The sequence below is a fragment of the Amphibalanus amphitrite genome, unplaced genomic scaffold, assembly GCF_019059575.1.
Source record: "Amphibalanus amphitrite isolate SeventyFive unplaced genomic scaffold, NRLGWU_Aamphi_draft 001103F_arrow, whole genome shotgun sequence".
In the NCBI taxonomy this organism is placed as follows: Eukaryota; Metazoa; Arthropoda; class Thecostraca; order Balanomorpha; family Balanidae; genus Amphibalanus; species Amphibalanus amphitrite.
The window spans coordinates 24,190-168,368 of NW_024882597.1; the positions used below are offsets into that span (position 1 = coordinate 24,190).

The 144,179-nt window shown below is 48.2% G+C and overlaps 4 protein-coding genes across 6 annotated transcripts in view; 3 read left to right on the plus strand and 1 right to left on the minus strand.

Moving 5' to 3' along the window:
- The first annotated feature begins 28,506 nt into the window (after nt 1-28,506).
- LOC122370156 (caveolin-3-like) lies at nt 28,507-51,665 on the plus strand. 2 transcript variants are annotated; one of them, XM_043345519.1, is made up of 4 exons: nt 28,507-28,576; nt 44,174-44,280; nt 46,276-46,455; nt 51,451-51,665. In XM_043345519.1, the coding sequence occupies exons 2-4, from the start codon at nt 44,206-44,208 to the stop codon at nt 51,646-51,648; spliced, it is 453 nt and encodes a 150-aa protein (XP_043201454.1). In that variant the 5' UTR covers nt 28,507-28,576; nt 44,174-44,205; the 3' UTR covers nt 51,649-51,665. The 2 variants fall into 2 exon arrangements, with proteins under 2 accessions (XP_043201454.1, XP_043201453.1); XM_043345518.1 differs by lacking the exon at nt 28,507-28,576 and adding an exon at nt 40,675-41,080.
- Nucleotides 51,666-53,962: 2,297 nt separating this feature from the next.
- On the minus strand, nt 53,963-92,483 carry LOC122370150 (cholesterol 7-desaturase nvd-like). 2 transcript variants are annotated; one of them, XM_043345512.1, is made up of 8 exons: nt 92,376-92,483; nt 63,494-63,688; nt 61,867-62,059; nt 59,698-59,889; nt 59,267-59,448; nt 58,458-58,691; nt 57,939-58,118; nt 53,963-55,277 (listed from the first exon to the last, which is right to left on the minus strand). In XM_043345512.1, exons 2-8 carry the CDS (start codon nt 63,686-63,688, stop codon nt 55,116-55,118), a joined length of 1,338 nt encoding a protein of 445 aa, XP_043201447.1. In that variant the 5' UTR covers nt 92,376-92,483; the 3' UTR covers nt 53,963-55,115. The 2 variants fall into 2 exon arrangements, with proteins under 2 accessions (XP_043201447.1, XP_043201448.1); XM_043345513.1 differs by lacking the exon at nt 92,376-92,483 and adding an exon at nt 63,911-63,978.
- Nucleotides 92,483-97,993, plus strand: LOC122370149 (cytochrome P450 307a1-like). The gene is made up of 4 exons (XM_043345511.1): nt 92,483-93,064; nt 95,311-95,801; nt 95,932-96,045; nt 96,350-97,993. Exons 1-4 carry the CDS (start codon nt 92,662-92,664, stop codon nt 96,890-96,892), a joined length of 1,551 nt encoding a protein of 516 aa, XP_043201446.1. The 5' UTR covers nt 92,483-92,661; the 3' UTR covers nt 96,893-97,993.
- A 44,357-nt stretch (nt 97,994-142,350) lies between these two features.
- LOC122370155 (diacylglycerol kinase 1-like) overlaps nt 142,351-144,179 on the plus strand; it is a 43,204-nt gene continuing 41,375 nt past the window's right edge. Inside the window, exon 1 of the mRNA XM_043345517.1 lies at nt 142,351-142,807. The gene's annotated coding sequence lies outside the window, so the exon portion shown is untranslated. The remainder of the gene's footprint in view (nt 142,808-144,179) is intronic.

Below are 144,179 nucleotides of genomic sequence, written 5' to 3' on the forward strand. Positions count from 1 at the left end.
CTCGCAAGAACGCGAATAGCAGAAACGCATAATTTAACCAAATCTAATCGTAATCTCAAGTCCTAATTGCTGCTACACGCGTGAACCTTATCATCAGTTCTCGTATACAATCCTAGCAGACCTTGAACCGCTCTTGATTTAATCAGACATATGATCTAGAACCAATTAACACGCATCGATCTGCCGTCTGGTTGTGATCCACCGTACCATAGTGAATTACTGAATGCTCAAACGGAAATGCCTCCTTGAAACTCGTTCGATAGCTTCTGATGGGCTACTAGTTACCTAAACAAATTATCTTTATAGAGTGCCAGAATATTGTCATAGGGTCCCTAGCCTTTCATAGGGAATCTAATTTAAATCATCCTATTAGCAGTAAACAATGCGCATCAAACGAAGTGCAGTCCTAGATATCATATAGCATATCATATTTAACTGTCTACGTTCTTATCCCGTTGCAACTTTCCGCAACTAACCAGACTCCTATACGTGACCTTCACCTACCGCCCGCGCCCCAATTACGGCTAACCCACTGCCCCTGTTGTGGCTGCTTCTCGCGCCCTCTGGCGGCTCAACGCCCGTGTCGGGAACGACGATTACGACGGCCGCCGGCCGGCGCCGCGTCGACAGTCGACAGTTGTCAAGGCCGCGCCGCGATGGGCGCGTCATCACTCGCGGTGCAGTACTGGTGTGTGCGGTCTCTTCGGGCCGGGAGATTCAACGGCTGTGTCAGTGAGTGTGAATCTGGTAAAATATCGCTTCGATATCTCCCTGTTCGACATCTCATCAGCTCCATTCCACGTAAGTTTTTTTTTTTTTTTTACTCCTGTCCCATTTGATCGTTTCCCAACAAAGCTGGTCCTTTCTAGTATTTATTCTACAAAGCACAACGATCGGTACCTATATTAGTCGCATATTAGTTCTAACCACAAACATTTCTACATCTACCTGTTACTCGACATTTCGCAATTTCAATGACGCAAAGTGACCATCTAAAGTCGCAAAGTGTCAAACCGTCAACCTCAAACCACTGCTCGCAACTATGCACCTAAGTAACAGGAAAAATTCCGCCGTACGCTCAAGCATTCGTATCTGTCGCAAATCATAATTCATAGCCATATTCATAGATCGATCGCATGAATCAGTCGCCACCTTAAAACATTACATTCCTTTCAAACGTATTTACCTGTTCTATAATTGATTTCGACTTCCATTTTAGCTTCCATTTTAGATTACAGCAATATTACCAATGATTTCGCAATGCAACTTTTAGTGAGTACAGCACGAATCTAAACCCTTTATTTCACAAACGTTCCAACCTCAAAACGCACCTGGCCATCGCCCATAATAAATCGAACGAACCATCTTGACCGAAGACAAAGACATTTCAACGTTGTCACGCATCCTGTCATCAATTTCAGCGTTCGTGACACTGAGCTACTTATGTAAATTTTCGGATCTCGCTCTTGGCCTAATCGTGAACTCCCACTGACAATAACGGTTTGCTGGCGACTCTGACATGACCTCGAAATTCAGATCCTAACATGCTACTAGGGTGTCTGGACCAATAAGTTCAAAGTAATTTAAGTTTTCCAATTCCAATTGAGAGTGCATTTTATGGTAACCGAAAATGTTTGGCAGTCGTCACGGGCACGGCACGCTGGGCAGAGGGGGGGGGCAAGGATTGGGATTGAGCAGACTTTCAACAACACTCACATTCTGGAGTTCTCTGCGCTTCCGCTTCTCAGTGTGGTCTCAAGCGTCGGCGGTTGTCCTCCGGCTCTGGTCACTCGAACTGAAGAGGCTTCTCGCGGGTGACCCGGACTGACGGCGGCTCCCAGATGGCGTCTCCGGCTCCAGCTGTGGACTGTGACTCTCGGCTGCTCGACTGTGATTCTCCTCTGGTTGGGTGGCGCACCCTTTTATAGTTGGGGGGGGAGGGGTGACTGCCACGCCCTTGCGACGTCATCTTCCTCTGCCTTCTTCTGGTGGGTGGGGCCGTAAGATGGCGCCCTCTGTCCTGTTTAGTCACCTTGCTCCTCTGTGCCTGCAATTTTTGGCCGTCGAATCGTCTTCGTGTTGAGTGCTTTATCATTTTAGTAATCGCTGGCATAAAACAATCCCCGAAAGGTTTGTGATTTTCGAGTTTTAATTTTGATTCTTCAATTTCATTTTATTCAAACTTTTGTTTCCTTCCGTTTCGTCTGCCGGCAACGCCCCTTGTGACGTCACTCTTGCTCCGCCCACTGGCCCGGGTGTGGCCGTAAGTCAGCGCCTTCTTCCTCTGCGGAGATCTCTGGAACTACCTCATGAGGCCATTGTGAGGTCGGTCACCCGGTTGTTTTGCCAGGGTCACTCACCCTGGGCTGATGTACCCGACAAAGGAGGCTGTGTGCTCCAGCCGGCATCCATCCTTGACACTGCTCCATGATCTGTTGACATATCTTACTGATCCAGCGCTCCCAGCCGTTATCTGTCCTCGGCGTGGGTCCATGAGCTGTTGACAATGTTACTGATCCAGCTGTTACTTGTTGGGGTTCGAATCGTTCATCCTGCGGTAGCTGTCTCCAAAAGCGCGCGTCTTAATGGGAGTTTAACGGCTGCCCATTCTGTGCGGACAGTGATAGATTAGGGGAACTGGGGGGGGGGGAGAATTGGGTGTGGGAAAGCGAGCTAGGCGTGTGGCCGGACTGCGAGGGAGAGGGACTGCCGGACCGAGCCGTGCCGAAAAGATACTACGTTAAATGTTCAAGATGTAGCGTGCTACATCTTATGAGCGATTACTTGCTGTCCTTACTTTATGCTTTCGGTTAAGTGTTCAACCAAGTATTATGAACGCCGAACGGGGAGGAAGACTAGCGGGTCTTGTGATTGATTTATAGTTTTGATGGCGCGTTTTCATGACTCATGCCATATTATTGCTGCAGTTTGCAGTCCACTGTTTCATGTATTTGTGTTTCATTTGACGTGTCTGTAGTCGTTTGAAATAAACATTAAATCAAAGTCAACCACTACTTTCCTTTCGCAATGCTCGATGACCGGTTAACAGAGCATATGAGTGACCGTAGCAATTTTAAATATGCATTAAAACCACACAACCTGCTGAAAGTGCATTGGCTGCTCCTTGCTACTTGATCCAGTGTGAAGCAAAAGCAAGATGAAGTCAAGTCGAGACTTGAGAAAACAGAAGCCGTCACTCGAGCCGAACCCGAGCAAAGCCACAGCAGTTTGCAATGTATAAACCCCATTCACTTCTATGGCTTAAGTCGGGATAGACAGGGCACACAGAGTGGGCTTGCCGGAGTTCAGCCCGCTCGGGCCCAGAGTAATCTCCATTATATAAATGGATTCACTGCTCGGGCTTAAATCGGGCCAACGCCAATCGTCGCTCAACTAGGGCTAAACTACGGCTGCCCGGAGCTCGCAGAGTGGGCATACCTCCGGCAGAGCATGGGCTTTAGTCGGCGTTTCTGTGTCATACGCCGACTTTAGCCCAAGCCCTAGCCGACTTTAGCCCGACTAAAAATCTCGGGCAATCCGCACTTGAGCCTGCTTGGGCCCGGAGCAAAATTGCTGGCTGGGAGGGGGGAGGGGGCATTGTCTCGCGCATCACCTCTCACCCATAGCCGGCCATTTCGCTCTACCTCAACACCGTGGACTATTCCTGTGGGGTCACATGAGTGACATGGTCTGTAGCAGCTGCCCAAAGGACATCAAAACTCCCGACGAGTGCAGTGAGAGGTGTTGCAATTCTCCAGGCGCGTGCCCAAAAACGGGGGATAATTTCGTGTTTCGGGCTGAGTCGTGCACTGCTCCAAAAACTCGTCATCTGCAAAATACGCTGTAACTTCTTAGAAACGAAAATGACATGTTCCCAAAATATGTCAATAAAAACTTAGAAGTCCACTCTATTTGCCCATAGCATGATCACCGTGCTGAGGGCAAGTGTTTTCTCGTAATTCGGAAATAAAATGTGTCAGTTTTTCGTGAACATCCCTGTATAAACCCCATTCACTTCTATGGCTTATGTCGGGATAGACAGGGCACACAGAGTGGGCTTGCATGAGTTCAGCCCGCTCGGGCCCAGAGTAACATCCATTATATAAATGGATTCACTGCTCGGGCTTAATTCGGGCTAGCGCCAAGCGTCGCTCAACTAGGGCTAAACTACGGCTGTCCGGAGCTCGCAGAGCGGGCATACCTCCGGCAGAGCATGGGCTTTAGTCGGCGTTTTTGTGTCATACGCCGACTTTAGCCCAAGCCCTAGCCGACTTTAGCCCGACTTAAAATATCGGGCAATCCGCACTTGAGCCTGCTTCCCAGCCAGCAATTTTGCTCCGGGCCCAAGCAGGCTCAAGTGCGGATTGCCCGATATTTTAAGTCGGGCTAAAGTCGGCTAGGGCTTGGGCTAAAGTCGGCGTATGACACAAAAACGCCGACTAAAGCCCATGCTCTGCCGGAGGTATGCCCGCTCTGCGAGCTCCGGACAGCCGTAGTTTAGCCCTAGTTGAGCGACGCTTGGCGCTAGCCCGATTTAAGCCCGAGCAGTGAATCCATTTATATAATGGATGTTACTCTGGGCCCGAGCGGGCTGAACTCATGCAAGCCCACTCTGTGTGCCCTGTCTATCCCGACATAAGCCATAGAAGTGAATGGGGTTTATACATTGCAAACTACTGTGGCTTTGCTCGGGTTCGGCTCGAGTGACGGCTCCTGTTTTCTCAAGTCTCGACTTGACTTCATCTTGCTTTTGCTTCACACTGGATCAAGTAGCAAGGAGCAGCCAATGCACTTTCAGCAGGTTGTGCGGTTACAATGCATATTCAAAATTGTTACGGTCACTCATATGCTCTGTTAACCGGTCATCGAGCATTGCGAAAGGAAAGTAGTGGTTGACTTTGATTGAATGTATATTTCAAACGACTACAGACACGTCAAATGAAACAAAAATACATGAAACAGTGGACTGCAAACTGCAGCAATAATATGGCATGAGTCATGAAAAAGCACCATCAAAACTGTAAAACAATCACAAGGCCCGCTAGCCTCCCTCCCCGTTCATACCCAGCCAGCAATTCGCTTGGGCTGACCTGTGGCAAGCGTTGGGCAGCTTGGGCTTAGCTTGGGTTTGCCCACTTTGATCAAAACCAATGCATTTTTTACTAGGGCTGAGCTGGGGCATGCCTCAGCTATGCCCACGTGCGGATAGCAGTAGCTCAGCCCGACATCTGCCCGCGCATCCAAAACAGGCTTAACTTGGGCGGAGCGCGGGCTGATCAAGCTGGCTGTGTCCTTCGGCTAACTGGAGTAAAGCCGGAGCTTAGCCATACTTGTTCGGCTGTTCGCGCATGCGCAGTTCTGCGCCAATCATGTGCAGCGTTTGTGACAGTCTGTGCGCTGTGCGACGAAACGACACACCGGTGTTGGGGCATTTGGTGGTTGATGTTTGGGCGCGTGTGACAGCGCGAAGAAGGGATAGTGCTCACTGCTCTTATCAAGTGGACTGGCATGGAGTTTTACGGTAGGTAAGTGTATTGAATGGTGCGCTTGATCGTATGTAAACGTCATGATTTTGACTGAGTTTGACGCCATCAAACATGAAGCTGAATATCTGTTCAGCCTGGCGACTTATACCCTCGCTCAGAAAAGCTGCATTCCGTGCCTTTATATCTTTATGAAATACCAGTACTTCTGACCCAGGAAAATGAAATACAAAACACAAGTATTTATCCACTTATCACCGAGCACGCTCATTCTCTGTCCGCATTTAAAATAAAATGAACATTTTATACGGATCAATGAGAAATGTTTTTACAGTATTAATGCATCAATAAGTTATTTTTCAAGCAAACATGCAAGTAAATTAAACCAATTAATTTCTTTTTCAGGTACGTACCATTAGAGCAAATGGTTCCAAAAAATGGAATAGTTATACAAACCAGGACCGGGTGGACGCCGCAGTCGCCCTCGCCAAGTGGTTTAGCGGAAACTGCCTGCTTATAATTAAGTAGGTATACCTACATATACGGAAACTGCGTCGAAAGCTGGCCGACCACCTACTGCAGATGTGTGTGTGTGTGTCGAGGAGCTAAACGCCTCCAAAGCTCCCATTCACCAGAATGAAGTTCTTTATAAACGATTGTTTGCTAATTGCTTTATGTCTTATGAGCGATTACTTGTTGTCCTTACTTTATGCTTTCGGTTGGGTGTTCAACTAAGTAACACCCAACCGAATTATGAAAGGGTTATTAAGTTATTATAATAACTTAATCGCGCATGTAACAAAGTTCCACTATTTACCTTTAGAGGTAAGCTTTATGCTCTTAGTTCATGAACTGTGCGCCGCTTTTCCAAAAAGATAATGAAGAAAAAACATTACACACACATTAATCGTTTTCACGACAGGCTACCTGGCGAATGCACCTAATTTGACCAATTCTGCACCAAATTTCTCTTACAGTAAATATATTCGTGCCATGAATTTATTTCAGTGTTTTAGTCGAAAATAACATTTGATAATTTGAAAAAATGAGGTATATAGTCATCTGTATACCCCAAACGGATAGCTTTGAAGAAACACAATGAACCTGATTTAACGAAATCTGCACCAAATCTGCACCTAATTTGCACCAAATGTGTACCAGATGGCCGTCGTGAAAACAGCTATTAACACCATAGCACTGATAGTAAAAAAGTTCTGAAAAGAGTAGAGAGGATTTGACCTTCGGTAACGCCTGTGGGTAGGGGTAGGAGTAACGGGTAACGGGTTATTTTTGTGGCCATATTCACAATCGAAGGTTACCCCTGATGGTCGCCTGGCGCCACGCAGACGGCACCACGCAGGCCACTGCCAGGTGTATGTATGCATGTATGTATGTATGTATGTATGTATGTATGTATGTATGTATTTACGATCATGGGCGATCCACACATGGCGTGGCGATTACTGCCCAGGTGCTGTCTGCGTGGCGCCGGGCGACCATCACGGGAATCCGGATACAAAAATAACCCGTTCGTTACCTGTTACTCCTGTCCCTACCCTTAACCCGTGATTGTGAATACGGCCGACTTAACAGTTGACCTGAACTTGACAAATTGAGGGAACTACTTTCTTTATTACATTTGCTCTTCCGACCGCCGCCTACCGCGCTTCGTCTACCGAGCTCATCCAACTTCAGTGATCTTGAACAACTCTGCATATTGTGGTCCTGGAAATATTATGTGAGAATCAGTGAGTCGTAGCTATCTGCATTCCAGTAGTTCAATGTGATAAATTTCTCATCGTTTTAAACACGGTCGTAGCTGTTCGATGTTTGTGAACACGGAAACATATGTGCTGTGAACAATGTACAGGGCTGGGCAGATAAATTGGGACAAATTTCAACTTCCTCTAAAACGACTATTTTTTGAGTGATTAAGATAATTTTTGAACGTAAATATAGGCTAATGAATACTTTTCCATGTTATGCAGGTTGCGTTGTAATTTTGAATCGGCTGATCACAGAACGTGAGCTTAACCCTCGCCGGCCGAGGGGGGGGGGCGGGTGCCGCCCCCCCCCCATAGGGTTTTTTCGCGATAGCTCCGAACACGCTGGCGATAGAGAGCTGAAACTTGGCATACCTGACCTTTGATCCAAGCCGCATCTTTTGACACCAAACGCATTTTTGGGTCAGGTCAGGTCACTGACCTATGACGTCATAAGTGAACCTCTGCACGGTCTTCAGATGTCGCAACTTCGCAACGCTCTCACTGCCAGAGGAGATGTCACAGGGAAATGAAACTTGCAGGATCTAGTATCCATTATGAGTCCCACAACTTGTATATCTCGGATTTTTCCTAAAGGTCATATGAGGTCAGGTCATTTTCGTGACCTCACCATCATAAGTCAATGGGGAAAAATGAAAACTGCTATTCTGGCGCCGGGAACGATCTCCAACTATCTCAAGCACACAGAATCGTGATTTTATGCACTCCTTGCAAGGTTAGATGCGTCACTTTTGCAATGTTGACCTTGCGTGACGTCATTTATGACGTCATCAAGGTCATATTAGTTTTTCGTCAATAACTCTTGATCAAATTGAGCTAGCGAGTCGGGAAAGCCACCAATGGACTCAGGAAGACCTGCCGAATCGAATGATATGCGACATGACCCCTTTCGACCAACTTCGTAACCTGGGGGTGCTGACCTGACCTTGACCTGAGGTCAACACCCCAAGTTGACCTGACCCGGACAAAAAGTATATCATTCGACGCGCCTGAGCGAGACGAACACGATGCTGCCAAAATCGGCGCTCTGCGGCCTTTTTTTGCGAAGTTATTCACCAAAAACTGAACCGTACCTTGGGGCACTTGACCTGACCTCAGAGGTCACCGGTTGACCTAGGACCTTAAAATCGGATACCAATCTCTGCGTCTCGTAACGGTGCACACGCTCGTTTTTTCCGCGACGCGCTAGCTCCACCAGGGGCGAAACGGCGAGGGGGGGGGTCGTACCCGCCCCCCCCTCGGCCGGCGCGTATGTAGAAAACCAATAGGTCCGGCGAGGGTTAAGCAAGTCACTATCAACTTAGTCCGCGCCCACATGCATGCCAATACTCTAATTATGCTCCATCAAATGGCTGAAAGTAGTGTGTATCGAACAGACGTAAACGTTGGAGGAAGAGAAGATGTTGACTCATCCTTACATACTTATTGCATTGACACCGGCCGCTCCCCCGGTTTTCCAGGGGGGCTAAAAGGCAAAATTCAGTTAAATCAGAGGATCCTCGCGAAAACAGTGGCGCGAGCTTACAACGAAGGTAGCCGCGCTATGAGAAAGCGATATACCAGCACCTCAAACATGTACTCTTATGTATTGATGCATATCGACCTGTTAACATAGATTTTGAAGCAGCTGTGACGTTATAAAGATTGTTTCCTCTTGAAGGGCTTGGAGAAGCGAGCATGCACGTGCAGGTCTTTTTCGACGATGGTATCCCCATAACCGAACATATGAACAACCGCAAACACCATGAAACATCGCATCCAGCCCAGAAGACGTGATCTTAGTTCCAAAAAGCATGCAGCAGACCTCGGTGATGGCATTCCACTCGGTGACTTCTGACGGCCACGTGGGGCCCCCTTATTTTACGGAATCTGGAGGGGGTTCGCCCTTACAGCGTACCTAACCATTATTCCGGCAGTTCGAATCAACAAGATGGAAGAAGGCATCATCCTGCATGGAGTGATGCTGTTCGAGGAGTCAGCTCCCCGGCATACAGTAAATTAAGTACAAAATCTCCTGAAACGGAGGATCCCGCAAACTGTACCCAAGGCTAAATGCCCCCTCCCTCATTAAACCTCAGCCCACACAAGTTCTGGTTGCTGGGGCGTTTTTGCGGCCGAGTCTAACGAACGTCCCCATGTGACTGTGGTGAGCCTCAGCAGTGCCAGTTGGCTACAATTACGAGCCATTTCAGACGGGAGATCTCGCCGCGCGTGCGGCCAGTCCAGGCACCGATAAGGACTGATGCAGGTGAACCACAGTGATCATATTTGATGATAGATGTGTAAAATTGGTGTGACAATATGTGATCCAAATTTGAAATGCCTACGTTTACAAATTTCTAAGCTACGGCGTTCTGAATGCAAATATGTATTTTGTCCCAATTTATCTGCCCAACCCTGTATGTACCTACATTGCTTACACTACACATACAGTTACCTAGACTAGGGTCCGTACATAGAGCTCTGGCGGATAAACTTGGTGCAATCTTTACAATCTGTCACCAAAAAATTACGCAGGTAGTCGGAGAAAATATGAGCGGCGTGTGTGCAGGTGCGCGGACGTGACAGTGCAGAAAGGACAAGATGTAAACAACGTGGTGGCGACAGCAACACGATTGAAACATTGCCCGGGCAATAGTAACAAAACTCAAGCATTCTGCCTCCTGTGTAGCTAATGCTTACTTGTGCAAATTTGGCCTCATGTAATAGCTAGGTACTTTTTTATATGCATATCTCTAGGCTTCAAAGACTTCAAACGTCAAGCCTAACTAGGTTGTATACCAGCATACCTACACTCTAAATTCATGCAAAACTGATATGATAACTAAACATTTTTCCATAATTAAAGTTAAGTTCAGACTCGAAAGTATTGACCGACGGTATATCGACAATTGAATTAACCTGACCTGAAAATGCGACTGGTGTTAAAAGATTCAATTTAAATCTCTAAGATCATATAACATGCTATGTCATCCAGGTCTCGCGGGGTTAGCGGTAGGTTTTGCACCTAGAAAATTTAGTGTACTTCAGGCTATATCTTCGTCGTCTTAACCCTCGCCGGCACAGGGGGGGGGGGGTTGATGCAACCCCCCCTAAGGTTTTTCGCGAATAACTCGCGTAAAAAAGGCCGATCGCGACGAAACTTTCAGTACCCTCGCATTATCAATTTTACACCTACCCTGAAAATTTCATGACCCTGACCCCAATGACCTTTGACCTGTGACCTCTTTTCCGTGACCATGTTTGGCCGAAATCGCGATTCGGCATATGTCGGTTCGCATTAGCCGCGCGTTTGCAAGCTTTTCGTGGTTTCAAACGTTCAAACATGTGATTTGATGTTGCTCCCATACATTAGGGTGGGTATCAAGGTCACCTGAAGGTCAGGTCAGGTCATTGACCTTTGGTGACCTCGGGTGACCTCGGCTCACTTTTTCGAATTTTACATGTTTCTAGGCTAGTTTTTTGAGCTGAATTCGAATTTAGCAACCATTTGAACATTTACGGAGTAGTTTTGGTGCCTTCGTAACATGTTACGAAGCTGTCAGAGGCGGTTGACACGTATTACGAATACCCGTCACAACCCATACCGGTTGACCTGACCTGACCTGACCCGACCTGGTCTAAATGCTTAAAAACATCATCTCTGATCAAAACTAACACGATATTCGTGATCAGCACCCCGGAAGACCACATAGCAGCCACACTTTACGACTTTCTAACAGGTCCCGATTTTCCCGGTTTTCGGGTCATTGACCTGACCTGGGAGGTCACCCGATGACCTAGGACCTTCAAATTGGGTATCATCGGCTTACTCTCGTGACGGGCAACACGCTCGTTTTTTCCGCGAAGCTCTAGCTCGATCAGGGGCCAAACGCGAGGGGGTCGTACCCCCCCCCCCTTGTGCCGTCGAAGGAGGCCAAATGGCCTGTGCCGGCGAGGGTTAAGCTTTTAAGTGTTGAAGATGCGATCGACTTGTTGGGTAACAAGCCGGCCATGATCGTGTAAAATGGCTTCATCGTAGATCAATTAGTTTCTGAGATATAACCGGAAAGGTAAAAGTGCAAAACCTACCGCTTAATCTCGCGAGACCTGTATGTACAGGGACCCGCAGTTGCTACTGTACACATATATTACCAATTTAGAATTGCGCAATTATTTGCTAAGTGCTGGCCATTGGAGAAAGGAAATGTAGCGCAAAGTATGGAGGAATAACACATGTTTGCTCCTAGGACGTATGTTTTGTATAATTCCTCTTACCGCAACAGATATTCTTCCAAAACTACAATCGTGCTATTTTTCCGCGCCGGTTGCCTCCCCAGAGCCCGCCCTTGGTATCGCCTATAGCTTCCGTTCCCGCTACGTGAATGAAAGTCACGTGACTACTACAGGTTTGCGCTCAGTACTAACACACCTAGCCCGAGGGCCGGTCCGTAGCGGGGAGGGGTAGAACGCCTGAGCTCCAGCGCAGTGGAGGTGGTGGTGGCCCGTATCATAAAGAGGCAACCCTAAGCAGAACTACAGTTGCCGCAGTATAAGATTATGATCAAGTTTTCTTTAAATGTATTGATTGACAAGAAAGTGCAATGCTTATCCGATATAATAAAACGGTGTCCAAGGCCTTGGAAGAGCTATAAAACATATTCAGCAACGTATAAATTTCTGATACAGGCCATGACCTTTCACCTTGCCTCCGGGGAGGACCGCTCAGGAAGCCACATACCGAACGAATCGAGGCCTCGCAGCGCGGCGGCAGAGGAGGTGGATAAACCATCGCCAGATCTCTCGGTTACTTATGTTTCCGGAAGAAGGAGAGGGGGGGGGGGTGGCGGGTGAGGGCTGTTTTCAACCCACTCAGCAATCCTTTCCTTAGTAACTTATAGCTTACCGAAAAAATGCAACACAATGGTGGCCGTCACGAGATGTAGCGAAGAGTGCCTCAGCCACACCGGTTTTGAGTAAACTTTAAGCATTGGAATTCAGGCCAGTGATCCTGAAGCATTATTTTATTTTTGTCGTGCATAAGCTGGGATGACGTCCAAGTTAATTGCGAAGAAACGGTTTTAGTTTCAGAACATTTATGAGGCTAGTCGCGCCAAATAGTATACCTTTGTTGCAAAATGTCAAATAGAATGTTGACGTGCTATCCAGACGATGAAATTTATTTGACATTAAAAGTCAAAAAGTGGCATCGTTAGTCATCCTGCATACCTATAAATCAATTCGTCACCTTGGTTCGAGCTCAATAGTTCTTTTCGCGGATGATCGGTTTCGCTTTCTTTTTCTTTTCTTTGGGGGGGGGGACAGTTTATGAGCCAGTAACCACCCTCCCCAGTCCCCCAAACAACAATTGTTGATAAATACTGTGATGGCCTAAAAAATGCCCTCAATTGTGTTACGTAGGGGAGAATGATGTAAGTTTAGCCGCTTTTTGTTTTTCGTAAGCGACAGGCTAACTTACTGATCATTTTTCTGCGTTTACGGGTTGGACGGACAGAGTGGTCATTTGCGCATGTAATGGTGGCCAGAAATGTTCATTATCGCTTATTTTTGTACTGAAAGGCTACGTCAAAAATCATCTTGCACGTTGCTCATCTTACCCCATGGGCGGGGTAAGTTGAGACACGTCGTGGGGAAAGTTGAGCACGGATAGAAAAAGCGAACCTCTTTTTTCCCGGGCGCGGTCAAGAGTGGGCTCTTTTATTTACTCCATGGCATACATACTTATGGCAAAGTTTTTTCCTCCATCAAAAAGTGACTGTTTTAAGCCTTCTAATAACTCGTCAAGTTTTCTATCACGGAAGAAATCGTTTTATCCTTCAGATAATCTGCAAATCACTTACAACTTGTGTAATCAACAAAGAAAAACAATTTTCTACCATTTTTATTCAGCAGAAACAAGCGCAGCTCAGTTTGGTTTTCGACAGCGGAGACAACAATGGCTTATCCGGCTCATCTTCCCCCAGGTGAAAATGGCTCATCTTGCCCCACCCGTGGCCATTTTCGATTAATGACACCCGCTAAGAAAAATAACCATGCACCGCAGATAACAACCATCTCATTTTAAAGGCAAAACATATCTTAGTTATCAGGGGCGATACCACATGTTAACCGGGTGCTGAGCGTGAGATGTTGCCGTCTCACGTGAAAGACTGCAGCATCGTAAACGAACGGCACATGGAAGCTCAAGTCAATTAGCGCCATAGGAGCTGAGAAACATGGGGTGGCTAAACTTGCCCCTTGGCTCATCTTACCCTATTTGGGGAAGATAATAAAAGATAGATAAAAACCAGTGCAAGTTAGGTGCAGTTTCTTATCTATGCCGTTTTTTTATTAAGTGTCTCACAGCTCCTTAAAGGGACCCTCCCACCTTAAAAAAAGTTAATGAATTGGCCCGAAAGTGATGTCGCTCGGTTCAGAAAGAGCGAAAACGAATATCTACCAAATTTCATCGAAAAATATTCACCGGTTTTCAAGATATTAGACTTTTACTTTTGTTTACTTTTTGGGATCTCCGCTGTTCCTAGCGACTTTATTTGAAAGTGCGGCATTTGTTGCGCGCAAAGCAGCATATACCACCGCGTGCTACCAAACGTTTTAGTAAAAGATTTAAAAATCGTTAGATCTCCGCTGACGTCACAAATTCTAAGGGGGCATACCAATGCACTAGCCCCTTAGAATCCGAAAACTGCAAGTTTGAAATTCCATATCTCCGAATTAAAGCATTTGTCGATGTTGTGAGTGCCCAAACCGGTATTTGCAGGCCATGGCCACCAATTTGGCTATCTCAACTCAAAACTAATGTTAAGGTGGGAGTGTCCCTTTAATCTTGAGCCGCTTCTCTCACGATTCATTTTATGTGGTGCTTACATTGTTCAAGAAGTTATAGTATTCGAGCTCGTTGGTGACTGGTCTTAAAAACTGCTATCGAAGTAAATTAAAGTGCTTCGGGCTTCGGCACTTAAAAACCAATCGATATTTAACCCTCACACATTTAGGCATTTCTTTTCAGCGTCTTACATGTATCGGAGGGGCGTAGAAACCCTCAGCCATTCGGCCCTTGATAAAAAGAGCCAGAGCTTCGCTGAAAAATTAAAAAAGAGCGAGCTGCTCGTGACGAGAGAAATCCGATGATTTGAGGGTCCTGGTCATCGCTGACGAGAGAAAGCCAATTATTTTTATGTCCTTGTCAATGCTGAGATCCTAGCTCACTGGTTGACCTCCCAGATCAGGTTAATAACCCAAAAGCACGGAAAATTGGGTCCTGCTAGAATTTCTACAAGTGAAGTTTGCTGGGACTTGGCTTGCTTCTAACTCCGAATTTGGTCAATTTTGCGGTATCTCCATTATAAGTCAATGGGAGAAAATTGAAAAGCGTCTGTTTTGCACGAACGCTATTCTAGACACTCTCAAGCATCGAGATGTAGGTAAAATTGACACACTGAACCGGAAAATGGCAACTGTAACCCCTCGTTATGTCCCCGAGGTCATCTCAGGTCACGAACAGAACCTAGCAGTTTTTCGCTAATAACTTCTGACAGAGGCGTGCTAGAGCGCTGAAAACGCCTTAGATGTGTTCGGCTCGACGTTGCGGATCGACTGATATGCAACATGACCTTTTCCGGTCAGGTCATGACCTTGACCTGAGGTCAAATTTTCAAGTTGACCTTTCAAGGTCAAATTATAGTTCATTCGACGCGTCTCGACGAGAGGAACACGATGCTGGCAAAAGTAATGTCATGGCTCTTTTGAGTCAAAAGTTATTGCCGAAAAAAAACGCTTTTCGTAAAAACGGCTATTTTTGGAGTTTTTGCCCTCTGGAGGCTAAACCGTTGACCTGAGGTCAAATCTGAGAAAATTACTCAGAAAGGTCTGTAAAAGGGCTATCGAATGCGCTTTTCCGCGGCGCTGTAGCTCTATCGTTTCCCGAGATAGCCGTAGGCAGTTTCCGAAATGTTGAAATAGTCAACATTTTACCTTTGGTGACCTCTGGTGACCTGACCTTTGGCCTGACCCAAAAAATGACCGAGTGTTTTCGTCCTTATTTTGGACGTTCTTTCGATTGCCGTTTACCGCGTGTCACTACGTGGCCCAGGAGCCGAGTTAGAAGGGGGGGGCGGGGGTGTTCAGACACCCCAGCCCCCCCCCCCCCTGGCCCGGCGCGTGCTCTGCCCGGCATTTATCGTGGGCCCGGCATTTATCTCCACAGAATATGGTAAATTAGTGCTGCTGAAGTTCGCTTTCGAAGCGTCTCCTCCAGGCATTCTACAGCTCTCGTGCCATTTTGGATCACGGAACATGGCTGGGCGCAGGACAGGTCGTCTGCGAGCTTGGACGGACCACGTGACCACCTCCTCCCCTCCCCCTCACTCCCGTCCCCTTCCCCAGCAGGGCGTCCGATCTAACCGCGCCCCAGGCAGTCGGCTCGGTCCGACCCTCCGTGGTCGAGCCACGGCCCGGGGCCGCATGAGTTTGTGCCGGGTGCAAAACTGGAGCAGTAACTAGCGCCGGAACTAGTAGTCAGCACGACCATCGTCAGATGGCAGGAGTAAATGAAATAAGCGGTTCCAGGTTTCAGAAGGAATGGGGCAGGAAAAAGCGCTGAAAACAATGTTTTGCTGATGTAGCCATAAAAAGTTCACTGAATTAGGAGAGCAGCACATCAGTTTAAAGCCCTTCAGATGGTGGTTTTGATAAGCACACAATCATTTCCCAATTCGCCTCCAACGGTGTCACAGGCAAAGAATACGCTGAAATACTAGTGTGTACAGAAGCAACTGCGGGTCCCTGTACCAGGTTTTAGTTTTGTGTCGCCAACGCGTTCCGGTCAATCGCAATGTGACTTTAATTAAATGGTAGCACTAATCCTCATTGGTAGGAAAGCTGTGGTATGACAGACTCACCCTTTCATGGAGGCTAAAACTAGTGGAAGAGGGTTTTATATAGAAAATAGAGGTTTGTTGACATTGATTGAAGGGCAGCGTGATATTTTGTGGATTCATCTTGCCGTTTTTAAGTATGAACGCATGCATTTTTTTCTTCTGGACAGCGAAGTGCGGGGACTAAAAGTGCTGATTTTGCCGCTGTTTTAGGAGCTGTTTATTGGACTGGATAATGGATATCTATTACACTGCTTCGTTCCGATTCCTTTATTTCACAGCGTTTACTATTGTTGGATAAATAATGTTTTTTCAGAAATAAAAAATTGTTATTCAAACTTTGTAACAAACGTTCCAGCTTTTCTATGTCGACCATTGGAGTCATTAAAAGTATAGCACCACTACAATTAATGTAAACAAACAAATGCAGCAGCTCTTAGCTCTTTGAAAACCATGGTCCAAAAATTGGAACCGTGCCAACTGTGCATTTATGCTTCTTTGTATTTCGTGAGAAACACGCAGAAACGGCCCTATGTCACTTATCAGCACTTCTGCAGAAATGGCAAAATTCGGAAAACATTGCCTCCATTCCAACTAAGTAACTAACTATTCTTGATCGAAATGATAGGTATAGAAAATATTTTGTAGTACCTAACTGTTACATGCCAGCTGAAAACTGTGCACGTTTTGAAAAAGTCATTCCAATGACGGTCCATTCTTGCTGTCCTAAAATCGCCACTACTTCCGCCCTCTCCAACGCAACCATTGTTCAGGCTTAAATATGCTGAAGACAGATTGTGAAGTTGATACGAGTCTACACATAAATCAGGTTATTGCCCATATCTAATCATACAATGCTTATTTCATTACACGGAAACCGATTCGACAACAGTTTTGAATGTTCAGTATTCTTGATCTACGGCTCTCGTACCGTAAAGTAACTTGATTCGACATGACCTGAGTTTTCTGGGTAAGAGCTAGCCGAGAAATTGCATTATTAAGTTTCTTGCAAAGCACTTTTACGCATGTAAAGACAGTGCAAGATCAAGTAGATGACAGTGTCTTGAGCCAAACACTTGAACGTATCCCATAGGAAAACATCAAAAAGCTCATTCGTTCTTGGTGATCCGTTGGCAGTTTTGGGTTCACAATAATTTCACTCGCATCATGTCATTGCCTGAAACATTTATTTATACCGTACACATACGGCACACGAGCTTGATACATACAGCGGCATGGCTCGATGTCCATTGCTCCATATTTCATATTTTGGCCGCACCTGTTTCCACACCTCTGGTACAGTGGCCGAGCTCTGAGCTCATTTGATAGCCCGGTCGGCACAGATGATGTGACCTTGCTGCTCGAATTCGATGCCAGCGGCCGCAGGACAGGCCGATCAGGGATGAGACAGCGACGGGGCAGGAGCGTCTCAGGGCGCACCGGCGGCTAACCGCCGCATTTGTCAACGTCAAACAGGGCATCAACAATGAACGAGTCGCCACCGGATCACGGCCTGGTGGAATGCGGCATGCACTCACTAATATCTGATGTAAGAGCATTGACCCCTCCGATGCGCCCTCTAAACAATGTGAGTCTACCAAACGCGTTAAATAAAAATAAAAAGGCTAATTCACTCATGAAAATAATCCGTGAAGCTTTAGGTATTGTTCTAGGTTCCAGCCCATGTCACACGCTTTTCACATCTCAGCAGCTCATTTTTTTTTACATTTGAGGGAATTGAAGTGTCATACTGCCTGCGCACAGAAAAAGCGTTCAGCACCGGTCGGTTAGCCGGGTCTAACCGGGTCGGGTCTAGCCGACACGCGATAGACGGCGGACTAGCTAATCAGCTTAGATCATGCTGCATGTAGTTCATAATGATCAGCCACTGCACCTGCAGGACCAGATTTGACAACACAAGAAAATGATATCTATAGCACGCCAAGCCTAACAATCTTGGTCACAACTCCACTGACGGTCCTATGGCCCAACTGCCTGCTTCCTTCAAAGCGGTGTTTGTAGAATCTATAAATATGTGCTGAGAAACTTTCTGCGGTTCACAGCTTAAGCTTCGATAGGGTCTAAGACTGTTGGACAAGACACCCCGACCGCACTATCAGCCAGGAGGTCCCGTCACAAAGAGTGAAAAAGAAAGAAAGAAAGAAACAAACAGACAAATAGACAGCCGAACTTACACAGAGCACACCCACCCACCTGTCCGGGTCGATGACCACTGAACAATGCAGCCATTCCAATTGCCTAAAGTTTATAATCATGGACTATTGCCAACGACCAATGAGGCTCAGTTCACAATGAAAGATTTCTTGATTAATTGGGCCACCACATTTCAATTTTATTTTGCTCGTACCTTTTCATCGACAGAGGCAACAACTGGACCAGGCAAGTGCCACCGTTTTAGCAGCACGGTGGTCTGCTCTACCGGGCACAATTCTTTCGATGAAGCTTGGGGATTCTCAGCCGCAGTGGCATACCGACTACATAGTCGTATCAGTCAACGTCTCTCCACTTTATCCTTTAATTCCATGACCCAGTAATGGTCTTTCTCATGGGACTGAGCCCGGCTAATTTAGATAAAAAAGAGATGAAGATGAGACCATCCTGACGGGGATGGTCTGCGGTTGGTGGGAGCAGCCGCAGCCAGTTGAAGTCAGTTGAGTGGGACAGGCCGTGTCCGGCTTTGTAGGGCACGTTAACCCTCGCCCGCACATGCCATTTTCCCATCCTAGAACGCACATGGGGGGGGGGGGGGGGGGGGTGGTTGCCACCCCCCCGCGCCATTTCGTTCCTGTTGGAGATAGAGCTTAGCGGTAAAGACCAAAAAGATTCTTTGGGAAGAGACGAATCCAATGATACCCAGTTTTACCTTCTCAGGTCAGTCATTGACCTTCCAGGTCAGGTCAAACTAAAAAATGTTGCTGTTTTGGGTCACCGTTGGATATCAAGTGCGCTGCTTATCAAATACCGATGACGATGCTGTTTTCTGGTGCCAGGCCAGCTAGAACCTCTTTTCACACTACCCGACCAGAATTTTGCGGCTGAGGTCATTTCAGGTCAAGTTAGGTCAAGGTCCATTATATGTGTTTGTATGTCTGTGTGTGTCTGTGTGTATACTGATGTGTGCACCGATTGTTTTTGGGTCCATATTACATGAAATCATGCTCTGAGAAGCTTTTACCAAAAATGCAGTAAAAAAAAATCAAAAAAAGTAAATTCAGCTTGCCTAAAACGCAATTATCTTAGATGACCTAGGTTGACCTTGACCCTGACCTTGACCCCTGTACATCGTCGAACAACATGTTCCATGATAGGTGGGAGGTAATACTGGCAAAAAAGGCCGAAATCAGGGTGTCAAAAGCTCGCAAGGCCCATGGCAAACGCAAGATGTTGAGAATTGGCCATTTGGGTCATGACATGACCTGAAAAACAAGGTCATATCTCCGAAACCAAAAATCACAGAAACTTGAAATTTTCAGTGGACATCAAGAAAGGATAGAGGAGCAGCTATACGAAAAATCAGCCTTCTAGCGCTAAAAATGTTGAGTGCAGAGCAGAAAGACTACCTGGGGGGGGGGGGTGGGGTGGCAACCACCCCCCCCCATGTGCGGGCGAGGGTTAAACTTTGGCATCTAAATCCTCCCGTTACCCGGAATTGCGCGATCGGACGGTAGGGGTCGGGGTCTACGCAACAATCTTTGCTTAGCGTGGGCTCCGGCTCTGTCAATCCGTCCATTCAACATTCGAGCTAAATTTAGAAAAAAATGAAAAATAAATCAAAGAAAAAGAAAACATACAGTGCCCCTGAAATCAAACAGTTGTAAGTTGTAACCACAAATGCAAATAATTATTCCAGAGCGATGCCTGGTAAATGGTAATGAGCAAAATGATAAAATGGCTTTGTTTTGCTTTGTTTGTTTTGTTGGCCCTTTCGATCTGATAAGACCATTTTGGTCAGAGCCGGAAGGATGTTAGGAATTTGGGGGGGGGGGACATTGGTCTGGGCAGACGCCAGACACCCCATGAGAGTCACCGGGGCTGAGCCCGTCCGAATGGGCAGGCCGACCAGCCCCCCAAGCACTATCTGCACCCGGCTACGGGGTGCGCTCCAAGGCAGCACCCCGCATGAGATAAGTGTACCTGTCCAGCCCGGAGTGGGGGTTGCGGCGTGGAGGAGAAGGATTTAGTATCCTGAGGATGGAAACAACGAACAGGTGATAAAATGGCAAACAGCGTTCAGCTTTGTAGAGATCACAACAGACCACGAGCTGATCACTGCTCACAGCGCTACCTGCAGGCAACGGAGTGAATCTCAGCTTTCAGAAACAGGCAGGCCAACTCCATCGTAAATCTCGATCTTCCGCTGCTTTGCTGTAACCGGTAGAGAAAGGCATAGTGTGAGTTGAGACATTGTACACTTTCTGATGAGCTGTGAGCTGCCCAAATAAATGATTGATGGGACCGAAACCTTTCGAAAATCCGATCGCAAAAATCTACCCATAACCTGTCAATTTGAGGGGGCTGGTGTTTCTTTCTCACAATATAGACATATGAGTGATACCGAAGTTAGATGTAGACTCCTTTTTAATTTCGATCATGCTCTTTTGTTCTAGTGAGATCATTACGGAGCGAGCGAAGCGAGCGTAGTCTTTCCTTAGATTAACGGAATTTCTGAGTATGAGCGGCCGGCAGGCCTGCCGGCCGGCCGGCCGGCCGTGGTCACGCTTTTGCGAGGCTTATTTATATCTCAGCAACCACTTGACCGATTTACACGCGGTAATTTTTGTAGGGTAGCTTCATTCCTTCTACCAAGTATTGGACTATTCCTGATGCATGTGGGTGACCCCTTATGCACGTGCCACGTGCAAAACGAAGAGGTGTCCGTTTTGTAATTGTTGCAATATCTCGGTAACTACTTGGCCGATTGCGCTGAAAGTTGGCATGTAGATAGGCACCCACTAGGCACTGCATATCCATGTGCTTGAGTTGGGGCGCTGCTGCACGTACGCACGTGCAGGGGTCGTTTCCAGATCTCGAGAACGGCTCGACCAATTACCCTCAAATTTGGTACACAGTTAGGGACCGGTTAGTAGGGTGCCGTGCACAAGTCAGTTGGGACCCATTTTGCACGTGCGCACGTGCAGGGTGCCGCTTCCAGATCTCGAGAACGGCTGGGCCGATTGTGCCCAAATTTGGCACATCGCTAGAGACCGGTTAGTAGGATGCCATGTACAAGTCAGTTGGAGGTACCCCCTCGCAATTTCGCACGTGCAAGGCCCACCCTCTCGCTCGCTCCGTTAGTCGCCCCAAAAGGCGTTATACTGGTTTGAGTATCATGGGATTAGAGTGAGGACTTGAAACTTGAGAGACACTCGCCGGGAAATTCACTCACGCTCGCCTGGAAATTATCCAATTAGAGATTATGATGAAAACCCGCGCAACAAGCTCTCTTTTCTTTGTTTCTACATAATCCCAGAAATTCAAAAGACTGACATTTGGCTGACCCTGTTTTCATGGGTGTCCACTATCTACTCTGATGCAGATAATCATTTTTTGTCGTCGCTTTTTAGTTTGATCAGTGCTCATCAACAGTAAAATTTTAAGTGTGGCAGAATGGTTGCCAGTCACTTCGTTTGTTTTTGCTGGGAGCAAGCTTTTCAGCCTAAAAAGGCCACTGCATTGTCATGGGATGATAGGATAGGGCGCAAACATTGGATTGTGTTGACCACCGACGCGGACACTACCATCCCGGTGGGACGTTCGTGTCCTGTTCAAACGGCCCACCCTGCCGCTCCAACGGTTACCCCGGAGAGGGTGTAGTCCTGGTGTGGGATTGTCATCACCATCAGTTGTCTGGTGAGCGTTATCGCCAGCCCAGGCCGGCATAAAGAGGAACGTGAGGAAGATGCGGGTGGGTGTGTCCTGAGAAAGGTTTGGGTGAGTGTAAACTGTAAATCCTTTTATTTAATCTCGTCTACCTTTATTCTCATAAAATGGTCTCAACTCTGCTGACTGACCCGAATCACATGCTTCCATGGAAGTGAGGTAACTTAGTCGTCGACGTTTAGCTATATGGTCACTATCAAACTTCAGGTATACCTAATACATTTTGGTATTTATACAAGGCTCGAATAAACGGACATCCAACAGTCCATTCCCGATGAGCTTGCACCCAGCGAGAACGACGAGAGCGAGAGCTTCACGAAACCGACACCAGAGGTCAGTATTCTCACTCTGGTCTGGACCAAGTCTGGACATTGGATGTCCTCAACCACGGGTGCTTCACGTGACGGGGAAGGTGGCGCCACCGGTCCGAGACGCTGCCACACTGTTCAGCAGCTGAGCTGAACACATCGGAGGTGTTCCATCGCTCTTGCATAACTTAACTAAAAGAGGTTATCAAAGGCTTTTGTCTTTGAACTATACGGTTAACCATGAGGTAGGGTCATCTTCCGATTAAAGGGACTATCCCACCTTCTAAAATGTTGTTGAAACCAGTTTAATTGTGCCCGACTTTATAGATTGGATGACCAGGAACACGGTTCTGGCATTTATTTTTCATTAAACATCTTAGGCTTCCCATATTCCAAACACAAACTTTCAAATATGTGACGTCACAGCCCAAAATTACCTCCTTCCCCAGGCCACATTTCTGTCATAAAGCTGATTCTTTTTACTCTGTAGGCACCACAACAAAGTTCAGACCAAGTTTTAAGCGATTTTTCAACGAACAAACCCATTTAAATCAGAATGACTAAACGAGGTGACGTCACACTAACGGTCGCTTCATGTTGAAGATAGGGCCTTGCACAAGGCCCATTTTCAAATGAAGGGAACGAATTTCTTCAACACCAAGAGGCCGCGGGGGTTGCAACCTAGATAGATAGTGGTTTCTGAACCTCGCCGCAAACTTGGCTATCTCAACTCAAACCCCATGTTAAAGGTGGGATAGTCCCTTTAAGTGTTCAATGTTAGCCTGTTATACGATGCTCGCGAGTGTTACCTAACTACCTGCCAAAGACTTTTAATACCTTAGGGCAAAAAGATTGCCAAGTATGTGATTATTTTTTTTTCTCGGAAGATAAGCAACTCAATAATTACCTGCTATGGCTGATTGTAGGAAATAGCGACTTTGAGCGACCTCAGGTCTACCGGTAACCTCTGAGGTCAGGTTACAGATTCTTAACTCTCGCCAGGCGAGGGCCTTTTCCATAACACGAACGGCGAGGGGGGAGGGGGTTGGTACGACCCCCCTCGCGATTGGCTCCTATGGCACTTAGAAACGCCAAATTTACAGGGTAGGTGGGTCCATAGAAGATCTCGCCCCTGTGAAAGTTTGGTGACTCTACGTCAATATTCAGGGGGGTTTTGGGGGTTATGAGTGCAAAATTTTTGCTAAAACATGTCAAAAGTTTTTCGCTTATAACTTTTTACCTAGTAAAGATAGAGCAAAAATAATGGCATCGAATGGTATACTTTGTTACCAATTTTAGTGAACTCTGGAATTCAGTTGCCGCTAAGCTAGTCCAATTTTACCCTGACCTTGTACCGGTTTTTGTGACCTGGTGACCTGACCTGAAAAGACTGGGACTTCAAATTTTCAGGAAAGGTGCGAAAATGTTGCCCCAGAGGGTATACCAAATTTGGTGGCGCTACGCGCCGCCGCTTTTACGTTATTTGCGAGAAACCTTAGGGGGGTTGCATCAACCCCCTCGCCGGGCGAGGGTTAAATTGGGATCCAGTTTTTGGTTAATTTCATCAAAAGTGATCGTATAGAGCAATGATTGTTGCACTACCGCGTTTGTCTTTTTCAGTCAGGTTGAATAGTGTGCCTTTTTGAAAAACATGATCTTGATTCAAGTACGTTTTGTTTCGGCTACCAGTCGTTCATTGTTTTCATTTCGAATTTTCGTCCTTCGCATCAAGGTAGGTATTGGCAACGAACTCGATGTAAAGGTCAAGAAGTCGAGGCAAAAACAATAAACGGCTGGTAGCCGAAAAAACGTACCTTGAATTAACGTCTGTTATCACGATAATTTCTTTTATTGTGATAAACCATTAATCATTTGAGAACGCATGCAATGAATTGTTTGGAAAATTCATAGTGATTGGTTTATAAGTGTTTTCGCATATCGTTCACAACGTGAGGGAGTCTCAACAGGTCGAGATGTCAACAAGCTTTGTAAATAAAGGAAATGAATTATATAATAGGACTTGCTGCCTGCTGGACAGGAATAGGAAAGAGGCTGCGCTGATGGTGCTAGAGGGTGATCATTTTGAAATGGTGTAACAAGACAGTCACCTCCTGCAAAAAGGGACACTGTATTTTGATTTTACGTGCTGCTATACATGAATGACATTGGGACACTTTTTTATTAACATTGCCCAAGTTTGTTCCAAGGCTCGATAAATATAATATCCGTATTATATCATATCCTTTTCGGATATCTCAGCGTAACGTTGCAGCCCAATTGTCCATCTTAAGTTGGTAGTAGAGGACTTAACCCGGAGCATTCCACGACGATGACCAGCGGAAAGTGGCGAGACACAACGGTGTCGGGCGGAGCCCGGCTGGTCGGCGGTCCGCGAGAGGTGTATATTTTGAGCACCTCCTCTAAGCCGGCTATCGACATTGACAATCGACGGAGTGTTCGAGACAAACCGTTCCTCCGTGTGTGTTCGATGGGTGTGTTTTATTTTACTGTCCAGCTTAAAACGTGGCTGACCTTAACAATTGTTTTTATATCATTCCAAAATGATCACCCTGTAATAGGAAATCCTGCACGACAGTGATTTATGCCGGTTGGCATCTCACTGATGAGGTGTCTAGTTCTGCCATTTGGCAGCCATCTCTGACCAGGTGGTCTGACACCTGCTCCGTCGTGCCTGCGGCCACCAGCGGGCGTGGCCGTCTCACCGCTCCCGCCTCCGCCTTCCACGGGCTTTGTATTCGCTCCGGAAGCCATCCCAGCTCTCCCGAGTCGCCGCCGGCCACAGCAGATCCTCGACCAAAGTCCGCCGTCTGCGCCGCGCGTCCATCCACTCCCACGCCGGTAATGGGACTCGGGGCGACTGGGCGGGGCGCCGACGGAGGTGTGCAGGTGTCTGTCCGAGCGGCGGCCGCGTGGGGTCGGACTGGCCCCTTCCGGTGACCAGCGGTACAGTGCAGCCTGCCCCCAGGGCAGGAGGGGGACACAGTCGGCCAGTCACCGGACAGGTGCGGTCAGAGGGTCCGCGCAGACGGCCAGCGGGTGTAGTACCAGTGATTCATCACCAGCTCACTGCTGAAATGACCGCCAAATAAACAAGGTGAAATGACTCAGAGGAAATTAACTAAAAATGTACAGCAAGGAAAGGAGCTGACCTTTCCATAATATTTTGGAAGTTTTCTTTACTTAAATTTCATTATGAATTTTGCCTGTCCTTTGATTTTGCCCGTCCTAAAGCTACAATGGTTATGTAATACTTTTGATACCTCAGTTGCAAAATAAGTTCCTACCACAATAGAACGGAAGAACGGCTTGTGTAATGACAAAAATCATTGCAAATGGCGGCTTGATGGTGTTGGTAGTGCCAACCCCCGGATTGCGGACAAAGGCGCAGTTTGAGGGCGCTTTACACGACAGCTACCCTGAGTGGGGACAGGAAGGACAGGTCACAGGACATAGGCTGAGTCATGTCGTGTGATCCATTCTCAGCACACAGACGTAATGAACGTGTGAACAACGTTTAAGTGAGTCATCCAGTGAGAAATCTGTGAATGAGTCCATAATTTGTACACCAATGTATATGCTCCACCGTACCAGCAATGCTCCCTGACTTTACGCATTTAGCGCATTATGGATAATGTGAAGGGAACAATGTTGAGAAGTCAACAATGTTTCACTTTACTTACGGTTTAACTGGCATAAGTAAGAGGGTAGCATGGTTCTATTTTAAGCCTATATAATCGCTTTAAGCGCTTTAATTTTAGACGCAACAGTGACTGTTTAAAATTAAGCTAAAGTTAACCCGAGCACCGACGGGGGGGGGCGGATATCCGCCCCCCCCCTGAGGTTTTTCGCGAATAGCGGGAAAACCGCGGCGCGTAGCGCCGCGAAATTTGGTATGACTATTCCCTTATCAATTTTACACATGGTGTGCAAGTTTGAACCTCCTACCTTTCAAGGTCAGGTCACCAGGTCACTTTGAATGACCCAACCTCAAGTCACTTTTTTGCAACTTTGTCACCGTGCCAGAGCTACAGTAGATGTCGGAGGCCTTTGAAAGTCGCAGGATGTTATTAGGTCATTAGTAGCTACAATTTGTATATCTCGGAATTTTAATATCGGTGACCTAAGGTCAGGTCAATTTCGCGACCTCCCCATTATAAGTCAATGGGGGAAAAATCAACTCCCTGTTTTTACCACTAAAACGGGTCGGAATGGCCCCATATACCATACATGACTTCATATACGATCAACCTTCACTACCTTGAGGTCTGTTTTGCTGTTGGGCAGCTGTGAGGTCATGTGACGTCATCAAAGGTCACCAAAGGTTTTTGGCCAATAACTCCGTACAGGAACAAGATACAGACGCGTGGATGGTCTCATTGTGTTCAGCTCGTCAAGACGCATCGAATGATATACATGATGACCTCGAGGTCACGTGACCTGAGGTCAACCTTTGACCTTGACCTTTCGAGGTCAACATATATATATCATTCGATGCGGATTGACGAGAGGATCACGATGATGCCCTTAGTTTGTTCCTATCTTGACTAATTCGAAAGTTATTCGAGAAAAACTCTCTCCATATTTAGCGCCGCCATTTTGACTTTTTCGACCCCTGTGACGTCATCTTTGACCTGACCTGAAAATGACCTTAGTAAAAATTGTAGATCTTGACCGTGCGTATCCGATGCCGTTTACCGCTTGTCGCTATCTTGCTTCGTTCTCGAGATCTCAGGGGGGGGGGGCGGTCATCCGCCCCCCCCGTCGGTACTAAGTTGGCGCAGACCCCCGTCGGTGCGCGGGTTAAGGTTTCATAGTTTGTCGTTTATAGCAGAAGTTGAGATACGCAATGAGTTCCGATCAAAGCTTGATCTTTGGTCTAGGAGGCATGCTGTCATTACAATACAAATGGAAGCTAGGCTAGGCTCAATGAATGGACAAAAACATGTTGCAAAGACGTTATAGCAAGTCGTTCTCTGTACTGTTGAGTGAAGGCCGATGACTTACCGACCAGGGTTCCGAGCACCGATATTTACATACTCGGATATGCGTGGTTTTACTGGCACGGTTTTGTTAGCGTTCTTTGGAAGCACATTACTATTCAGCAGCCCTTTTCGGTCCTCAGGTATCTAAACGGAATGAAATAAGACGTGTGTGGCGTCATTGCTTTTTGCTTCGGTACACTGTTTTGTGACATCACGGGATGAATTGCCGAAGTTGTGGAGAGTGGGACAAGACAATTACGTAATATTTTGTTCATAAAGACGGGGACACATATACGACTAAAAAGTAGATATGCATCCCTAATAATTAAATGCTCTGTTAAAAGTTTTGATTTCCTATCATGATGATGCGCCTTTGAAAACCTACCGAAGTTGCCATGATTTGTAAATGGCAGCGAATGCATGTATGGGATTATAAGCAAATGTCTGAGTTGCGTATTCTGCCGTTTAGCCAATAGGAGGAACTGTTTGAGAAAGCTCTATTAAAATGTTGTTGAAGTTCCATTAACTAGAAATCACTTGTAAAAACTAAAATCCTACAAAGGTAAATCGACAACTACAAATCTTAGTACCCGTCCAAACATCAATGAACATAGTTTATTCCACCCCCCCCCCCCTTATGCAGTACAAAGAGTTTTGTACTTCATGTGGATCTTCCTGGATACTTTTTACGTAAAATTGCAGATGGGCTGCTACCTAGCCTACTTCAAGAATATCAGCAGCAGCGTGTAATTCGAATATGGCCGGTAAAAGGAGATGAATGCCTTTACGGCCTGTCAGACAAAGAATCTTGGCTCCTTACTCGACGGATTCCACAAGCATTAACCTTTAGCCTGATTCTTGCGTGTATAACTTTGACTATTGTAATCAGTGATAGCCTGCCGTCATGATATGGTGCCCACCTGTTCCACGGGCGACCGGCGCTAAATAAATGAGCACACCACTCTACCGATCACGGACTGCCGCGGCGCTTTCGTCATAATTGCGCCGCATTTACCGGCGGTCGATCTCGGCTATTGAGTAGGTACGGGCGGAGCAGCCAATCGTCACCGAGAGCCGGCCGCGGCGGCGACCCGAGCGCCCTGAGGCGGTGACCGGCACGCGTCGCTATGGCAACCGAGGACCAAACAGAGCGTCCGTCGAGTCGGAAGTCGGGCGGTCGGGTCGGCCGGACAGCCGCCGCCGCCGCCGGCCGACACACAGGTAACACGACGCAGCTTCCGGTGCATCGTCAGCCGAACTCTCTCCCGCGGCGACCAATCAGATGAGAGCTGGGAATTAGCGGGCCAATTGCAGCGCGTCGACGGCAGAGCGTTCGGCTGGCGATGATCGAGAACACGCTGCATCGACAATGCACTTAGCACATTGTGTGCCACGTGAATAGATGCGCCGAGTCACAAGCACATAATCGTTGAACAATTCGTCTTTTAATGTTATCGAAACCACACGCACAATATTTCTATTTGTTTTTGTAATTTCATTTGAAATTCTCACAAGCACGTTAGAACGATCTGAAGTATTGCCTGATAAGATCAATGATACTTCATTCTCATTCATTTTCTCATTGTTATGCTTTTCTCCACGTCAAGCTTGACCGGAAACGACAGGGTATTTTCATGCCTCATGCAGCATTCATGTCATGTGGCCGCGAGGTTGAATACTTTGCAGTGGTAACACACGTTTTTTTATCACCTCCGAAGTTTTTGGGCTGCATGGGGTTGAACAGCACATACAGCATGCACCATGCATGCATTTTATTGCTCTGGATGGCCCGTTATAGATCCCTTTCTATGCTATGAGGGGGGGGACAACTTTATTTAATTCGGTTAATCCGTGCCTTTGCCGCCGTCCGCAAGGGAGGGGACGGCGGCAGGAGGGGAGGGGGAGGGGACAACTTTATTTAATTCTGTTAATAAGTGCCCTTGCCGCCGTCCGCAAAACATAAGAGCGAGGGGTCCGACGCTGCTATGTCCCCTCTAACTTAACCCTCGCCGGCAAAATTAATTTGCTTATAAGCCCGAGGAGTTTATGTATATTAATAATTTGATAGACTTCTCTGTGGTGTCTGCAGCATTTGGCTTCGCTAGCGGGCTCAAAACACACTTATATTGTATCACAACACAATATCCAGCACAACACAGCACCGCCACATCGTCACTCGTGGTGTGCCACGGCCGCCCAGCGCTGCTACTGCGCTCAGAATCCCAGCGAAGGCGAACAGAGCCCCTCGCCGGGTCAGGTCACGTGACCCATCGCCCCAGGACGTCCGGCGCGGATCACCGGCCAATGAGCGACCGACTCGAGCGCGCGGCCCACTCTACCGCTGCGCTGACCAAGGACACTGGCCGGCGGCATCAGACGGACCGGCAGCCGCCAGCCGCCAGCTGACGACCCCTTCAATTTGACCTTTGACCTTTTGAATACAAAGAACGCCAGATACCCAAAGTTATATAGACGATTTTGTAAATAGAGCTATTATTCTTCCACTAACTTTTGCTACAAAGCTTGTAGCTACTCGTACTGCAATTTTGCCACATCCTATTCCTCTCGTCAGGACGGGTCGAATTATCTATAATACATATGACCTTAAATATAGGACCTTACAATTCTGGAATAAATTTGATCTTTGACCAAGGCCACGTCCTTAAGAAAACATAATATTATGCATCAATCGTTCTATTTTGATGGAATGAATAGCCACCACCGGACTCGGGAAGACCTATCGAATCGAATGTTATACCAATGACCTCTTTCGGTCAATTTTGTGACCTGATTAGCTCTCATCTGACCTTGACTCGGGGTCAACGCCTTAAGTTCACCACACCCGAACAAAAAGTATATCATTCGTATAGCAAGTCAACCACGACGGTTCGCCGCTCTGCGATCATTTTTGGTAAAGTTACTTACCAAAAAAAAACTGAATCCGTGCTTTGGGGCACTTGACTTGACCTCAGACGTTACCAGTTGACTGAGACCGTCAAATCGGGTACCAATCGCTGCGTCTAGTAACGTCGCACACGCTCGCTGTTTTCCGCGAGGCTCTAGCCCTCGCCCGTACATGCCATTTTCCCATCCTAGAACGCACATGGGGGGGGGGGGGGTGCCACCCCCCCCCCGCGCCATTTCGTTCCTGTTGGAGATAGAGCTTCGGTAAAGACCAAAAATATTCTTTGGGAAGAGACAAATCCAATGATACCCAGTTTTACCTCCTCAGGTCAGTCATTGACCTTCCAGGTCAGGTCAAATTAAAAAAATGTTGCTGTTTTTGGTCACCGTTGGATATCAAGTGCGCTGCTTATCATATACCGATGACGATGCCGTTTTCTGGTGCCAAGCCAGCTAGAACCTCTTTGTCACACTACCCGACCAGGTTTTTGCTGCTGAGGTCATTTCAGGTCAAGTTAGGTCAAGGCCAGTGATATGTGTTTGTATGTCTGTGTGTGTCTGTGTGTATACTGATGTGTGCACCGATTGTTTATGTGTTCATATTACATGAAATCATGATTACATGAAAGCTTTTACCAAAAATCAAAATGCAGTCAAAAAACTTCACGAAAAGTAAATTCGGCTTGCCTAAAACGTAATTATTTTAGATGACCTAGGTTGACCTTGACCCTGACCTTGTCATCTGTACATCGTCGAGCAACATGTTCCATGATAGGTGAGAGGTAAGACTGGCAAAAAAGGTCGAAATCAAGGTGTCAAAAGCTTACAAGGCCCATAGCCAACGCAAGACGTTGGGAATTGGTCATTTGGGCCATGACATGACCTCAAAAACATGGCCATATCTCCGAAACCAAACACCACAGAAACTTGAACTTTTTAGTGGACATCAAGAAAAGACAGAGGAGCAGCTATACGAAAAATCAGGCTTCTAGCTCTAAAAATGTTGAGTGCAGAACAGAAAGACTACCTGGGGGGGGGGGGGGGGGAGGTGGCAGGTTAGGTTAGGTTAGGTTGGGTTAGGTATGTGCGGGCGAGGGCTAGCTCACTTAGGGGTGAAATGGTGACGGGGGCTGTATCCCCTGGGCCATGGCGTATGAATAGGGGAGAGTGGGGTAAGATGCCCAGGGTGGGAAAGACGCCCCACCCCCTCTAGCGGCGAAACAAAGAATCGGACCTGGAAATTAATGTTCTTAGCGTAAAGCGGAAGCCTGCCTTGTTAACTGCACAAAAAATTGCGAAGCTCAGTTGGGCAACGGCTGGCTGATGATTGCATGTTTTTTATTTGCTGCTTTCAAAAAATATTTTGGTGTCAGAACATTGTAAATATCAAAGAAGGTAAATAATTTTTGCGTCCCTTGCTATAGTCGTGACACATTAGCATGCGTGTACTGTGTCCCAAACAGTTTGTTTTAGGGTGTAGTTTTATGGCTAGCAAATTGTACTGATTTAATGTTACTTCGGTACCTTGGGGTAAGATGCCCCCTGTCCTGATGGGGAAAGACGCCCCCCTAAATCCGTAGGCTGTCCTTCAAACAGCCCGTCAAATCATTTATTACATACTTGTGATGTAGACAAAAGCCGATCTGGGACTATTGAGAGTCCAGTACGGTCAGATGCTCCCCATGCCGGTCTCTCGGCCCACATAGCGACTTTTTGGGCGGCATCTGACTCTGAGAGCCCTCACGACGGCCTCTGTGGGCCCCATGATTGGCTCCAGGGCCCCTCACGACATTCTTTGAGGGCTCCCACGTTGGCCCCACGGGCCGCGCTGGCATCGGAGGTCCCCACGATGGGCTCGAGGGCCCTCAAGCATCATGAAGACCTATAAGAGCCCCACAGTGGTCTCCGAACGCCACCACGGAGGCTTGTTTGGCCGCGCTGGACTATGATGGCCCTAACGATGACCTCTGAAGCCCCTTACGACTACTTTTGAGGGCCCTTACGATGACGTTTGGTGTTTACTGCAGGCTCGAAGGGACTACTAATTCGTTCAGGCGATTCACGTGCCCATTTATGTCACTTATAGTGCAGGGGGCATCTTTCCCAACGTCAGGGGGCGTCTTTCCCACCCTGTTGGGTAAGATGCCCCCTTTCACTTCTTCAGGAAAATGCTGAATAGCAAAAAAAGTTATAATATTTCAGGCACGAAAGTGTGATATTTTTGGAGAAAAATGATGTCGGCTTCCGTTGAAACTCCAAGTTTTTGCTTTCCCATCGTCATTTTCGAATAATATAAAACATAGCAAAACCCTGGGCATCTTTCCCCACTCTCCCCTAAAACCAATAGGTCCGGCGAGGGTTAAGTGTTCTAAACGTCATAAGGAAAGATTTGTGTTGAATAGTTAAAACACTTTTCGTGAGAAATGTGTTTTTCTTCTACATATTGTAAACCAGACCTGAGTTCTCCGATACTTTTCCATAATATTTGTCAGAAATGCACTTCAAGTAACATGAATCAAAATCATGAATTGAAATAAAGCGGTACGTTCAATGCACATTGTACCTCATTCATCCCATCACTGTGTCGCTGCTTTGAGCATCATGAATGGAATCACCACTCACGGTGACTGAATGGTCGCTCGCACGACCCCATTGTCGACTGTCGTATAAAGCAACAGGCTCTCATTTCCACTGCAACCCCGGACAACATGCGATGGCAAAGCGCTGGCGGGCCCCCACAGTCAATATTTGATTAATTGTTGCTGGGGGACACGGCTGTCAAAAGTGTCTATGAACAAAACTCGAGACGTAGATGGACGAAATGTGACATAGCTCAGATATATAAAGAAGCTTGTTTTTATCGACAGGTAGTTTTAGGAGGGTGCGGGCGAGCTGCAAATCATGAATCTGAAACTAACTACATCATGAATAATGAAAATTGTAATATGAACTACGTAACAGTTTGGGTAGTTTCAGAGAGTCTAAATTTAATTGAGTTGTTTCGCATGTCCTAGCGTATATTGAGTCATGTACCCAATTGCATGGATAAAAAAGTACGCAGTATTTTCTTATGTTATATAAGACACCTTCGTCTCCCTTCTATCGTCTCCCTTCCTTCTATCGTCTATAGCTATCGTCTCCCTTCCTCCCTTCCTCCCTCCCTCCCTCTCTCTCCCTCCCTCTCTCTCTCTCTCTCTCTCTCTCTCTCTCTCTCTCTCTCTCTCTCTCTCCCTCCTCTTTTTCTCTCTCTGTGAAGTATGCAAGCTCCACATCTCCGAACGACTCCTTCTTCCTCGTCATCTCTCCTAATCGCAACACACTACATCCTCTTCCAATCACCTGATGACGCCGTAAATTACACACCACTCTGAGTAGAAACGCTCAGAGATACTGCGCAGAGCGGCCCACACGCACTGGCAGGGGCCCGGCGCAGTAACTGTGCGTCGGTCCGCCTGAGCGTGTCTGGGTCATTTGGCTGAGTCGTTTGCGCTGCAGGATAGAACGCCGCGGACCTGCAACGGTGACTAAGAGCGCTGCATGACTACGTGTGATGCCGCGATACCGGGTCTAGAGAAGACCGATAACATAGCGATCTGTTGCGTTGCACAGGTGGTGCTTCTAGACAGTCATGGGCTACAACGGTACTGGTCTGGCGCCGACACAGCGTTTGGTGTAAGTTGATTTGCTGGAAATGTGAATACGCTGAAGTTGCGCCTAGTCAGTGAGTCGGATTTCGGAAGGTATAAACCGTCGACCTTACTTTATTGAGGTTAGAGAATTGATCGGCTCAGATGTCTTTTCAATGTAGGGAAACCCAGGTCCAACAGACTTCGGTGCTGAATACAGCTTCCCATGCGATCTGGACCAGGACTTTATGTGGTTAGTGAACTTACTTTTGTGTTTGTGACGACGACTGACGCCAACCTAGTTGATTCAAAAGAAATGATGAAAGAGAGCATGAGCGCACGTAATTAAAGTTTAACCCGCGCACCGACGGGGGGCGGATATCCGCCCCCCCTGAGGTTTTTCGCGGATAACGGGAAAACCGCGACGCGTAGCGCCGCGAAATTTGGTACGACTATTCTCTCATCAATTTTACATATGGTGTGCAAGTTTGAACCTCCTAACTTTTAAGGTCAGGTCACCAGGTCACTTTTAATGACCCAACCTCAAGTCACTTTTTTGCAACTTTGTCACCGTACCAGAGCTACAGTAGATGTCGGAGGCCTTTGAAAGTCGCAGGATATTATTAGGTCATTAGTAGCTACAATTTGTATATCTCGGAATTTTGATATCGGTGACCTAAGGTCAGGTCAATTTCGCGACCTCCCCATTATTCGCCTCGAGACTCGCCGCTGCGCGAGGGTGGCGCTAGTGTAGTAAGAGGGATAGCGAACCCGGCGCGCATGAGACATTCAGGCTTGTATACGGTTTGAGTGCGGCGCGCAAGATAGGAACATTAGTATTTTAGGGTGGTTAAGGAGGTTTAAGTGGGAATTTACAGGATTTTGATCATTATTTTAAAAGTATTGATATTCGCGCTTTTGTAAGGCAGAATAGCTACCGCTCACATCAACACACAGCGAGGACAAGAAGCAATCAAGAGTCAAGGTTTTTTTATTCTAGAAGACGGCGAGGTCTATGTTGTAGCCCACATCTTTTTTAGATTACATGTTCTTTTGCATCAGTCTGGTTTCACTTGGGCCAATCTTGTCGTTCTGCTTGATGTTTCTCATATCTTGGTTTATATATGTTACGGGCCATATGCTAACTTGGGCAGTATGCAAACTACCCGGGCAGTATGCAAACTACCCAACAGCCCGGGCAGTATGCATACCACCCGGGTAGTATGCATACTACCCGACCCCTTGGGCAGTATGCATACCGCCCGAAAGCTTGGGCAGTTTGCATACTGCCCGCTTCTTGTATTAAAGTTGTGTATTCCATGTCAATTTGCAAAATATTAATGACTATATAAGTAACGTAGTTCAACCGCGAAGTCTTTTTGCCGTCAAACGTGATTTATCGATTGAAGGGTGGAGTAAGGATTGGAATATAAAGACTTAAAATTATTTTCCCAGAATTTTATTGTTAATTAGCCAGCGGCCAACAAGCCATTTTCATCTGAAATGACGACAGATCTATAGTGTCATCACTCGATTTGGTTTAGCACCTGGTTCTGTAGAGGGCGTTAATATAGTTTCAATAGCTAATGTTGCATGAAATCATTTACATGTAAGACGTCACAAATTATTATGGTCAGGTTACCAGGTCAGAGGCCAGTTTTACCAACAGAAAAATAGCCGCCTGCCGGATTTTTTTGTCTAAAGACCGCTTCACATATGAGCATTAACGCTAAAGCCCTATCCGCTGTGGCCATCGCGGTTACGCGCCGTATGTGAAGCGGTCTTTGGACAAAAAATTCCGGCAGGCGGTTATTTTTTTTGTTGGTAAAACTGGTGACCTTGACCTCAGGTCAAATTTTGAGCTTAGATCAACTTTGAGTGCTTATTCCAGAAACCTCTAAAAGAGCTATCGAATACACTGATTCATGGGCAATTTTGTAAAAAAAAAATGAAAAGGCGAAATTTAACCTTTGATGACTTTTGTTGCCCTATTCTTTGACCTGAGGCCAGTTTTACCAACAGAAAAATAGCCGTCTGCCGGAATTTTTTGCCTGAAGACCGCTTCACATGCGTAACATAAACGCGATGGGCATATAAGCGGATAGGGCTTTACCGTTAACGCTCCGTATGTGAAGCCCGAAGCCGTCTTGAAGCGAAAAAAATTGCAGCAGGCGTCTATTTTTATGTTGGTAAGATTGGCCTCTGACCTAAAAAAAATGACTAAAGTAAGTTCGTCATGATTTTTTACGCAATTTCGAATGCCGGTGACCGCATCTTACATGCCGCTTACTCCTGTGCCGCTAAGTGGCACAGGAGCCGAGCAGAAGCGTTCAATCCCCCCTCCCCCCAGCCCGGCACGGCTGGCGCCGAGCACCGCCCCAGCGCGGGTTAAAGCGTCTGTCATTGACATGTATATGCGAGCTATTGCATTAACTAGTCTCACGAGCCACGGTCAGCATATTGCCCGAGTAAACATCTTGCCCGTGAGCTGAAAGGTGGGTAGTATGCATACTACCCGGGCAGTATGCAAACTTCCCGGGCGGTATGCATACTGCCCAAGGGGTCGGGTAGTATGTATACTGCCCAAGGGGTCGGGTAGTATGCATACTACCCGGGCGGTATGCATACTGCCCGGGCTGTTGGGTAGTTTGCATACTGCCCGGGTAGTTTGCATACTGCCCAAGTTAGCATATGACCCGTAACATATATATTGGAATTTGGATGTTTCTGCGGTCTTGATGTGGTGGCTTAACGAATTCCATTTATTTAGGGTCTATTCGTGAGAAAAAACATTCCCTCGTCAACGTCTAGTGGTGGGGCTTGTACAATTTGAGTTAATCTCACTATGTTCGGTTTTGTACGGTTGGTTGAGGTCACACTCATGGAGCTGATGGAGGATTTTGTGAGTCTCGTCTCCCCGTTGTCTTCTCTCTTCTAGGGTGGTAAGCTTAAGCCGACTCTGCCGTTCTGGATACTTTAACTCTTGCATTTCCACAATTCTTCTGGTAGCTGCTCTGTGAACTGCTTCAATCTTCTTGATATTAGATTTCTTATTAGAGGACCATACTTGGGGGCAAAATTCAACATGAGTTCAAATTGTGAGGGCGAACAAATGTTTTGTATGCTAGGCTAAACAATGCCGGACTCAGCTTTTCAAATGTTCTCCTTACCAGTTACCATGCCCCAGCTGGCATGTGGTCGTTGAGTGCATAGCTTAACCCTCGTCCGTATTGGTGTTTTTCCAGCCGCGAACGTATTATAAGGGGGTCCGTTTGACCCCCCCCCCTTGCCGTTTCGCCCCTGATCGAACTAGAGCTTCGCGGAAAAAGAGCGTGTTGCCCGTGACGAGAGGAAGCCGATGATACCCTACTTTAAGGTCCTAGGTCATCGGTTGACTTTCCAGGTCAGGTCAATGACACAATAGTCGGGAAAATTGGGATCCGTTAGAACGTTGTAAGGGGTAGCCGCTATCAAGATTCCTTTGCTACTCAATGGGGCTGCAATGGGGTTTTTCGGGGTGCTGATCACGAATATCATATTAGTTTTGATTACAGATGATGCCTTCATGCATTTAGGCCAGGTCGGGTCAGGTCAGGTCAGGACAACCAGTAGAAGTCCTGCCGAGTATTTGTAGTAGGTGTCAACCGCCTCTGACATCTTCGTTACATGCTACGAAGACACCAAAACTATTTCGTAAATGTTCATATGGTTGCTAAATTCGAATTCAGCTCCAAAAACTAGCCTAGAAACATGCAAAACTTGAAAGTGAACCGAGGTCATCAAAGGTCAGTGACCTGACCTGACCTTCAGGTGACCTTGACACCCACCCTAATGCATGGGACCAACATCATATCACATGTCTGAACACTTGAAACCACGAAAAGACTGCAAACCCGCGGCTAATGCGAGCTGACATACGCCGAATCGCGATTCCGGCCAAACATGGTCTCGAAAAGTAGGTCACAGGTCAAAGGTCATTTGGGTCAGGGTCATGAAATTTTCAGGGTAGGTGTTAAATTGACTAAAGCGAGGGCACTGAAAGTTTTGTCGCGATCGACCGCTTTTTGCGCGAGTATTTCGCGGAAAACTGAGGGGGGGGGGTCCGTTCGACCCCTCTATCCTACGGGGGGAGGTCGAACGGACCCCTTAACACCCTAACGGGCGAAGGTTGATACGTGTGTTGAAATCCAGCGAGGAGTCAACAATAACACCTAGGTCTCTTTGTTCGTTGGTGTTCTCCAGCTTAGTACCACCAAGCGTGAAGATGGGCCTACTATCGGGCATCATTTGCTTGGCAGGTACCTATTCGAAGAGTCTGACACTTTGAGGCATTATAGACGATATCATATCTGCTATGTAAACTTCGTAATCAACCCCTTACAACCTTAAGTTCCCACACTCCTCCCCTCCACCGTACTCTCGCCGTACTACGTGCGCGTCGCCGCTCGGCATCACTCTTCCTCCTATGCAAATTCCTGCCACCAGATGTCACCCACTTCGCTGTCTCGAGGCGAATAAGTCAATGGGGGAAAAATCAACTCCCTGTTTTTACCACTAAAACGGATCGGAATGGCCCCATATACCATACATGACTTCATATACGATCAACCTTCACTACCTTGAGGTCTGTTTTGCTGTTGGGCAGCTGTAAGGTCATGTGACGTCATCAAAGGTCACCAAAGGTTTTTTGCCAATAACTCCGTACAGGAACAAGATACAGCCGTGCGGATGGTCTCATTGTGTTCAGCTCATCAAGACGCATCGAATGATATACATGATGACCTCGAGGTCACGTGACCTGAGGTCAACCTTTGACCTTGACCTTTCGAGGTCAATATATATATATATATATATATATATATATATATATATATATATATATATATATATATATATATATATATATATATATATATATATATATATATATATATATATATATATATATATATATATATATATATATATATATATATATATATATATCATTCGATGCGGATTTACGAGAGGATCACGATTATGCCCTTAGTTTGTTCCTATCTTGACTAATTCGAAATTTATTCGAGAAAAACTCTCTCCATATCTAGCGCCGCCATTGTGACTTTTTCGACCCCTGTGACGTCATCTTTGACCTGACCTGAAAATGACCTTAGTTAAAATTGTAGACCTTGTCCGTGCGTATCCGATTCCGTTTACCGCTTGTCGCTATCTTGCTTCGTTCTCGAGATCTCAGGGGGGGGGGCGGTCATCCGCCCCCCCCCCCCGTCGGTGCGAAGTTGGCGCAGACCCCCGTCGGTGCCCTGGTTAATCAGCCACCAAAATAAACGGCAAAACATTCCTAAAATAATTCTAACATTTGTGTTGATGTAAGCGGGCCACTCTGGCTGCAGCTGCCACTCAGGCTCTTGGCGCCACCCCTATAAATCGGTGCCACGCAGTCAGGTGAATGACGTCACGTTCTACTCTATTGTAAATGAAACGTGTACGACTCTCCATGACGACTACTACGCCCTGCCCATTATTATTCATTCTTTTGATATAGCACGCCTCGGCAGGGACAGCGGTGGCACGGTTTCCATTGACCTTCTTAACTTGACATTCAACATCGGTGCACGTTGGTAGGTCACGCAAAACGCGTGCAAAATATGCACACGTAGTTACATACGTCACTGTTTGCACTCAACGACATTGGCACGTCATTTCCAAGAAACGGAACAAATATCGACCTGCCGAGCAGGAACGACTACCCATGGTCGACCGAACCGACTACCCCGAGCCTGGCCCGCGGAGGTGTCCACCCCTGGCCTGCCAAGCGGTCCAGTGTCAACCCATGCTCCACCGAACTGTTCAGTATCCCTCTCCTGCCCCCCTCTCCGGACTGGGCAGTGTCCATCCCTGGCCAGCCGTACGGTCTGTACCTGGTCCCCGAGCTGACCAGGGCCCAGTGTCCACTTCTGGCCCCCTGAGCTGCTCACTCTCCACCCCTGGCCCGCTGAGCTGTTCAGTGTCCAGTGCCCATCCTTGGCCCGCCGAACTGTCTTCTGTCCACCCTTGGCCTGGCCGAGTTATTCGGTGTTCGCCGTCCGGCGCCCACCCCTGGCTCTGTGAGCTGTCATCCAGTCCAGTGCCCACTCTTGGTCCGGCGAGCTGTCCACTCTTGACCCCTGTCTCACTGAGCTGTCCATTCTCGACCCCCTGGCCCGTCGAGCTATCCACCTCTAGCCCACCGAGATGTCCGGTATCCAATACAGGCCCGCCGAGCTGTCCAGCGTCCACTGCCCATCCCGAGCCCTCTGATCTGTCGACCGTCCGGTGTCCACTGCCCATCCCGGGCCCTCTACACTGTCTATGTACTGTTCGCCCCTGGTCCACAGAGCAGCTGCTCACTATCCACTGTTCACCCCTGACCCGCAGAGTGGTCCCTGTCTACTGTGCACCCCTGGCCCACTGAGCTGTCCATCGCCCACCCCTAATCCGCCGAGCGTCTTCCAGTGTCCACAGTCCACCCGGCCCTGGCCCGCTGAGTGTCGCCCTGGCCCTCCGAGTCATCCACCCCCAATCGTGGTCTAATGGCGCCGGTCCAGCCGCCGTCCACGACCGCTCGTGACTGGGTTCCACTGGTCACGGCATGGGGGTTAATCGATACGCGGCCGGCGTAACAATAGTGGGCCACTGTCAGTGACGCGTCCGGCACCGGACCGCCGCGGCGGCGGCGCTGCTCTGTCGGCGTCGACGCAGCCGTCGCGTGACGGAGCCGACTCTGCGCTGTGACGGCCGAGGGCGACGGAGCCGACTCCGCGCTGTGACGGTCGAGGGAGACGGCGACGGTCAGCGGCTCCGCCAGTAGTCTGTGAGGATTGTGCGGGACGGCTCGATCTCTTTCTTGCATTCCGTGCACATTCCAAGCCCGTTCCGTGGTCACTCTGTGACCGTTCTGTGTCCGTTCCGTGATCATTCCCTGCCGGTTCCGTGTCCGTTCTTTGTCCATTCCGGGTCCGTTCCTTATACGTTCCGTGATTATTCCCGGCCACTTCCGTGACTGTTCCGTGACTGTTCTGTGTCCATTTCGTGTCCGTTCCGTGTCCGTTCCGTGCCCGTTTCGTGGTATTTCACGTCCGTTCCGTGCCATTTCCGTGCTGTCACGTGCCGGCCTAGCTCCACCAATCGGCGCGACGCTCGGCTATTATGAAAGCAGGTATGTGTGCGTCGTTATTGGGTGTGTTTTTTTTTCGATGATTTGGGTGGCCGTAGACAGAACAAACAAGGCTGGTCACGACAGCGCGTTGAAAATGTCCGAGCCCGCATGTGTTATATGCACAGGGGCAAAACAACAGTCGTGGGTCGTGTCGTGTTGGTGCAGCTGTCTGTCCACTGCCTCGCCGTATATCACCTGTTATTGTAGCATAATGAATAGGAATGCGAATGGGTTTCATGCAAAAATGTGTCAGCACATTCGGATTACGTGTGTAGTTGTGAAAGAATAAAGCTCGTAGAGTGATATTCTGAAATATGAACTAGGCGCAAGTAGGTTCAAAGAACTGTCTGTACATTTGCAAAGCTGATCATCCTCGCTTGATTCTTTATCAAAATGGTTGTCATTATTATGTTAATTCTATTCACGATTACAGCTTTGGCTTACAAATTATTCATTGCATATCTGTTGGCCATAGCTGTAATTATGTAAATTAAAGTCCTAAGATATGCTTTGTGATTTCTCCTCAGAAATTAAACACTCACATAATTGACAATATCGTTATAGGTTTATGATCAATATCTTATTTACCGTCATGCATTGCAATGTTTGTCATGTTTTGCGATAAACCTGTGAGATATCATAATCATTATGAAGCAACATGAGCGTATAAAACCAAGACCATTCCAGTAAAAGCCATTCAGCAGCAGCAAAAGGACAGCGGAAAATGAATATAAGATGCAATTACTCAATGATTACTCCATGGAAGCCGCCTTCACTCTTTCAGCATACCGATTTCTGTTTTGACGAAACTTGTTTGGGCAATTTCGCATGTTTTGATGATATGCTGAAGTCGTGCTTGGGCGCATTTTGATCGTATATATGCAAAATGCACATTGCACAATATGTACACGCGAATGCAGTATGAGTGTGGGACTAGGTGCATGTGCTAGTAGATCATTTCAAGTTTCAAAGTCATGACCAATAACGGATATGTGTCATATCATTGACGTTGCATCATCTCTGAACGCAGGAAAATCGTCTAGCTGTTGTTCAATTAGCAGTGGATCCTACGCGCGATAACCCATTAGGCAACCCACTTTGACGAACGGCATTATTGGTTTGCCAGATGGCTTGATTTCAAACTTTGATACGCCTACCCAATGTTATGGTAAATGTGAACCGTGATGAATGCAGAACCAGTGTGTAGTTACGAACACCTCATTGAATGGTCTAGTCTGTCCGTGTCTCCCTTTTGATGGGTACTATTGACACGGAACTCTGCTAGAAGGTCGATCAGCAGTGCCGCACGGCGCCGGCTCATCACTCGAGTTTGCCAGACATTGAAATACGGGGCCAATGTAAACACGCTAACGATCGTCGTGCAGATACCGAGGGAGTTAAGTAGCCGCTTTGGAACTTCGCCGGCTGCCAGCACGTCTTAACGGCATACCGCTCGATATCACCAGCTCTGCGGCTGCGTGCAGAGTTCATCACGGCAACATCGGAATGGTGTGCCAACTAATCGCTTTGACAATGGCATTAACCCGCGCCCCACTGGGGTCTGTGTATAACACGCCCTACTGGGGGGGGGGGGGGGCTATTCATAGCCCCCCCCCTCCTAACTCCGAAACTACTGGGCCGATCGTCAAAATTCAAACGGCGTCTGATAGCCCCGGAAAAACTGTCGAGCAAAACCTAATTTCATTGACCTCGAGGTCACCGATGACGTCACAGGTCAGGTCAAAGTAAAAATTATTAGCACTTTGGCTTGTTCACATTTTGGGCTCTGGCCACCGTCTTACAAGTCAGATCAGGCTCATTTTTGGTTTCCACACTCGTGAACAGATGTTCTAGATACCTTGAGGGTACCAAACTTGTACTTTGATTTTCAGGTCAGGGTCAGGTCATCACAGGTCACGAAAATATCATATCATGCGTCGGTCACGTGACACATGTTTTATGGTCCATTTAGGCCATAGATTTCGAATTTGATGTCGTCTGTGTCATTCAAAGTCATTTTGAGTCGAAATTAGCTTAGGTCAGGTCACTTTCAGGTCAAAAAAGGTCAAATTTTGAAGTTGAAATTTTTCAACAAAAAAGGTGTCTATTGGATGCAGTTTGAGCTCAGGAACACGATGGTGCCATTTATATTGGTGTACGATGCCAAATACGTTCTGAAAAATTGATTTGAAAAATTAATAATTATGAATTTTTTGCAATAATGCGTATAACTTGGCCATTTTTGAAGATATTTAGCTAAAACTTGCTAGAGTTAGTCATAATCATGCGTTCTGTCACATATATTCCGGTTTTTTCGAAAAGTCAAAAACTTTTTGAAAAAAATATAAAAATATAAATTTTGAATATTATTATATAAAATTTTTCGAAATTTTCAAAATTTTGAAAATCCGAGATAGCAGTTTGATAGCGCGGTCAATTCTGAGTTCTTTCATGCAAAGAAATTGGATCTAGCTTAAAAACTGAGCTCTTGGGAGCGATTGCCGTGGTTCAATGTTTTGCGTCGAAATCGGACGAACATGACGTCACTCTGACGTCATTTCCGGCCGACCTATGGTAGCTACGAAGTTCAAATTTTGACACAAGGTGTCAAATTGATGCAGCCGAAGGTACGGAAAGTTTGGCGTCGATTCGTCAAGCGGTTTGGAAGTTATTGCAGAAAAACGGGAGGGGGGGGCTATAAATAGCCCCCCCCAGTGGGGCGCGGGTTAATGGGGTCCAGAATCCCTAATACTGTTGAGATTTTGGAATCTAAGCCTAAAACGTATCTGAATAGTTTCAGCAATGTACCTACTATCTGCAGTTGTTTAAATATGGTGACTATTAACTTTGTCAATTGTGTGAAATGTGAAAAAGATGACAACAATACCGACAGTACCGACAGTACCGACATAAGGCACTGATAACTATTTGCTACGATTTTGTTGAAACTTTTTAGGAAAGCACATGCTCAACACGTGATTATAGTCTACACCCGTGATAAAAGCGCACCATTACGCGCATTATAATGCATTAGTGGAAAAAGCGTGCCTCATTTGTCATCTTGCTGATGTTTTCCTAATCATTCTTTTCCAGGAACTCGGATTTTCGACATATCGAATAGGCCAATGGGAACGATGGAGGACACTCCTGGATTCAGCATGGACACCCGAGATCCCAACAACCTCAACCTTCACCTTCAGGTGCGAACAGCTCTGCTCTTTACTCCAGCATGTATTGTAAACACGACGTAGTTGTAAAACAATAAGGTTTGCACCTTCATTGGTGTTCACATAAGCTAACCATAGATTTAGTAGTTCAAATAAGATTTAGGACCCTCAAACTTCTCAACAGCAAATGCTTGCTACAGGAGTTTCACAGCCGTCAAAAAATATATCAGAAAATAAACTTATGTGTAATTTAGTAAATAAGCATGGTGCATCGCTATTTCTGTGCGGAAATTTGTCAACAATCTTATGTTAGACACGTTTCACGAATCTGATTAATAAGCTTTGCAGCGACGTTCATGTCTCGCTAAACATTACAAATGGAGCCATTACCACCAAGAAGTAATAGACCGCGCAGTCCAATGCTGTTCCCACAATGGACTGCCAGAAAAAAACTGGTTTTCCGTCTAACCACCACTACAGTGTGACCACACACACCCTGCCGCTGTCTGTCATCTGTTCCCGCCTCATGCCCCGTCCAGCACCGGCCGCTTCCGGCGTGGTGCTCCAGTTTATGGGGCCACCTTGAACTGGGCGGCGCCGCTCCCTCTCCCCGCTCCCTGCTCCCCTCCGGCGCTCTGACGCCAGTGTTTGGCGCATATCGAGAGCGAGACCATGCTCGGCCGGACACGGCACAACAGCGAGCCATAAGCGGCCGGCAGATGGGTGCTGATATTGTCCGACCGGCCGGCGCGGCGGTCAGGAACGCCGCGATCGTATCTGGCTGCGCCCGCCCGGCACACCATCTCTGTTCATACACCGGGATCACCCGGCTCTCAGCTGTCCGGTCACCCGGCCCCACACGTGGTCCGTGACCGTCAGCCCCCGCTCACCCGGCCCCACACGTGGCCCGTGACCTTAAGCCGCCCCCACCTAGGTCACCCGGCCCCACACGTGGTCCGTGACCTTCAGCCCCCCCCCCCCCCCACCACCACCCCGGTCACACACAGCTACCTTAGGTAGGTAGGTAGCCTTCCCACCACATTCACCTCTCAGAGACTGAGTCTTTCAGATGGTCTCTCAGATGACCTTCAGATGACCTTTGGCATGAGCTCCACATGACCTTAGATGTATGTCAGGTGGACCTTGGAATAACTTGTTGTGTAGTGACCATACATTTGATCTTATGAAAGATGTGAGATGATCTCCATGCCAATAGTGGATTGGTAACAACTTAGTAGGACTTTGCAATTACATGCATAACCAACGTACAATGTTTTTACACACATCATGCACGGATAACACACATGCAGTTTGTTTGCTCGATTTTGCTATTCATCATCACATAGATTTTGGTAGGCACAAGTCTAGACACGTGTAGTCATGCCAATACCCGGAACATTAATTGGAGGTAATGATGATTCAAATTTTGTCTTAGAGCTTTAATGAACTGCCAGGCAGAGGTGCTGCTTTAGCAGACCGCTTCGTCAAATCAGGGCGAAGTACCTACATTGAGAATTACTCGAGGGTAAGAGGGCCGCGAAAACACTGAATAATAATAAAAACAGTGGGAGTTGAGACACTGAGATGTCTGCATTCAAGGAGCTCTCTCAAATCATACAACTGCATGTGCAAGCACAGTAATCAGCATAAGACCAGCCATTCCCTTTCAATCGTGACTCTCATTTTTTAGGCTAACCACATGGTAATTATCCACTTTGGGCATTCACCAGCACCTTAGCGTGTCCATCGGCGAGGCCCTGTTGCCATGTGGGTTCGCGGTCCATGCAGTTGTTCACTGGTAGCGTGGATGACTAAATCAACAACCATATAATGATACACAGTGGCTGACGTTATACATGTATATAACTAGCGATGAACAATGGAGGAAATATATTTACCTGAACTGTTTGTCTCACAGATTTCCTCAATATTTCTCATTGATAGGTGAACCACATGAACAAAAAATGTTGCACGCGTTCTTTGCATTCTATTGAGTGCGTCTGACGAGGCTTGACCCACCGACGACAGGTGCTGTGGGACGACATCATTGCCGAGCCGGAGGGCATTCAGAGCGGCGACTGCACGTGGCGCACCTCCTACAAGTGCTTCTACGGCACCAAGCACTGCTGCTACCGGGTGCTGTCGTTCATCCTGGGCCCGCTCTTAGCCTGCTGCCTCGGCTGCCAGTTCGCCTGCCTAGCATTCCAGGTGAGATAATCCGCAGCTATCAGTTCCAGGTGAGATAATCCGCGGTTCCCAGCTTCCAGGTGAGATAATCCACGGAGGTTCTGAGGTGAGATAATCCTCGGCTACCAGTTCCCAGGTGAAAAAAATCCGGGGCTACCAGTTCCCAGGTGAGGTAATCCACGGCTACAAGTTTCCAGGTGAGATAGTCCTCAGCTATCAATTCAAAGGTGAGATAATTGCCGGCTACCATTGTTTCCAGATAAGGCAATCATCGGCTGGCAGATGATCTGTGAGATGCTCATGAAGCTGATAGATTATCAGCCGGCTTCCAGTCCCCAGGTGAGATAATCCGCGGCTACTACCTCTAGGTGAGATAATCCGTGGCTACCAGCTCTCAGGTGAGATAATCCCCGGGCGGCTGGCAGATCATCTGTTTGATAGTCCCGATTGGCTGGCAGAGCACATGTGAGATAATCTCAGAAGACGGTTTATCTGTGAGATAATCCGGGGCTGCCAGTTCGCGTATCTAGCCCATATAATATGATACTGTCCTTGGCTGGCATGTGAAGCTGTCCTTCCTCTGCCATTACTTTACACTTCTGCGGGTTCTGCCACAACGTGTTATACCTACCGTCACAGCAAGTTCTACAATGTATACTTTCTTTTCCAATTTTGATATGAAAATATAGCACTAAAATTCCCATACAAGGACTTCACCTGATCATTCTATTTTAACAAAAAAGGACAAATTCAAAGGAGACGGGGACATGGCTGCTACAGCGCAAATTTACAGCAGGTAAAACCACAATGGTCACTACGGTTCACACAAATGAACGTGCTGGGACGGCAATGGTCCCCCGCTCCCATCGCAAGCGGGGATAGGGGCTGGTCTGTTCTAGTTAGTGGTATGAGAGGCGGGGGAGGGGTCACGCTATCGACCGTTCAGCGTCCTGTGACCTCTGTACGGCCAGACGGCTGGCACCGACCCGTAATGAGCCGATCGCCTTTATCGGCCACCTGCCTCGGCGGGCCCATGTGGCATGAGCGGAACCGCAGAGGGTACAGACGACGCTGGCCCTCCATATTCTCAGAGAGTTATACAACGTAAGGAAAAAATACCGGACTTCTTCATTATCCCGCGCGGGGCTGAGGGTGGGGGGGGGGGGGGGGGTAAATTTTACCCCCCCCCCTGTTATTTCCCGAACTAATGGTCCGATTTGGAAATGTCAAACGCCAATCGAAAGATCTCATCAAGAACAACTAAAAACATATACTTAATTTCAAGTTTGAGGTCAAGGTCAAGGTCAGGTCAAGGGTACAAATTGCAAGTTTCTACGGTATCGGCCTTGCACCGTAGTTGCCGAAGAATGGAGTCATGGACTGACACTGATTGCCCAAAACGTGTTCTTAGGCTACCAAGACAATATTCGTTGCATACAATATCATTCAGAGGTCAAGGTCAAGGTCAGGTCAGGTTAGGTCAGGTCACCAAAAACAAGATATAGAAAAGGGCATGTGCGACACATGTTTTATGGGTAATTTTACTCATAGAATTCAAAAGGCACACTCAATAAGTGATATGGACCACCTCTGAATGAATTTCAGGTCGAGGTCAGGTCAAGGTCAGGTCAAGTGAGGTCAAATTTTGAAGCTGGTTGTTAAGGCCTAAAAAGGTGTCTATCTGATGCAGTTTTCACGGCGAATCAAATGGTGCTATTTTTGTTTCCGTACGAGGTCTAAAACTTCCAAAAAAAAATCATTTTTCAAAATTTTTATGTGTCGTGACGTCATAAAATCTTTAATAACTCCCACATTTTTGAACCGATTCTTCTAAAAATTGGTATGTAGGTGCACATAGACCACTTCTCTGACCTATATTCCGGTTTTTTGATACACTCAAAATTTTGGATTTTATAATTATTTTCCCAAAAGTCAGTTTTTTTAAATTTGGGCCAAAATCCAAAATTTTCAAAAAAAAACGAGATAGCCATTTGATAGACAAAGTAGAATTACGTATAACCTTTTTGTTACGTCTTGATTCCTTTAAAAATGAAAATGTTAGCGGCGTTTGAAATCTTGCCGTTTTTGAGGCGAAAATGGCGAACATGACGTCACTAAAACGTCAATTTCTCAAAAATTTTCCGACGGATTTCGCTCAAATTTTCAGGGAACGTGTCAAATTGATGTAGAAAAAGGTACTGAAAGTTTGGCGGCGCTGCGCGCCGCCATTTTCAAGATATTGCAAAAAATCGCGAGGGGGGTAAAATTTACCCCCCCAGCCCCGCGCGGGTTATCTCATGAAATTCCTCTCAAAATATGAACAGAAAGGACATCGTCCCCGTCGCCTCAAAGGCGATTTCCACTTCCGATCGCAGCTATCCCTTCACGGCTCAAAACTTCATGCGGCTGAGAAAAAAGGCTTACTATGCATGTAACAGATTCCTATCTCAAATAGTTGTGAGCTTGATTGTACCATGAATTGTACTAATGGAATAGCATAAGCCTGCACTCTGCAGCATAATCATCGTCATCTGAGTTGATGTTTTTTCTTGAGGCCATCATTTAGCTGCCTACGAGTATTTTATATTTTATTTTTAAGTCAACTTTTCGCCCAGTAAAATGCAATTGCTGCTGTTGTTGTCAAAAACAGGATGACAGCGTTCAGTTGTCCATAACAGCCTGTCCCGTAATTCAGTTGGTAGATCGTTGTACTCCCGGTAGTGAGAGGTCAGGTGCAAGTTGCTCTGAGGCTCGATATTTGTGATTGGATGGTCTGTGATTGGTGGGAGCAGCCGCAACCAGTTGAGGTCAATTTTGTGGGAGAGGTCGTGACCGACTTTGATACATCGGGCACGTTGCACGTTGGTATAAAAAAAATCTGACACGGGGAGCCCGAATAACCTGGAATTGCGCGATCGGAAGTTAAGGATCTGGGCTTACACAGCAAGATTTGCGTAGCGTAGGCTCCGGCTATCCGTCCATTCAAACGGTATTTCAGCTTTTTTACTCGGTGTTCTGGCACCCTTTCTTAACTTTGTTGCAGAGCCAGTTCAAGGAGGGCCTTAGCACGGCTCTAAATCCTTGAAGTGCTGCGTACGTCCAATGTTACTGGCAAGTCTTTGTATAGCAGAGCCAAGGAAAAAAACGGGTTGGAAATGAAATAGCACTTTACCCAGAAGACAACCGCCTAGTTTCATGCTAAATTCCATGAGAAATAATCACATGTAATTGTCCGACTTTCAATTTCTTTTCCGCTGTACAACATGCAGCCAGTCATGGTCATAGAACATCTTTTAGACCGATCCTTATCTTGTAATGAGCAATACCCCTCTATTTTCTCACTGCCACACCCTTTTTCTCACGAAATTAGTGATAACTCAACATTACAATCACTCAATGCATAATAACTGACTCGTTGTGACGTCTTTAGGCCGCTAAATAGCTGCAATATAGCATTTGCCTATTGACTTGATCATGTAACGCCACTGAGCCACGCTCCTGTCAGCGTGCTTCTGAAATTGGTTGACGAGCCGCACCCACGGAAAATCCGGCGGCCGGCCACCGTCCGACGACCCAGCGCGGCCGATTTACGAGGTCGAGTCGACGGTGAACGGGACGTACGCAGTTGCCCCGCTCGGCGGCGCGGCGGCCAGTCGTTGGCCGACGCACCTTTTCCGCCTCGTCTGGGCGCCGGATAGAGCGAGGGTGAGAGGGAGAGAGGGGTGCCCGGGGCGCTGCTGAACGTGGGGAGGGAGCGGAGGGTGGAGATAGAGTGTGGAGAGTAGTGACGGACTGCGCGAGGGGAGATCGCGGTGCTCACAGCAGGAACACCAGGGTCATGCTGGTGCACCGGCCGCCTCCGGCTTCCACACCCTCATGAGTGAATATCCGGGCTTATAGCGGCGATCGTTCTGGAGCATTGCCGGAAATTGGTTCAGCGTAGCCTGGGGCTGGTACAAAGTGACCTCTCTTGAACAGATTGGTCTCTTGACCACTGCACCTGGCACGATGGGCATGATTGCAGGGATCAAAACACGCCTCAAAATACAATCAAATTGACTATGATGATTAGGATTGCAATGAATACTTATATGAAAAGTTCACATAATTTATAGTAGTAAAAATGGAAAAGACATTCACTATAAGGCACCAACAAAATTATTTCCATTTAATTGTAAACGTCATGCCAAAATTACCTCATCCTAGCTGGCATCGGCATGATATAGTTAATGAAATAAATCTGACGTAAGTTATCTTGTCTGCCTAACATGACTTCGGTGCTTTAGCAAGATTACTAACGATTAATCATAAAAAGCTGATCATTAAAATCAAGCGGCATTCCTATTCAGCATATAAATGAGATCAAAAGTACGTAGGTAATAAGTGAGCTGCCTTTGCTGGAAAAGGTAATCATGAAAATAATTTAGATGTTCATTATACCAGAAAAAGAATACTTACCTTGCGCCATAATCAAGGCCTATGGCAAACTCATCTTTTTTCTAGACCACGTTTCTGGATGTAGATAGTTCCTTCATCCGTGCAGCAATGGTGAATATATAGCTTACATGTACAGTCTGTCTTAAAAGTACCGCGCAAAGAAACGGTGGAGTCATCAAGCCTGACCGAGGAAGGGCCTGCTAAATTTGAGTCACCGAAGCAATTGACATTCTCGTCCATTCCAGGTCAATTGGTTCGGTGACTTTCAAATTAAAGCAGGCCCTTCCTCGGTTAGGCTTGATGGATCCACAGTCACTTTGCGTGGTACTTTTAAGACAGACTGTACATATATGCATAATTCATATGCTACTTATTTGTGTTACATGATTCAAATATAATCTCTATCAGATTCGACCTTCAAGTACATCAATTCACCACAGAACGACTTTTGTAATAATTTGCTGTTCAAAGCTAATATACCAGGATAAGGAAGGAGACGGTGAAGCTATAGGTATCCCCTCCCTCCTTTCTCCACCTGATGGCAGCTATGACTGACACCCACCCTCCGTTTTTCCGCAGCACATCTGGTGCAACACTCCGTGCTTGCGACAGTGCAAGATCAACTGCAACTTCGTGCGCGCAGTCAACCGCGTGTGCATGCAGGCCACGCTGGCGCCCTGTTTCGATGTCTGCGGCATGATGTTCCAGCGAATTCGAGTGCGCCATGGCCCTCTGCCCTCCGAAGATCCGAAAGAGGAGGACCTCTTTGTCGTGTAAACGCCGCGAAAGCGCATAACACGTCGTGCAACATCGGATGCCCGCCACTCTATCCAGGGCGGGGTAAAGAGAGAGGAGAGAGAGAGAGAGAGAGAGAGAGAGAGAGAGAGAGAGAGAGAGAGAGAGAGAGAGAGAGAGAGAGAGAGAGAGAGAATGTAGGAGGTCGTCCGGTGAAGGAGGGAAGATCGTCCTTCGTGATAGATAGATAAGAGTACCCAGTGAGAGAAGGAGAGCACGGAGGTCCTTGATGAGAGAGAGGAGGGTTGCCGATGAGAGAGGGAGGGGCGCCCGGTAAGAAAGTGTAGAATGTTCGGAGAGAGAGAGAGAGAGAGAGAGAGAGAGAGAGAGAGAGAGAGAGAGAGAGAGAGAGAGAGAGAGAGAGAGAGAGAGAGAGAGAGAGAGAGAGAGAGAGAGAGAGAGAGAGAGAGAGATAGAGAGAGAGAGAGAGAGCGAGAGCGAGAGGGGGAGGGAGGGAAGAGAGCGCCCAGTAGTAAGTCATGTGACCCTGTATGCGGAACTTCTTTCCGCACATCGACGGGTCGCTGCACAGTGCACACATATCTGCACCTTATTATAGCTAGCACTTTTAAAAATGGTATCCGAAGGTTGGGACTTTTCAATTAAGACAATCACTATTCTTTAGAATTGTGATTTTCTTATGTCAACTGCCAGAACGACGTATCAATGCGGATAGATAGGTGGTGCTAGCGCATTTACGCCATCGCTTGTTTAATCACACGGTTATGGAAATGCGATTGAATATTGACTATCATGTTTTTATTCGTCGGAAGAGCAATATCTGTGCTTAATGATATGCGTATTGCGTAGGTGCAAACAGCCAGTATGTGTGAAGTGTGAGCGAGGAGTGGAAAGTGAAGGACAGCTTTACAAGCATGACGATTTTTGCGTTATTTGGGCTTAAATGATGTGACGGCAATAGGAACATGCAAGCTCTGTGTGTCCGCATGACGTTTACTGATGATTATTAGCCCACATTGTCATAGTATATCATAAATAAGTAGCCTTTCCGGTATCACTTAATGTTTTAGCTCCTTGCGCTGTGGATGAGCTTAACGTTTTATCGCATTCGCAGCCATATAATAAGGAGGACCATGAAATGTTAAGGGGCCAGATCCATTATGATCAGCAGCAAGTGACCACAATGCATGGCAAGGTTAAGGCATTTATGGTGAAGTAGCTGCTTCTAATGTTTTTTTTTTTGCACACGATTGCTCTTTGTTGTTTAATTTGATACTACCGCGAACAAATACTATCTTTGCAAATAAAATATCTATCTTTGCAAATATCTTTGCAAAATGCAAATATTTTGGCATTCATAATGTGTGTTTCATGCAACCTTACAGGCTGCTATTGTTCATTGCCATACACATATGAACGCAAATGTTAGATCATTGCAGCTTGCACATACTGTAGAAAGCCATCAGAATCAGGTAGATAATGTTTAATAGCTTGCATCGTTTTGAAAGGCAAGATGCATCTGATGCACAGGAAACGAGCATTCGTACGGATAAAATTAAAAAAAAAGTTGACGGCCTAGGCCTGAACAGATATTGCGCGTTGACGCGCTCTACAAACGTGTTTCGATAGATTTGTTTATTTGATAGTCATGTCACATAAAATATAAGGTACAATACATGCCTCTCTATACTTGTCTCTCCATAATATCGACTGTGCATTATAGCAATGCTTAAAATGCCTGCGTTTTCGAAGTGTCAGTAGTCTGAAATAACCTCTTCCTCATAACAATGCCACACCAATTATAGTTTGCTACTTTTTTTATTCAACGCAGCCATGAGATTCGTTTATTTGTATACAAACTATAAGATGAGAGTAGATGTAGGAGTGAATATAGGAGTAGAAGTGCAGCCCGAGTAGTGGTAGGAGTAGTGGTAGGTGTAGGGCAGAAGATCAGGAAGGAGAGGGATGGGTAGGGGTAAGAAATGGGGATAAGCAGGATGAAGCAGAAGTCGGGCGGACCATATGCTGGGGTACGGGCAGAGCGTCGAACTCGTCATAGGCGGCGGAACGGGGGGGGGGGGGGCACCGGGGCACCGTGCCCCCTTTGCTTTTGGCATTTTAACATTAGCCCTATGGGCGTTGCATGGAAAGAATGGGACCAATAGTCGGCAGTGCCCCCCCCCCCCCTTAATTGAAGGTGTTCCGCCACCACTGGAACTCGTGTAATAATCAATGAAATTCATTCTGGTGTTCTTCTTGTCTGTTGTAATTGATATTCCCGAGCATGTCATGCCACCGCATATACATTTACAACAGCTACAAAGAAAAACAGATCAAGGCTTTGTTATGTATTATAAGCCTTGACACATTCAAACCGACGGTTCACACAATGAAGATGATGTAACACATAGCGCTTAAATCATAGAGATTTTATATACACATACATGTAAAGTAACACATATAAGATCTCTATTGCTAAAATAACGTCTGGCAACGTACGAAGTGTTGCAGGACAATGGATGTGTTGATTCATCAGGGCTCGAGAAAAGTCCACGATCGGGTGTCGGGTGGTCATATAAAAGTTCGGAAAATATAGTAGGTACACCCTGTTAACATTTGGTCCACGTTCAATGTCATGTAACATAATTACACAGGGTACCTCACAAGAAGAATTGCCTCCTACAAAAGCATTCTATTGCAAAAGTTGAGCTATGGATATCTACTGCTAAGTTAGTTCATGCTAAAATCAATGTAAGAACTGCGCATCTTTAATTGTACGATAGCATCAGGTAAAAAAAACACACACACACACACACATCGGAAGTCTGGCCTTATTGGAAGGTAATTGTTATAGCGCCATCTCACCACGCCTCCCTACCCATTGTGATAATTAGCATGAGCTAACTTGTAGCCATACATGCATTCTTTTCTATATAAAGCGGGAAGTGATTCTTAGAAGGTAAGCATTTTGCCATTGGTGCTGTTTTATAACCACCTGACTAATAGCGCGACCACACGACTACCTCAATCACTGACCACATCGATCTACGAAGATCAGCACGGAAACTGAGAAACAGCCTTTGCACCTGCACAGGTAAAGTGAGCGCCGCTATACGGGGAGCTCAATGCCACGGGATCGTGCATGTGGTTATTCCTGGAAAACCCTAAGCTGAACAACTTAAGCATCTAACCACAATCCACGCTCACTTTCAGTGCAACGGTTTTAGTTGGACAGTGATGTCATGACCAGCCTCTACCGGGCCGCCGGCGACGGCTATGTTCCGTACAGCAGACACACACCCTGCTAAACCCCGCGCCTGACCACCCCGCTCCGTCAGCGGGACACAGGCGAGTCGCGACAGCGCCTGTTCAACACACAACTAAATGCCACCCTCCAGCGCCTGGCCCCGGCAGCAGTCGCACAGTTCAGAGGCGCGCAGGCAGTGCCGCAGCGTCTGTCGAACGGCCTGGGGGCTGGGTGAGCCGCCCTACAGCTCCAGAGCGTCGACCGGCCGCAGCGGGCGGCGTGAGCTCTCCGAGTAGAACTGGGAGAACCAGCGCCGGTACTTGAGGATGGTGGCGTCCTCACGCACCAGGCCCGGCTGCGGCAGGTGGTCCTTGTTGTTCCAGATGCGCACGTCGCGCTCAAACTGCGGTACAGAGCACAGACCAGCCATCAAACTACCTGTAGTTCGTCCGAAAGGGAGCCTAAGATATTTATAGCCTTATGAATTTATATCGGCTTTCTTCAAAAATCTTTAAATATGCAATTACTTGGAGTAAGTGGTAACAGAGCAGAAAGCTTGTCTAAAGCAGATGATATCAATACTTTTATTTTTACTTTGCTAGCCCTAATGCTAATTGAAAGCATGCTTGTTGACATTCACCGTTACCATACACTCGTATGCAATCTAAGCTTCACATTTATGAGATGCACTTGCTTCCATTGAATGAAATGCAGACGAAATAAAACTGACGTCCAACTTCAAACGGAGACTAGTCTAGAATAGACGTTACTTGAAAACAGCATTAGAGGTAGGAGCTTCAAAGCAGCGTCCCTGCAATGTAGAATCGAACTATGTCTGGTGAGTTACACATTATTTATATCTCACAAACATTATAAACTAGCAATAATGCATTATGCTTAAAGAAGCATCATGCAAGTAAATGACTGGTGTGAGCATTCGCTTGCTGCTTTCGACTAGCTCGCGAAAAATTCCAAGTAGTAGGATAAACATGTATATTTTATAATTAATTCTTTTGGGTTCATGAATGACAATATATAGCTATTGGTCATGCCAAAAGAATTCATTCAAAGCTATCGAAATAAGAGTCTGATTTAATTCCGAAAGTTCCATTCAAAACCAGGAAAGAAGCGGCAGATAAGATATCCCTCCATATAGAAACACGGGCGACAGATCCCCCATCCTTCGTTACATAACTGCCGCGTTATGTAATGCGTCTCGAGCGACAATAACTCATCCCTGCAGAAGACGCTCCTCTCAAAGTTACCACGATGATCTGGAAGTGTCCAGATGTCTGTTACCACCGGGAATTTCCGTTTCTGTTTGGAATGCAGCAGTGCCGCCGAATCAGCGAATTTTGCACATGGTGGAAGGCGGCGGTGCTAGTGACGCACGGCCCGTTCAAGTCCCCGAGTTAAGCGGCGCAGTATCGCGGAGCGTGCAGGCGGCTGCTGCGGCTGGCGGCGGCGCGGCCGTAGTGCAGCGCCAACCGCGCCGGGCCGCCGCGCCGAACGCAGCCGGCCATAGCCATATGAGAGACCTCGAAATACTGTCTGAGCGACAAACAACACGCTACCATATACTAAACTTGCATTGAAAATGCCTCTCTTATCATCATTATCCCGGCCGGGCCCGGGGGGTAATCCCAACCACCGCAGCCCGGGGGGGGCGTTTTTCGCCCCCCCTGTCTAGTTCCGTAAATAAGGGAGCTACGGAAACAAAAGCGATACCAAACGAAAGGTCCTTACGAGACGATTCTAAAGCACCTAAAATTTTTGACCTCAGGTCAATTTTCAAGGTCAGAGGTCAAGGTCAAAGGCAAAAGCCGGCACATGTGTAGTGATCTCAAAGTAAGCCTTCTAGAGGACGGCAGGCGGCATCAAACCGGCAAAATTGGGTGTCAAACGAAAGAAGAGAATCTGAGGATTCCGAAAATGTGCTCAAAATTAAAGGTCAAGGTCAAGGTCACGCTCAAAATTGACCTCAAACTTGGCACTTTTTCGCACATCTTGCGTGCTAACTTTCAAGATGTTTTAAAATGTTTTGAGGCTTATCAGTTCCCTATTTGTGGTTCCTCTTACGATACAAGGCTGCTCAAAGGTCAAGGTCACTGAAGAGTATCCCTGCTAGAGGCTATTTCACTAATTCAAGTTAGTAATAATAAATAAGACAATTTTGCCATCCGGAAGCTCTAAATGAAGGCTTAGAGGAAAATAGATGCCAGATTCGTGATCAGCGGGTACAAATCCATCATAAACGACCTTTCATGTGTCAAGGTCAACCAGAGGTCATTCGAGGTCACATGAGGTCAACATAAAACTTGACCTTTTCCGAACAAAATATATATCATTCGACGCGGCTTGACAAGGCGAATGCGATGGTACCACTGCCGTAGCTCTAGGACCGTTTTTGTCGAAGTTATTTGCGAAAAACTAAAACCACATTTCGGGGTCGTTGACCTGACCTCTGACCTCAGGTCACCAAAACTATTTTTCTATTTTTCTCTAGGTCAAACGATACACAACCGTGCTCGTAATTTGTCTTTATCTCTAAAACTTTATTTTTGGCAGCTATTTGAAGTTTGCGTCTGTGACGCCGAAGTTTGCCGTGCAGGGGTCTAGAAAAATGGACCTTGTGACGTCATCAAGGGGGCTAGGTCCAAATTTTTTACTTCAGAAGATGTCAAATTGATGGGAGAAAAGGTACTGAAAGTTTCGCTTTCCTATCCCTAAGCGTTCGGGAGCTATCGCAAATATTCGCCAGGGGGGGCGAAAAACGCCCCCCCCCGGGCCCGCGAGGGTTATGGTGTAAACTGGACACATCTGCTGTTACGAAATCAACTATCGCGTTTGTTATGGTGGTGTTCTAGGTGAAATAAGGAAGTGTTATAATAAAACTCAAACCATTTAAGAGAGAATAATACGAATTCTTTTAAATTCATTCCCCAGGCCTAAAACCATTGCATTCTTTGGAAAACTCGTGTATTCATACACCTTCTGGGATTGTTTTGCAAAAATGAATATTTTATCACCCTAACAGTGATAAAACATTCGGAAGCGTACGTACCTGGTTTGCCTCGACCATCAGGTAGAATTTGGCGATGAGCGGTCCGAGGCCGTAGGAGCGATCCCAGTGGATGGTGTGGATGACCTTTTGGCGCAGGTCACCCACCGGAGTCACCAGCTGCTGGATCACCCCGCTGCCCAGCGGCGACTTGAAGTTGATGTACACCAGGCCCGGTCCAACCTGTAAATGATACGGCAGAAAAACAGGATCACTGTAGTGATGCTTCAGAATGAATGGAAGCAAGCTTTAGGGAACCACTTTTACGCAATATCTACTCGTTTATTTCTGTTATGCACTGCTAAAACATTATTCATAAAACATCATGGTGAATAACAGCCATTGCCATGAATAGGGTGGCTTGTGGCTTTTAAACTACATTGCTGATACTTCCCTGTAACCCTGTTATCTAATCGACTGCATCATCGACTCGCTCACGTGATTTACAAACACTGATCGGACATGTGACGGCTCGGAATGCAAACTTCGCCACAGTTACGTAACCACCCTCTCGGCGCTGACCTGCCGCACGGTGATGTCGTTGTGGTAGAAGTGCAGCTTTCCCAGCAGCACGAACGTCATCTGCATGTGCACGAAGGCCTGGTGCCGGTGCTCGGCGTCCGGCTGCCAGCTGGCCGTCCAGTTGTGCCGGATCCAGCCCCACCGGGAGCGCTCCTCCAGGTCATTACCGTCGGCGAATATTTTCTCGTGGATGGCGGCCAGATGGGCCGGGTCGGCACCATTCTCCGGCAGGTCCTGTCGGCAAAGACGCGGGATCACACGTCAGCTGTAAGTCAGCTGCACGTTACAGGTCACAGGTCACAAGTCACAGGTCACAGATCACAGGTCAGCTCAGAACGACCGCACTCGGCGGACTGTCCAGTCGAGTACGACGGTAAGTGCGACTTAATGCGAGGTCAGAGAGTCCAAACCATGGGTCAACAGAGTGACGTCGTAGTCTGTCCTTCCTGACCTTCAGCTGTGACCAGCGACGGCTACGGCTAAAAAGTGTCGCTGAAAAAGGAGGCAAACTGATGTGTGCGGTGCCACCGCTAGTGTCATCTTAACAAGCTCGCGTCGAGAGAACGGTGAATGTCGCAGGAGGCCTTTTATCACATGACATATACTAACATTGTAGTTTACATAATCGCAAATACATAATCGTATTTACTTACATAATCGTGACACCATCGCGGTTGACAAGATTAAACTAGCCCACATGGATGTGGGTGGGCGGCTGTACCATATTTGTGGGCGCCTCTCACAATTGAGTGCACACGCTTCTCATCAAAATGTGTGGTTCTCTCCCAGCGCATGTTCCCTCATCTCACCTGAATGTGCGCGGCCACGAGGTGCTCGGTGCGGCCGCGGTACCGGTAGTGCCCCGAGGCGATCTGCTCGTAGGTGGGCGGGTACCAGCTGGGCGGCTCGCCCTCGGCGTGGTGCCACACGTGAATTACACCGTTCGCCTCGAACACGGGCCACGAGGTCACCGAGAAGTGCTTCAGACTACCTGCCACAAACGAACGACAGACCAACAGTCACGCCACTAGAAACGCAAGCTGTTGCAACTTGGTTGTATGTGTTTATCGATTTGTAATTTTGTGCTCATATAAGGTTTCAAATATAGCCACTGGTGACATCCAAGTACCTACTGATGAGCTTACCGTAATAAATATTCACTTCATTGCCATGATTATTAGTCACCTCAATCTAGGAATAACGTTCAAATGCTATCGATAAAATTAGCACCCCAACTCACTTTTGCTCTGTTTGGTGTACGGCACGCACTCGACCTGGCCAGTCTGGCCGTTGAAGAGCCACTTGTGGAACGGACACTCGATGTCCTCGCCGCGGACGGCGCCCTGCGCCAGGTCGGCGCCCAGGTGGGGGCAGATTCCGTCCAGCACGCGCGCCTCTCCGGCCCGGGTCCGGAACAGGACCAGATGCTGACCTGCCGGCACCGACAGTCGCGACGTCAGGCGGCCGTCTGTTTCAGTCTGTTTTAGTCAGTTTCACAAACTATCTCAGTCTGTTTCAGACTGTCTTGGTCTGTCTCTCCGTTTGTCTGTCCGTGTGCCTGTCTGTCTGTCTGTCTGTCTGTCTGTCTGTCTGTCGGCGCGCACCTCGGGCAGTGATTGCGGCGCGATAGGGTGCGCGACGCGGCCGCCGGGACCTGGCCGAGTCGCCGGTTCTGGCCACGGCCGGCGGCCGTCGTCTCTCAGAAAGGAGCCGAGTCCGACCCTCCTCTGCAGAGCGGCAGCAGCAGGAAGAGGAGGGGAGCGAGGGGAGGGAGTGAGCGCCGCCCGCCGACCCATCCGGGTATACAGGACACACGCTGAGCGCTATCCCAGTGAAAACTCCCCACCCAGCCAGCAGAAGCTCCTCACCGTCCAGTCAGTAGCTCCCCAGTAACAGCCACCAGCAGCTCTTTGCCTACCTATGCTAAACCGTGTGTCTGTCATCTCCAGCCTCACCAGTCCCATACCCATCACCAGCCGCTTGTCACCAGGACTTGACCTCTCCGTCTGCTATCCCCAGCCTTCCACCTGTAACCAGGATCTGGTCTCTCTGCAATCCCATCACCATCCCTCTATCTGCCACCAGCAGCTATCTGCCGCCCTAGCAGCAGCTCTGTCGAGTGTCGCCCCTCGCCAACCATCGCCCCGCCTCCGATCAGCAGCTCTCCCCCGCGTCCTTTACCGCGGCACTTAATCCACAACCAGCCCTATCCGGCCTCCCCTGCGCCCGCCGGTCCGACCGCACATTTCTATTACATCACTCGTCCGACATTTACTGTCCGGCACCCCAGCGGAGCGTACGGCTCGACGGCTCGGCGGCCGCTCCACCCTCCGGCCGGCGGCGGCGGCGTCTGACATTGGCCCTGGTGGCTCTTCTTGACCTTGCCGTGGAGGTCCCAAGAGTGGGTCACCGGCTGCCACCCCACCCGGACACCCTGCAGGAGCGCCACATATACGCAGCGATCGGCGCCGCTGGCTACCGGCTGGAAACAAACTCCCCTCCACTCTCCACCCATCCCCATACCGGTGGCATGGCACAGATTCTTCCGGTTCCGCTTGTGTCCCCCCAGCACGTGACGATATTATGCAGATATTTGACCATAGGACAAATGCATAAATATATCGCCATGTGTGTGTTTTGATGGATGAATGGATGGGTGGATGGATGGAATACGTCGGCGACAAGTTGATGCCACTTGGCAACTGATGTCTGAGAGTCAGTTTTGAACGAGTGCAACAAGTAGTCCTGATTAAATCCCCAAAAATCTTCGCTAAATATTTCAAGTTACTCCGGTTCCATTAACGAGTTTAACCGGGTCGACCGGTTGCGTGAAGCCTGGAAGGAGATGAGCTAAATATAGCCGTCGTGTTTTTACATTATTTCTTGTTTGCATGCAAATGCGGAATTATTGCCACTTTCTAGGCCAATAAAGAGGCGGAGAAAATCCTGACCACTGCACTGAATATTCCGCACCGATTAGTTATTCAGCTCAGTTCGATTAAGCTAGCCAGCAAACATTTGAGATCATAACAGTTCAGCTTAGCCGTTCACACCGATTGCACTACGTAGAAGTATGTCGAGTGAGATTGTGCGTCAAGGAGTATGTTGAACAGGAAATGCAAAATTTGTGATCTTCGTGAGGTCTGCACTTGCTGCATTTGATGTGTTTGCAGTCAATACTAATTCAAGCTAACAGCGCTTTATCGTAGAAAAATATCGATACTGGATCATTGTTGTGGGGGGCCCTGGTCAGATTATAACAAAATCACACTGCACCCAAGCGACCCTGCTGAAGAACCTGCCCAAGCCCCATCATGCAGGAGCCCAAGAGCCTGCGGTAAGTCGTTAGATGTCCGGTGAGGTCGGTGGAGGAGGGATCTGTGGACCTCGGGAGACGTCCACCACTCACCGAGGATGTCGAGCGGGCGCACCTGGCCGGGCCGCAGCTCCCTGCTCTCCAGCGCCGCGAACCAGGCGTTCGGGTACGGCGGCGGCATGGCGGCCTCCTTCTGTCGGCGGCGCACCTCGTTCACCGCCGCGCACCGCCGGCTGCCCAGGTTCTTAGTAGAGTCGTCTCGGATCGGACCAAAGTCCTCCGCCGCCTGCCGCGCAGGGACCGAGGAACGTGCGTTAGACATGGCTAGGATTTCATTTGCTCACGCAATCGTTGCTGAATGAAATGGAAGACGAGTCGAGCTTAGTTCAATGTGGCCACCTCAGTAAAGATGTGTCATGACTTATTGGTCATGAAACAGTTAAGTGGAACGTTTATGTACCGGTCAGTAGCTACGAACTAACAACCAGTTGCTATTGCGTAGGATAACATGAATATTGTTAACGGTAAGGACAATGTGACCTTAACAGTCACTCAATGAACAGGAAATCTACCAGATACCTACCCAGAACTTCCCGAGCAATGGGGCATCCCAGAACCTGTGCAACAAGATCTTCTGCTGACATGCATTTGTTCACTGAAACATACTTGTAATTCCAGAAACACACTCGAACGGTGCTGCCATATATTGTTTACATTCACAGAGCACCAGGTCCAAGGTCATGCCGTGCCCGAGGACACGGAGGTTTTGTGCTGCCGCCTCAGTAAAGCATTCCGTTCCGACTACATGGCCTTTCCCAGGCTAATAACTCCGGCAACCATGATATCGATAGAAGCGAATCACCCCCATAAATGGGTACAGCAGAACGCCTTGAGTGGTGTGCGGACAGGGTCCTACGGAGGGGCTCCTGGAAGCCAGAGGTCTGCAGAGTGAGGACGAGTGTCCGGAGTTCCTGCTGGTGGTGGGGCGGCCCTCGTGGGCGGTGGTCGTCTGCGCCGGGCCAGCCGGCCGACCCTGAGCCGGCACGGAGGACGGCTCGCCGGCGCCGGCCGTCCTGCCGGCCGCCCTGCTCCCCTGCCGGCCGGCGGCGCACACGGGCTGGCCTTGCCGCCGGCCGGCGCGGAGCATCGGCACATGTGCAGATAAGTCACGAGCCGACCAGCCCTCGCAGAGGACCGACGAGCAGTTTGGCCCCGACGTCCGGCCGCCGGCGGGATAGGGTAGACGGGGTGGGGGGCTGGGCGGACCGAGCGAACCGCGAGCTGCAGCCGCGCTGCCCCGAACGGGTCCAGACCACGCCGCTGCTACACGGAACGCCGTTAGACCAGGTGGTGCAGAGAAAGCCAGGAGCCAGAGACGTCAAATATGGACTTTGCCAGTACTGAAAATGTCATGTTCACACTTATAGCATCTAATACTTTTACAAGATAACGGAAAGTGGTGCTGGTATGTTTTGGGACGCATATTTCGGGAACATTAGCATTCCCGTATGGGCCGTATGGACATGCATTTTCATCCTTATCGTGGTATAGACTCCACTGAATCATTTGCGATCTCTCACTGGACTCTCTCTGGTCTACTATTCAATAATTCATTAAAGCAAGCACCCGTCACAGTGTGTGACATGAGATGCAGTACAACGTACGAACAAGGCGCAGCAGTCGGTACAGCTTCTTTCCTGTGTAACCATTTGGCACTCACCTTGACTCGGTTGTAGGGCACGCAGTACAGGGTGACGGCGTACCACAGCAGCCACCCGACGACCAGCAGGCCAGCGCCGTAGCTGGCTGCGACCAGCAGCTCCTGAGTGCTGAGCTGCTCTGGACTGACCAGCAGGCGCGCTGACATTAGCGCCAGCACCGCCCAGCACGCCGCCTCGCGCATGAGGAAAGCCATCTGAAATATAGGCAGAGGAGAAGAGGTGTCAGAAATAATGTGCGTCGGACACATAAGGAAATAGCTATAAAGCTCCATGGTGGAGCTACTTCTTGAGCCTGACTGGCAATGAGCTATCAGCTCCTGATGGATTAAAGACAAAGTCTTTTTTTCTGATTAAGTTTCTGAAATAATGCAGAAACAATCACCTCTGGGTCATTCCGTCGCTCCGTTAGACATTACCTAGCCCGTGTCCGAGAGCCGCTCCCCCACCGGGACCCGCGCACACACTGTACTGCCGTGCTCACCGCCTCACGCACAGTGTCACTATTTGTACGCGTGTCTGTCGCAGCTCTGCCAGAGACGAACCGCCGCGGGCGCCGCCGGCGGCCACGGGACCGGTCACGTGACCGGGCGGGCCGCAGACCGGTCTCAGACGCCGGAACGGTGCGTGGGCACAGGGGCACGACTTGCTAGCAGTATCGAGCTGATCGTTTCGCTGGTGAGCTGTTCTTCAGATCTGTTAGCAAACTCTGCAATGATGGACAAACGAGGCGTCCCCGCATAGTAACTATATCCATATCTAAGTCAATTAATTGTGTACCTATATATTTCAATTTTTCTTGAATGACTTCACATTCCGGGGGTTTTAAATATCAATGTAATGAAGCTAGTCGAGCCTTTTTCCACAATTAGGCTAAGATGCCTAATTAGCGACCCCCTTAATTTGAACCATCACTGCTGACGCTCTGGGTGCTACTGTATTACTGGCTTGATTTTCGGATAGATCGTTCATTTTCTATTAAAATATATTCATTTTCTCTCCCAATATCCACTAATTTATTTGTAGTGAGCATTTTAGCAAGCCATTGCAAAAAAAAAACGCAAATAGGGAACTCGTCCTGATTAGCGACCGGGGAGGGTCGCTAATAGATCTATGGGTTTTCCCATAATAAAAATGGTAAAAATGCGACGCCCTAAAAGTTGAAATATGATCCAAAATGCAACCCATACCCAAAGCACTCAATCACTGGAACAGGAGCGTTTATCCAACACCTTTATGAAGATGAAAACTGATCACGTGATGCACCAAAGGCGAACAAAAGGCAAAAACCCAAATTTTGCGGGCTATCTCGTATGATATTCGGGACCCGCCCTGGATTCGGCACCCCTGCAGTCGGTGACGACAGTTGGTATCACCCGACACACATCGCAAGCTTCAGCAACACCACATTTTCATTTCTCTCTTTTCCCCGTTCTTTCCCTTATCAAGCTATTTGCGACCATGTCGGGCGCAAATAGGAAATATGGGTTGCGATACATTTTTGACCACCATGCAGTGCACAGTTAAGCGATTCACTACGGGAAAACGGCAATCAATTGAAAGAGGATTGATTCAGAATAAAAAATGGTGCATCATCTTATTGTGCATCGCTTTTCAGCAGGTAGGGTTCAAATACATACGTTTTGGATAAGAAACTGGTCATTTTTATCTAAACTCTCCTAGAACGTCCCACCAGAATCGACAACCGGAAAATAATTTAGTTTGATAACCGAAGTATGGCAGGCCTTTTGGCATGATTTTCACCCCGATTTCTCTTGCCAGGTTTTCTGTAGAGAGGTAGATCGCAAAGAGGAAAGGGTCGCTAATTAGGCACCTTACCCTACCCATCACATTTTCTAAAGGCGAGGCTTTAGCAGGAGAAAAACGGCGTGTAAAGAATGATAGTGTTTATGAACGGTTATTACTTATTGTTAATCTAAACTTGTTATTTCATAAAAGCTCGCGTATGCTTGTCACTCGTTATAACATATGTGGAAGAATACCGCAAAGAAAAGACGGTTGAGGTTATTAGCTGGCAAAATACATGCGCCGTTGAAAAGACCGGATTTGATAAAACACGGTATATGGTGTGGGCTGACCTTGACAATGTCAATCGAAAAGAAAGGTGAAATTTCAGACGGGACAGATATGTCAGAAGGTGATCACAGGTAGTGATAACACGGCATGTTTACCTGGTCTACCAAACATACAAACTAAAAAAGAATAACCAGTAAAATTGTGAGCCAATGTGTTTTTGAATGCGTTTATTGTCGCGCTACAGCGAAGAGGGACACCGGACATGGTAGAACTCTTCCCGAAGAGTAATACGACGGGGCATGATAGAACTCTTCCCGAAGAGTAATATGACGGGGCATGGTAGAACTCTTCCCGGAGAGTAATATGACGGGGCATGGTAGAGCTCTTCCCGAAGAGTAATACGACGTGGCATGGTAGAACTCTTCCCGAAGATCTTATGACGGGGCATGGTAGAACTCTTCCCGAAGAGGAGAAAAACAGAGAAGTGCTTCATGTTTATTTTGGTAGCTGAATTATGTCGAAGTTAAAGGGCCATTGACTGCGCCGTCCTGCTGGAGAATTTATTGACTTCAAGTGCCTCAGATACCTTTAAAAGTTATTTTGAAGAAGCCCAGTAAACGTTATCTTTAACTATTGCAGACGCAATCTACATATGTATAGCGCGTCTCGTGGTTCGATGGGTTTATTATTGCACTTCCACGTGAACCTCACCACTTCACTCAGATTGCTTCCATTTAGGTAAATCAAAGCCTTTAACTCCTTGTTGCTAGGCTAGGCAGACAATCCCGCTGCACGAGCTGCTCTGAGTTGCTGAGGATGAATTCTGAACGTTTCATCAGTCCTCAGCTAGCAACAGCAGCACAATAAGTTGCATCACTTCGGGGTCGGCATAGAATATAATGGAAGGTCGTCCGAATGAGATGGACACAGAAGGAGCAAGGGCCGACCACCTGCCGAGCTGTTCTGCCGACCACACCGGCGGAGGCACCGCCACGGATAATGTGGGGTGGTGGAGAACCGGCTGCTGTGGCTCGCTTTGGATGGTAGCTATATACCCTGGTGATGCACTGCACTGAAAATAAATTCACACCCGCTCCTGGTGTTTACACCTTTTTAGGAAATGTTTACACCCCACCGTTTTTGAGCACCTGCACCGGTGTAGTTTCAACACCAAGTTTTGGTGTAAGCATACACTGAATCCTGGTGTAACACCAGGCATATACACTGGCGTATGGTGTTAAATCACTGTAAGTACACCAGTTTTTGGTGCTACACCACGTCTTTACACCATAAAAAGGTGCTACACCATTAATTTGCACCTTCTTTACGGGTACAAAACAAATACCTTTACACCAATGTGTGGTGTTAGCAGCCAATTGGGTACACCCCCTTCCGGTGTTGTGAAGGAGATACACCGGTGTTTGGTGTAGCTGCATCTCGATGAATTAATAATGTATATATATATATATATATATATATATATATATATATATATATATATATATATATATATATATATATATATATATATATATATATATATATATATATATATATATACTTATACGTGTGCATGCGTCTGTGTGAACATATGTGACAAGTCCATATGCGTATACTGTCGCTTGCCATAGACCCCATACAAAGCAAAGCATTCCTTAAATAAAGACAATTTATTTTGTAGCGTCCGAGACGAGCAATAAACAAATGTTATTAACAAAAATTGCGGCAACTGTGAGTGGCGCTTTCTCAAGTGCACGGGTGGTCACCGGACTCTGTTTTTTTTTCTAAACAATCTTGGTATGATAACCAAAGCACTATGGTAAAGAGACTCCGCGCCGCCTGGAGCCCTAACTCACAAGTCACAATGAACAGGAAAGCAGGCTCATGAACTCAACTGAACGTCATCTTTTTGTCACCTACTTAGTTGGAGCAGTCAGCCTACTCCAGGCAGCTCGGAGCCTCTTTGGCATGGAGCCTATCTCATCCGCCCTCAGCACATGAACGTTCATGAGGGTGGCCGTACACTGGCATGCCGTGAATGTCATTGTCTGTGACAGGACGGAGAAAACGATTCCCCACAGGAGCAGTTTGTCCTGGCTGCTTAGCACGTTCGTCTTCACGACCTCCGTTTTTTTCCACACACAGGTTCTCGCCCACAATACAAGGCCACGCCTCCATGTTTGTTGGGAACACCGCGTCGTCCTCACCCAGCAGCGACAGCAGAGCTGACACAGTATCATCTGCAAGGGAAATGCACTGACTTAGCTTGCGCTCCGCAAAAAATATTTTTCAACATTCAGCAGTCAGTACCTTATCGCTTTGAGAAACGTGTAGAATGAACTCACCTCCACAGCCGGTCTCCAACTTCACGCGGTCCAACACGTCTCGGAGACGCTGTGCGCAGTCGGCTTTGACATCTCCTTCCCAGCCTGTCAGTCTACCGAACTCTTTCCACATCTGCAACAGATAGTGCACATTTACTAAAATGGTGTATGTTGCAACTTCAAGTAAACTCACAGTAAGGCATAATGATAGTTTAAGGTGCGAGTACATGTTTCAGTGATTTACTGCACGAAGGTCAGCAGGTTCATTTTCAACTGTGGGTAACGAAGATTATTACCCTTGAAATAAGCTGAGGAGACAGTGCCTAAGCTTCACTGAGTGCAAGCGTTGATATTACACTATTACTACCTATCTCAAACCACCCCTGGCAGTGCCAGGCTGGCACTGAAGAAAAATATGATAAACAAAATATAAAAAAATAGTAGATGTTTCAACACATATCTTTTAACCCGCGCCCCAGTGGCGGTCTCAGCCAACTTCGCATAGTGGGGGGGGGGGGGGCATATGTTACCACCCACCTCTAACTCAGAAACTAAGAGGGCTAGAAAGACGCGGTAAAAAGCAGTCAATAGCGCTCAATGCGTACGTTTGAAAGTATTTCAGTCATTTTTCATCTTAGAGCAATATAGGGGTCACCAGAGGTCATCAAAACTCAAAATTTGCCATTGTCATATTTTAGAAAACATGCCGTTATCCCAGGAACTATGATACTACAAAAACGCATGGAAAAGCAATCGATAGCTTTTGAACTTTTCTTTTGATAAGGTCATCATCAAAATTGACCTCAGGTCAACATTTTAGCCTCCAGAGGGCAAAAACTCGAAAAATAGCTGTTTTTACGAAAAGTGTTTTTTTTTCGACAATAACTTTTGACTTAAAAAAGCCACGACATTTCTATTGCCAGGATTGTGTTCCTCTCGCCGAGACGCGTCGAATAAACTATAATTTGACCTTAAAAGGTCAACTTGAAAATTTGACCCCAGGTCAAGGTCATGACCTGACCGGGAAAGGCCATGTTGCATATCAGTCGATGCGTCTCAACAAGACAAACACAATAAGGCCATCCCCAACGTTCTATCTCTTTCCAATCGAGAGTTATTGGCAAAAATCTGTTTGTAGCCTCAAATGATCTCGGATGACCTTTCTAGAGGGTATCAGCAAAAAGGACACCTTGGTCGTCACGGGTGGTCCAAATCATTGTGATTCTGAAATATTTAAACTGTTGCTACGCGTACACACAGATCTAGAGGCATTTTCATTTGTCTCCATTGACTTATAATGGTAAGGTCACGCCACTGACCTGACCTTAGGTCACGGATATAAAAAATCCGAGATATACACATTATAGGCGCCTATAACATCATGCAATCCACCAAGTTTAAAACCTCTCTGCCAAACACTGCAGGCTGGACATGATTGCAAACTTGTTTTTAGGCTTGGTCAGTTTGCTTGACCTGGTGACCTGACCTGACATGACCTGGGGCCCGAAATTTTACACATTGTCCAGAATTGATGTGCAGAAAGCTACTTTAAGCGGCGCGGCCCACGGTTTTTTATTCACACGCAAAAAAAAAAAAACGCGACAGGGTGGTAACATATGCCCCCCCCCCCCCCCCACTGGGGTGAAGGTTAAACATCGAAACTATGTAGTGGATGCTGATTGCTGATCCAAGGTGATAAAAATTTCATGCATTATAGTTAGATTTCGATTCAGGCCACGTTTCTTTTACCCTTTTGTCCCTTTCACGCATTGCTGCAAAATGTCGGGAATTTACTTTTACATTTTGATACTTCTGCCACGGAATATATAGTCTACGACATGGAATGGACAGGAGCTTCGATTAGCATTGCCACGTGTGTAACCAAAAATCAAGAATTTTGCCGGATGAATATCCGGAGATGCGGAGGATGCGGATGAATTTCTTTCCACGTGGGTTTACATTTTCATATATTTTCTTAACATTTTAGACATTTTATACATTTTTTCTTAACAATCGTCGAATGATTCGTCTTCAAGGGCCAAGTTGTGACTGTGACTTTGAAATGGTAACCGTATATTTTATTGGAAACTTTTAGCACACATTGTTACGGGAGCATTTATACATATTCATTGCATTACAGTTTTAACATTGGTCTAAAATTAAATGAAATTCGATGAAATTCGTCTAAAATTTGATGAAGATGAGGAAGTGCGAGCACTCGCGCTCTACTTCCAGGGTCCCAGGACTATGTATGGCCTTGGTCCCAGGGCGTATCGGTTCCTACAAAAACGGTACTCCTTCCCCACCCTCGAACTCTGCGGAGGAAGATGGAAAAAATACAGATGCGACCTGGCTTTCATGACGCTATCTTGGCTCTCATAAAAGAGAAGTTCGCCGGAGCAAGTGCCAAGGACAAGCTGTGCATCATTTCGTTCGACGAAATGCAGCTGAAACCAAGGTTGGCCTACCAGCGGGGTGATGACGTCATCGAGGGCTTCACTGATCATGGCTCTCTCTGCCGCGCCAATGCCTGCGCCGACCACGCCTTGGTCATGATGGTGCGGGGCGTCAGTGTCACCAAACGCTGGAAACAGCCCATCGGTTTCCGTTGTGCAGCAGCAGCTGTTAACACAGTGTGTCCAACGTGTAACAACAGCGGGATTCACTGTGCTAGCTACAACTTGTGACATGTCAAAGAACAACCAGGCGACCTACAGACTGCTCGGAGCTGCGGAAACCGGCTTGTTCACCGTGGACGGGCACGAGGTTGCTGCTCTGTATGACGTGCCTCACATCTTCAAATGCATACGAAATGCATTAATGAAATACGATATTGAAGTAGACGGTAAAGTAGCCTCTTGGAGTCATTTAGAAACACTCTACGCACTGGAATGCGCTTCTTCCCCACGGGCTGCTCCAAAACTAAGCCAGAAACACATCAGGCCAAACAGCTTTGAAAAATGAAAGTCAGCTATGCCCTACAGGTGATGAGCCGGACAGTAGCAGCAGCAATCACATTGCATGCGACCCACGGCAAGCTCCCGCGCACTGCACTCCCGACTGCTACTCTTCTGCTGCGCCTCAACGACCTGCTCGATGTGCTAAACTCTTCCGCCCGGTTCGACTCCTGCTCAAAGCGACGCGCGATATCCAGCCTCCATCCAGCAACGGCGGGGAACACATGCAGTTTCTTCAGGAGAGCGACGCCTGGCTGCAGCGGTGGACGGTCGGTGGCGGCGCCAGCATCGACTCCATTCGAGGACTGCGACAGCCGACAAACGATAAAAGGCGTGGTGAAAATCTAGGACTTGTGTCAGGCTGCTGGGTGCACGTTCCTGTGCACTCGCCGCTTAAACCAAGATCCAAGCTACTGAAAATGAAAGAGTTTATCTCGGCAAAAATATATATTAGGCACATATTAGGCCTGTGTACCTACTTATAATGAAGAAACATTATGACAACGTTTGAAACGTTTAACACAACCCCTCTTCTAAATGCATTTATGAAACGTGAGTGGGCCAATAAAGGCAACTAGTTTTAACTGTAACAAAAAAGCACTGCTGGGCACGTAAATGGGGTAAATGTGGTAAAATTCACCACCCCATATCGCCTCTACCGGACACCCGTTTTAACCCCCAAAGGACATTGGCAATAGAGCAGAATCGTCCATGTTTATCAAAACAGCCGGCAACTTTCTATCGAAGCGAAAGGTTGGCTAGGACGAGAGTCATTGCTTTCACTGACTATAACAAACCTACTCGAACGGATTTTCACCTAGGAAGTTACCAAACGAATGTTGAAAAATACATCAGCACCATGAAAAAACCTTACCCACCATCCTCAGCAACGCCGCCTCCCGCTGGCGTCCACCGGAAAAGGGCGGCAAACGAGCGAAGTTTAAATTGTCAGAAGTGATTCCAGACAACAACACCTGATTAGAATAAAATGCACCTTCTCATATTGCCCCGGTACCCCGTTATGCCCCACCTTCCCCTATTAGTTATAGGTCTGGCAACTATACTTTCATCCTCGTAAAGGAAGTAACCACAGCGAATCCGCACGACTAAATCATCAGGTCGCCAAAAACTCGGCAGTTACAGGAAATCTCGATGTTGTCCATTCCATGTCGTAGACTATATATTCCGTGCTTCTGCGGTTTAATTTTGGCTATACGATTAAAAATAAATGCTTTTGAAACGTGCGAAGCAAAAGAAATATGCATAATGCCTCTGCGGATGAACATCCTACAAACGTGAAGTCGGTACCGATTTCACGTTTGTAGGATGTTTATCCAAGATGTTTGGTCGATATAAGTGAAAATAACTACATACCTTCATCCTACCACGCAGCGTGCAGGGGGGTGTACGTACGTTGGGATCGGTACTTCAATATACTATCTCTGCACCTTCAAGTACCTATCTCACGACTATGATGCACATTCTATGCTACTGGGATCATGAGCATGGTTGAATTAATTCATATTTAAGAATACAAACGTATCGCATTGCACCTACTTAGTATCGAGGCTTCAACATACCAGGCAGCGATTCCAGAATTCTGACTTAAAACAATATAACATCAATTCGGCACAACAATTAACGAAGTAATCAGACACTAACTTAATATCACAAAATCATACCTGTGATGATCCCGCGGCAGGCTCCATCTTCATCTCACACCACCTCCAGTCTCCACACATCCCCGCATCACTCGTTTCAAACTGAAGCGCGAATCAACACGCCGCGCCGCCGTTCATTTGAATTTACGCATGTGCACGCGCAACCGCTCGCGCTGGCTGGCGGCCGGCTGACCTTGAATCCAAGGCCATATCTGATCCATGGTAACGGTGCTAGTAACACCGTTTAGAGACCAATGAACTGGGAGCTACACCATTGTGTGGCGTTTGCGATATAACGTCTCTGTCACGGGGTGTTGACACCAAATGGTGGTGTTATTTATCCGTAGCGTCGGTTGGTCTGAGGTGGCATTGGTGTTAATTGTCGGTGTTGATTTTGAACACCGAGTCTGTAATTGCACCATTCTTCGGCGTTACACCCCACAGTTACACAGTTGAGTTGTGTTACACCCTACCAAAACGCCTCTCATTGGTGCTTATTTTCGTGTCACCGGCACGCGAGTGTAAATTTATTTTCAGTGTGGGCGCACTGGCCGATGTATATCGATGCTGGAGAGGTGGTGCCCCGGCCAATGGATGACGGTGCAGTGGGAGAAGGCAGGTGGCAACAGGTGGCAAAGGCAATGAGCTAGATAACCCACAACAACTTTCAGTTATTCGGGACTGACCACTGAAGCGTTATTCAACCGCAGCCTGTCCTTACCAGGGAGCACCCACTGACCCTCCAATAAAATACCAAGGCATTCCCAGGTGATCCCCAGCGGGCCCCCAAACACACTGAGCCTGGTCTGGACCGGACCCGTTCTGATAGAGCCCGTGATCAGAGCAGCGGCCCAAACACCGGAGCCCGGGTGCAGTCCCGGCGCGGCCCGCCGTCCGCCAGCCGCTCATGACGCGCGCCGCTCAGACGGCGGCGGCGCGGCCGCGGCGCTTCCTCGTCTGGGTGCGCACCTTAACCGTGATGGGGTCCAGAAAGCCGGATCTTAGCCCGGCAACCCGGCGTCTGCATAGCAGCGGGGTTCGAACGGGACTTCCCTCCTCCAAGCCCCGAGTCGTTTGTCATTTTATTTCGACGGCGCCATCGGCACGGCGTGCGAGCTCCCAGGAGATGTGACGTCTTTGCATAAATCAAAACAATTGCCACATAGATCATTGCTGCAGGTGTTCGGGAACCAAGTCCAGTAATGAGTGTGATTAATGCAAAACTGCCGCCTATGATCATATGTTGTTGGCTGGCGCTTTTGCTAATTGCATCTATAGGACTCATAGGCGGCGGAACGGGGAGGGCATTGGGGCACCGTGCCCCCCTTTGAATTTGGCATTTTAACATTAGCCCTATGGGCGTTGCATGGAAAGAATGGGACCAAAAGTCGGCATTGCCCCCACCCCCCTTAATCGAAGGTGTTCCGCCGCTACTGCTATAGGTGCGCACATAATCATCTTGAGGCATGCAATATGCAATTGACTTACTTACTAACCACATAAACTTCAACTGTGTAACATGTGTAAATTTTTACTCATACCTACTTAATTAACTCGTAGAGTAAATATCTAACAGCTCATCTCCGCCATAGAGCATGACCTATGCGGAAGTGGTCGATACTGCTTTATCGTAGACATCAACGGAGAAGACTTGGGAATAAGCGCAATTTGCCAATCGACCAATGACATGTGGTTTACTATTAAACCTTAGCTTCTTGCGCCGCCTGATTTATACCGCCCTTGTTTTTGTATTCGGATGACGACAACAATTTGGATGCAAGAAGCCACGTAGGAAAGCACTGTGTTTCATCATACACGGTGCCAATGGATGCACGGATGGCATGTTTAACCTTGGTTGATATAGTGCATTTGCGTCACAGCCTGAGCCCCTCCGTTCTTTTCAGTATATCATAGATGAAAAGAAACGAAAACCAATAAATCGTATAAGTTAGAATTGATTTGTTCACATTGAAAACTGTTTCTCGTGTTTTTTATGCAATATCACTAGGTACACGAAACCTAAAATGTGTTATACAAAAAGGCGCAGTGATGAAATACCACATGTTCTGCTTATTTGTCAGCCTTGGGAGCCTTCAAAGTTTCTCTAGCATCACCCTCGCTTTATGCACAGTTTCAATGCAATGAAACGCAGATATTTAGCGGACCGATAGCCAACCTTATGGCATCACCCACCCGGAATATCCGACTCTCCCTCAGAGGGCCGGTATTACCGCACTCCTGTGTTATGTCATGTTTTCACCTGTTCACGATGACACAGCCGGGCCGGAGGTCACGCGGACCCAGCCGGGCCGCTGAGCGCTGCGCCCCGGGCCGCCGCAGCTGTCTGCACGCTGGGTGGGTGCGCTGCGCACGTGCCGCCGCCCCGGGCGCCGGTCAGCCCGCGCGGGGGTGTGGCCGTCCGCGTGCAGCCGGCGAGCTGTGCGTGCGGGCTGCAGGCCGCCGGCGGCGGGCGCGCCGGCCGGTGACGGCCTGCCGGGCCCGCCGGCGCCGCCTCCCGGCCCGGAATGTCAAGGCCAGCGATCAGCACTGCGATCGGCGCCCGGAGAAAGCCCGCAGAGCTGCCGAGAACCTCTCACGCACCTCGCGCCCATTGGTCCGCCAGAGTAAACAACAACTGGATGATGCAAGTCATGGCATCAGAGTCCTCTCACTCCTCTGAGGGGAAACAGACTGGGCCCTCCACATAACACGGTTGTCAAACTCCGCTACATTTACCAACCTGTGTGTAGTATCGATCGAACCTGAACTTTGATTTTGTTTGTTCTGCTCTGGCAATGCTTCAAGTTCCAATGTTAAAGAGCTTGAAACTGCAAGATGAATGCTCGCTTTGGATGCACACTCTTGAATAGAAAAATCCTTTCTTGGCTAAGTTAGAGCGACAGGACTTCTTTAGCAATCAAACTATGAGAATCAAATAAATAATAAAATAAACGCAATATTTTGACCAAAAACTCGGCGTCGAGTAGGGCGGAGTGGGTGACGTTTGCCTCTATATGGGGGGATTTCTGACTGGTTCCGACAGCCCACACCTCTGTATGTTAATTCGCCAACGTCTCGCGGCGCGGCGTCAAACGGGCGGCCGAGGACGCCGCGCCATAACGGCCGCGCGCGCGCCGCGATCGGCCTGACAACAGCCGCCCGCCCGCGTCGGACGCGTCGGCGGCGACCGCGCCCCGGCAGAGGACAGCCGGCGCCCGGCGCCCGCCCAGACGGTCTATCACCTCCCCATCACACCAGGAATGCCACGGCCGCGTCCCGGCGCCGCGCCGGCTCCTACTCCTGCGCCCAACGGGAGACACTCGGAACGGCCGTGCAACCGGCCAGGAGCCGACCTCGAGTCGGCAGCACCGTTACCGACGGGGCAGGTCAGACGGCGGCTTATGAACGACCTGTGATCACTCCTCACGGCACGGCAACTCCCGACAGGGGTCCTGTCAGGTCCAGACGGCTGCCGCTGCAGTAACAGTTACACCAGCAGGCGCGTGCTTTTCATCAGTGCGTTCGCGCAGCATAAGGAAGTAATTACGGGCTTAAGCCCTTTGTAGTCCCATTTACCACAGAATATGCATGGGTATGAATTGAATAAGATTATGTTTATATAATGTGCTCTACATATCTGAGCGTTGAGCTGTTGTAACAGTTCACAGAATGCCGAGGCACAGAGGGCCGACAAATACACTCGTAGGCCTCTGTTGCGTCAGGCGTCTGTCGGTTGCTGAGTGGGATATAGTCGCGTGGCGCCGCCGCCGTCAGTCCTTGCCATAGGGGGCAGGAGTGTCACACGTGTCAGGGGCCATTGAGAGTGTCTTGCCTGAGCATGCCAATGTTGGTGGGAAATCGGCGCACAGTGAGAGCACCTGTTCACTCTCATTCTTGTCACGGATGTGTCGCTTTTATTAAAAGCTTGTAAGTTGTAACGAGCCTTGCATCATCAGGAAACAGACAAGAAGGGTCGTGGATCGGTGAACACAGCGCGGCACGGTCCATGAGCGGCCGGTATGCCTGCTGCGGTGCCAGCGCGGCGGTCGGCTGGCGCAGGGCGCGGTCGAGATGTCGCGGAGCTGGCAGCAGAGGAGGCAGCGGAAAGGCCTGCCGACCACACCTGGAAACCACGCCGGAAAATCTACCACAGGTCGCCGAAAAATGTGCCCCGACAGGGCTTATCTATGGAAATGCCGTTCCTAAGCAGTGGCTGTCGAGCCTGTTCTTGGTTTCAGAGCCGAGCCACTGCCAAATGTCAGGCTGTGGTATTTCTCTCGATGGCGGTATTTCTTCCGTAGCTGACAGGGGCGGAGACGCCATACGCCGTCAGACAGCGCTCTCCTCACAAGTCGTGCCGGCCATCCGACAGTGAACACAATAAAAGCGAAAGGAAGGGAATGTTGCATCGTCATTCACCAAAACACCAGCAGCCTGAGATGACTGGTCACGCGTGACCTGGACCGACCTGCTACCACACGAGCGCTTCGCTGTTTCAAATCTATCTGTCAAAATAAAAAAATAATAAATTTGAAGAAAAATCGAGGATTTCAAAGCTCAATGGGCTATTGGACTTTAGCCATTACTATTTTCAGCACCCTCAAGCTATTTAATAACATCGAATGCATTGCTGGAACAAATCCTTTATTAATCGCTGCTTTTCCGGTTTTAAGTGCTAGGCACCTTCGGCGTGTGACTGGTAAGATAAAGCCGACGATGGTAAGATAAAGAGTCAAGCTGACGAGGCGCGTGATCGACACACGTGCCACTCCGTCCGCCACTTCCCGGCCTGACAGGTTTATAATTGATGACGTCATTGATCACAGAGGACCGGTGTCCAGATCAGTGGAAATGTCTGTCCGGCTCCCTGCGCCGGGCGCCGGTGACAAAAAAAAAAAAAAAACAGAGGAAAACGACGACAAAAAGGAGGCAAACGAGAGGTGAACGAAACCTGAGAAACGAACGAGAAACAAACGAGATCCGAGAGACAAACGAGAAGCAAAGGAAATACGAGAGACCACCGAGAGCAGTTTTCTGATCGCGTTACTCGAGAAAGAGCCATGATGTTCAAATGCTAAAAAATGGGAGTGATTAATGCAGGAGTGGTGCGGGACACAAACAAAAGCAGTGACGCTTTCAAAATAAAATAAGTCGATAGTTGGCAAAAATGACCATAAAGGTATACAAAATGGCAGCAGATAGTTCCGCAAGGAAGCTCAAATAATTCTTAAATATATCGAAGACAGTTGTTCTAATGTAGTTCTGTTCGGGTATCTTTCTGCAAGGCAGAAGAATTAAGAAACCATGCAAACAAAACAGAAAAAAACGTAAAAAACTGGCCGCCTAGAGGCATACGGAAGCAAACACGAGCTGGAAACGGTGTGGACGGAAGATGCTGCAAAGTATATAGGCATCAGCGTCAGATCAGTATTGCAACACTTGCTGCGGAACAAGTCACAGACGTCACCGGCAGCGCCGGAATGTCCCGGCAACTAAAATTCACACACCAATAATCTGATCGTACTTAAGCCTGTAGCAGTAGCCCAATAAAATCCCCAAAGGATCCAAAGTCGACAGCAGCTGTGTGAAGACTCCACTGAAGCGATGCGATGAGTTGGCTTTCTGATGTCCGCAGGCTTATCTTTAGGCCGCGAGAGGAGCCGCGGATGGGCGCCGGCCCACGGAGCCTAACGGTGCCGGCCTGGCCAGCCGGCAGAGTGCGGCGCCGGTCCCGGCAGGCCGGGTCTGGAGGTCGGCCAGGGGTCAGCGTGACCCCTGGCAGATCAGCGCTGCCACCGCCGGCCGGCCGGTCGCCGCGTCTCCAGGCCAGCTCGGAACCGCACGTCATAACGCGCCCACCGGTCAAACGGCCACCGGATGGAATCTCGAGAAATTACGCTCGGGAGGCAGGCTGGCACCACTCGGTCGACTCGGATAACAATTCAGATTTTTGTAGTCATGACAAGTAGAAAGAACTGACTGAGTGTTTTTATAAATCAATGAAAGCTATTGCTTTTGTCTCATGAGGAAGAAAGCGTATATCATTGGCGAGGACACCTATGAAACTGGTTTTGAACTTATCAAATGAGCATGCATAATAGTTCCAGGCGGGATACTTTGATTGAGTTTTCAACCAATCCGTGCAAAGAGAAGGTCAACATTTTAGGGTGGTCTGTCATTCATTCCCTGACGAACACATTTTAAAACTATCAGTACATTTATTTTCAGAGCTCACTCAGTGCAACATTTTCGAGACGATGCAAATTGCAAACAAGGGTGGGTCCGAATGATTTCCCAGACATTTCCCGGTCCCTCCTCGTCTTTCGAAGTCTGTACTGAGTTGTTTATATCAAAGCATGCTGCCGGTCAGCCGAGCGGAGGCGCGGACCGGTAGCTGTGCGGCTAGTTCTGGCCGCCGCGCCGGGAGCTGGGAGGGCGGGGATGCGGCCAGGGTCACGGTCTTGGACCGGTCCGTGACCGACTGCCGACACGGCTGCCGCGCCGGCCCAGCTGGCATGGCTCGCCAGTCGCCACTGGGCACAGGCAGTACCGGTGCCGTTAGCTTGGCCGGCGCGTGCCAGGTGCCGCGAGTGCGGTCAGCTCGGTCACCCTGGCCGCACCGCCGAGTCGGTCAGGGCACAGTGCCGAAGGCCCCGCTCCCAACAGCCGGGTTCACGTGCTAGTTTCGATTTCCGTCGAATGATGAATCGTCGCTACATTAGGCGAAGCGGAGCCTCTTCTTCGGCGAACGGAGGTCAAGTGCTGACCTACACCGGAGCCAACCGGTAGAGATGGGTGGTGCCATATTGAATTGGTGATTGGACAACGGAGAAAGGTGGACACGCTGCACATACCGGTACTCCCGCAACACTCTGCAACATCACGTCAGCTGACGTAGGGGGATTCAATGGAAAAGGTAAAAGGAACGTGCTGAATAATTCCTTGAAATTATGGAGAAACAATTTCCCATATATCACAAACGAAATGGAAGGAACTGCAATCGGCTCTGAATTTGCTAAGCAATTTGGCAAAAGACGCATCCAATATTGCTATCATGATCTTGGTACGATGCCTGTTATCCGAACACTCGGAGGCGATGAACCACACATATTTGTATGGTGACTCCATACAGAGAACATGTCCTTACACCTTTTTACACCCAATTGAGACATCAGTGCACGCATTTCAGAAATAGTGCAGGCGATTTCGACAGTCGGCATAGTCTGTCTATGCAAACTGTCGAAATCGGTTGCGCTATTACTAAACTGTGTGCAGTGTGCACTATGTCTATATTTGGCGGTAAAAAGGTGGACATACATGCCAGTCAGCCGCCAATTGAGTACCGGTTCCTTCGAACGCCTGCTTCTTTTGAAAAGGTCAGTAAAGCAGTGAGGTGGGCCAATGACGTCATCCTCGGCCACAGGCAGATGACCCTTGGAGGCACGTTTCAGAGGAAACTTGACCCGCTGTCGGGTGATGCTCATGAAAGAAGGTGACTCCCCGATAGTAGAGGGACGATCCTGTGGTGGCACAGGGCGCCTCCCGCCGCTGAACCCACCAAATAGGTCACAGACCGGTCAGTTCGGGAAAGTCGGGCCACTATAGGCCGGAGAGGCCCGACCCTGGCCTCTGCGACGCTCTGAGCCATCGACCGCTGGCCGCGGGGACTGACCCAGTCTACCGAACGGGTGAACGGTCGGAGGGGCGCCGATAAAAAGTCCGAGCCATGAGGAAGTGGCGTCGGCGCTACGGCGCAGGTCGGACCGGCCCGGACACTCCACGTACCCGGACCAGGCGCCGGCGAAAGCCCATCTTCCTCGAACTAGAATCGGCACAGGCAGCAGTGAGATCGGATGATTCAGAAAGGTGGAATGCGTGCGGACCCTGCCATAGAACCGTCTCCAGCGCTGTCAGGCTGGGTAGGGACCGCCTACAGTTCCAACAATTAGGTCAACCCTTTGACCTTTTTCTTAAATTGAATTGAATTGAATTGAATTGAAGAGGTTGCGGTCCAAGCATCCAAGTCAGGTTTGGGTCTCATTAATATCAACTTTAATGTAAGAACTTCTCCTTACGCGCCTATATTGCTCTGCTAAAAAAAGACTCCACTAGCGACAAGTGGCGTCGTAAAGAGCACTTGATTCAACGGGAGAAAATTCCGTATTCTTCCAACGCCGCTAATCGCTCTCCATACATGACATCCTGCGTGGCCATGACCCTTCTTTCGTGCTACTAGTTCGCCGGTTCGCGAGTTTCACGCGGTTCACCTTCCCGCTGCCCTCTAGTTTCTACCGGCCCGATCCTCTTAGCATTCCGGTCCGCATGAGTCGAGCGAAAGGAAACGTCCGACCGACCGCGGCGGCCAAGTGAAAATACCACGGCTGACTTTGACCTGACCATCTAACTGTACTTCTGGGCGGCCCGACAGCGGCGGGGCGGCCGGCGGAGTTTTTACTACCGACGCTCTCGCAGACATGGGCCAGCCATATTACCGTTATCAACGGTCGTTCTCTTCAGTTCGGGAGCCTTCTTCCGAGTAGATAATTCAGGTTATAGGGGCACGCCGGGGAGAGGACCGCCTGGTCTGCTCGGACTGACCAGAGGGCACAGCGGGTGGGCGGAAGACGCTACGGACCGCCCGCAGAGCGCCGCGCCTCACTGGATTCCGGGACAAATTCCAAAGTCGGAGTGGTAGAAAAGCCGGCTTTCAGTTTCACCTACTACGCTACGGTCGTGTAAAAACGATATAGTTGGAGAGTTAACGCAAGACTGAAGGACTGAAGCTGTTTAACAGCGCTCTTAATATGTTTAATGGTACTGATGCTAAAATGTTATTTAACCTTTATTACAGTCTGTTGATAACTGGGGTGATATACAGCATGGTTTGGTAAAGTTATGACAACCACTTACATAATAATTGTTAAAAAAACATGGTGATACACAAAAACCCTTTTTAAGGTGCCAAAGAAATTCAACAACATGAAATGTGTCGCGCACTAAGGTAGTGAATAAATCAAAAGTCAAATCGAATATGCTAGTACGATGGTGAAATACAGTCAAGTAAGTGCAATCTCGGCATTAGCCCGCGCTAAATGAATAACAATTTAGGCAGCTATGTAGCATTTCTGCTCACTATCGGCAGTTGCTATTGCCTCGCGGAGACGTGTGGTGCCCGTGGCTGTGCCGCAGGACCCTGGTAGTCAGTCCACCGTGCGGTCACGCAGTGTGACCGTGGCAGTGTGTGGTCCAGCCGCGGCACTGTCCTCGGCCGTCACCTCTCTGTCACACGGCAGCGCGCCTCGCCACCTTCGCGCGCACGGCAACTGCACTCAGGAAGCTGATGAAATCCCGCGCTGCTGAGACGATCAATCCGACAGCGCTCGGCATAACACGGCACCCGTTGCAACAGGGAAGCCTGTTTGATGTCTGTATAAGCCTCGTCGCTGCAGGACCCGCATATAATAAGCTATCGTGCAAAAACAAGCATTTCAAGCACGATTTCGGTTTAAAAGTATGGGGCTGGCAGTATGCCAGCAGTACATGTCGTCGCTAATTGTGAGTATCTTATGGCCTTGCTCTTGCGACCGTGAGCAGTAATCGCCACGCACTTTGTATGTGGATCGCTCTTAAATGTAAATACAAATACAATACAAATACAATACTGGCCAAAGTGTCGCCGCGGTGGACACTCGTCACGGTGGATGGACACTCGCTGTTGACACTGGCCACGGTGGATGGACACTCGCGGTGGACACTCGTCACGGTGGAAGGACACTCGCGGTGGACACTGGCCACACAGGCACGCGCCGGAGACGCCCGGCACGCGTCTCCAGCAGTTATTGCTAGGTACTCACCGAACGGTGGATCGGGTCGGCTATGAGTCAGGACAGCCTGCGTCAGCGTTATATAGCTGCTCTCGCCAGCCGTCGCAGGGTTGCCCAACACTCATGGAGAGAAGCTGGCCATCGGGGAGGGCGCTGCAGGCCCCAGTGTTGCACAGTTTCACCGAGAACGCTCGGGAGACGGACAGTTTCAATAAAACAGTTTGGCAATATCTCTGTAATAATTGTTCGGCGTGTTTTCCAGATCAATTAACTTGAAATTCCTTTATAAGTGCAGCTTGATGAAAAGCAAATATGAAAAGCTATAGTCTGTTTTTCGTATCTTCTACCTTCACTCAAAGACGGTAAACTCTCTAATCACGTGCTCCAGCGAACATCTAATTAAATCAACACCGCTGCAAAGTCAATTTTTATCTCGAACGCAAGATCGAACGTCTGTCCCCTTGGCCTATCTCGTTAATCAAAATGCAATGTTCTTTGTCAAGTGAAATGCATTTGCATAAAAAAGTGTCATCATATTTTCATTCTGGCATAAGGATCCCTTTCTAATTTCATTATGTTTTCAAACAACAGAAGGGCAATGGCCTTGGTCTCAGACAAGACAAAATGATCGTAACGTTTTCTTTCAACGTTTCAAAGCAAAAGAAATGTGGGTTAGGTGACTGAAATAAGGCGGTGAAGAAGGAGCACAACCAACGAATATCGCCAGAATAACGAACTTACTTCCTTGGATAGTCCAGAAAGAAAAGTGTTCAGGGCGCGGAGAAACACCGACGGTGGTGGCACAGTTCAACTCCGTCATGCTTTCAGCGCAATATAATACGAAAAATGCATACGTGGGTGTTATTGTTGTTATTACCTGCATTTGTGTATCATGATATAAGCCCTAAGGCGTAAAGGTTTCTTTTCCGATTTTATCTGCGCAGCGAAGGCGAACTCCAACACGAGCAACAAACTCTTGCAATGAGTGGTGGGCCATGCGGTCAAGATTTGAAAACTATACCCTAAAAACGTTTAAAGACATGATGTGGAGATGAATTGTGAATTAAAATGAAATCGGACTTACTCCACAAGAGTTCGTTGGGTCGTCCCAACGAAGTTCGTTGGGACGACCCAACGAGTTCGTTGGGACGACCCAACGAGAGTTCGTTGGGACGACCCAACGAACTCTTGTGGAGTAAGTCCGATTTCATTTTAATTCCCTAAAAACGTGCTGGAGGGGCAAAACATCTTTGAGTAAAGGTAGAAGATACGAAAAACAGACTATAACTATGCCATTCAACGTCTCTTAAATCGCCTTTCGTTCCTCGGCTCTAATACATACAGAGGCGGACACAGTGCACACGATCACAGCGTGTATTTCGAAATCTCAAAATGCATGTCTCAGGCGTCATCATTTACGAAGTAGAAATCACGGAGCTTTTTGAATCAAGAACAAGTGGAGATTGTCAAGATGAAGCTTCTTTCCATGTCCAGAGCAAGCTCTACCAGATAAGTGTTATATGTACGTAACGATATCACACATGTATCTTTGAATAATTACTCTTGGATCATTGTTGATTAGAGGTTACGTACACAACGTATATGAGTAAGTATACGGTGTACTATGTATCTGTTGATTCGCTGTTGCTGCTTTTTAAGCCGTAACTTTAAGAACCTGAAGTTTTCTTGAAAATCTTCTACTGCGGTTCCCAGGTGGAGGATTTTCAACGCCTACCACCTTTTCTGGTGTTTGATGGGCTTAACCTTTCATACAAATAAATAAACAAACTATTGAAATGATGGAGAACGAATCAGGGCTGGCGTTTTGAATCACAACCAACCCTACAAGAACCGGCCAGCTGCTGTGTTATGGGATTCGGTAAGGATGTCTCTCGCGAGAGCCATGACACGTCTGACGTCATCACGGCTGACACACTACTTTTGTGTCCGCCTTCCAACAAATCGCTTAGAATTCTAAGGAACCGGGCGCGACAGCTCGGGGGGTCCATCATGGTCAGGGTGGCGGTCGCCGGAGGTCATCAAGATAGTGTCCGCCTGGTGCGTGTGCTGTCAGCCTCTTCCCTATAGGGAGTCGAGCGGTTACCAGCCACGCCAGCGGGTCACACCGTACCGCCGGCCGGCCATGAAGGTCACAGGTCAAGGTCACAACAGCAGCACGTCTACTGCGCCCCCTGACCGGTTGTTGAACTGGCTGGCACACAATAAAGAACAGAAGTATGCACCCTGCATCGAAACGCTGTTTATCAGATGGTGGGACGAGGGGCGCCGGCGGCCGGCTCTGCCGAGCCGAGGCACGCGTCTGGCGGCCCGAGTTGCCGCCCGCCTGCACCGTTCGGGCGTCCTGCTGACCCTCCTCGGGCGGCCCCGCGGGCCGAGCCGGACCGCCGCGCCACTGAGCAGCATGGTCACGGTCGGAGGCGCAGCGGTCAGCGGGGCGAACTGCAGAGACGCGCCGCCACTCTCCCGGGGACAGGGCGGGCAGAGAGCCCAGCCGAGTCAGTACCTATATCGTCCCACCTTTCTCCGAAAGCGCAGCGCAGTGGGGATGTCTACGGTGGGTTTCGGTATGGGCTGCAGGGACCCCTGGGACCGGTACTCGGAAACACTGCTTAAAAACCGATGCGTCGCCACGTCGGCTGCACATCCTGGATTCTATGTTTAGCTCTCGTAGCTGCGCATTTGTTTGGAGGAGCCTCGACTGAAAGTCGATGAATGGCTCGGCGGTACAAAGCATGACAAGATAACAATGATGGAGGCCATTAATACGATAATTTATCTAATATGCTACCATCCAACTCAAAATTCATTGAATGTCGATGCTCAATGCTGGCTCCAGTCCAGCTGGGTTAATTGGTTAAACTGGTTAAACCAAAAGCCACATACTGGAAGAGTAGATACAGCAATCCGCAATCTCCATCTTGCTTGACCACTTTGGAAAAAACAGTTAAAAGATTGGAGGATGATGTTTGAAAGTTCATATTTACTTGTGGTGAAGTGCATATTAGTTACTTCTAAATTGGTATGAACATTCCAAAGGCATGATGCACATTGGACCATGGTTATTTAAAGTAAGATGAACTCATGATGCACCCGTCTAGTCCACCCAGTTTGATTCAGTTAGAATAAATGGCATAGCCAATGGGGGAAATCCCAAACCGGCGTCCCATCTCCAAAGAACTGATGCGACATTGAAATGCACTGTTCTGAATCCATTGTCAGAAAGGGACAGCTACTCGCTTGAATGTCAGTCTGGCTTATCTGACTACCTAATTTTCGCCGGCAAGCTGACTTGCTGGACTGCTTTGCAGTGAGTCGCATGCATTGTGCATAAAATAGTCCCCATAGCCGCATAATACAGGCGATTGGTGACGTCACAAAGGCTACAATGTCACAAAGTTTGTATGATTGCTGATAATTGACCCGAGGTGATCGACCAGTTGTAGGTGGTATTCACCTGCCATGGTTTCTTCTCACCAGAAATGGAGTAACGGCAACTGCAAAAACAGGGCTGAGCCGTTTTGAGGTCAACATAATTAATTAACCCACGCCGATGCATCTTTCCCGCACATGTAAAAATTTCAGACCCAGGTCTTTCAAGGTCAGGCTTCCAGGTCACGTTAGATCGCGCCCCACTGGCGGGGGGATATTCATAGCCCATCCCGTTTTTCTGCAATAACTTCTAAATCAGAGGTGGCAAAAGATGAAAACTTTGGGAGCCAGACTCGAACCAGACCCGTCTGGACATTTCTGGAACCAGTCGGACCCGGTCTAAGTTGGAATCGGAACCAGTTGGACCCGTTACCCAAAAGTCAATTAATACAAACTACTTTTAGGCATCATTAGTCGCATCATTTAAAACAGCCTTTTTCCCACTGGGAATACTCATGACTACTGTGTGCAAAGAAACATTCACTTCATTCACTTTATATTTTGCAATAATTTGTAGTGTGCAAGATGTATAGTTTATGGTAGGACCCGGTTGGACCCGTCAGAAAATTTCCAGGAGCCGGTCTGGACCCATATGGGTCCAGACTGGTTCTTTGGACCGGGTCCTCGGGTCCACATTTTGCCACCTCTATTCTAAATCGCTTGACGTATCGACGCCAACCTTTGAGTACCTTCGGCTGCATTAATTTGACACCTTGTGTCATAATTTAAACTTCGTAGCTACCTCAGGTCGGCCGGAAATGACGTCAGAGTGACGTCATGTTCGGCCGATTTCGACGCAAAACATTGATCAACGGCAATCGCTCCCAAGAGATCAGTTATCAAGCTAGATCCAATTTCTTCGCATGAGAGGACTGAAATAGACTGCGCTATCAAACTGCTATCTCGGATTTTCAAAAGTTTGAAAATAAGAAAATTATTTACCTATGTTGAAACTCAAAATTTATCTTTTTATCTTTCCTTCAAAAAGTTTTTGTCTTTTCGAAACAACCAGAATGTATGTGATAGAACACATGTTTATGACTTACTCTAGCAAGTTGTAGTAAGATATTTTCGAAAATGGCCAAGTTATGCGCATTATAGCAAAAATTTCACAATTATAAATTTTTTCAAATCAGTTTTTCAGTACGTATTTGACATCGTACGCCAATATAAATAGCACCATCGTGTTCCTGAGCTCAAACTACATCCGATAGACATGTTTTTTGTTGAAAAATTTCAGCTTCAAAATTTGACCTTTTGTTACCCGAAAGTGGCCTGACCTAAGCTAAATTCAAATTAAAATGACCTAGAATGACATAAACGACATCGAATTCGAAATATATGGCCTAAATGGACCATAGAACATGTGTCACGTGACCGAGGCATGATATAATATTTCCGTGGCCTGTGATGACCTGACCCTGACCTGAAAATAAAAAAGTAAAAGTTTGGTACCCTAAGGGTATTTAACCCGCGCCCCACTGGGGTCTGTGTATAACACGCCCTACTGGGGGGGGGGGCTATTCATAGCCCCCCCTCCTAACTCCGAAACTACTGGGCCGATCGTCAAAATTCAAACGCCGTCTGATAGCCCCGGAAAAACTGTCGAGCGAAACCTAATTTCATTGACCTCGAGGTCACCGATGACGTCACAGGTCAGGTCAAAGTAAAAATTATTAGCACTTTGGCTTGTTCACATTTTGGGCTCTGGCCGCCGTCTTACAAGTCAGATCAGGCTCATTTTTGGTTTCCACACTCGTGAACAGATGCTCTAGATACCTTGCGGGTACCAAACTTGTACTTTGATTTTCAGGTCAGGGTCAGGTCATCACAGGTCACGAAAATATTATATCATGCGTCGGTCACGTGACACATGTTTTATGGTCCATTTAGGCCATAGATTTCGAATTTGATGTCGTCTATGTCATTCGAGGTCATTTTGAGTCGAATTTAGCTTAGGTCAGGTCACTTTCAGGTCAAAAAAGGTCAAATTTTGAAGTTGAAATTTTTCAACAAAAAAGGTGTCTATTGGATGCAGTTTGAGCTCAGGAACACGATGGTGCCATTTATATTGGTGTACGATGCCAAATACGTACTGACAAATTGATTTGAAAAATTAATAATTGTGAATTTTTTGCAATAATGCGTATAACTTGGCCATTTTTGAAGATATTTAGCTAAAACTTGCTAGAGTTAGTCATAATCATGCGTTCTGTCACATATATTCCGGTTTTTTCGAAAAGTCAAACACTTTTGGAAAAAAATATAAAAATATAAATTTTGAATATTATTATACAAAATTTTCGAAATTTTCAAAATTTTGAAAATCCGAGATAGCAGTTTGATAGCGCGGTCAATTCTGAGTTCTTTCATGCAAAGAAATTGGATCTAGCTTAAAAACTGAGCTCTTGGGAGCGATTGCCGTGGTTCAATGTTTTGCGTCGAAATCGGACGAACATGACGTCACTCTGACGTCATTTCCGGCCGACCTATGGTAGCTACGAAGTTCAAATTTTGACACAAGGTGTCAAATTGATGCAGCCGAAGGTACTGAAAGTTTGGCGTTGATCCGTCAAGCGGTTTGGAAGTTATTGCAGAAAAACGGGAGGGGGGGCTATAAATAGCCCCCCCCCAGTGGGGCGCGGGTTAAAGCACCTGTTCACGAGTGCGTAAACATAAAAAAATGAGCCTGATCTAACTTGTAAGACGGCGGCCAGAGCCCAAAATATGAACAAGCAAAACATCGATAATGTTTACTTTGACCTGTACTTTGACGTCATCGGTTACCTCGAGGTCAATGAAATTAAGTTCCGTTCGACAGCTTTTCCGGGGCTATCAGACGCTTTAAGTGGCCTCACCTCAGAAAGAAATAAAATCCTCTTCATAGACTGATCGATCGCCTTGAAACTTTCAGGCATTTATAAGAGTAACATTATGTACAAAATGTATATCTCGGAATTTCGATATCGGTAACCTAAGGTCAGGTCAATTTTGCAACCTCTCTTTTACTGGGGAGGTCGCAAAATTGACCTGATAGGAGAAAATTGAAATGCGCCTCAATTGGACGAGCGTCATTCCAAACACTCCCAAAACATCATCAGGTCATGAAGGTCCCAAACAGTTTTTTTAACAACAACCCTTGATAGAGACATGCTAGAACGATGAAAATACATATCTAAGATGTGTTCAGCTCGACGATACGGATCGACTGATATGCAGCATGACCTTTGCCGGTCAGTTCATGACCTTGACCTAGGGTCAAGGTAGATCAGACGTGCACACTGCATATGTATTATATGCAGCATATCATGAGATGATGCCCGGTTGACCAAGTTCGCTAAGCTGCGACTCTCGATGCCGCCTCGGCAATGATGCTGTCAGAAAGAACCCGGATTCTCACTACGCAGGATTGGAAATAGTTGATTAATTCCGGCTCCCCACAGCTGATGACAGCCGCCGCTCCTTTTGCGATACGGCGTTACGTCATTCAGAATCCTATGCGCCCTTGACGACGTCCCGATCGTCCACACCCTCAGACATGTCTCATTCAATGATTGGCAACTTTTGACGACGAGGAAATGTCATCCCCTCTTACAGCGGATTTTTCTTGTGCCCAAATGTGCCGCGGCGGTAACGGTCGGCGCTGCAGCCCGACGGCCAAGGTTACACACCACTGACACCGATCAGCGTGCATCTGCACATCGCAACAGTCGCCCGACAGCGCGCCGCTACAGTGGCCGGCGACAAACCGTCCCGAATGGCGCGCCAAAACAGGCGCTCTGCCCGGGAGCGCCGGCAGGGGATTAGATGCCCCGCTCGCGCGGTATGTTAAGCCTCGCTTAGTCAACATACGCGATCTGGCTGTCGTGCTGCTCGTGCTCAACGAGAAGACTAGACCAGTAATAACCTTTTTCTGTGTGAAAAAGAAGTAAAACATTTTACAACTAGAAAATCGCGAAGTGTTTATTTCCTTCTTTCAGATGCTAAGCGCATTTGCTAATTGAGAAATGCTGTTTGGTTAAGGTCAACAATGAATAGTATCACGGATAGGTGCTTGTGTGAGATGAATCATTCGTGTGAAAAGCCACGCGCTTCAGCTCACCAAGCTGCGGCGTTCCCCTGCCATGGGACGTCTCCGGGAACCGTACACGATGACGCCAACCATCCCGGAAGAAAGGCGACGACACTCCTTACCACCGTACCAAATTGATGTGCGCCGCCTCAGGGTCCCCGACAAGTGGAAAGTACGCGCTCTCGCGCTCACCGAGGGCACCCTCCGTCGCCCTTCAATCGCCTCGCACCGCCGTCATAGCAGAGCCTGTTGGACCTATGCCAAAATGATTACCTGCCATGCCAAACAGACGATGACTCGGCATAATTCGACGCCCGGGTTTGACGCTGCTCGTTCTGTGCTGCTAATTTAGCGTAATAATAATTCCGGACATAAACACTTTTTTCATGCGCCGCTCTTTACATGCAGCAGTTAGGTAACATTGGTTATGCCCTGTCATTCCTTATGCATATGTATGTATCATTTGTATCTTCGTCTATCAAAAGATCACATATTGGCAGAGAAGTTGATATAGTAATCAATTTTGCGGTCCATTTCATTTTTCATAGGTGCAGCTCATGGAAGTTTGCAGCTGTTTTGTCATTCAGCTGACCCTTGTTGTTAGCCGGGTGATATCTGTGAAGCGCCGGTCTTCTGAAGATGCTGTCACAGCTCCTTGTGGCATCACGTGATGCGCGGGAGGACGTAGGTGCCCTGACGCAGCCTCCGAGACCCGCTGACCGTCGTCCGGTCGAGCTGTGCCGGTTTGTTGCTGGCTGAGCAGAGCTGTATACCTGCTCTCGCAACCCCCGAGCTGTAGCAGGCCTCAGCCCTGAACGGTACGGACCGAGATCTGACTCTTCTCTTTAGGCAGAGCCGTCCAAATACGGAGTCCTTTGGTATCCTTTTTGATCCGTTACATTGTTGTCTGGTTATATAATGATACCGTCTGCGCTTATCTCCCGAAATAGCAAAGGCACAACTAGGTGTGAGCTGAATGAATTGGCTTGTTTTATACAGTGCTACTTCAATTTATTTATATGTTACGTAAAACCATCGACATCGTATTTGACGACTGAAAAATCACCTCTAAAAGTTTCTTTGAGTAGAAAGACTGCGTTGTATCACATCAATAATAATACAATTAGAATAATAGTTTCTGAGGGGTAGTTTTATGAGAGACATATTCAAAATATTCTACTACACATTCCGTCGCGCTTGATCACGATTTGAAACGCCTGTAACTACTATCTAACTACAATATGGTATTCGTATAGCAAAACGTTATCCATGACAATACATTTATCATTTCACATGGCCATTGTGCGAAATATAGAAGCGTTTTCATGCAAAATATGCATTTGTTGAATATGATGGGTTGCGTAAAGCTATCCATCTTGTTATTATTTACGGTGTTATGATACCGGTTGACAAATAAAAGATATATTGGGACTTATCAAGCATGGCTCTGTTCCACGTTTTATAAAATCACAGGGTGAGAGCACTGATGTACACGAATTAGGTATATAACACATAATTGCCAAGTTAGTTAGTTCTTAGGTATATTTGCATAAAATGTATTTACGTTTAGTATAGATAACTTATTACATAATCATGCTCCACACCAAGCTGTATTACACATGCGTGAATGCTGAATTATCATTAATATGCATGCACAAAAGAACAGTTAAAAAAAACAAAGAAAGACATGTTTTAGTTGTAAAAAAGACGCTCGGCTACGACCTTTCCGGATTCGTGGGCAAATATGTTTAATTCTTCGACCTTAGTTGGCCATAAAGAAGAGCCTGCTCTTTCATGTCATCGAAGTCAAGGTTCATGAAATCAGATCCCGAACTTATTTTCTGGATAGGTATTTGCAGAAACTTGCGGCAAAAGGTACGACGTATACGTAGTCAAATGAAATTTTATCATGGCAATAGCTACCATACCTACCGTGGCATAACTAAATCACAAATGATATTTCGCTTTCTATTTGTTGCTTGACCATCTCTGTTATTCAAGAAATTAGTCTATCCTCTACCGGCTCACAATCTCAGTGACTATCACACGGGTGTTAGAAATCAAAAACCAACTTATCATCTAAGGACCGGCCTTTTATGCATGCACACTATCTCGGAGATGATAAATAACTGATGTTACACTTTTTAATTTAAATAAATCGGCTAACGTTTAATATCTTGCAACGATTCATCTAGCGCTTTTGCCATTTGTGTCAGTGTATCTTTCACAACGAAACTCATCAGCTCAAGTTGGTAGCGCGCCTTTCAATGAGGTCCTGGTGCTAGTGATTAAACAACACCATATCCGGAACCGAGCAATTGAATATTTAGCAGTAAATGCCGAAAGTGCTACAGCCGTTTTAATTCCCATCTTGATAGCACCGTCCCATGTACGGCAGCGCGGATAAGCATGACATCTGAGGAGCATCCTGAACTTGACTTTGAACAAACAGCATTCGATGGACCGTCACTGGACCGTGGCAGCCCTGGCGGTGAGGTCGCCTGCGGTGTCAGTTTGTCGGCTGAGACCGGGGGACGTGTGTCGGCCGGCGGTACTCACCGGAGAGTGAAGGAAGCACTGGCGGCAGGCACGGCCTACGGTGGCTCGCAGGAGGCGGCTGACCGGAGCGCGGCCGACGGAGCACTCTAATGGTGCGGCACGCCCCGCGCCGAGCAGGGGGCACTTGGGCCGGCCGCGGCGCGCCGCCTCCGCTGATTGGTCGCCACCACTTCAACGCGCGCCGCTACTTAAAACGGCGCGCGCCGCGGTGGGCGCGTGTAGTCTCCTCTGCTTGGCCAGAGCACGTCTGCCCGCCCCCACCAGCCAGCTGCTAAGTCCCGTCGCCATGGATCTGCTCTCCGCCGTCGTGTTCGCAGTGCTGGCCGCCGTCCACCTGCTGGGCTGGCTGCTGACGAAGGAGCAGAAGGCGGGCTTCCAGAGGCTGCTGGCCGACTGGTTGCCGCTGGCTGGCAGGAGACCCACCCGACGCCCCCCTCCGCGACCCTGGGCGCTGCCCATCATCGGCAACATGGTCCAGCTCGGACTCAAGCCCAACCCGTACGAGTGCATGGCCGACATCAGCCGCCGCCTGGGCGCCGTCTACGGCCTCAAGCTGGGTCCCACAGAGGCCGTCGTCGTCAACGACATGGCCAGCATCCGCGAGGTGCTCGTCACCAAGGGCGACCACTTCGACGGCAGGCCCAACTTCCTGCGCTACCACGAGCTCTTCGGCGGCGACCGCGACAACTGTGAGTACCGACAGCTTCCTCCCCCAGCGCGCGGATGCATTTTGATCGTGGCTGGGGCCTGCAGACCTGCTACTGACTGGGGTCAACAAGCTAGCTCTTGGCTAGTCAGCTAGCTCGTAGTTAGCAGAGCCTTGTACCTTTTAAATGCCTTTTTTATTCTTGCAATGCGAAAAGCGTATATAATCTGAAATATATCTCAGTAAGAAATGCCCAGATAGTGTCAGCCACTGAACTTTCATATCGAAAGACCCTAACAAATTAGATGAGACTGTTGGCACGCAGACTTCGACTTTAACTTCAGCCAATTTTCCTTAGTGCCGACACTCACGTACCACTGTATCGTAGAGGTACTAACAATGATCTGCTGGCATACCAGCATGATCTGTTCCTGATACGCTTTATTTGCTTTAGTTTCTGATTTTAGATAAGTACGAGCATGGTTCGCTTTTGACCTGTTTTCATAGCAACACGAGCAGTTTTTGGCCAGCTGCATTGCCAGTTGCCAGAACGGCAGGATTAGAATCTGATCACTTTCTTGACCAGCAGCGTCGCTTTCTGACCTGCTTCTGTACCAGCACGTTTCATTTATGACCAATTGCTAGACCAGCCGACTGGGCTGCTGAGCTGACCGGCTGCCTGCCCAGCGCCCTCGCCCTCCGGTGGGAGGGCCGAACTGGGGTCGTCCAGTCCACCCGGAGCCATGCCATCGCTCGGTATTTCCTGTGTGGCTCGTGGCGGCGCACCGGCCTTCCGCCACGGTCGCCGAGCGCGCCGGCGAAGGTCAAGTTTACGTTTGTTTACGGTGTCCGGTCGCCGCCTGCGGCTGCTTGCGCGGCCTTGCGGGACGGCAGTGCCGGTCAGGGTCGCGTGCTGCCGGTCTCGCCGACCTATCCTGCAGCGGCTCGAGTCGGCGCGCTGCCATCTTCCGGTCTCCGTCCGGAACTGGCCGGGACACGCCCCTGCCGCTGCCGCACCCCCATCGCCCCAGCCCCCCACACCGCTTGACTCATCGTAATGGCTGGGGTTGCCGGGTAGCGGGCCCCCGTCACAGTTGGCACGGAGCCCAAGGTTTTGGAGCTGGCCGCGCGGTGGCTGGGGCCCGGCCGTCCCGGTGCGTCGCGCCGCGGCTGCCGGCACGCCTCACACCCCGCCGGCGCCGCGCCAACTAGTTTGGTAATCCGCAGACGAGCTGGGAGCTAAGTGGGCGGCTTAGCGACCAGGCTGGGCTCTCGGCGCATCGCGGCGCCCGGTAGCGCCGACCGTGCCGACCTCTGGGGTAGCGGCACAGACCACCGTCGCCGTCTCCAGGCTGGGAATTTCCGCACGGCCCTTGCTTCCATCGTCAGTAGCTTGGAGCCGAGGTTTTCCGCACCGCCGGTTCCTGGGCCTGAACCCTCTGCCGCACGCCGTGCCTGCTCCCCGCGGCACGCCCATGAGGCGCTCTTCCCTGCTGCACACTCGACTTTAACAGCCGTCGGTCACGGCTCCGTCCCTTCGCCGAAATCCTAAACTCGTGGACGCTCGAGCGTAATTCTATCTCGGCCGGTTTACGAGACAGACAGTTTGTCCGACCTTAGAAATTCCTAAACGGCAGTCTGTCTGCAGGTGTGCGAGCCAGATCACCCGATTATTTCTGCCTTATCGACTTTGCAGACGTCGTTTCGTGGCGTCGGCGGCATTCATATGCATGCACGGGAAGTGAGGGCGCCCGGAGGCGGGTGGCCGAGTACACGATAAACATGCGTCTGACCCAGTCGTTAAGCTGGCGGACGTCGAGCCGGAGCAGCTTTCTCACATGGCCGTGGCAGCCCGGGTGGCTGTTGCTGAGCGACTCTGAACTTGAGCGCTGACTCGGCCAGGTGTGCCGTCTGCGGCGGCGCCGGCGCCCGACAACTAATGGCCAGTGCGGCCCGTTTGAAGAGCGGCAGATCGTCGGCGATGAAGCGGAATGTGGCCGGTCCATTAGGGGAGGGGCGGGCCGCCGAGACGGCGGGACGCCGCTCGGGCTCCTCCCATTCATTGGACGGCCGTGACGCTCGCCGGGCCAGACGCCGCGCCGCCGCCGGCTCCGGGCGGGCCGGAACGGCGCTCTGCCCACTGATACCATCTGGGAACCCATGACTGCCGCCAGGCGCAGCAGTGCTTTTTGCCGCCCAGACGGACCGCTCGCTCGTCACGCCCCCTGATAAACAACCAAACGTGTGCGACGACCTCACTGACGGCGCTCTCTCGCCCTCTGCCCACAGCGCTGGCGCTCTGCGACTGGTCCAAGAAACAAGTGTCGCGCCGCAACGTGGCCCGCCACTTCATGCACGTGCGGCCCGGCTCCGATGTCTTCCAGATGCTGAACGACTCGATCATCACCGAGATGCCTGCCGTGGAGCAGCAAATCCGCGCGGCCGCCGGGCGGCCCATCGACTTCAAGCCGCTCGTACAAATGATGTCGTGCAACATTTTCTGCGACTACCTCTGCTCCGTCCGGTTCGACCAGAACGACCCCGAGTACCAGCGTCTGGTGCGCGACTTCGACGAGGTCTTCTGGGATATCAACCAGGGCTACGCCATGGACTTCATCGAGTGGCTGAGGGTCTTCCGCCTTGGCACGCTGAAGCACCTGCGGAAACTGTCGAGCCGGATCAGGAAGTTCATCTGCGAGCGGATCGTCAACCACCACAAGGAGACCATCGACTACGACAACCCACGAGACTTTGTCGACATGCTGCTCAGGCGTATGAACGTAAGTCTTGGCCTATATCTGGTGGAAACATTAATTCTTAAGTGTACATCACACATTGTTCATCATATTGTAAATAAATTTAATACCTGCCATCTATATTCCTTCATTTAGATGTTTCTTTTTTCAACAGAGCCAAGAAGGAGATCATGAGCGGATATCGGAGACGACGGCGCTCTACGAGCTGGAGGACTTTCTGGGAGGACACTCCGCCGTCGGAAACATCATCATGCAAACCGTCACACAGGTTCGTGCCTATAATCGTCACATTGTCCACAAGATTAAATCGGTGCATAAGCTTCAAATGTCTTCGCGTGCTTCCCTCTTTTCTTTTTGTCCGCCTCTTTGTGTTGAGACGTTTGAAAATGTATGCGCTATTTGAGTAAAAAGGCATTGATTTGGTTATTACTTCTGAAAAATGCCTAACGGTTTCAAGACATGCTGAAGATTATTTCAAGGTGCAAAACAAGTGAAAAAGTCAAGTGTAATGCATAAGGCGAATCACTGGCAAAATGATCCGTGGGTGACTGACCTTTTCGGGCTTTCCACAGCTCGCGCGCCATCCTGAGGTGCAGGCCAAGGTTCAAGAGGAGCTGGACTCGCACGTCGGTGACCGGCAGCTGAGTCTGGACGACCGCGCCAGCCTGCCGTACACAGAGAGCACCATGTACGAGGCGCTGCGCGTCTGCAGCAGCCCCATCGTGCCACACGTGGCCTCCCGAGACTCCACCATCGGAGGCTACGACATCAGCAAGGACACACTCGTCTTCATCAACAACTACGAGCTCAATACGAGTCCACAACTGTGGACCGATCCGGCCACCTTCAACCCCGGCCGCTTCGTGAAAAACGGAGCCATGGTAAAGCCCCCGCACTTCTTGCCCTTCTCCACAGGCAAGCGCAGCTGCATGGGCTCAAAGATGCTGTCCAACATCACCTTCCTCACAATCGGGTGTCTGCTGCAGAAGTTCGATATTTCGCTGCCCGACTGCCCCAAGAACTCGCGCATGGTCAAGGAGCACCTGGTGACCGGCTGTCTGGCGCTGCCCGTCGACTCCTTCTCGCTCGTCTTCAAGGAGAGAACCCACACGTGAGCGGTCTTGACAAGCTGACGTTGGTCGAGCCTCTGCTCGGCCAACTGACCGACGCGTGGAAAGCTTCTCCTCAACACGAGCCTCAAAAGCTACAGCCCAGTTAGTCTGTCTGAAAAGAAGCACTTCTTTGAGGCATTATTTTATGTTACAATGATGATTGCGTTCCATTTTTTGTCGTACTTTGGCATTATTTAAACTTTCGTTCTCCGTGCCGAGAAGCGAATGTCTTTGCGCGTCCTGTGTCTATCAGCATTGGCTGGCGGCTGTGATCTCCAGACGTGATCTCCTCCGAGGGCCCTCTTCTGTACCCACCGACGGGCGACCGGTGCGCGTCCGTCCACCGGCCACCGGCCGCCTCTGTCCGCCCACCGCCGGCCGCGCACACCGGCCCAGCGCCACTCCAAATATGTATTTATTGTTTGTGCGTGGTAGCGTAGGTGGACCCGCTGGCATTAATGAGTAACTGGTGAGGATTTCTTTTCAACTTTTGTAGTATTCTTTTTTCTTTGTGGAAGTTTGTCTTGATAAATTTGTAAATACCGCGAGGGCATAACGTAGGACAGGATCTATGATATTAACAATGTGATATGACAGTAGGATGCCAGCGGGACGCGGTCGCTCCCCGATCAGGGTTGAGGAAGGCCAGGCGTTCGGAGCAGTATCTCCATGGTGTTTTTGTGCGATGATGACGATTGTTCTTCTGGTGACGAGTGGGAGCGCTGGAGCGCAGGGGATCCGCAGTCCCGAGCGCCGGCAGCAGACGGACCGGATGCCCCAACCTGCCTGCGGCGGGCCAAAGGCAGAAACGGCATTACCCGAGCAACGCGACCCGAACCCAGCTTTGTACGAGCGCGCGCGCGGCGCCAGGGACCTAGGCGGGGTGTGCGGAACTGGACCAAGGCGTCGGCTGGCCCGGGCCTCTGAGACCGCTATCTTACCACGTAAGGGCCTCGGATCGACTCATGTGACTTCTGTTTGAATGATTTCGGGTTGCTTTGGAACCTCAGAAATCTAGGTTGAAGCCTTTTTACTTTGTACAATGCTTGTCAATCCTTCGTGGCATTCTCTTGTTGTTGTTATTGTCAATAAACTGTTGGCGTACAATATCATGGTTTATCTTTTTGTTGTTGTGACACTCGCCACCTGCTCCAGGAGGAATTGGAAGGACGGTTCGACGTAAAAGGTCTTGATTGGTGGTCGTTACTGAAGAGCATACCTACAGTGCAAAGTATAGGGACGAATTGGAAAAAGCACGGAATGCGATTGCAAGGAAAATAGGTGAAATGTCTCAGAGCGTTTTTCTAAAACCAATTCGATATTTTTATGTTCTGCCTTACTTTGGCGACCTAAGGCCTATTTCGCCAGCAAACAAAATTGGTTATTACAATGAAAAACTAAAACTATAATAGCCCATATTTGAATTTCGCATTTCACGAAACATTCGAGCATGAAAACTATTTTGCAAGAAAAAATTTGCACAGAACCGTTGGAATTGCCAACTGCAAGGAGACTTTGTAAATACATACCTAAAATTCAGGTGGTATTGGCGTTCGGAATTTAGTTATTTTTTTTAGCGGCAATAATGCAAAACAATCAATGATATGAAACAAACATGTGATGCTTAAACGTTTTATACCCTAGTTTTCTTTTTCATTCCCTAAAAAGCAATGTGTGCAACATTTAGATATTGTCATTGTTTTGTTATTCGTGCACCATAATAGCATTTAGCACTTTTCTGCTTTAACCCTCGCCCGCACATTGGGGGGGAGGGGGTGGTTGCCACCCCCAGGTAGTTTTTCTGCTCTGCACTCAAGCCTTTTAGAGCTAGAAGCCTGATTTTTCGTATAGCTGCTTTTCTGTCCTTTTTTGATGTCCACGAAAATTTCAAGTTTCTGTGGTTTTTGGTTTCCGAGATATGACCTTGTTTTTCAGGTCATGTCATGACCCAAATGGCCAATTCTCAACATCTTGCGTTGGCTATGGGCCTTGTGAGCTTTTGACACCTTGATTTCGGCCTTTTTTGCCAGTCTTACCTCCCACCTATCATGGAACATGTTGTTCGACGATGTACAGATGTCAAGGTCAAGGTCAAGGTCAACCTAGGTCATCTAAGATAATTGCGTTTTAGGCAAGCGGAATTTACTTTTTGTGAAGTTTTTTTGACTGCATTTTTGGTAAAAGCTTCTCAGATCATGATTTCATGTAATATGGACACATAAACAATCGGTGCACACATCAGTATACACACAGACACACACAGACATACAAACACATATCATTGACCTTGACCTAACTTGACCTGAAATGACCTCAGCAGCAAAAAACCTGGTCGGATAGTGTGACAAAGAGGTTCTAGCTGGCTTGGCACCACAATTCGGCATCGTCATCGGTGTATGAGGAGCAGCGCACTTGATATCCAACGGTGACCCAAAACAGCAACATTTTTTAGTTTGACCTGACCTGGAAGGTCAATGACTGACCTGTGAAGTTAAAACTGGGTATCATTGGATTTGTCTCTTCCTAAAGAAGTTTTGTGGTCTTTACCGCGAAGCTCTATCTCCAACAGGGACGAAATGGCGCGGGGGTGGCAACCCCCCCCCCATGTGTGCGTTCTAGGATGGGAAAATGCGGTGCAAGCGACTTTAGCGAGTGTCATTTGAGCGAACGTCATTTGAGCGAGCCATTTTCAGCGACTGGCAACTTAGCGAATATCAAATTGAGCGATTATCAAATATAGCGATTATCAATTTAACCCTCGCCCTGGCAGGGGGGGGTTGATGCGACCCCCCCCTAAGGTTTTTCGAAGATAGCGTAACGCCAAATTTGGCACAGCCTATGGGGCAACCTTTTTACATATGACCTGAAAATTTCAGGTCCGGGTGACCTTGGGTCAGGTCACCAGGTCAGAAAAACCGGTACAAGGTCATGGTCAAATTTCAATTTTCTTTTTGCACCTGTCCAACTCACAGTTTTGCACTGATTTCCTTCAAACTTTCAGGATGTGCTAAGTTCACCGAGTTGTATAACATATAGTTCGGGTTTTTTGAGGTCAATGACCTGAGGTCAGTTAGAGGTCATTAGGTCGTAATGTTAAGCCTATGGGAAAATACTAAATTCGGAAAATACTGGAGATATCCGCTTTGTTCCATCACTTTTGTGCTTTGAAATCACAGTAATTAACAGCAGGTCACTTGGTGCTTCTTTGTTTGGTGTACTTATCCATGGGTCAGGTCAAATGAGGTCAACTGAGGTCAAATGACGTTTTTGCCAATAACTTGGCACATAATGACGCTAGAGCTTCAAAAATGATATCATTGTGTTCCTGGTGATCAGCCGAATCGAACGATATGCGATATGATGCAATTTGGTCAACTTTAACTTAATTTATTAATTTAAGTTTACTTAAAATTTAAGAAAAACTTAAGGTACACTTAAGCAAGCTAAAAAGTATATCATTCGACGCGCCTTGACGTGCTGAGTTCACTGGTGCTTTTCTTTTTGCTCTATCTTAATTAGAGCAAAAGTTATAAGCGAAAAACTTTTGACCTGTTTTTAGCGAAATTTTTACATTTATACCCCCCAAAACCCCCCTAAATATTGACCTAGAGCAACCAAATTTGCACAGGGCCGGGGCGAGAACTCCAGGGGGCCCACCTACCTACCAAATTTGGTGTTTCTAGATGCCATAGGAGCCAATCGCGAGGGGGGGGGGGTCGCATCGACCCCCCCCCCTGCCAAGCCGTGTTATGAAAAATGCCCTGCCAGGGCGAGGGTTAAGCGAAAGCTATGTTTCAGCGACATCTTTTTCGTCGACTACAGTTTGAGCGACTGTCATTTGAGCAAAACACTTCATCGTCCCGTAACGGCGTATTTTTTCTTTTTTCTTTTGCGAGCGATCGTACAACGCATGTTTCCGGAATTTTTCATAGTTATCCGGAACTGGATGGCGGATGTCACGTTCAAAGCTCAGACATTAAGCTCCAAATTTAATGCCACATTTCTTTAAAAAAATCCAGTGGTTCGATTTCACCACCTGCTGTTTGCCAATAATGATGACCAAACGTTTGTTCAGAGATTCATATTACTTGTGCTGTTTTTCGCGAAATTCCCCGCTTGAATTTGGATCAGTTCCCCATGTTGTAAAATTTGTTCTTGCCCTAAGCAACGTACGAATTTCCAAATATTTTAGTGAGGTCCCTGAAACATAGACTGGATCCCCCTGTGCCATCCCTCGAGTTTATTGTTGGTCCTTGGCATTCCTTCCATCGCCCTATATCTCACGTTCCACATTTCCAGAGCAAAGTTGCAGAATGAGGCCAGATATTTTGTGGTTTCCAAGCTTAAAAGCAATTTTTTAATTTGCCGCGCGCAGCTTGAAGCATGACACATCCCAAGCGGGTATTCCAAGGGCAAGAATTCACGAAAAGTAGCAAATGATTGACTTCCGTCGCGTTCGGTGTCGCTGTAACTGTGTTCGCTCAATTGGTCCCCCATCGACCTCCATATATTCGCTCAATCTGGTTTCGCTGATTCTGGTCCTCGCTTAAGTTGATAATCGCTGTGATTGAATTCGCCGACTTGACAATCGCTGAAAAAGTCAATCGCTTAAATTGATAATAGCTGAAAAGGCTTCTCTCAAATGTCGTTCGCTGAAATGACGCTCGCTCAGGTGTCGCAGAACCGGGAAAATGGCTTGTGCGGGCGAGGGTTAAAATGTTTTGCGTTTCGATTTCTTGCTTTAATGAAACCAAGATATCATGTATTTGATAAAAATTATATATCGGTAGCAAGTCATTGTTCTGGATCACAAACTATTTTTACTACTTATAAGTATATTTACAAACATTTTTATCGAATGTGCCAATGTCAGTGAAGCTTTGTGAAATCGATTTTTGTATATAGTTTGCAAAATACTTATGATTTGTAAATCGCAAACACTTTTAAATACAAGTTTTTTAAGTGAAATACGCCTCCGATTGTAATATGGTAGCAGGATTTACCTATGCATATCAGTAAGTGCCAAAGCAAACCAGACATCAATTAATAACACAATTATATAAACGTGTAGTCGACATAAGCCAAGCACTATGCAATGAGGTTGTGTCAGCAGTCAGCAGGCTCACATTTCTCTGTTGCCAGCATGAATCACTGGGGAACGGCGAGGTATCTGGAGGAGCGGAGCATCCGCCGATCGCACCGTATCACCCCGCTGCTGGGTGTTTTCTATCGGTAAATGAAGGTCAGCGCCGTGTCGGCCGCTGACGGGGCTGGGCGACGCCGCGCCGCGAGCGACACTGGACCACCGCACCGGGCTCGGGCCCGCTCCGATACCGGACACCACCGGGCGCGGACCGTGCTACCGCTCAGGTGACAGGACTCCGGGCCGTGTCGGACTGACGCCGACGGCATCACTTCCTTCATCACCACACAGACTCATTGATCCGTACAGGGGCGACGTTGTCGGTCGACCGACCCAGTGACTGATGTCTGCCTTATTGATTCATTGGCCGCTCCCGTCCCCATGTGAAGCTATAAACAAAGACTATATTTAGATCACGGATTCGGCTATCTTTGGAGCAGGACCGAGCCTCATATGAGAGTGCTTTAAAGCTGATGAGATGAGTAGGAAGATGATTGCCAGCAGATTAGACGTTGTGTACCTCGATGCGTGAGATGCATGCCGTCTTTCTATTGAGACACCCAAATCATTTGATACACACAGGCTCTGTCACTTGGACTATACCATGCTACACTCATCAAGTGTTGAGCTGATGGAGCTGTGAACACAAGTTAGGTATGTCGGGTCACGTGATCTTCCGCTAGCAATTTTTTGCAGTCACGTGACAGCCGAAAAAAATCCAAACCGGCGCTACTTATCATACATCCGTCCTTCGTCGCCTCAATTAATTGATCACCGAGCCGGCGCGGTGCCGCCACACTGCAGGTACAGCTTCCTAGCACGCAGAAAATCCACCTGCAGCAGCCCGTTACACCGGATTTTAGTCTTTATCTGGTGCGGGGTGTAAGGAGTGCTCAGACACCTGATAATATCAGTAATTACGGCTGGTGGAAGGCGACGATCGTCCGATTGGGATAATTATAAAGCGATGTGTCCATCAGAGATGCCACAGCCAGTCCTTGACAGCTCAGTGGGACTATCAATCATAAGCACCGCTTCAATGGTGTTTGAGTTGTGCAGAATTAAAAAAAAAAAAACAGAAGTGCTGCACGTGGTATTAGCACGTGCGGTGGATGGACGAGACATGTGCCCTTCCTCATACCCTTCGCAAATGTGTGAGAGAGAGAGAGAGAGAGAGAGAGAGAGAGAGAGAGAGAGAGAGAGAGAGAGAGAGAGAGAGAGAGAGAGAGAGAGAGAGAGAGAGAGAGAGAAAGAGAGAGAGAGAGAGTGAGAGAGAGAGAAGAGAGAGAGAGAGGAAGAGGAAGGGAGAAGACAGAAGGGGTAAAATCACATTTAGTCCTTTCTGAAATTCAAAATCTATCCAATATGGCAATGGCTGTTTTTTCAAATAAATGCGTAATTAGTTTAACAAGTGCTTGGTGCATTTGAAATCTGGAAAATTGAGTGATAACTATGACTTGGCTTCCATAGTCGCTTGTGATCTGCATCCACCTATTAAAAGTGGATTAGCCGATCCAGCCAAAACCTACCTTTATTTAGGCCTAGGTACATGAAAGTGAGAAAAAGGGATTAAGTGTTTATATGAAGCTGATCCGCGTTAACTTCTGGCTTGTAACGAGGAGTTCGAGAAAACTAAGCGTTTTGCTTTTGGTAACCAGGATCGCGAGTGCCCATGGCAGCATGGTCTATGTTCCTGACGTGGCGTTTTCTGACAGCCGCGGCCGGGGGCCGGCCGAACTTGGGCCGGACGTGCCAAATATCAGTGGCCAGGCCGGCGACTTGAGCGCCACCTTCAGCCTGGGGAGAGCGACCGCACGAGGTTCAACGATCCACGACCACGGGACACAGCCCTGAACAGGTAAACTCCGACACCGACGGACTGATTTAGATTCACGGTCTGTAGCTGAACAATGAACATGCCAGCGGCAACATCCTCTCTTTGACAGTTGCGTTGCGGTAACCCAGAGAAACGAAATGTCAGGTGAGTGTTTAAGTAGCTGCAGAAGGCCTGTCTCACCTAGGCAATATCGCCCCAAGCATGGACTCAGCCACCGTGGCACAACTGTCGGTAGTCGAAGCATTTCAATAGCTCGCCCATATCCTCTCATCTAGTGGCATTGAAATGGATTTATTAGACCTTAAAGGTACCCTCCCACCTTAACCCTCGCCGGCACAGAGGGGGTTGATGCAACCCTCCCTAAGGTTTTTTTGCGAATAACTCGCGTAAAAAGCGGCCGATCGCAACGAAACTTTCAGTACTCGCGCATTGATCAATTTTACACCCATCCTGAAAATTTCATGACCCTGACCCAAATGACCTTTGACCTGTGAACTCTTTTCCGAGACCATGTTTGGCCGGAATCGCGATTCGGCGTATGTCGGCTCGCATTAGCCGCGCGTTTGCAAGCTTTTCGTGGTTTCAAACGTTCAAACATGTGATTTGATGTTGCCCCCATACATTAGAGTGGGTGTCAAGATACCTGAAGGTCAGGTCAGGTCATTGACCTTTGATGACCTCGGGTGACCTCGGTTCACTTTTTCGAGTTTTACATGTTTCTAGGCTAGTTTTTGGAGCTGAATTCGAATTTAGCAACCATTTGAACATTTACGAAGTAGTTTTGGTGCCTTCGTAGCATGTTACGAAGATGTCAGAGGCGGTCGACACGTATTACGAATACCCGTCACAACCCCTACCGGTTGACCTGACCTGACCTGACCCGACCTGGCTAAATGCTTAAAGACATCATCGCTAATCAAAACTAACACGATATTCGTGATCAGCACCCCGGAAAACAACATAGCAGCCACACTTTACGACTTTCTAACAGGTCCCGATTTCCCGGTTTTCGGGTCATTAACCTGACCTGGAAGGTCACCCGATGAACTAGGACCTTAAAATTGGGTATCATCGGCTTCCTCTCGTGACGGGCAGCACGCTCGTTTTTTCCGCGAAGCTCTAGCTCGATCAGGGGCCAAACGTGAGGGGGTCGTACCAACCCCCCCCCGCCCCCCGCCTTGTGCCGTCGAAGGACGCAAAATGGCCTGTGCCGGCGAGGGTCAAAAACGCTAATGATTTGGCATAAAAGTGATGTACCGTGGCTCAGAAAGCGCAAAAATGAATATCTACCAAATTTCACCGAAAAAATAGACGCCGGTTTTTGGACATTAGACTTTTATTTTTGTTCATTATATGCGGCCATCCACTATTCCTATGACGTCATTTGAAAGCAATAATTTGGTATCTTAACCCTCGCATGTGTAGTAGGGGGACTCTGATGGACCCCCCATGGTTTTTCGCAAATAGCTCGCGCAAAAGCAGCCGATCGCAGCGAAACTCTCAGTACCTTCGAGGTGATCAACTGTTCACCTACTCTAAAAATTTAATGACCCTGACGCAAGTGACCTTTGACCTGTGACCTATTTTGTGACCTATTTCTCCAGGCCATGTTTGGCCGGAGTCACGATTCGGCGTATGTCGGCTCGCATTAGCTGCGCGTTTGCAAGCTTCTCGTGGTTTCAAACGTTCAAACATGAGATTTGATGTTGCTCCCATGCATTTGGGTGGATGTCAAGGTCACCTGAAGGTCAGGTCAGGTCATTGACCTTTGGTGACCTCGGCTCACTTTTTCGAGCTTTAGGGGAGAGTGGGGCAAAGCGGCCACCCTAACGCTTCACTCACGATGCCAACGCTTGATTTTTAAACTTGGAAAGATTCTATCTATAACAAAGCGATCCCTAGTAAGCTGCCTTTTATTTCAACTGCGTTTTATTTCCAAAGGCGTTCACATATGGAAGAAATTGACAAAACTTTAAACCTATGCATATTGGCCACTTTGCCCCATACCTTGGGGCAAAGCGGCCACTGGCGTCTTCTCAAGTCCCAATATAAGAAACAAAATAGTTGCCTCATGTACGACTAGGGTATTTGATGGTGACAAGGTTTAAGCGAGGATGGATGCTTACTTTATTATCTTCCACCTGTGGGTAAACAAAGAAAGGATTTTCATGAAAAAAACATTTAATTGCATTATTTGGTAACTCATGCAACTGAAAAGTGGCCAAGATGAATGCATGACGGACACATTTGAATATAAATAATGTTTTTTATCCAGATGGAAACAACCCATGGCCAATTGGGGGGTGGCCACTTTGCCCCGGCCACTTTGCCCCGCGCATACCGTCCGAGACGGTATTCCAAAAAATATTCCAGCTTAGCTATTAGTGGGGTAAAAAAACATTAAGATTGGTAGAATACATGTACGATATCCATGCAATGCATGGACAAGAACGCTTATAAAAATTCCAAACAGTTATGGAATAACATAACATTTAAAAATTGTAATAGTTGGTAACCTGGCAAGAAATGCTTTTCCGTGTTTCACAGAACAATGGTGATGGGCCTGAAACCCCGATCTGGCTCATTCGAACGACCATGAAGAGAAGTATAATTGAAAACCCTAAATTGGAACTGACGCCAGCTATGAAGGGCTAAAACGATGGGTGGCCGCTTTGCCCCACTCTCCCCTACATGCTCGTAGGCTAGTTTTTGGAGCTGGATTCGAATTTAGAAACTATTTGAGCATTTACGAAGTGGTTATGGTGCTTTCGTAACATGTCACGAAGCTGTCAGAGACGGTTGACACGTACTACGAATACCCGTCACGACCCCTACTGGTTGATCTGAACTGACCTGACCCGACCTGGTCTAAATGCTTAAAGACATCACCTGTGATCAAAACTAACACGATATTCGTGATCAGCACCCCGAAAAAAGCTCTTAGCAGCCACACTTCACGACTTTCTAACAGGTCCCGATTTTCCCGACTTTTCGGTCATTAACCTGACCCGGAAGGTCAACCAATGACCTAGGACCTTAAAATTGGGTATCATCGGCTTCCTCTTGTCACGGGCAGCACGCTTGTTTTTTCCGCGAAGCTCTAGCTCGATCAGGGGCCAAACGGTAGCTAACGGCTAGGGGGAGGGTCCAACCGACCCCCATACACATTAGAAGCTCAAGGTCAGGTCACCAGGTCACGCCAGTCGCCAAGTGACCTAACCTCAGAAAAACATTAGAATGCTCGTCATAGCTACACTGACTGAACGATTGCCTTGAAACTTTCAGCGATTGATAAGAGTAGCACTGTCTATAAAATACTTGTCTCGGAATTCTGAATTCAAAATTGGGGGTCCTGGAAGCAAAAATTTTCGAAAAAATCGCGTTATACACCTTTCACTAAAAATGCTATAACTTCTTTATTTTTCGACTGATTTTGATAAAACTTCAGGGGACCCTTCTTCGTGAACTGGTCTATCATATATTTCGGTATTTTTGATATTTCAAAAATCATAGGCGGATTCAGGTAACCTAACTTGGGATGATGTTTTGAGTTTTTGACATGGTATGTCATGTGCCTAATGACATGATATGCCATATATCATGTAAAATATGCATTGTGAGCACAAAATACACGTTTTCGTTGAGCATAGGCGGATTCAGGCATGCTAAGACGGGGGACAGTACATTGAGATTGGCCCCTTTCTCAGGTACCAGTGGTCCGCCTATTCCAATATTTTCATTGTAGAATGACGTCACATAGTCTTTAGGTGCATACATATGACAGGGAGTGCCACTGATCATCATTACAAACCTAAGTAAGTCGCTGCTTAGCGGCAAATGTTGGAACAGTCAAAGCTGGGCCAAAACTACCCCCGAGAAACTCGTCCTGGAGACGCCTCTGCGTAAGCTAGAAACTCACAAATTTGCCACAACGTGCCCAATGAAAGGCAAAGAAAAGTCACAAAATTTCAAGCTCCTAGCTAGAGCATGGTTTTTCGTCGAGAGCAAACAAAGTACAGGTAAATGATCAATTTTTTTTTAGTCGCCCCCCCCCCCTCCCCCACCAGTAATAGGGTTAAGGTGGGATGGTACCTAACTTTATGAGCGTGGGTTCTGAGCACAAGCAAACAAGGACAAAGAGATCTGTGTGGAATTATGAATACTTTCCAATTTTAATTTATAATAAACAAAGTCCACCTAAGATGCTAATATCTGACACAAAAAGGACATTAAATCGCAGCATCAAACAAGATTCTTAACGTCATGCATTGTGGCAAAACAGAGCATAATTCGTGTAGAAAAATAACCGTATGCTCACTATCTTCAAAAGTCTAAGGCAATTGGCCAAAAAAAATGAATGAGAATATTTCGGAAACGTTTCTTCCGAAACGTTCCTGAAAACAAAAACAAAAAACTCTGTCATTTCGTTCCCGCTTAACAAGTCAAATACCCTGACCTTGTTCCACTTTTTGTGATTTGGTGACCTGACCTGAAATGACTGAGATTGAAATTTTCAGGAAAAAGTGTTAACCCGCAAGCTTCTCTCTGCCGAGCAACGCGCCCTGTTGGGGGGGGGGGGCAATTTAGCCCCCCCCCCCCAAGATCTCGAGAACCACGCAACCTAACGACAAGCGGCAAACGGTGTTGGATAGCCCTACCAGGGAACTACCTTGTGGCCCAATTTTATTGACCTAGGTCAAGCCGATGACGTCACAGGTCAGGTCAAAGGTCGAATTTTCACCGTTTACTGGCATTTCAAGAAATGCGTTGTAAAATCGAGTAAAATGCATTTCATTGAAAATCATCGATGTAGAAATGTTCTTCAAACACATATTTTGCTATTTGAGGTCACTGATACCAGGTCAGGTCACAGAGGTCAGGTCACTGGGGGGTCACAATATGAAAGTGTCGTGTGATACATGTTTTATGGTCCATTTTACATGACAAATGCGATTATGTGGGTCAGGCAGCCTTTGAGGCCAGCTTAGGTCACGTTATGGTGAAGGTCAGGTCAAGGTCAGGTCAAGGTCAGGTCAAGGTCAGGTCAAGTTAGGTCAAATTTCAAAGTTGATATTTTTGCATAAAATGGGTATCGATTCGATGCAGCTCGTCACGGGAAGAAGTTCAATGGTGTTCTTTGTTTTGCCATACGTGGTCTAGAATCGCTAAAAATTGAGTTCAAAAATTTGACGTCATCATTTTTGAAGTTTTTTTCGCTATAACTTGGCCAAAAAAAAAAACGAGATATCGATCTGAAATTTGGTATGCATATAGAAGAGCGCAGGGACTATCACATACATCCCGTTTTTTCGAAATTCGGATTTTTTGGATTTTTTTAGTTTTTCTTAAAAAAATCATTTTTTTTTTAGTTTTAGGGGGTCAAAAATCCAACATTTTTAGAATCTGAGATAACAGTTTTGTAGCGCCGCTTTTTGTATACTAAAGTATATAAAGAACTTTGAAATTGCTTGGTAACTGTTGATTTGGTGAGCGTTTCAAGATTGCATGTTTTTTGCTCATTTTTGCTCGAACATGACCTCAGTTTGACCTCAATAACTCCTGACCTAAGGTGAACTAAGACTTGAAATTTGGTGTGAAGGTGTCAAATTGATGCACGGGAAGGTACTGTAAATTTGGCGGCGCTACGCGCCGCCGTTTTTTGCTATTCAGGAAAAACCACAGGGGGCCAAATTGCCCCCCCCCAACGGGGCGAGGATTAACCCGCGCCGGGCCGGTGCTTTGAGATTCCGCGCCGGGCCGGGGGGGGGGGGGGGGTCTGAACTCTGAACACCCCTCCCTACTTCTAGCTCGGCTCCTGGGCCACGTAGCGACATGCGGTAACCGGTAATCGAAAGAACGTCCAAAATAAGGACGAAAACACTCCGGTCATTTTTTGGGTCAGGTCAAAGGTCAGGTCACCAGAGGTCACTAAAGGTAAAATGTTGACGACTTCAACATTTTGGAAACTGCCGACGGCTATCTCGGGAACCGATAGAGCTACAGCGCCGCGGAAAAGCGCATTCGATAGCCCTTTTACAGATCTTTCTGAGTATTGTTCTTAGATCTGACTTCAGGTCAACGGTTTAGATTCCACAGGGCAAAAACTAAAAAATAGCCGTTTTTACGAAAAACGTATTTCGTATTTATAACGTCGATTCGAACACCTCATAGGCGTTTTCAGCGCTCTAGCACGCCTCTATCAGAAGTTATTAGCGAAAAACAGATTCTGTGCGTGACCTGAGATGACCTCGGGGACATAACGAGGGGTCACAGTTGCCCTTTCCGGTTCAGTGTGTCATGTTTACCTATGAACCGATGTTTCAGAGGGTTTTGAACATCATTTGTCCAAAAGAGGCGCATTTCGATTTTCTCCCATTGACTTACAATGGAGAGACCGCAAAATTGACCTGACCTAAGGTCACCAATATCAAAATTCTGAGACATACATTTTATAGATACTGTTACCCTTATCAATCGCTGAACGTTTCAAGACAATTGATCAATTGGTGTAGCTATGACAAGCATTCTTATTTTTTTCTGAGGTGAGGTCACTTGGCGTGACCTGGTGACCTGACCTAAGAAGACCTGGGTCTGAAATGTTCACAACATGTGCGGAAAAGATGCACAAACAGGTGTGCCGAAAATGGCGGCGCTCCGCGCCGCCGTTTTTGAGATATCTGCGAAAACCCGCAGGTGTTCAAACACCCCCGGCGCGGGTTAAAATGATGTCCCAGAGGGTACCTATGCCAAATTTGATGGCACTACGCTGTGCCGTTTTACGCTATTTGCGTACAAAAATCTTAGGGGGACTTAGCATCAACCCCTTCGCCGGGCGATGGTTATTGCTTTTCTTGTTCGCTCCCCTACATCCAAGGAAGTCATTGCCTCATGTATGTTCGTATGCATACAATGCTGACCTACTAACCGAGGGACTAGGTCAAGGAAAAACAATCACGGAAATGGATCATCGTAGAACCGAATAAGGCGGAACCAATGAGCTAACAGACGAGGCACAGGTGTTCGACATGCAGGAGGGTTACATATCAGCTTCCATTACACCATGATTGTAATTGGATGCAACATTATTGCGAACGGAAACGCTAGTAACTTACACTGATCGTCGAGAAAATATGAGAATCGACTTCCGTAAAAATGACGTATTTAAATTCAATACCACTTAGCACATAATATACGATGTCACCAAACTATCATATTCTAGTAAATGTATTTTTGCGATATGCATATTTAACGACATTGGCAGCTTGCAAGAATGTTTAGCCAAATAAGTCATTGATGAATGATGACAGATACAAGAGGACTAAATTGTTTGTAAATGTCATATGCAAATTGGTTTGTTATGATGCTTACTTGCAATTAGATAATACAATTTGATCATTTTGATTAATGACCTTACCCTCAAAGATTGGATTTTTATCGTGACATTTTTAGCTTTGTATTCTGATGAAGAGCTGTGCTCGAAATTATTAATAAACAAGTGTTTTGATCTAACTTTTTCAAACTACGAGGGTAAGGTCATTAATCAAAATGCTTTAATATGATCCTCGCACAAGCACTGAGAAACTTAAAAATACAATTTGATCATTTACCATGAAACGCTAGAGACTCACATAACTCCATTTAGGCCGAGCATTTGATTGAATAAAAATTTGTTAGCAATATATGTTTTTACAGTTCTGGAATTACATTCACTGCAAGTTGCAATGCTTCTAACATGTCTTAGATGGTATAATCATGCTACGTTTGATTGAAAGCTGTTTTAGACCTGTTTAGTCCACAATCTTTTCATCCTTCGAATTCCTAGCGTATCTAATAACTTTTGACTTCTCCTATGTGGTAAATTCCTCTCTATATCCCTGCCTCAAGCGATTCGTTTCAAGGGTGATCGACCGACGCGACCGGGTCCGCTCACAGGCATCCTGGAACATTTCTCCGTAGTGGCGGCGCCGCGGAGCGAGCCGAGCGGCCGCCCCCCTCCGGCAGGCCGGGACAGGCTTCATTTCTCCACACACTGCATTAGACTAGTCGGAAGTATCAGCTGGGAGGGTGGTAGTGGACTCTCGTAAGGTTATGTAAATCCACGAAACGTTTCATGAACGGAAGACCTGAGGGGAGTAACCGCCGTCACTGAGAAGGGCGTCACGGCAGAGCCGGCGCGACGTCCGGTCGGCGCAGATGCTTCTGTGGAGGCTCATGGACTTCCCACGTCCACTGTGTGTTGAAGACCTGCACAATGCAAATGGCGCGCACGGCATCAATGACTGAGAACGAGGAACTTCGGCCGATCAGGTGACCGCAGAGAGTGTGTGCTCAACGTCCGACCGGGGTGCTAGTTTTCCTGTGAACTTCGTACCTACTTCACACTCCGTGACGTCTGCAAGAGATGCTTTGACTTCTTCTTGACCTTCAAGTCTGTATCAATAGGCACCATTGCATCATCAATACGCATCATCAGCAATAAGCAAAAAGCATCATAATGGCCGTTTTCACGACGGAATAGCAGGCATCTATTTGATACCCGTTTGATCCTTTGGTTCCTCAGGAATTTTAGTAGTTCTTTTTAGTAGATTTCCCAGCTTTCGAATGAATGGTGCGTTAGCTTGCTATCTTTCTATTAAATATTACATCGGTTTACTTCTTGTAAGGATTTATCACTAATATCAACGTAAAGCGTAAGCACAATTATAAGATTATGAAATTATTAAATACTAGTACAATAGTTATAAAAAGATACTGAGTTGCCACGCTACAAAGACTATATTCATTTATGGCGCACGACAGACATTTAGAAAGCAGCCCCCTGTTTTATTGCACGCTGCTAGCCGCTTCCATTGGGTTTTGCAGGCCGAGGTCATTGGTTGTTACACGTATGATGTCACGCGACTTGTGGCCTATCACGGCTCATTAATGATCTCCACTAAATGAATGCAACAATGGCCATCTGTCTATGGAGCGACCAATATCAATATGAAAGTTGGGTGAATTTACCGGGGTTACATGACTATGAGCAAGCAAATGTGTATCAGGAATGGATTTAGGTGGAGAATTGCGCTGGACCATGAGTGCTCGAGCGCTCCCAATTCCACGCCGGTTTGGCTTTGGAGCCGAGACAGACGATGCGGGTCAAGGTCACCGCTGGGGTAACGGTGGATTGGCTGCACCCGTAACGCGGCACAATTCTCCATCTATAGATTTTCCTATTCGCTCAGCATTGTGATAGGTGTTCGTAATAGCATTTACTCTGCTTATGTTATATGTACCTATCCCCGGTTATTTAAAAGAAGTTTTTGTGGGGGGATACCTATCACGGCTATAGGTACTCAGTTGCCCTATTCACGACTTTCAAAGAATGCTCTGATATCTAAATACCGCACAGACCTACTGCGTTGGTGAATCTGACAAAAGGTCTGTGGAATTACATCCCCCCTCACCACACCCCTAAAAACTCATCCAGTGTCCAAAACCACTTTTATCGACTCGCCAAAAAAAAAAAAACACACACACACCCACACACACACACACACACAAAGCATGGGGCATGTCAGCTCTCAGTTCATTTATCATTGTCTTTACCATGGTTCAATTGCATTGCGCGATTCAAAGCATGTGAGTGCCTATATAGTATATATGTAGAAAATAATACCTACAGCAAAACATCCAAAATTACAAAGGCTACAATGCTTAAAAAGTAGGTTCATCAAGGAAGCCCATTTTAGCTTGCGTGGTGTTGCCAACCATGCGATTCCAACGCGGGCTATTCACAACGTCTGCAAAGGCACGTTAACAACTGACAAGCCGCCACCGCTGCCACTTATTCATAGATGGTTGATATCGCAGCTTGGGCGTCAGCAGCGCGGCCCACAACGCGTCGGCGCCAGCGCACGCAGCTGTTGGCAGTCGGCAGCCGGTGTTGCGACTTAACGGCCGGCCGGACCCATGAAGGAGAAGCTCTTGTTGAAGCTTTGTGATCGCCTCATAGCCGCCTTGGATGTCATCTTTCTTGGCAGATCCATCCGTTCAGATGGTACGGTGCAGTCTGGATAAAGGACGAGGTCCAACGCCGCTAACCCCGCGACCGCCACCCCAGAACGTGGCCGCAGACCGAACGGGCGTGAGGGCCGTAAGGACCACCCCGCCATACGGTAGGTGGCTGAGCAGCCGGGCGCCGAGCGGTGTCTGGGCGGCGGCCGCGCCGAGATGAAGTCCCAAACCGCCATGTCGCCATCACCGCCATCACCATTGCTGCAGCTGTTCCCAACCGCCTCCATTGCCGCCGTTGTCAGGTATTGCCAGCAGCCGCGCCGCGGGATGGCAGAAGCCGCGCCTCCAGCGCCCCTCTCCGCACGTGTGCAGGTGCTCTGCGGCCGCCGGGTCCGACGTCCAGGCAGAACATGATATTTCCATGCTGCTCCGACGGTGGGCTGGTCTTGTTTGGGCGTTCCTCCACTGTGACGTCGGTCACGCCTGCCCCGGCCAGGGCGCAGAGGCCGACGTCTCACCATCCGGTTGCGGTCCTCAGTCGGGTCGCAACGTGTACCTCTACCGCAGCGTGGAGCGCGCTCCCGCTGGGCAGCGATACAGCCAAACGTAACATGCGGGCGGCCAGCGCTGCGCCGGACAGCGGACCCATGCCGGGGGTATGCCGGTCTCGGCCATTAGCGGGCTCGTCGGGGCCGAGGCTGTACATACAACTGGTGACCGCGTGAGCCGCCAATCGAAGCTCACGGCTTATAAGCTCGACGCGGGCATCACACGCCGTCCCGATGGGAGCTCCACGACGCCGCCGCGAACTCCAGCAGCGCGGCTCGCAGCGCGAAGACCGGTACGGACGGCCGGGGCAAACGGCGTGCGGGAGTCGCAGGCGACGGAAGACGTTCTGCGGACAGAAAGGGTTGGGCATAAGCTGGTCGGCAGGACACTCTTGAGCCGAGCCTTTGATGTAATTACAGATGATCCAGAAGCATGCACAAATATTCTTGACACACTATTCTCATTTATGTATTTGCTACATATGATATGATATACCAGCTCATGATCAGTGACGCATTCTGGGCAATATGTTCTAAAGTGAAGTAACTGAAGTTACAATTGACAGCTTAAAAAAACACACACACACACACGCACACACATTCGATAACTTATGAGAATAACATGCCTTGTGTGCTTGATGCAGGAAAATATTTTTCACTTTTTTAGAAACTGCAAAAGAGTTGTCAACAAGCCATGTCAACTATCTAAACAATTTCTATGGAAACTGCTCTAGCTAGCTTAACCCTCGCCCGTAAACGGCGATCTGCCACCTTCGCCCATGCAGGGGGGGGGTTGGTGCGACCCCCCCCCTTGGCGTTTGAAAACGGAGCGTCGTAGAGCTTAGCGGAAAAGACCAACGGATTGCTCTCGCCGAGATCTCGCGATTGGTGGTATATTTTTTGGTCCTAGGTCAACATTTGACCTACTTTTGACCGGTCAAAGGTCAAATTTTCGGAAAAATAGACTTTTTCAAATTTTCCGCGGCGATTGCGGCAAAACGGTGGGAGATATCGACTTGAAACCTTTGTTGCGGACGCCTCTGGCTTTCTTGTGTGGACTGTATGTGTGTTTGTTACGTCTCGCAGCATTCGGGTTGGCGGCCGGGGTGAATTGTGAGAGGATGTAGGATTACTAGAGGCAGTGAACGAATAATGAAGAAGGGAAGTATCTAATCGGTAAATAAATAAACACGGATGAATAATTTACGGATCAAGGTTCAACAGCGCCCGTCTCAGAGCGCATAAGGAGCACACCTCGCGGCATGCATGTTGGGTCGTTCAACAGCGCCCGTCTCAGAGCGCATAAGGAGCACACCCCGCGGCATGCATGTTGGGTCGTTCAACAGCGCCCGTCTCAGAGCGCATAAGGAGCACACCCCGCGGCATGCATGTTGGTTCTTTCAACAGCGCCCGTCTCAGAGCGCATAAGGAGCACACCTCGCGGCATGCATATTATGTAGGATGACAGAGGATTGATAGGAATAGTGAGTAGACCCGGCCACCGTGAGAACTGTGAGCTGCGCGCCGCTCTCCTTTCCTCCACTCGCCACTTCGGTTTCACTCACACCACCACCACTTAAACACAGTCTTCCAAATAGAAGAGTTCGCTATTGACCGAAGACGGCGAGATGGCAGCAGTACAGCACAGACACAGTAGTTAGAAAAGTTAGACGTGAGCGGCAGCAGAGCGCCACCGTCCGCGTTTGAGAGCGAAGTGAACTCGTCGGCGACTAACAGTGAAGTGAGACCGAGCAGAGCCCGGTATCGGTTCAAATACGTGGCCAAAATGTCACTCGATACAGGGGTCGTGACGCAGAGCACAAAAAAGGCGGCCGGCACGCCGCGTCCCCTCACACACCCTTCCAGTTCCCAGGCCCAGGGCCCCGCCGGCCCCATTCGGAACAGGTGACAGGTCAGCCGGGTCGCAGGGTCACAGGGGGACGCCGTTCGCGGCGTCGATACGGCCCATTGCTTCTGTCTCAGAAAAAAGCTATGCGCGGCGACAGGTGGCCGCTGGGCGGGCGGCGGCCCGGCTCGGCGGCGGGACCGGCGAGGCGGGGTGACGGGCGGCGCGGCGGCGGCTCGTCTCGGCATCAGCGGCGCGACATTTGCCTAGTTTGTCGGCAACATCACTCCCCCCTGTGTTCGGTCGTACGTTCCGAACACACACAAATGACCGACAAACTTCTCACACGCTATTCCTATGACTACTCACTAGTAAGCGGCACACATGGACATCAGACATTTGCCGAGCGAATAAGCCAAGCCAGACCAGGCCGACCAACACGGCGCTCGTTCGCCATGCGTTGACTTTTCTCCTCTCGATTCGTCTCGTTCTCAGCTTCAATTCACTTGTGGTCCTCTACTTCATCGTCTTCCTCCTTCTTCGTCTTCCTTCATCTTCTCGACATCCTCCTTCTCCCCGTCTGCACAGATTCACTTGCATTCCTCTTCTCAGAAGCAGATCTTGGTGGCTGGTCGCGTGTACAGTTTCGCGATAGCCGTTTGAAGCTCGGCAGACCGGACTCTGCCACCCGCTGCCGGCAACACGCGGCAGATGCGGGCCAACGGGCATGAGCCCCGAAACATGTTTGGGTCTGCCATCAGCACTAAGTCCCCAACTTGCAGGTTTCTCTGCTCCTTGCGCCACTTGCTTCTCTGGATGAGAGTCCGCACGTACTCTCTTGTCCACTTCTTCCACACATGTTCCGCCACAGCTTGGACATGCTTCCATCGGTGTCGGCTGCACATGTCTGTCTTTCACGAGCCCTGGCGCGAGATGCCTCGAAGCGCCACCAAGCAGAAAATTATTTTGCGTCAGAACTTCTTGGTCTGGCGGCTCCGAGCTGACGTGGATCAAGGGTCGATTGTCGACCATGTGCTCAACTTCAGTGGGCACCGTCACAAGCGCTTCGTCTGTGAGCACCTGTGGACCCACCACCTTCTTCCGAGTGTTCTTCACCGATCGCACAATTCTGCCCCACACTCCCCCCATGTGGCTAGCAGCCGGGAGGTTGAAGAGCCGGTCAAGTTCGAAGACAATGAGCTTTCCTGCGATCTCCCTTTCCATGGCTTGCAGCTCCGCCTTTAGCTCGAGACAGCCTCCCACGAGGTTGGCGCCGTTATCGGAGAGTCTGACTGATGGTCTCCCTCGCCTTGCGTCGTGGTGTGGTGAGAGCGGAAGCAGATCACTCTTCCCAGGTAGCTCGTTCCCCAGCGCCCGACTGTGGGTTTCCTCCGGATAGCTTGTCCTCTGCAACCGTTTGAGTATCCAGATTCCGGCATCCCTGAGTTCTTGGGCACTGAGAGGCCCGCTGAGACGCGTTTCATCGTCTGAGGCGCATATGGCTGTGTTGTGAGTGAAACGTCTCACACAGGCCGCCGCTCGACGGTACTTGAGCCAGCACGAGCTCTTCATGGCGTCTGGTAGCACGGGCTGTCGTTGGGTTGTGAGTCCCACGAAGTTCTCTTCCTTCACTGCCTCTTGTCCTGGTCTGAGCGGGCTTGCGTCTTGCTTTGATAGCCGGTTTTCCTCATCTTGCCACAGAAGACCGCGGCCGCGGAGCCGATTGCAGTCTGGCGATAGCTCGGACGCGGCCAGCTCTCTTGAGCAGTCGTCTACAGGATTCAGCGTTCCTGACACGTGACGGCACTGCTCCTTTCTGGTCAGGTCGTCGTTGCGTTTGAGTCTTCGTTCCGTGGCTTCGAGCCGTTTCATTGCGATCCGTCCGTTGTCGGGGAGCTCCACCCGGTCTTCCTTCCGCAGCATGCCTGTTTCATACCTGTCCGGCGGCTCTTTTGTTTTGCCTTTCAGGATTGACAGCGCACGATCATCCTCCCGGGACTGTTCTACAGGCTCGTCGTACTTGGTCCCAAAGGCCTCCGTGCACCAGTCCTTCACGGTGGTTGCTAGCTCGTCGTCGCTGCTCTGGGCGTTGCGTTGCAGGAACATAACCTGGCGCAGGCTGCTTGGCTCCACTGCTGATATGGAACCAGCCAGTGCCCATCCAAACCCGGTTCTTATAGCTGCTGGCTGGTTGGAACGACCCACTCGTACTTCCTGTTGGAGAACGGCTTCCAGCACGTTCCCTCCGAGCAGCAGTTTCACTTCACCGCCATCATACTGCGGAAGTGCTAGTCCACGGAGATGTTTGCATTGCCTGAGTTGGCGGTGAGATACCGTTGGGGCAGTCACATTCAGTGATGGTACAGCCCAGGCTTCAGGGATTTCGATGTACCCTCTCTTCACACCATCGCCGAGCGCGCTGACCGTCAGGGTAACGCGTTCAGATGGTTTCTGAGCTCCGCTTCCCTCCACATTTTGGATGCAGAGCTGGCGAAGGTCCCCGGTGATGCCCAACTCCTGCAGGACGTCAGCGCTGCACAGTGACGTTTGCGCTCCGGTATCTAGCAACGCCAGCACGTCCTTTGATTTGGTCGCTCCGTGGACGCGAACCCGAACGACCTGCAGCAGTGTGTCGGTCTCATTGCTGAGGGAGGCTGCTACAAACGGCGAGTTGCATTTAGCTTGCGGATATGGTGCCGCAGCCGTTGCTGATCCGCTCGGAGAGTCTTCTTCCCTTGAGCTTCCGTCCTCGGGTCTCGCGTATCCTGAGCTTCTGTGTAGCATTGGATGATGAGTGAGCTTGCAGCCCTCCACTCCGCATTTCCGAGAGGATCTGCATCTCCTGGTCCAGTGGCCCTTCCTCAGACATGAGAAGCAAAGGCCGTTCTCGTACACCATCTCCATTCTCGCTTCCAATGTTTTCTTCTTGAATGACGGGCAGTCAGCCACCCTGTGATTATCGCCGCACACCAGACAGGGTGGCAGCGAATGTGGTTCCACTTCTCCAGCTCCATGAGTCGCTCCAGTCGCGAGCGCTGTCCTCCGCACCGCTCCTTCACGCTGCGTGCCGGCTGCATTCCGTTCCGACGTTCCAGACTGAACTGCCGAGAAGCTGAGGATGCTGACTTGCACCTGAAGCCATTCGCTGAAGGTCTTCAGAGTGGGTCGTTCTGGCCGTAGCCGAAACACTTCACGACCCCATTCTCGGGCCAGCTCATTCGGCAGCTTCTCCACCACCCTCCTGAGGTTCTCACTACTGGACAGATCGCTTGAATAGCCAAGATTCTGTAGGATGGTCACTGTGTTATGAACGATGGCGTAGAACTTTTCCATTGCTGGAAGATCCGTGAGAGCTGGTGGGTTGGAAGTGAAGATTTTCCTCAACTGACTTTGGATGATGTCTTCTTCTCTCCCAAATCTTTCTTGTAGGGTTCTCAGAGCTTCCAGGTAGAGGCTGCCATTGAACAGCATGCCTTCAATAGCTTGGGCTGCCGGCCCTTCTACTGCGTTCTGCAAGTGAGCCATTCGCTCTGAGTCCGATAGAGACGGCTGGTCGTGGACGAGAGCCTTAAATAGGCCGATCCAGCGAGGCCACTCCTGAGGGCTGCCTCGGAAGGTAGGCAGCGTCAGACGTGGTATACTTTTCACGAACGCTGATGGGCCCGGGACGTCACATCGCCGCTCGGAACCCAACGCTGTCACCCAGCTGGTTGGGTCCTGGTTGGCAGTTCTCGGCTGGTTGGCTATCGAAGAGGTACTAGTAGCTTTCGGTGGCGGCGGCTCGCGCCGGAGCTCTCCCAAACCACTGATCACGCGTTCTTGCTCTTGCTCGTTTCCCTTCCCGCGGCCGCATCCGGTGTTGTTTTGACGACTAGGCGCCACTTCCACAGCGACCTCATCTTCAAAGTCGTGTCTTCGTTCCCACTCCAACTCGTTGCCAGCGGCCCTCCAGAGACGCGCCTTCAAAGTCGCACGTTCCACTTCCTCTTCTAGAGCCCTTTCTTCCAGCAAATCTTCTTGTTTTCTCATCTCTCGTTCTCTTTCTTTCCTTGCTTCTTCCATCGCTCGTTCTCTTTCTTTCCTTGCTTCTTCCAGCATATCTTCCTGTCTTCTCATCTCTCGTTCTCTTTCTTTCCTTGCTTTGAGATGCTTTAGTTCGAGAGCTTTCAATTCCGCGGTGATTTCAGCCTCCTTGAAAGTGGCTGAAGCCTTTGAGCCTCGTGATATATGAGACCCGCACACTTTGCTTCCTTCCTCAAGTTGCACCGATGGTAGGGGGAGCATTCCTGTGCGTGACGCTGAGCGGCTCGCTGATGGGCGAGTTATCGCCTCTTCAATTCTTGCGACCGTTTCGGCGTGCCGCGCTGTCATTCTTGTGGCGTACTCCTCCGCTTCTTCCAGCTCGCTCACATCTTGCAACTTCTCTACAAACTCCTCATTTGCATCCATGAAGGCGTCCAGCGTTGTGTGCAGCGTCTCGAGCCGCTTCTTCAATTCCTCCTCACTGGCTCGCCGCGCTATTTGCGCGTCAGCCCTGTTACACGAGCGTGTGAACATGGCTGCCTTGCGACCGCGATGAAGCTTTAATGCTTTCCGTTCAGCGGTGATATCTCCATCCTCTCCTCCTGCAGGGTCGCAGTTCTCTAGCATCGTCTCCCGGTTCTCCGTCTCCGTCTCCTCTTGCCCTGCAGGCTCGCAATTCTCAGGCGTCGTCTCCTGGTGCTCCGTCTCCATCGCGTCTTCCATCGGTCCACGATACTTCTCAACTCGACTGACACGGTGGGAGCAGAACTTATCGACGTCACGGACGGTTGTTCACGCACAGTATCGACTTATTGTACATTCTCTTCTAGACTTCTTACTTTCTTAGCTGATACCATCCGGCCCGGAGGACCAGCGAATGTTGCGGACGCCTCTGGCTTTCTTGTGTGGACTGTATGTGTGTTTGTTACGTCTCGCAGCATTCGGGTTGGCGGCCGGGGTGAATTGTGAGAGGATGTAGGATTACTAGAGGCAGTGAACGAATAATGAAGAAGGGAAGTATCTAATCGGTAAATAAATAAACACGGATGAATAATTTACGGATCAAGGTTCAACAGCGCCCGTCTCAGAGCGCATAAGGAGCACACCTCGCGGCATGCATGTTGGGTCGTTCAACAGCGCCCGTCTCAGAGCGCATAAGGAGCACACCCCGCGGCATGCATGTTGGGTCGTTCAACAGCGCCCGTCTCAGAGCGCATAAGGAGCACACCCCGCGGCATGCATGTTGGTTCTTTCAACAGCGCCCGTCTCAGAGCGCATAAGGAGCACACCTCGCGGCATGCATATTATGTAGGATGACAGAGGATTGATAGGAATAGTGAGTAGACCCGGCCACCGTGAGAACTGTGAGCTGCGCGCCGCTCTCCTTTCCTCCACTCGCCACTTCGGTTTCACTCACACCACCACCACTTAAACACAGTCTTCCAAATAGAAGAGTTCGCTATTGACCGAAGACGGCGAGATGGCAGCAGTACAGCACAGACACAGTAGTTAGAAAAGTTAGACGTGAGCGGCAGCAGAGCGCCACCGTCCGCGTTTGAGAGCGAAGTGAACTCGTCGGCGACTAACAGTGAAGTGAGACCGAGCAGAGCCCGGTATCGGTTCAAATACGTGGCCAAAATGTCACTCGATACAGGGGTCGTGACGCAGAGCACAAAAAAGGCGGCCGGCACGCCGCGTCCCCTCACACACCCTTCCAGTTCCCAGGCCCAGGGCCCCGCCGGCCCCATTCGGAACAGGTGACAGGTCAGCCGGGTCGCAGGGTCACAGGGGGACGCCGTTCGCGGCGTCGATACGGCCCATTGCTTCTGTCTCAGAAAAAAGCTATGCGCGGCGACAGGTGGCCGCTGGGCGGGCGGCGGCCCGGCTCGGCGGCGGGACCGGCGAGGCGGGGTGACGGGCGGCGCGGCGGCGGCTCGTCTCGGCATCAGCGGCGCGACATTTGCCTAGTTTGTCGGCAACAACCTTCACTATCGTGTTCCTTGATCAATTCTCTATCGTTTGGTATGTATTTTGTTTCCCTAGCTCTAAAAATGGCGCGTTGGGAGCGCCGGAAGTCGGCAAGGTCACAGTCGGCGGCAGAAATTCGAAAAATCAAAATTTAAATTTTTGAAATCTGATTGTATTTTTGGATTTGGGATGTCCATTTGCTCCCAATAGAAGCTAATATTGCTGCATATTCCCATTGAGGTGACAAGAATTAGCAAAATAGTGGTTCGGGCGCTTTTCAAAAATAGTACCGGACGCTGTTCCTCTTGTGACGTCATAGCTCCGTGACCTGACCTGACCCGGTCAAGTTTCTTATACCATATGATAGCCAATACTTGCCCCAACATGCATGGGAAGTTTCATCACGATCCATCAACCGATGTCCGTACCACCGGCAGGAAACCTCGGGCGTTGGCACTCAGTTTGTGAAAATCCGGCCTGAGGCTGTTCCCTTTGTGACGTCATAACTCCGTGACCTGACATGACCCGGTCAAATTTTTTTTATTAAAAGATGCGCAAGGTTTGCCCCATAAGGTACCCAAAATTTGGCGGCGCTGCGCGCCGCCGTTTTTGCGCTATTTCCGAAAAACCTCAGGGGGGGGGTTGCACCAACCCCCCCTACATGGGCGAGGGTTAAAGTTCCACAACGTTTCCGGAGCACCGTACCCAAACTCAGTTCATGTTACATGAAAAAAACAGTAATAATGCCTCCTAATTTTGAATGAAATATAGGTATGAGTAATTTGATTTGGAAAGCAACAAATTTCCGCACATCATTTTACCAAAATGACTATTTTCTTCAGCCGTCAGGTTTTACACAAAACTATAGTAAACTTTCTAATCTAGTTTACACAAAACCAAAGCCCCGATTTTAACAAATGTAGATTAAATTTTAACAATTTTAAAAAAATGTATCGTGGAGAAAATGAAAAGTGTAGATTTGTAAAGTCGAGATATTTCACGGATTAGGCACTTAAAGAAATATCTTCACCTTTCTTTGAGCCACCGGCCTTCACCCAAGTTTTACACGAATGTAGTGAACCAGACAATGTGGCAACTCAAAATTGTGATGGTTTGAGATAATTATGACGGTAAAAGAAAAAGCAACACAAGGTTCCTTACCCTCGCTTTTTCACATGGGTTCAGATGAGGCTTCAACTGTTGCCGACCTGAGGAGCTATAGGGACTTGAGCTTTCCAAAACTCAATTTCTAAGGGCACTGAGCAGTGTTTGGGTTTCACACGTATGCGATCGTAAGTTATATGAAGTTGACAAAGCAAGCAAAGCAAAGCATTATGCCCCGCGAGTCCGCCCGCGACCACGTCCCGCGTCCGACTCCCGACCGCCGCGTGACCCGAGGCGCCCGGCGGTCACGTGACCTACCGGCCGGGACTGCAAACGGCCTTCACCACCATTCTTGTATGACGTCATATCCTACTGAGGTGCTGATTGGTCGGAATTAGATACCTGAAGGTAATTATCTGCCGTAGTTATTTTTGTTTCATTGTTTTGCGTGTTTTCTTATATGAAATGTAATTAAAAAAATTGCCATATTTTAATCACCATTAAAACATAACTGAATAGGTATAAAAGGGAACTCGATATATACTTTCCTTGTTTTTAAGAATTCCGGAATTAGATACCCGAGGGAGCAAAGAGGGAGCAAGTTGCCACGCTGATTTGATACCTCATAGTCGAAAGGTGGGCTACTAGAACCGAAAATTGCTGTGTTTGTAAATAAATAAGTGATTTGAGGGCAAAGAATGCCCGGATTTAAACTTCTAAAATTATTTTGAACATAAAATATTTCAGTTTGAGGGATGTTAAGGCCTCAAAGAGTAGGTACTTTTTAGGTATCAAATAGGTTCCTCTGCGAAAGTTCCGTCGTGAAAACGGCTAATGCGGATCAGCTGCTCCAATAACAGTGAGGCATCATCGGAGCAGCTGAATGTGCTTTAGACAACAGCCAAACAAAGATTAAATTCTTACAAATGAGCAGATTCTTACAAAAATGAATAAAACATGTATAGGCACAGTCGGCTACAGGTTAATCGATAGGGACTCTTGATTCGCCGTTAACCCCGGCCTCAGTATTGGCAGCAGCTGCCTGGCACCGGTAGGCTGTGCCGCATGACTTGAGAGTCAAGCGGGTCAGCCTAACTGTACGGCGTACGCTGTCTGACACCGTCCCGGGTCGCCGGATGGAGCGTTTTTGTAGACCGGCCGCTGCATCAGACCAGTAGTGGGGAAGGGGTAGGAGTGGCAGGGTCTGATGACTTGGCGCGGCTCGGTGACTGGCGTTGGCCGGAGAGTGGTGTGGGGCGTGTGCGTGCGTTCAGGACTCGGCGAGTGTGGTCATTTGTCACAGTGCCTGATTGTGCTGCTCAACAAATGGGCTCGAGCTGCTTTGTCTTTATCACTTGCATGTTATTTATGACAACATTCATAAACATAAAGAATTGAAGCGTGACGCCAAGATAAGGCTCGCAACCACCAATAACAATCGAATCATTCCAATCCAACCAAGAATAAATTATTTGCGCCCGCTACGGCTCGAACCGGACAATCACTACCGGTCGCGTCATGAGCCCACCATTATTCCATTGAACTGAACTAGGACGACTGTTACTGGTGTTCCTGATGTTTTGCCTAGAGAGACAAATGGATCAAAGATATACATAAGGCTACATAAGGGTCTAAAATCATATACCTAGTGTATTTTTTTTTGTGGAGGACCTTTTATTTGTTTTCTGGCTGAATCCGCTAATGAATCGGTCCTTGACTAAGCGGCCGCGGCATAGTATGTGTTAGAATGACGCAAGTTACGGGCATGGGCGAGCATCATCTTAAAATGATTTTTTTTTTTTAAATAAAAAATAGAGAAGTTCGTTGGTCGAGTATTTGTTCATTGGCAACACTATTAGTGAGCAACGTTTTTTATTCAACACTTGAACTGAAAATTCAAAATCGGATATCAGTCGCTGTGTCTCGTACCGTGCACACACACATTTTTTCACCGTGAAGCTCACGCTCAATTTGAGGCAAAACGGCTAGGGGATCTTGTCCGCATCCTATTTACCGTTTTTGCGAGCAGTTCATGAACATCCGCGAACACTGAACGGTTTGCTGTATTTTTTTAGTTGATCAATAACGTCATTTGTTCGTCAACATTGTGTTGGCTTGTTCATGTTTATTTATTTGTTTATTCTTTTGTCTAGACGCGTCGAATGAATGGTTTGACTTTTTCACAGCCCAGCGTCGTGATGACGTGCCGAACAACCTGCCGAAGGAACATGAGAACGAATTAATGCTGCGGGTAGGACGACCTGCCGAAGAGATAATATATCGTAGTGTTAGAATGTTTTGTGCCTGCCAACCTGCCAAGGAGACATGATATACGTGTCAGAGTAGTGTGTGCCTGCCGACCTTCCGAAGGGGCAGGGTGCTGTGTGCCGGCCGACCTGCGCGCGTTCGCCGGCGGCCCTCTGACCTTCAGAGCACCTGACCGGCCGCCGCACCGCCCGCCGCGCCGGCGGCCCGCCCATTCTGCGTACGGCGAGGGTGGCCGACTGTTGACACTGCAGCGGCGGCGGCGGCGGCCGCTCCCAGGTCCGGCACGGAGGGCGGCGGCCGCAGCCTCCCTTCGCCGCCGGCCGGCGCTCCAGACACGCCGGAAATAGCTGCCGGCTGGTGAGCGGCCTGCCGTCGCGCCGCTCCCCTCCCCAGCAGACGGCGCTGCATGGAAGGTCAGGGTCAGCGCGCCGGCTCCACAACACCGTCCAGAGCGGTCCGCCACGGCCAGCGACCAGGGCACGTACCCCGCGCTCCGACACCCATGGGTCCGCTGCCGTGCCCGCCTGCAGGCGCCGCACAATTATCCAGGAATCGGCGGCAGGTATAGCCCTGGGCGCTGCTTTTCCTGAAGCGAAAGTGCTGCTGCTGCACAGGCTGCGGTGTAATTAGCCTCCAATTGCTCTCTGAAAGGCCACGCTCAGCAAAGCGCGGGGTGGTGCCGATTTGTTGAAACTATTCGATTAAAGGCTGGTGTCGTAACTTACAAGGTTGTAGATGTATTAATAATTGTAATTGTTGTGTAAATATACACGGTTTCGGCCGTCTGTGAAGCATGTGGTATCCTGAAAGAGAGCGAGCCGAGATACGGTTATGTTTCAGAGGAACTTCTTCTTGGTAGTGTTAGGGGCATATTGGCAAGCAGTTCCTAAAATTTGAAGTTCGATGAAACCTACATATTTGCTCTTCCATTACAACCTTAGCTGACTCATAAACTATACCTATACGAATAAGATTTTAGTTGATAGAAAGAATCTCGTCAGATGTCAAGCTCTTATCATTCAAGACATATTAGGACCGTTTTCACGACGGCCATCTGGTACACATCTGGTGCAGATTAGGTGCAGATTTGGTCAAATTAGGTTCAGTGTGTCTCTTAGTAGCTATCAGCTAGGGTTGCACTATTTTTGTTAGGGTTGCACTATTTTTTTATAATTGCTTATATGCCTGCTTTTTCATATTATCAGAGAGAGCATCATCGATTAAAACACGGAAATAAATTCATAAAATAAAGATATTTGCTGTAAAAGAGATTAGGAGCAGATTTGGTCAAATTAGGTACCTACATTCGCCGGATAGCCCGTTGTGAAAACGGCTATTATTAGTAAGACTTAGGGTTAAGGGCTAAAATCAATGGTTTCAGCACCCTATTGACCTAGGTCAAACCGATGACGTCATAGGTCAGGTCAAATGTCGAACTTTCACCGTTTACATCCTTTTCAAGAAATGCGTTGTAAAATCGAGTAAAATGCATTTCATTGAAAATCATCGGTGGGGAATTGTTCGCCAAACACATATTCTGCTATTTGAGGTCACTAGTACCAGGTCAGGTCACAGAGGTCAGGTCACTGAGGGTCACAATATGAAAATGTCATGTGATGCATGCTTTATGGTCCATTTTATACGCCAAATGCGATTGTGTGGGTCAGGCAGCCTTTGAGGTCAGTTAGGATTATGTTCTGGCGAAGATCAGGTCAAGGTCAGGTCAAGGTCAGGTCAAGGTCAGGTCAAGGTCAGGTCAAGGTCAGGTCAAGGTCAGGTCAAGGTCAGGTCAAGGTCAGGTCAAATTAGGTCAAATTTCAAATGTGATATTTTTGCATAACATGGTTATCGATTCGATGCAGCTCGTCACGGGGAGTTCAATGGTGGTCTTTGTTTTGCTCTACGTGCTCTAGAATTGCCAAAAATTGAGTTAAAGAAATTGACGTAATCAATTTTGAACAGTTTTTCCGCTATAACTTGGCAAAAAAGAGGTATCGATCTAAAAATTGGTATGTAGGTAGAAGAGCGCAGGGACTATCACATAAATGCTGATTTTTCGAAGTTCAAAAAACTTTGGGGATTTTTTTGCGTTAAAAAATCATTTTATTAATTTTCTGTGGTCAAAATCCAAATATTTTGAAAATCCGAGATAGCAGTTTTGTAGCATCGTCTTTTCTCAACATGACCATATAAAGAACTCTGAAATTGCTTAGTAATTGTAGCTTTTGTGAGCGTTTCAAGATTTCATGTTTTTGCTCATTTTTGCTCGAACATAACCTTAGTTTGACATCAATAACTCCTGACCTAAGGTGAGCTAAGACTTGAAATTTTGTGTGGAGGTGTCAAATTGATGCCCGGTAAGGTACTAAAAATTTGGTGGCGCTGCGCGCTGCCGCTTTCTTGCTATTCAGGAAAACTACAGGGGGGGGGGCAAATTGCCCCCCAGCGGGGTGAGGGTTAAGACCGTCCTCAGTTAACTGACATAACTACCTCAGTTAACTACCTGTGGCCAGTGTTAGACATTCAGTGTGCAATGTTGCATGCTCTGATGGCCAATCGATTCACGGTAGTCGAGGGGAGCCCTGTGCAGGTTGCTGGGTTCGGGGCTGCAGATAGGTTCCGCTCAATTCGATGTCACCTTGGCCGTCGGGGGTTCAAGATCTCCCCACCCCCACTTACTGCTAACATGACGATGTCACTTTTCAATTCAGCGTTGGTCATTGGGCTCATTGACGGCTCGCTGCTGTCCGTTGACCAATAAGAAAGGTTATTATCGGTTCATTTATTTCTCCGTTAATTTCATCAAAAGGTTAAACATCTGTGATCGCACGCAATGGAGCGATCAAGAGATTGTTTTATTCGAAGAATTATATTTGTGATTAATGTTTCCAACGGGAATGTCGCCCCTAGCCATTCTGCTTGGCATTCACATTTTCGCGACAAAGACTATGTAACTGTATGCAATGGTCAAAATCTATTTTTCCACACTTTATAAATAATGTCAAATGCGCAATCACAACTGAGTGCTGCCATCGCATGCTCCAGATCTCCTGTAATCCACCGTTGCATTATTCGACATTGATCTGCCGAAGTTGTCGGACTCCGGCTGGGGACGGGACACAGTGAACGGACGGTATTGTCACCGGTAGATTGACGGGGCCGCCGGCGCACTGTGCAGTTACTAACCGCGGCGGCACACTCCAGGGCACTAGTGCCGCAGAGACGACGGCGCAATGTCAGATCGATGGTGTCGGGACCCGGCCAACTGGTGCAAGATATTCACCGATCTCACTACAAACAGAATCATTTCCATTCACCTGAGCTGGGAGTCGGATACCTACCTGCAACGAGAGTCTGTTGCCAGGCGTCCTAGGTCACTGTTGATAGGGACACTTCTAAGTTTGTCAATATAACGATGGAAAGCTTACATACAATGTTGGCAATCTGGATCTGAAGAGCATACTGAATACAACGTGGGGATGTCTGAGTTGTTGTTGACTGAATTGTTCTACAGGCCACCCGGATTTTCAGAGGTATGTGGATTACAGGAATGCAAACAACTGTTACCAGGCGAACAAGAAGGATACAAGTATAATCAGAGTTCTTTACTGTCGTTTTCAAAGACGGCAATCAAATATGTCAGTCTAGGATGAATAGAATATGTAGACTATGGAAACACTAATGGATTTAACGACAGCATTTTTTTCCAGTCAATTCATCACCTGACGAAAGATCAAGGCCGCGTTCGATGTCTCCCGGACCACAATGCTTCTATGTCGTCCGGGCCCTAAATTTCGTTTGATGTCGCAAGGACGACGAAGATTCTAAGTGACGTCACGTAGAATGTTCGTCGTCCGCGCAGAATATGGGTGACCAAGCATTGGCATCAAATTACAGGCCTATATCCCTGTTATGTGTTGTGTCCAAGATCCTTGAAGGTCTTATTTCTCTCCAGCTTAGATCTTATTTAAATGAATGTTGTGTGTTGGCAGACAACCAGTTTGGTTTCCGACCACACCACTCAGTAGATCATGCACTCATTACCCTGACGGAATCAATAAGATCTTCGCTCGACAAGGGTGACGTATGCCTTTTGGCATCTCTCGATTTAAGCAAAGCTTTTGATTCTGTTAATCATAACTTACTCTTAGACAAACTGTGTCACTATGGCATTGACCATCCATGGTTTAAGAACTATTTAGACGCTAGAAAACAGTTTGTTAGGGGCTGTGATGAGAAACGCGACGTTCTGTCCGGCGTGCCCCAGGGCAGTGTTTTGGGCCCTATGCTCTTTAATTTATTTGTTAACGATTTGCCAACTGCTGTACCCGAGTCATGTACAATTGTTCAATATGCTGATGACACCCAGATCGTGGTTTCCGGCTCACCCAAAGACGTGAATGACATGATCTCCCGCCTTCGAGCAGTCCTTCAAATATTAGCTGAATGGTTTTCTCGAAATCGGCTGGCTCTTAATGTTAGTAAATCAAAAGTAATCCTCTTTGGCTCCAAAGCAAGCTTAAGACGCATGCGTATTAAGAGCATCAATATATTTGATACCAGCATTGCGACCAGTTCATCCATCGTAAGTTTAGGCGTTACGCTCGACCAGTCTCTATCATGGGATCGACATGTTAGCACCGTTGTGGGGAAATCGATAGGCATGTTGATTCGTCTTGGTCATCTTCGCCACATTATGCCCCTAAGAACGATTGTGCTTCTTATCAATGCTTTAGTCCTCCCCCACGTTCGTTTTTGCATATCTGTCTGGGGAAGTTGCAATGCAACGCAACGGAAAAGAATAGGGAAAATCATAAAATTTGCGCGGCATATTGCTGGCCGTGAATCACAGAGATTAGCTTGGCATGGTGATGTTGGGGCCGAGCATAATATGGCTGTGCTGAAAATTACTCGAAAAAGTCTTCTATTCCCAGAAAATGCTCCAAATGCCATTTCATCGCTTTTTAAAATGAAACGATCTGAGCGAATGACGAGGCAATGTGGCAGTTTGGACCTTGCCATCCCTAAAACCGAATACAAAAAAGCATCCTTATCGTATCACGGTTGTAAGATATGGAATGGGTTACCTCCACATTTACGACAATGCTCTATCGCCGAGTTTAGCAAATACCTTAAAAGTAAAGCGGATGCTGGCGAATTAAGCGGTTAGGAATGTAGCACTGCGATGCGTCTTATTCGAATGTGTATACCTATTGTGAAGTTGTGCATAAGTGTGAATTGCAAATGTTAACAATCTTGTATGATATGTGCGAGCGGTGCGAGGCTGCGTTATCTGTGCTTTTGCCAGTTCCCGTCGTAATGCCCACTTGTTTGTGGTTGTCGGGTGAACCGAAAAATAAATAAATAAAAATAAAATATCTGACCGTGCTACGTTCGGAGAAGAGGCAATGGTGGCGCGCATTTGAGAGCGGCACAACAGCTTTTTACAGTAGCTGAAGAGAACTGGCAATTGCTTACGTTTCTATGGAAACCGAGCCAATTGCCTTTACTCGAAACTGACGCACAATATGCAAGTGGCGCACAAAAAGGCCGTCCTCGTCGTTCGACTGTGTGCTTCATCGAACGCAGCGTAAAACATTCTACGCAGGGTGTTCTTGTCCGAGGAGACACCTTACACACCCCTTAGTTTCAAGATTAAATTTTACGGTCGCATGACTTTATTGAGACAGAAAGAGCACAATGATGAAACAAATATTATGAGAAAGCGCTTGTTTGAGGCTCATGATGATAAGTATAATGTTGAAAGAAAACCGAAGCCTCATAATAATGAATGTATTCTAAATTATGACAGAGAAGAAAGAGAGATCTCTTTCTTCTCGGTCATAATTTAGAATACATTCATTATTATGCGGCTTCGGTTTTCTTTCATCATTATACTGAAACAAATATTGTTTGTGTTAATTATCACATGTCATTGTAAAATTTAAAAGTATCAATTCAACTTTTGTGTCCTGTATAGTGCATATGTCAAACCCTTGATCTAAACCCAAGAGCCGCTGGGAGGGGGGGGGGGCATAAAACTGCCCCCTCCCTTTACGTTTTGTGGAATATCTCCGAAACCTGATGAGCTACCAACGTGAAACTTGGCGTAGCTTCAAATGAATACCTGAGCAATGTTTGAAAAAAAAAATGGTGGTTGTAGCACTTAAAGGGACCCTCCCACCTTCAAAAAAGTCAATGAATTGGCATAAAAGTGATGTCCCTTGGTTCAGAAAGAGCGGAAACGAATATCTACCAAATTTCACCGAAAAATATTCACTGGTTTTCAAGATATTAGGCTTTTACTTTTGTTTACTTTTTGGGATCTCCCCTGTTACTAGCGACTTTATTTGGAAGCAATAATTTGGCAGCCTTAAAATGCGGCAGACGTTGCGCGAAAAGCAGCGTATACCACCACGTGTTAACGATGGTTTTAGTCTAAGATTTAAAAATAGTTAGATCTCCGCTGACGTCACAAATTCTAAGGGGGCATTCCAATGCATTAGCCCCTTAGAATCCGAAAACTGCAAGTTTGAAATTCCATATCTTCGAATTAAAGCATTTTTCGATGTTGCGAGTGCCCAAACCGGTATTTGCAGGCCATGGCCACCAATTTGGCTATCTCAACTCAAAACTAATGTTAAGGTGGGAGGGTCCCTTTAAGATGAATTCAGAGTGACGTCATACAATTTTGTCGTTTTCCGATACGGACCGTTTCTGATGTCGCTGAGCATGAAACTCAACTGCAAATGAACCAGACAGCACCTGCTGTCATCCTAAAACATCTATGTAAGTACACTTCAACTAGTTCCTGACCAATAATCGGTCCTTTATATTCGGTCTCATATGTCGGATATATCATGAGGAAACTGAGAGTCGCAAATCATAATTTGACTTATGACGTCACTGTGACGTCATTTCAAATGGGATTGACCCCAAATTTGGACATAACCTCGGCTAGGTATTCAGGAAGATCTGTGCAGGGTTTCGCTTCTCTCTCTTCGCGTTGCGACTATATCGTCGCAGAAGTAAAGGGGGGCAACTATATGCCCCCCCCCCCCCAGCGGCCGGCGGGTGGCACGGAGACCCAGCAGCCGTCGGGTTAAGTCAGATCTAATGCGGCGTCAGCGAAAGAGTTACATAAAAACCACGAAATGTGCTATGTCACGTTTTACGCTCACAGTCCAGAAGTTATGCGACAATTTGCAAAATAGTCGAAATCGGGAAAACTTTGCTTTGGTGACCTTCAGTTTCCTCAGTTACCTATCGGCATTGACCTGAAGCGTCTCGGCCGGACCTCAGTGTCTAGAGGGCGTCCACGTCAGGCTAGCCGTGGAGAGGGCGCCCAAATCGGTCCCTCAGAGGCTGCCGGAGTCAATCTGCTAGGTGGCGCCCAGGCCCGCCTGGGAGAGGGAGCCCATTTAAGTCCGTTGGGCGGCGTCTGTGTCAGGCTGCTATAGGTAGCGTTTAAAGCTCAGTCACCACTCACCAGTGTTCGTCATAGGCCGGGTCAGCCCAATGGGTTTTTGGCTGGGCTGGGCTGGGCCGGGCTGGGCTGGGCTGGGCCGGGCTGGGCTGGGCGCTCAAATATGAAGCACTGATGGTCTGTGGACGGGCTGGGCCAAACACTTAAAATGGACCCAGGGGTTCGCAGCTGAGATTGAGACAAAAAAGCACACACAAACACAACTGGCTTATTACTGTACGAGACTCAAAACGAGTGAATAAAGCAATTAAGGGAGAGGTGGGGTAAGACGGCCGGGTGGGGCAACACGGACCACCAGCCTTCCCGGCTGAACCGCTGCTGTTATCTGCTGCTTTATGCACTCACTACCTTTATTTACCTTTTTTCTTAAAAACGTGGACACATTTATTGGGGCACGTACAATACGGTACATAATGAGTATACATGATACAAAACCAGAGCGGCAGAGCCATGAACGTAACAGCTCCCGGGAGGGATCGCCGCTCCCGGAAAATCACAAGTTGAACAAAACCTCTCGGCCGCAGCCGCGCCCCCGCGGTCGGCGCCACCGCGGCCCGGCTCCGGGGTCGGGGCGGTCGGCGCGCGCGGCACCGCCGAAACGTAATATCCATTACATGAGAGCGAATCGCCGGCCGGCCACACGAGCAAACAGCGCAACGGAATCGACCTTTATTTACCTTAGTAGCAATGGCCACCTTGGGGTCATGGGGCTAGGATGCATGGATTTTGAGCTATTAAGAAAAATGTTATTTTTCCTCAAACTGATCTAATGTCAAACTTGTCTAAGTGTGATTAAATTTGGGCGTTTTTCTTGCATGATAAGTTTTTATGTATACTTTACAGTGAAGAACAATGCTATAGTCACACTTCAGGAGTCACACTGAGTCACACTGAGGTCAGATGTGTTCAGCTCGACGATACGGATCGATTAATATGCAACATGGCCCTTTCCGGTCAGGTCATGACCTTGGCCTGAGGTCAAATTTTCGAAATGACCTTTCAGGGTCAACAAATAGTTCATTCGACGAGTCTCGACGTCAGAATGACGTCATGTTCTGCCGTTTTCGACCTAAAAAAAGGTTTTGCGTGAAGAGCTGTCAGGCCTATAGTTTTGAAGATACAGAAAAACGTTTAAGACATAAAAGGTGTCGAATTACCAGGGCTACCAAACTACTATCTCGAAATTTTGGAATTTTGAATTTTGAACCCAACCATTTTTTTAAATATAATAGCCAAAAATTCCAAAAAGTTTTCGTTTTTCGAAAAAAGTAATATATGTGATAGCCTCTATCGACTTCTATTTGTTACAGGGAGTTTGAGAAATCCGTGAGTTTGCAAACTCACTAGGGAGTTTACAAACTCACTAGGGAGTTTACAAACTCACTAGGGAGTTTACAAATTCACTAGGGAGTTTGCAAACTCACTGACCGGTCAGGAGTTTGAGAAATTCCAGAGCGATTGGGCCAAATAAAAACAAGTGCGCAGCATGTGGGTGGCATGCGTGCCGTCCGTGATGTTAAAACAAAGGCGGCTAGTTGTAGGGCCTCGCACGCTGACAAAAAGCTCATAGATCATATGCAAACCATGAATGCCTTTTTTATTATTAAATTGCTCAGTGGTCTATCCAAGCGTGTACCGCCGCTTTTTTTAGTCATACATTTATTTAGCTCACGTCCCAATTAGATCCGTTGCACATAAGTGTGGCTATTCCAGAGTCAGGCTCAATATATCAAAGTAGAAACAGCTCAGTTGGTACTTATGCTAAAGTACAGGCACACGCACCAATTCACGCCCATTCCCACTCCGCCATATAGACGAGTCATCGAGAGCCGGCGCTGCTGGCAGCCAGCCCAGCTGCGACTCATGGCGCACGCTGCTTGTTTGTTTTTGTTTTGTTGGTTTAGGCCCTTTCGGTCTGACAAGACCATTTCAGAGCCGGAAGAATGATAGGAATTAGGGGGAGACATTGGTCTGGGCGGTAACCGGACAAAAGATCGTAAAGCAGAAGATCGTATGGCAGAAGATCGTAGGCAGTTGATCGTATGCAAAATATCGTAATGGATAAAGATCGTACGACATAATGCTCGTATGGACAAAAGATCGTGTTCGCTAAAGATCGTCAAGGAAAATGATCGTATGCCAAAAAGTCGTAATGGATAAAGATCGTACGACATAATGATCGTATGGACAAAAGATCGTATTCGCTAAAGATCGTCAAGGAAAATGATCGTATGCCAAAAATTCGTAATGGATAAAGATCGTACGACATAATGATCGTATGGACAAAAGATCGTATTCGCTAAAGATCGTCAAGGAAAATGATCGTACGCCAAATGATCGTATGAGATAAAGATCGTACAGTCAAAATATGGTATTCACATGGTGCAGCCCAACTCCAGCGCTTACAAAGCTTATCAATTTCTGTGTTCGCGTAGTAAGTGGCCGCCGTAAGCTCGACCATACATTGATGTTATTTCAGAGCTTAGATGGCTCAATGACACCTAAAAGCAACGCGATGTATATGTGCCGAATAAATGAATGTATGTGCTGCCGTTTTCATGTACCTATTTTAAGTGAATACAACTAAACCCATCTTCCCCCCCCCCACCCCCCCCCCCCCTCCCCACCGCCTGGAAGGTTAAAATGTTGCTTAAGCGGCTGAAGTAAACGGCTTTAAAAATACTTTTTCCTTCGCACTGTTACATTTTCATATTGAATCGTCATCGCCTTACGAGTCATCAACAGATGTTTATCGCGTTATCACTATCGAAGTCGCAATTCTCCTAGTTATAGGATCCTAGTTTCAATCCAATCCTAGTTATAGGAGTCATTGTTATCGAAGGCCGGTTACAGATGTCAATTGTCCATCATTGGTTGGAAATCGCCCCAATAATTACCGAGTTACTGAAATTGGAACAAATTTGGCACATCTTCTTTTTGTATTTTGCACGTGCATTGGGGGTCACTCACATAGATCAAGGGTATCCGACCTTTGGTAGAACTTAGAAGGGATGCAGCTACCCTATAAAAATTACCGCAAGATAATCGCTCAAGCCGCTGCTGAGATATGGGCCTGTCAAAATCATTACTTTTGCAAAACTGCTTGAACACCCTTGACTTCTCACGTGGCACGTGCCACGACGGCCTCTGAGATGTATCAAAAGTAGTCAATTACGGGGAAGAAGGGATGGGGCTACCCAGCAAAGAAGACCGCAGGCCAATCGGTTGAGCGGTTGCTGAGATATAAGCCTCTCAAAAGCGTTACAGGCCGGGCCGGGCTGGGCCGCTCATACTGAGATTTTCCCGTTATATTCACCAGTAAAACGCCTTTTGGGCGAAGAACGAGCGAGCGGGATAGTGAGCCCTGCACGTGCGCAAGGGCGAGAGGGTACTTCCAACGGGCTTGTGCAATGCACCCTTCTAACCGGTCGCTAGCGGTGAACCAAATTTGAACGCAATCGACCCAGCCGTTCCTGAGATCTGGAAGCGGCATTCTGCACGTGCGCACGTGCAAGCGGGGTCCAAACTGACTTGTGCACGGCACCCTTCTAACTGGTCCCCAACCGTGTACCAAATTTGAGCGCAATCGGCCCAGCCGTTCTCGAGATCTGGGAGCGCCCCCTGCACGTGCGCACGTGCTGTAGCACCCCAACCTTAACACATGCAGATGAATTATCTGTTGGATACCTATTACCTAACTGTGTACCGAGTTTCAATGCAATCGGCCCAACCGTTGTGCCATTATTGAGGTTGCAATTTTGGGGTTCTTAAAAAATGTCCAACTTAACCACGCGCCATGTGCGGTGGTTGGCAAGAACGCATGGTGGCCATCACACCACAGAACTTTTACGTCCAAGTGACATTCAGTAAAGAAGACCGCTTGTCAATCGGATGTCCCGTTCCTAAGATATTAGCTTTTGAAGAGCGTCCCCACGGCCGGCCGGCCGTCATACTCAGGATTTTCCCTTAATTCAGTATATGAACTCGCTCGCTCGCTGCGCTCGCTCGCTCGTAAAAAGACTTCGCTTCGCTCGCTGCGCTCGCTCACTCGTAACAACACTATTCTATACAATTATTTGCTTTACGAACGTAACGTTACGATCTTTTGTCGAACGATCTTTTACAACATACGATCTTTATGTTACGATCATTTTCCTACGATCTTTTTTGTACGATCCATTGCTTTACGATCTTTTGCTTACGATCCTTGGTCGTACGATCTTTTGCGACATACGATATTTATCTTACGATCATTTTCCTACGATCTTTTTCATACGATCAATTGCTTTACGATCTTTTGCTTACGATCTTTTTGTCGTACGATCTTTTACAACATACGATCTTTATCTTACGATCATTTTCGTACGATCTTTTGCATACGATCAATTGCTTTACGATCTTTTGCTTATGATCTTTTTACCGTACGATCTTTTACAACATACGATCTTTATCTTACGATCATTTTCGTACGATCTTTTTCCATACGATCTTTTGTCTTACGATCTTTTGCCACGTGACACCCTAGAGAGCCGCCGGGGCTTAGCCCGTCCGAATGGACAGGCCGACCAGCCCCCCAAGCACTCTCTGCACCCGGCTACGGGGTGCGCTCCCTCGGGAGCAGCGGTGCCGCTCCAAGGGAGCAGCCCACTTGAGATAAAGGTGCATGTCCAGCCCGGAGTGGGGGTTTCGGCGTGGAGGAGAAGGATTTCAGTATCCGGATTCATGAGGATGGAAACGACGGAACGGAGGAGCACGCTGCTCCGAACCTTCCCTTTACATAGCTGCGAGTAGCATTTTTCCCGGTAAAACAACTAACTCGCGCCCCAGTGGCGGTCTCAGCCAACTTCGCCCTAGTGTGTGGGGGGGGGGGCATATGCTACCACCCACCTCTAACTCAAAAACTAAGAGGGCTAGAAAGACGCGGTAAAAAGCAGTCGATAGCTCTCAATGCGTACGTTTGAAAGTATTTCGGTCATTTTGCACCTTAGAGCAATATTGGGGTCACCAGAGGTCATCAAAGGTCAAAATTTGCCAATTGTCATTATATTTTTCAGAAAACATGCCGCTATCTCAGAAACTATGGTAGCTAGAAAAACGCATGAAAAGCAATCGATAGCTTTTGAACTCTTCTTTTGAAAAAGTCATTATCAATATTGACCTCAGGTCAACGGTTTAGCCTCCAGAGGGCAAAAACTCTAAAAATATCTGTTTTTACGAAAAGTGTTTTTCGACAATAACTTTCGACTACAAAAAGCCACGACATTTCTATTGCCAGAATCGTGTTCCCCTCGCCGAGACGCGTCGAATGAACTATAATTTGACCTTGAAAGGTCAACTTGAAAATTTGACCTCAGGTCAAGGTCATGACCTTACCGGAAAAGGTCATGTTGCATATCAGTCGATGCATCTCAACAAGACAAACACAATGAGACCATTCCCAGCGTTCTATCTCTTTCCAATCGCGAGTTATTGGCAAAAAACTGTTTGTAGCCTCAAGTGACCTCGGATGACCTGTCTAGAGGCTATCAGCAAAAATGACACCTTGGTCATCACGAGTGGACTAAATCATTGTGATTCTGAAATATTTGGACTGTTCCGATGCGTACACACGGATCTAGAGGCATTTTCATTTTTCTCCATTGACTTGTAATGGAGGGGTCACGCCACTGACCTGACCTTAGGTCACGGATATAAAAAATCCGAGATATACAAATTGTAGGCGCCCATAACAGCATGCAATCCACCAAGTTTAAAACCTTTCTGACAAACACTGCAGGCTGGACGTGATTGCAAACTATTTTTTAGGCTTGGTCAGTTAAATTGACCTGGTGACCTGACCTGACATGACCTGAGGTCAAAAATTTCACACATTGTCCAAAATTGATGTACCAAAAGCTACCCCAAGCGGCGCGGCGCTACGCGCCGCGGTTTTTTATTCGCACGCAAAAAAACGCAACAGGGTGGTAACATATGCCCCCCCCCCGAAGGTTAAGGATCTGTAAGCTTTTTGTCAGCGTGCGACAGTTATATAAGCCGTACCACTAGCCGCCTTTGTTTTAACATCACGGACGGCACGCATGCCAGCCTCATCTTACACACTTGATTTTATTTGTCCCAATCGCTCTGGAATTTCTCAAACTTCCTGACCGGTCAGTGAGTTTGCAAACTCCCTAGTCCCTAGTGAAATTGTAAACTCCCTAGTGAGTTTGCAAACTCACTGATGGGTCAGGGAGTTTGCAAACTCAAGGATTTCTCAAACTCCCTGTAACATATTCACATACCAAATTTTAGATCGATACCTCTTTTTTGGCCAAATTATAGAGAAAAAAAAATCCAAAATGATGACGTCAAATTTTAAAACTCAATTTTTAGCCATTCTAGACAACCTAGCGCAAAACAAAGACCATCATTAGACTCACCATGAAGAGTTGCATCGAATTATTGCCCATTTTATGCAAAAATATCAACTTTGAATTTTGACCTGTTCTGACCTGACATTGACCTGACTTCCATCAGGAAGTGACCCAGATGGTCTTATAACCAGCACCGTTGAGTTGAAAATGAAAAATTGGCCATAAAACATACATCGCACAGTTCTAGTAAAATTGGGTTCATGTGCTGACCCTTGGTGACCTGACCTGTGACCTAACCTGGTATTATCAGTAAACTCTAATAGCAACATACGTACTAGGGAACTGACGCCCTATCGCTGATTTTCGATAAAATGCGTTTTACTCGATGTTATAGCGCATTCCCTAGAAGACCCATGGCCGGTAAAACATTTTATCTTTGACCTGACCTGTGACGTCATCGGTGACCCCGAGGTCAATAAAATTGATGTTCCCTCAACAAATTTGACAGGGCTTTCGAACACCGTTTGAATTTTGCGGATCCGTCCAGTAGTTTCGGAGATACGAGGGGGCAAAAAATAACCCCCCTCAACGACCAGGTCGCGTTATAAACAGACCCCGCCAGGGCGCGGGTTAAGGGGGGGGAGCGTTTTCTCACTGTCTCTTACTATGGGATCGATGCCCTCGCCTTGATGTGTTACAATCAAATCAACATCCTATATCTGGGATGAGGCTGCTCCGATTTTTCAATACCGCAGGCATATGGCCGAACATCTATATGGGCTCAAATCCCTTTAGGAGGGAGCCTTCAGTGTGATCCCTCGTTCGGAACATTCATGCAATAAAAGATTAACCCTCGCCCTGGCAGGGGGGGGGGGTCGATGCGACCCCCCCTAAGGTTTTTCGAAGATAGCGTAAAAACGGCGGCGCGCAGCGCCGCCAAATTTGGCACAGCCTATGGGGCAACCTTTTTACATATGACCTGAAAATTTCAGGTCCAAGTGACCTCGGGTCAGGTCACCAGGTCAGAAAAACCGGTACAAGGTCATGGTCAAATTTCAAGTTTCTTTTTGCACCTGTCCAACTCACAGTTTTGGACTGATTTCCTTCAAACTTTCAGGATATGCTAGGTTCACCGAGTTGTATAACATATATTCCGGTTTCTTTGAGGTCACTGACCTGAGGTCAGTTAGAGGTCATTACGTCGTAATGTTAAGCCTATGGGAAAATACTAAATTCGGAAAATACTGGAGATATCCGCTTCGTTCTATCACTTTTGTGCTTTGAAACCACAGTACTTAACAGTAGGTCACTTGGTACTTCTTTGTTTGGTGTTCTTATCCATGGGTCAGGTCAAATGAGGTCAACTGAGGTCAAATGACGTTTTTGCCAATAACTTGGCACATAATGACGCTAGAGCTTAAAAAATGGTGTCATTGTGTTCCTGGTGATCAGCCGAATCGAATGATATGCGATATGATGCAATTTGGTTAACTTGAACTTAATTAATTAATTTAAGTTTACTTAAAAATTAAGAAAAACTTTAAGTACACTTAAGCAAGCTAAGAAGTATATCATTCGACGCGCCTTGACGTGCTGAGTTCACTGGTGCTTTTCTTTTTGCTCTATCGTAATTAGATCAAAAGTTATAAGCGAAAAACTTTTGACCTGTTTTTAGCGAAATTTTTACATTTATACCCCCCAAAACCCCCCTAAATATTGACCTAGAGCAACCAAATTTGCACAGGGGCGAGAACTCCAGGGGGCCCACCTACCTACCAAATTTGGTGTTTCTAGGTGCCATAGGAGCCAATCGCGAGGGGGGGGGGGTCGCATCGACCCCCCCCCCCCCTGCCAGGCCGTGTTATGAAAAATGCCCTGCCAGGGCGAGGGTTAAAACGTAATCCAGGCGTAAACAATCGTGTGCTGTGATAGACGGGGATGATGCTCATATTTTGATGGCCTGCCAGGAGCTCATCGATCACAACATCTTTATAATGCTGATCGATCTTTTAGTGTCCCGGGTTAAGGATACTAAAAGGAGGTTGTTTTAATCCGTTTCCCTTGAACCAATGCACCTTCATGAGTCTAACCTCGGGTGGGTTTTGTTTGGCATGAGAAAGGTAATCCTGTGCCTTTATTTTTAGACCGCACGCATCCGCCTCTATTTAAAGCGCTTCCCGGCGTGCGGCAACTTGAGTCTGAGCTCGTTACCCGTTTCCTGAGCGAGCCACATTTGTAGAACTGGTAATGCAGTGTCAGGAAGTTACAGCACCTCGTAGCCTGGCAATGAAGTGCAGACCGTGCGACGGTCACGCGACTTATGGTCGGCGAGAATAGCATGCATATTTCCGTGTACTTTGGCAATGTTTCATTGTGCTAGATCGTGTGAGTGTTTTAGTGTTGTTACAAGCGCGGCATGGGGCTCTCATGACACGATTTGGCACTCAGTTGCCCGCTGCACGACAAATGTCAGCGTCAAATGAATGGAGCCGGACGCCGAGCCGGACCGTTCGTTCCGGGTACGGCCGGCGGTGTGAGTCAGTCCGGCTCCGGCCCGGACACCTGTCGCTCTCTCTCTCTCTCTCTCTCTCTCTCTCTCTCTCTCTCTCTCTCTCTCTCTCTCTCTCTCTCTCTCTCTCTCTCTCTCTCTCTCTCTCTCTCTCTCTCTCTCAGGTGTTTCGGCGACCGGCCGGGCGCGCGGCCCGGGCCGCCCGGCCCCACTCGGACTTGGACGGCTCGTCGACTGCCGCGCCGGTACCGTCGACGCACCGAGCTTCTCGGGCCGACGTATGACGTTGCTTGTGTGCGTCACCGACGCTGCCAGACCGGACGTACGGTCTCTGACAGAGCCGCGACGGCAGCGACGACGGCGGCGACGAGCGCCTCGAGCCGAGCTGGCGGCCGGTGCTGCCGCTGACTGTACTGAGGTGCACGGTCAGACTGTGAGTTGTGGTGCAGTGCGGGTGCTGGTCGGCGGTCAGTGGTCGGGTGCCGGTGCCGAGTGTGGACCGTGTGGCCGACGGCAGGCCGGCCCGCCCGGCTCTCGGCCGTGTCCGGGGCCCTCTGTCAGAGCGTCGCCATCGACCGGGCCGGCGCGGCGGCCGGCGCGGGCTCGGTGACGTCACGCACGGTCGCGGCCGCACTCTCGAGGCTCGCGCGCTGCCAATCCAATATGGAGCCGAAAAGCGGGTCGGCTCGGCGGCCGCCGGCGCGCCAGTGATGTCCAGACGAGCCGCGTGAACGTGCCGTCGTGTGAGCCAGTGTGCGCTGCTGTTCCCGGAGCCACCCAGACCGCCGCCGCCACCGCCGCCGGCGCATGGACCGACCGGCCTGACGGCGCCAGGTAAGCGCGCTGCTGCCGGCGCGGCCCGGCGCCGCCGCCGCGGGGCCGCCCGCTGAGGGCCGAGGGCCAGTCAGGGTGTCAGCGGGGCGGCAGGGCTCAGTGCCGGTCCCGGCAGCCGGGCCTGACCCGCAGTCGGGCCGGCCGGCTGACCGGGCACGCCCCGATCGATAGCTGACAGAGAGCGCGGCCGCCGCTCCCGGGGCAGGCGGCCAGCGTCCGACGCCCGGACGCCGTCCTTCAGCCATCCCGACCGGCGGCCGGTGACCGACAGGTCACGAGACGGTGACCTGTGACAGGTCACCACCTGGTGACCTTCAACAGGTCCCGTGCCGTCAAACTCCAGCAGACATGTCACGACGCGCTGACCTCCAACAGGTCACGACACGGCGGCCTCTGACATGTCCAATGACCTTACTCTCCCGCAGGTCACGTCATGGTCACCTCCAACAGGTTCTGGCGCGGTGACCTCCGATAACCTCCCCCCCCCTCTTCACCCATTGACCTCTTACCGGCGTATGAACTCTGACCTGTGAGTGTCGGGATTCGTTGCGATTAGCGAGATGGTTTTTTAAAGAATGGGTCCGAATTTGTTTTCGAATTCTTCGAATTTCGCAGCCATTTACTTGATTGATGGCAATACCCAGCACAGAACGAATTCATACATTACCACTACTTCTTCCCACAGCCACGATGCCAACTAGTGACGGATTGATTCAGCACAGCAGGACAACAGAAGCACCGAATGGCACTTGTTCAGAGCTAACGCACCAAAAATGGCTTCTGTTGATTGTTCTAAGGAATTATTGTCCTGAACTTTTTCGGGGCTGATCTGATTCTTGATCGCTCTCAAAATGGTCCTGATCCGACTTGAAAGACATTGAACCTTGGAGCCTCCCGAGTCCTGACCCCTTTAACCCTCGCCCGCACATGCCATTTTCCCATCCTAGAACGCACATGGGGGTGGTTGCCACCCCCCCGCGCCATTTCGTTCCTGTTGGAGATAGAGCTTAGCGGTAAGGACCAAAAAGATTCTTTGGGAAGAGACGAATCCAATGATACCCAGTTTTACCTTCTCAGGTCAGTCATTGACCTTCCAGGTCAGGTCAAACTAAAAAAATGTTGCTGTTTTGGGTCACCGTTGGATATCAAGTGCGCTGCTTATCAAATACCGATGACGATGCTGTTTTCTGGTGCCAGGCCAGCTAGAACCTCTTTGTCACACTACCCGACCAGAATTTTGCGGCTGAGGTCATTTCAGGTCAAGTTAGGTCAAGGTCAATTATATGTGTTTGTATGTCTGTGTGTGTCTGTGTGTATACTGATGTGTGCACCGATTGTTTTTGGGTCCATATTACATGAAATCATGCTCTGA

Excerpts from the sequence above, each read along its gene's own strand:
- LOC122370156 (XM_043345518.1), top strand. Across the intron at positions 44,281-46,275 it reads ACCTCAACCTTCACCTTCAG|GTGCTGTGGGACGACATCAT; the intron begins GTGCGAACAGCT and ends CACCGACGACAG. Across the intron at positions 46,456-51,450 it reads TCGCCTGCCTAGCATTCCAG|CACATCTGGTGCAACACTCC; the intron begins GTGAGATAATCC and ends GTTTTTCCGCAG.
- LOC122370150 (XM_043345512.1), bottom strand. The coding sequence starts at position 63,688 with ATGGCTTTCCTCATGCGCGAGGCGGCGTGCTGGGCGGTGCTGGCGCTA. Across the intron at positions 62,060-63,493 it reads TGCCCTACAACCGAGTCAAG|GCGGCGGAGGACTTTGGTCC; the intron begins GTGAGTGCCAAA and ends CCTGCGCGGCAG. Across the intron at positions 55,278-57,938 it reads TGATGGTCGAGGCAAACCAG|TTTGAGCGCGACGTGCGCAT; the intron begins GTACGTACGCTT and ends TCTGTACCGCAG.
- LOC122370149 (XM_043345511.1), top strand. The coding sequence starts at position 92,662 with ATGGATCTGCTCTCCGCCGTCGTGTTCGCAGTGCTGGCCGCCGTCCAC. Across the intron at positions 93,065-95,310 it reads CGGCGGCGACCGCGACAACT|CGCTGGCGCTCTGCGACTGG; the intron begins GTGAGTACCGAC and ends CTCTGCCCACAG. Across the intron at positions 95,802-95,931 it reads TGCTGCTCAGGCGTATGAAC|AGCCAAGAAGGAGATCATGA; the intron begins GTAAGTCTTGGC and ends TTTTTTCAACAG.